Source organism: Dipodomys merriami, unplaced genomic scaffold (assembly GCF_024711535.1).
Source record: "Dipodomys merriami isolate MVZ:Mamm:240054 unplaced genomic scaffold, mDipMer1.0.p SCAF_31, whole genome shotgun sequence".
Lineage (NCBI taxonomy): Eukaryota > Metazoa > Chordata > Mammalia > Rodentia > Heteromyidae > Dipodomys > Dipodomys merriami.
Window position 1 is genome coordinate 12,562,380 of NW_027204604.1, and position 127,434 is coordinate 12,689,813.

Here is a 127,434-nt window from a genome sequence, read left to right on the forward strand (position 1 = left end):
CAGCCCAGCTACATTTTCTAAGTCTCTTCCTCCTCTTCCTCTTTCTCTTCCTCCTTCTCCTCCTCCTCTTTCCTTCCCTTCTTCCTTTGTCAATACTAAAGCTCCTCTTCCTCTTTATCTTCCTCTTTCTCCTCCTCTTTCTTTCCCTTTTTCTTGTGCCAATATTGGAGAACTCAGGACCTTATGCTTTTTTGTCAGTCTTGGGGCTTGAACTCAGGGCCTGGGCACTATCCCTGAGCTTTATCACTCAAGGCTAGCACTCTACCATTTTCAGCCATAGTGCCACTTCCAGTTTTCTGGTAGTTAATTGTAGATAAGAGTCTCACAGACCTTCCTGCCCAGTCTGGTTTCAAACTTCAATCCTCAGAGCTCAACCCCCTGAGTAGCTAGGATTATAGCTATGAGCTACCAGTGCTCCACTTGGCCTTGTGCTTTTTTGCTCAAGGTTGGTGGTCTACCACTTGAACCATGCCTCTAGGTCCTCTTTTTTTTTACTCTCATTGTAGGTTATTGGTTTGAGGTTTTTTTTTTTGTCTTGGGATGCGTGTGTGTGTGTGTGTGTGTGTGTGTGTGTGTGTGCACATGCGCGTGCACACGCACACAGTAACTAGAGTTTAAACTCAGAACTTCAGACTCTTGTTCTTTTTCACTCATGGTTGGTACTCTACCACTTAAGCCACGCCTCTACTATTCACTGTGATTTTGCTTTTTCAGCAGAAGAGCCATGTGATTAGAGCAGTATTTCAGGCAGTGGAAGATACTATTTGTAGGGCTGGGAATGTGTCTGCTTGCCTAGCATACATGAAGCCTGAGCTGCTTCTGCTCAAGGTTTATGCTCTACCACTTGAGCCAAAGTGCTGCTTCTAGCTTTTTCTTAGTAGTTTATTGGAGATGAGAGTCTCACAGACTTTTCTGTCCTGGCTTAGATTCAGACCACAATCCTCAGATCTCAGACTCCTGAGTAGCTGGGATTACAGGCATGAACCACCAGTGCTCGGCTCACTTCCAGTTTTGTTTTGTTTTGTTTTTTGAATTTTTTTTATTGTGAAAATACCGTACAGAGGGGTTACAATTAGGCAAGATAATGAGTACATTTCTTATCAAGCATTGTAGCCTCCTCCTTTGTTTCCCCTTCCCATCCCATCCTTCCCCGGCTCCCCCACCCAACCCTCCTCCCCACCTCCACCAACATTGTAAAGTTCTTTTTCGACATGACTCTCATGTACGTCTCATTGTTGCAATGGGTTCACCTGTATCCCTATATAAACGATTTGTTTTTTCCCTTCCCCTCCACAAATTATACCAACATCAAATACAGTGAAGCAGGGGTTATACCGTGGGGGAGGGACAAAGAAATAATCTTATAACAACAAAGCAACAAAAGAACAAAGAACAAAGCAACAAAGAAATAATCTTATAAATGTGTTAGAAACAATTGCATTAAAAAAACATTTGAATACATATCTTAGGGCTCATTTCCCTAACATCAACTTATCTGACCTTTTCTGCTTGACTCAGACATATACTAGTTATTGCAAATAAGGGAAACCATGGGACCTATGTTTCTTTGGGCCTGGCTTACTTCACTGAATATAATTTTTTCCAAGTCTTTCCATTTCCTAACAAATGGGGCAATGTCATTCTTTCTGATGGAGGCGTAGAATTCCATTATGTATATATATACCACATTTTCTTTTTTTTTTTTTTTTTTTTTTTTTTTTTGGTCCAGTTGTGGGGCCTGAACTCTGGGCCTGGGTGCTGTCCCTCAGCTCTTCAGCTCAAGGCTAGCACTCTACCACTTGAGCCACAGTGCCACTTCCAGCTTTTTTCTTTTTGCTTATATGGTGCTGAGGAATCGAACCCAGGGCCTCAGGCATGCAAGGCAAGCGCTCTACCACTGAGCCACCTTCCCAGCCCTATATACCACATTTTCTTGATACATTCATCTACTGAGGGGCATCTGGTTGGTTCCATATCTTAGCTATGGTAAATAAGGCTGCAATAAACATAGTTGTGCTGGTAGCTTTAGTGTGGTCTTGTTTGTGAACATTTGGGCACTTCCAGTTTTTTGCCAGTTAATTGGGCATAAGAGTCTTTTGGATTTGGACTGACTTCAAACCACCATCCTCAAATCTCAACCTACTGAGTAACTAGGATTATAGGCATAAGCCACTGGGGGCTGGGATGTAGCTCAGTGGCAAAGCGCTTGCCTAGCAAGTGCAACGTCCTGGGTTCAATCCCCAGTACCAGAAGAAAAAAAAAAAAAAGGCATAAGCCACTGGCCCCCAGCTGCATGTGGTAATGCTGTCTCACTTTTTTAAGAACTGCCATGATGTTTACCAGTGACTGAACCATTTTACATTCCCAGCAGCAGTGTAGGCGGCTCCACTTCCTCTGTATCCTCACCAAAGCTTGTTATTGCCCATCTTTCTTTTTGCAGCCAACCTAGTGGGTATGAAATAGTGCTCACTGTGGGTGGGTGGTTTGTTGTTGTTGTTGTTGTTTTTACTTACAATTCCCTGATGACTAGTGATATTGAGCTATAAATGGTGAAAGCCACCTTGTTAAATCCAAAAAGCCACTAGCAGCTGTTCCTCCTACACTGTTCTACAAAGAAAATATATTCTATTAAAATAGGCAAGGCAAGTTCAGCACAGTGGTGTATGTTTAGACTGTAAATCTCAGCACTTGAGAGCTGAGGCAGGATGGTTGAGAGTTCAAGCCAACCTGGGCTAGTAGCAAGTTTCAGAGCAGCCTGGGCCATACAGAGACAGACCCTGCCTAGCCCCCCCCCCCCGCTAAAAAAAATAGGCAGTTAAGCATAATTGTGTGCTTTTCCATGTCCTCAAATTCTTGGTAGTACTTGTCAATGAAATTTCTCTGTATTATCTGATTCTTTGTCCATGGCTCAAGTGGTAGAGTATCTACCTAGCAAGCACAAGGCCCTGAGTTAAAACCCCAGTACTCCCCTTTTAAAAATGGGGAAGGGCCGGGCACCAGTAGGTCACACCTGTAATCCTAACTACTCAGGAGGTTGATATCTGAGGATCCTGGTTCAAAGTCAGCCAGGCAGGAAAATCTGTAAGACTCTTATCTCCAATTAATGACAAAAAGCCAGAAAGGGGTGGGGGTCGAGGTGGAGGGAAGAGGACAGAGGAAGGAGAAGATGGAATTAAGAGAAGAGGGAAAGGATAGAGTTTTCTAGTGTTCTTATAAATGATACTTAAAAGCTAAATAAGGGCTGGGAATGTGGCTTACTGGTAGAGTGCTTGCCTAGCATGCATGAAGTCCTGGGTTCGATTCCTCAGTACCTCATAAACAGAAAAAGCTGGAAATGCACTGTGGCTCAAGTGGTAGAGTGCTAGTCTTGAGCAAAAGAAGCTCAGGGACAGTGCCCAGGCTGAGTTCAAGCCCCAGGACTGATAATAATAAGATAATAATTAATAATAATAATCCAGGCCCTTTTTTCTCCCCAATCCTAGAGCTGCTGACCATAGGGACTCCATCAGTGCAGTGCAGTGCCCCCTGAGGGATCTATCTCCTGGAAACTCTGCTGTCTCTCTTCTTCTTCCTCTTCCTTTTTTTTTTTTTCTTTTTTTTGGGGGTCCGGTCGTGGGGCCTGAACTCTGGACCTGGGCGCTGTTCCTCAGCTCTTCAGCTCAAGTCTAGCGCTCTACCACTTGAGCCACAGTGCCACTTCCGGCTTTTTTCTTTTTGCTTATGTGGTGCTGAGGAATTGAACCCAGGGCCTCAAGCATGCAAGGTAAGCACTCTACCACTGAGCCACCTTCCCAGCCCCTGCTTCTTCCTCTTTCAAGTAGAAACATATCATGGTTCTGGAGCACGTGGTAGACCCTGGGCCCAAATGGCTTGACCTACTGATCTCCAATATCTCAAAGCTCTCTAAAGTACATATCTAGGCCACAGTTAGTTATGATCAATACTCCTCTTCAAAGCTGCCTTCCTTTGAAGAACCTTAAGAAACTTGGCTTGACTAATACCCCTGCTTATGTGGCCTTTCATTCCAAGCAGAACATAGAGTATGCATTCCTCATGAACTTTTTGTGGTCAACCATGCAGACTATTTTCTGATGATTGAAGATGACATGAAATGTGTCCCTACATTTGTCACACAGATTGCTACCATACCGTCTGCCCAGGAAAACAAATTGTGGATGGTTAAGGAGTTCTCAGCCTTCATCGGAAAACTCTTAGAGACCTCCCTTACTTTGTTCATTTGCTTCTCTCCCCCCCCCCTTCTTTAACCAGGCCCTGAGCTTGAACTCAGGGTCTAGGCACTGTCCCTGAACTTCTTTTGCTCAGGGCTAGCATTCTACCACTTGAGACACAGTGCCACTCTGGCTTTTTCTTTTTATGTGGTAACTGAGGAATCGGACTCAGGGCTTCATGCATGCTACACAAGCACTCTACCACTAAGTCACATTCCCAGCCCCTCCTTCTCCTTTTATATCAAGAAATGCCCTGTGCTGACTTTCTCTCCCACTTTCATGACCTCACACAGCAAAAAACTGATCCAATTTTTCCCCTCCCTCTTCTAGCATACAGGAAATTTCTCCTCTTTGAAGGCAAAGTCAATTACCTCAAGATAAAGAATTAGAGGAAAGCCGGGCGCTGGTGGCTCACGCCTGTAATCCTAGCTACTCAGGAGGCTGAGATCTGAGGATCGCGGTTCAAAGCCAGCCCGGGCAGGAGAGACCGTGAGACTCCTATCTCCAATAAACCACCAGAAAACCAGAAGTGGCGCTGTAGCTCAAGTGGTAGAGCGCTCGCCTTGAGCTGAAGAGCTGAGGGACAGCGCCCAGGCCCAGAGTTCAAGCCCCACGACCGACAAAAAAAAAAAAAAAAAAAGAATTAGAGGAAGTCATGGGCCAGTGGCTCACACCTACTAATCCTAGATACTCAGGAGGTTGAGATCTGAGGATTGCCATACAAAGCTAGCCTGGGCTAGGAAGTGGCACTGTGGCCCAAGTGGTAGAGCGCTTGCTTTGAGATGAAGAACTGAGGGATGGCGCCCAGGCCCAGAATTCAAGCCCCATGACCAATAACAACAACAACAAAAAGACTGAGGAAAACAACATTGGCTATCAGAGCAACCCCATCTACACTAACCTGAACATCATCAAAGACTCTGTTCTCATGAATGCCTACAACTAGGAATTTCCTTTACATCAAAGAAGCAAAGGCTGACAGCCATCTAATTGTGGTTTTGAACACCTGCCATATTGCCCAAGTTCAAGTACTGACTCTGAACTAAAAGAGGAGAATCAGTCGAAAGAGGGGTCAGGTAGATTCCGCTAATCAGAGCTCTGCCTGTGGAGACTACATCATGTTGGGCATACTATAAACAGCATCCTGAATCAGCAGGTGTTGTCCTGGGAGGAAGGTGAAGTATGTAAGATCACTTGTGACAGCTGTTCTGCCCTCAGGACTGATAGAAACATTAACCTTTGGACTAAGTAAAATTTAATCATATATGGAAAAGTCACTGGGGGTTCTTGGAGGGATTAGGCTGGAGGTAGTCTGCAAAGTTAACAAAATATTAAAGTTTTGAAATTAACAAGGACGTTTCTTTTGCTTGATTCTCTCAAGGTTTTGTGTGTGTGTGTGTGTGTGTGTGTGTGTGTGTGTGTGTGTGTGTGTATGTGTGTACTGGGGTTTGAATTCAGGGCCTAGGCACTGTCCCTTAGATTTTTCACTCAAAGCTGGTGTCCTACCACTTAAACCACAGCTCCACTTCTGGCTTTTTGGTGGTTTATTGGAGATAAGAGTCTCATAGGCTTTCCTGCCTCTGCTGGTTTTGACTCATGATCCTTAGATCTCAACTTTCTGAGTAATTGGAATTAGAGATATGAGCCATGGGTGCACAGCTCATATCTTTGTTTTGTTTTGGTCCATTGGAGGGCTTGAACTCTGGGCACTGTCCCTGAGCTCTTCAGCTCAAGGCTAGCACTCTACCACTTTGAGCCACAGTGCCACTTCCAATTTTCTGGTGGTTCATTGGAGATAAGAGTCTCACAGATTTTCCTGCTCAGGCTGACGTTGAATGGCAATCCTCAGATCTCAGCCTCCTCAATAGCTAGGATTACAGGGGTGAGCCACCAGTGCCCAGCTCCATATAATTCTTTTTTTTTTTTTTTTTTTTTTTTGGGTCCAGTCGTGGGGCCTGAACTCTGGGCCTGGGCGCTGTCCCTCAGCTCTTCAGCTCAAGGCTAGCGCTCTACCACTTGAGCCACAGTGCCATTTCCGGCTTTTTTCTTTTTGCTTATGTGGTGCTGAGGAATCGAACCCAGGGCCTCGAGCATGCAAGGCAAGCGCTCTACCACTGAGCCACCTTCCCAGCCCCCCATATAATTCTTAACTTGTCAGAAAAATAGTTATAAGTAAAATTATTTAACAAGAGAAAATATTAGACATACAAGCTCAAAAATTAAATAGAACAGATGAAAAGGGAAAAAAGAAAAACCACAGAGGACACCACACATTTTTTAGGCCCAAGGGATAATTAGATGGGCACCCGTGGCTCATGTCTATAATCTATCTACTCAGGAGGCTGAGATCTGAGGATCATGGTCCAAAACCAGCCCAGGCAGAAAAGTCTATGAGATTCATATCACCTAGAAACTACTCAGAAAAAGCCAGAAGTGGTGCCGGGGCTCAAGTGGTAGAGCGCTAGCCTTGAGCACAAAGAGGCTCAGGGACAGCGCCCAGGTCCTGAGTTCAAGCCTAGGACTGGGAAAAACAAAAACAACACAACAACTAGACCTCTGAGGACTGCTCTGTGGTGACTTTGAGAAGACACACCAAGTCGCTCAGAGTGACAGCTGCCAGGGGACAGAGCAGCAATGATTCCCTTCAGGCCCTCAGAACCCCCATGGTTGCTCTGACAGGAAATGCCCGAATGAAGACCGGAAAGCTGGTTTTTAAACCTTGTTTTCCCCCCCATCCCCACCCCCCCTCAGAAGCAGGTGCTTGAGACCCAAGTAGGCAGCAGCCCCATTCAGGGGAAACAATGGTTGCCAGGTGGAGTGGAGTCTCCTGGGCGAGGTGACCACACTCAGCTGCTTCAGAGGAGCCAGTCCGGGCCCTGCCTCTCAATAATAAAGTTTTGCTCCTCCGTGTTGGATACCATTGCTGCTCGGAACAATCCTCCAGCTCTCAAAGACTTCAGTGGATAAGCCAATCGTGGTAAAGATGTGGACATGATCAGAAATGTCTTGTCTAGGATTTCCATCCTTACGAGGCCACAAGGGAGATGCACCAACGAATTTGTCCCTTGGTCCTTCTGATTCTATCCAAATCTCCTAGGTCTGCCTGCCATCATAATCCTAGAAAGGAACTATATAAAAGTGAGTATGGAACTCAAAGACAAGATCCAATTTATTATTCTTATTATTTACTTATGTCTAGTGCTCGTGGTTTTGTTTTCAATTTTTAGGCATTACTAGAGTTTGGATTCAGGACCTTTGTAAACCATGTCTCCAGCTGTTTTAGTTTTGGGGAGGTTTATGTTTTTGTTTTTTCAGCTAGGGGCTTGCTTTTCACCTAGGCCAGCCTGGTACTACAGTCATTCTACCTATGTCCCCGTATAGCTGAGATTACAACTCTGTTTAGCTTATTTTATTAGCTTACATTATAAAATAGTTATGCAGGGTGGTAGAGTTAATTGTACCTTTCCACACATGTTCACAATGCATTCCAATCAATCTCACGCCATCACTCACCCTGCCCCCTTCCCAGAACAATTTCAATGGGTTTCATTGGTCTATTTTCATAGTTACAAACACTCCTTCAACCATATTCATCCTCCTCGACAGCTTATTTGGTGAGGTCCTGATAGTTTTTTGTAGGCTGGCCTCAAACTTTAATCCTCCTGATCCTGGACTCCCAGATAGCATTATAGATGTGAAGCACCACACCTAGCCTAAGGCCTAATTTTTTAAAGAATTTTTTTGCCAGTCCTGGGGCTTTGAACTCAGGCCCTGGGCACTGTCCTTGAGCTTCTTTTGCTCAAGGCTAGCGCACTACTAGGCCACAGTGCCACTATCAGCTTTTTCTGTGTATGGGGGTACTGAGGAATCGAACCCAGGGCTTCATGCAGGCTAGGTAAGCACTCTACCACTAAGCCACCATAAGCCTAATTTATTAATCAATAGAATGTACTGAGAGACTAGCTGAACATGAAAGTTGAGGAGTATTATTAACATCAAACATTCAATTTCTTCTTCTTGGCAACACATCCAAAGCTGAACAAAATCAAAGTCCTTGACCTTTTTATTTCCTTAGATGGCTCTGTGTAGTGGGAAGAGAAGATCTGACAGCAAAAGGTAAGCTTACGACTCGTTGGAGGTGCGCAGCTGGTTTCAGGGTGGGAGAATAAACCCCAGACTCTGAATCTGCTCAGGATTCAGTGCTGCTTATATGTCTGCACAGCTGCTGCTGGCTGAGCACCCTGCACCAGTTCCGGTGGCGAAGCATCCTAGTTACTGCATCCTTAGTAGCCCTCGGAGTCTTCCTGCAAAAGGTCAACAAGACTGCAGAGCACAGTGTACTGGTGAGTAGTTTCAGTGGGTGTTGGACTACTTTGCCAGCACTTAGATAATAGGGCATTCTTAGCTAACCCGTGGCTCATGTTTATAATCCTAACTCCTCAGGAAATGAGATTTGTTTTGTTTTGTTTTTGTTGGTTGTGGGGCTTGAACTCTGGGCCTAGGCGCCATTCCTCAGCTCTTCAGCTCAAGGCAAGCACTCTACCACTTGAGCCACAAGCGCCACTTCTGGTTTTCTATGTGGTTAATTGGAGATAAAAGTCTCATGGACTTTCCTGCCCAGGCTAGCTTTGAACTGTGATCCTCACATCTCAGCCTCCTGAGTAGCTAGGATTACAGGTGGAAGCCACCAGCACCTGGCCAGAAAGTGAGATTTGAAGATCTCTGCTCAAAGCCAAGAATGGGCACCAAAAAACCTACAAGTGAAGGTGTGGTCAAATGCTAGAGGACTACCCTTGCTTGGAAAAAGTCAAACAAGAGCAAGAAGCCATGGGCTAGGAGTGTGGCTTAGTGATAGAATGCTCACCTAGCATGAATGAAGTCAAGTTCAATTCCTCAGTAACACATAACACAAAAAGCCAGAAATGGTGCTATCACTCAAGTGGTAGAGTGCTAGTCTTGAGCAAAAGAAGCTCAGGGACATTGCCCAGGCCATGAGCTCCCACCCCAGTACTTGCACCAAACACACAAAATAAAAAGAACAAGAAGCCCTGACTTAAAACCCAGTACCTGCCGGGCACCAGTGGCTCACCCCTGTAATCCTAGCTACTCAGGAGGCTGAGATCTGAGGATCAAGGTTCAAAGCCAACCCGGGCAGGAAAGTCCGTGAGACTCTTATCTCCAATAAAAACCACTAGAAGGGGCTGGGAAGGTGGCTCAGTGGTAGAGCACTTGCCTTGCATGCATGAGGCCCTGGGTTCGATTCCTCAGCACCACATAAGCAAAAAAGAAAAAAGCCAGAAGTGACGCTGTGGCTCAAGTGGTAGAGTGCTAGCCTTGAGCTGAAGAGCTGAGGGACAGCACCTAGGCCCAGAGTTCAGGCCCCACAACCGGACCCCCCCCAAAAAAAAAAAACACTAGAAAACCAGAAGTGGCGCTGTGGCTCAAGTGGTAGAGCGCTCGCCTTGAGCTTGAGTGCAGGGATAGCACCTAAGCCCAGAGTTCAAGCCCCACAACCAACCAAAACAAACAAACAAAAAAAAACCAGTACCTGCCTCAAAAGACAGCGACCATGGAAAGCATGCTGGGCTTATATCCAGAGGTCCAATTCAGATACCGAGTATTTGAGAAGAGAGAAATGTCCCAGATTTACAATGATAGGATCTAAGGAGTGAACATAGTAGCATGAAGAGGGCAAGACATTTCCACAGGACCATGCTAATTGCAGGACAGCAGATAACCCCCCCCCTCCCGTCTGCTGCCACCTCTTTCACCAGGGGTCCTACTCCTTCTTCACCTAAAGAACTAGAAGGAAACTCCCTGGGATGGAAACCCACACAGTCAGGCTGAGGCTTTGGGATGCACATTGTGCAAGAACAGGTTGGCACAGGGCAAGAGCACAGCCTTCACATTCACTCATCCTAAGGACAGGGTCACGCCCCGCCTCCAGCACCTCTCCCAGATCCCAGCACAGGCCCATCCTGAGTCACATGATGATGACCAAGAAATGACATGTGCAAGGGCTGGGAATGTGGCTCAGTGGTAGAGTGCTTGCCTTGCATGCATGAGACCCTGGGTTCCATTCCTCAGCACCACATACACATAAAAAGCCAGAAGTGGTGCTGTTGTTCAAGTAGTAGAATCTAGCTTTGAGCATAGAGAGGCTCAGGCACAGTGCCCGGGCCTGAGTTCAAGTCCTGGGACTGGCAAAAAAAAGAAAAATGACATGTGCAGTAAAGCAGATCAAGTGATTCCTCACTGTGTGAGCCTTGGGCCTTTCCAGTCACTCCACACAAGACAAGCACACTGCCCTGTTTCAGGCCCATGGTTTCCTGGCCTCTACCAGACAGCTTAGTGTGCTCTCAGGATGAGATGGAGAAAGCAGTTAGCTAAGGGCAGACACTTACACTGGGTCCTGGGGCTCACTATAAGGGGGATATGCTCCTCAACTGTCTCCAGAAGCCCTGGGCATCCCTTCCATGTGACATGTATCTATCTTATCCTCAAAAGGAAAAGGAGAAAATAATTGGGCAGATAATTCAGGAACAAATGAACTCTGAAATCAAGAACCATCTGGATGCCTTCAAGGAGATGCAGAAAACCTTCCCCCTTTTCAAACATGCTAACTACACCCTCCTGGCTGGAGCCCCTCCCTGGAAGAAGAGTGAGTAAGTGGGAGAGAAACTTCAGGTAGCAAAGGCTAAAGGAGGTTTTTCCATAAAAAAGGGGAAGGAAAGCCTGGAACTGGTGGCGAGCTACTCAGGAGACTAAGATCTGAGGATCATGGTTCAAAGCCAGGCAGGGCAGGAAAGTCCATGAGATTAATCTCCAACGAACCACTAGAAAACTAGAAGTGAAGCTGTGGTTCCACGTGATACAGTGCTAGCCTTGAGCAAAAGAGCTCAGGGACAGTGCCCAGGCTCTGAGTTCAAGCCCCCACAACTGACAAAAAAAAAAAAAAAAAAAAGGAGGAGATCAAAGAGAGCATTTGGGAGTGAATTGGCAACAAAGAAGGGAAAAGAGCTCTGATCAAGGATCAGAACTGGGTGCAGAATGTATTTTCCTCCCATCAGTGGCCAAGTGATAGAGCCATCATGACAGGTCCCCTGCAAGGTGAAGATAGGATAGGAGCCCAGGGGAGGGAGAGCAAAAAGTGTGAGTTAAAAGGGGAAAGGGGAGGTGCATTGGCCTGCTAGACCCTGGGACTTACAGGGGTCCATGAGACCCTTCTAATACAGGTTGGGGTGATGTATACTAGCTGAGATAACTCTGAAGGTCAAGATGAGGCTAATTTGCCAAGCCAGAAATTTTTGCCTTTACTACAAAGTGGTGTTTCCCAGGTAAGATAGAGCCTTGTTGGGTTTTAGTCGGTTGGTTGGTTGGTTTTCTGGTGCTGAGACTTGAACTCAAGACCCAGACATTGTCCCTTAGCTTTTTTGCTCCAGGCTGGTACTCTCCCACTTGAACCACAGCTCTATTTCCCAGTCTTGCCATTGGTAGCACCCCCTCATCAGCTTTTCAAAGTGCTGATCAAAATGAAATCACTTGCCAGCTTCAGATTACATATTAATTTCTCAGCCTCTTCCCGGGAGAAAGAGATGTGAATTGGGCTCCAGAACCAGCCTTTGGGGGAAGAGGCCCTTTTCATCATCCTATCTTGTTCTTCTTCCTCTTCCCACCCAGAGCTGCTGACTGTGGGGATTGCCTCAGTGCAGCGTTCCCATGGCAACTATCTCCTGGACACCCTAAAGTCCCTGTTCCAAGCTTCTTCAAAATATGAACTGGAGCATCCTCTTGTGCTGGTCCTCCTGTCAGACTCTGACGCCCAGTGGCTCAGCCAAACAGTTGCCAAGATTTCAAACCTCTTCACATGGTTCATTGAGACCCAGGAGCTGCTCGTGGTCCATGGTCTTCTCCGTGGTTCCCTTGTGAGGACAGTGGATGATGGCTCACCATGTGGAGAGCTTTACTCCAAGCAGAGAGCAGATTTTGCCCTCCTCATGAACTTCGCAAACAACCTGTCTGATTACTTCCTGTTGCTGGAAGATAATGTTTATTGTACCTCCGGCTTTGTGTCTACCATCTACAGGACATTAGCAGCCTGGGAAGACCTGCCTTGGGTGATCCTGGAGTTCTCCAGGCTGAGCATCTCTGGGAGAGTCTTCCACACCAGTGACTTGCCCCGCCTCATCTCTTTCTTCTTCCTCTTCCCCATGGACACGCCCACCCACCTGCTCCTTTCTGAATTCCGGCTACTCTTGAATCAAAATGTCCCAATTCACTTCAGTTCATCCATTTTCTATCGCCTGACTGGTTATCTAGAGTCCGAAAGAGCATGCTTTCCTGTGGAGCAGGCAGTGGTCTTCAGGAATCCAGACAATCCTGTTGGAGTTGTGGTCTCCAATATGATCCCAGCAGTTTCTTATATGCCTTATTATGCTTATATTCTGAACCAGGACCACTTCATTGGTGTGGAAGTTTGGGAAGGAAACTTCTTAACAGTGATTCTGGATAAACCCCACAAGATCCTGCGGGTAGCAGTGCTGACAGGCTCTGAGGAAAATGGGATGTACCACTTACAAAAGGCGCATGTTCTACTGGGCTCTGGCCTCACAGAGGAGCCCATGCACTGTACCCAGTATACCCTGCTTGGGCCACTGGTGAAAGGAAATTTGGACCAGAGGGTATTTTATGAAGAAGATTCTGTGGAGGAACTGAGCTGTATACAGCTTCTGGTATTAGCACCTCAGGAATCTTTGCTCCTGATCAGGCAGATCAAAGTATGGACAGAAAAAGAGAATTAGAGGGCTGAATGGTGTTTCTAGAAGGATTGGGTTTGGCAATGGAATCTACAGGATTGAAAAATAAACCCAGAAATTGGTTAAGAACTTCTCCTGATGAGTATAGTAAGCCTATAAGAAACTCTCCAATCTGGGACTCCTGAAGACTGAAAGGAAATGCTATTGAAAATTACTCTAGGAGGCTGGGAGTGTTTGCCTAGCATGCATGAAACCTGGGTTCCATTTCTCAGCACCACATACACAGAAAAGGCCGGAAGTGGGGCTGTGGCTCAAGTGGTAGAGCGCTAGCCTTGAGCAAAAGAAGCTTAGGAACAGTGCTGAGGCCCTGAGTTCAAGCCCCAAGACTGTTTTTTTTTTATTAAAAAAAATTTGGGGGGTCCGGTTGTGGGGCCTGAACTCTGGGCCTGGGCGCTGTCCCTCAGCTCTTCAGCTCAAGGCTAGCACACCTTCCCAGCCTCAGGACTGTTTTGTTTTTTTTTTTTAAAGAATGTAATGTAACCAGCCCCCATGTCAGCCAGCACATTTGCTACCAGACATGCTACACTGTTCTTGCTCTCTGGAATTTCACTTGTCCCTATTCTTTAACATGTAGTGTTCAGAAGGGCACAAAGAACTCAGCTTTGATTCAGACCATTGCCCTTTGCAATGACTGATCAAGGTACACTACTGCTTACTCCTGTAATTCTAACTACTCAAGAGACTGAGATCTGAGGGTCTTGGTTCAAAGCTAGATGAGGAAAGAAAGTTCTTTTTTGTTTTTTTGGTCCGGTCATGGGGCCTGAACTCTGGGCCTGGGTGCTGTCCCTCAGCTCTTCAGCTCAAGGCTAGCACTCTACCACTTGAGCCACAGCGCCACTTCTGGCTTTTTTCTTTTTGCTTATGTGGTGCTGAGGAATCGAACCCAGGGCCTCATGCATGCAAGGCAAGTGCTCTACCACTGAGCCACCTTCCCATCCAGAAAGAAAGTTTTTGAGACTGTTATTACCACAAAACCAGAAGCAGAGGCTGTGGCTCCAGCCTAAGTGGAAATAATGAAGGGACAGTACAGCAATCAAGCCCTGAGCTCAAGCCCCAGTACTGGCACATTAAAGAAATAATAATAAATAAAAATATAAATATAAAGAGGCCGGGTGCCAGTGGCTCACACCTCTAATCCTAGCTACTCAGGAGGCTGACATCTGAGGATTGCAGTTCAAAGCCAGCCCAGGCAGGAAAGGTTGGGAGACTCTGATCACCAATTAACCACCAGAAATCTGGAGTGGTAGAGCACTCAGCTTGAGTTGAAGAGTTAAGGAACAGCTCCCAGGCCCAGAGTTCAAGCCCCAAAACTGACACTAAAAAAATAATAAAGAGGAGCTGGGAATGTGGCTTAGTGGTAGAGTGCTTGTCTAGCATGCATGAAGCCATGAGTTCCATTCCTCAGTACCACATAAACAGAAAATGCCAGAAGTGGTGCTGTGTCTCAAGTGGTAGAGTGCTAGCCTTGAACAAAAGAAGCTCAGGGACAGTGCTCAGGCCCTGAATTCAAGCCCTGGGACTGGCAATAAATAAATAAATAAATAAGAGAAACAGAGCAATTGATCTCAGTGATTCCCAGAGTTCTTTGTGTGCCAGTGGAAGGCACTCATGTTCTCCAAATACCTCCCAGCTTATCACCCTGAGATGCACAAGAGGTACAACTGACACTAAAACACCGTGTTCCCAGACGACTTGGGCTGTTTTAAATAACCTAAACGAGAACAAAGACAAAATAAAAAGAGACAACAAAGAACGTTAATGTTTGCTCTCTCAGCCCCTTCCACCCTCACACATATATTCCTTCTTGCCAGCTTCCCTACAGTCCTGTTCTTTGATCCTCTGCAACAATGTTCTCAGCCCCTAGGAGGGATGCTGTGTCCCAGGGGACATTGAGCAATGCCTAGAGATATTTTTGATTGTAATAACTGGAGGATGCTATGCACATCTAGTGAAAAGAAGCTGGGGATACTGCTAAGGGACAATAATATACAGAACATCCCTTGACAATTATCAGGTCCAGAATGTCTAGTGTCTACTCTGTTCTTTAATGAGTAAGCAACAGCCTTCCTGACAAGATGGAGCCACTTTAAAATAATAAGACTCTGTTAGGCTTGGTGGTGCATGCCTACAACCCCAGCACTTGGGAAGTTGAGGACGGAAGATCAGGAGTTTGAGGCCAGCCTGAGTTACATAGTGAGATCCTATCCCCAAAAATGTTGTAAGCTGGGTGCTGATGCTTGAGGCTGAGATCTGAGGATAGAGATTCAAAGCCCAGGCAGACAAATCCAAGAGACTCTTTTATCTTCCATTAATCATAAATTTCTTTTTTTCTTTTTTCTTTTTTTCATTGAACTCAGGGCCTGGGCACTGTCCTTCCTCTCTTCAGCTCAAAGCTAACTCTCTACCACTTGAGTCACAATGCCACTTCTGGTTTTCTAGTGGTTAATTGGAGAGAAGAGTCTCACGGACTTTCCTGCCCAGGCTGGCTTTGAACCACGATCCTCAGATCTCAGCCTTCTGAATCCTCAGATCTCAGCCTTCTGAGTAGCTAGGATGATAGGCGTGAAAAAAAATACAAATTAAAATAAAAATTAAATGAGCTCCTGGTGATAAAAGTTGAGATTTCTCAGCATATAAAGCCATGAGAGCACCTGGGATGGAGCCTGGAACATTTAACATTAGGAGGTGAAGCCCAAGAGGAGCCAGCAGAAAATGACAAGATGAGGTCAGAGGAAAACCAGAGTGTGGTGTGAAGACCACAGGTATCTCAAAGAGAATGGAATAATCCACAAGATGGAAGCTGCTGATGAAAGGCTAAATAAGACCTCATCACCATACATTGGGTTTATCTGTGTGGAGACCAAGTAACCAGAAGCCAAAGGCATATAATAAAAACCCACCCTTTCCTTCACCCTGTTCTGTCTCCCAAACATAGCTACTGTCAAGTTTTCTGTTTGTTCTAAGGTCGCATCTATCTTTCTAACTAATGCACTTACACTACTATTTATTTTATTTTATTATTATTTTTTGTCAGTCATGGTGCTTGAACTCTGGGCCTGGGTGCTGTCCCTCAGCTCTTCAGCTCAAGGTGAGCACTCTACCACTTGAGCCACAGTGCCACTTCTAGTTTTCTTGTGGTTTATTGGAAATAAGAATCTCACAGACTTTCCTGCCTGGGCTGGTTTTGAACTGCGGGATACTCAGATCTCACCCTCCTGAGTAGGTAGGATTACAGGCATGAGCTGCTGGAGCCTGGCTTACATTACTATTTTTTATTTGTGCTGGTATCGGGACTTGAACTCAAGGCCTTGGCACTGACCCTTTTTTTGCTCAAGGCTAGCACTCTACCACTTGAATCATAGCACTTCTTCCAGATTTTGAGGGATTAATTGGAGATAAGAATTTCAGTTTCGGGCTGGGAAGATGGCTCAGTGGTAGAGTGCTTGCCTTGCATGCCTGAGGCCCTGGGTTCGATTCCTTAGCACCACATAGCAAAAAGAAAAAAAGCCGGAAGTGGCGCTGTGGCGCAAGTGGTAGAGCGCTAGCTTTGAGCCGAAGAGCTGAGGGACAGCGCCCAGGCCCAGAGTTCAGGCCCCACTACCGGACCCAAAAAAAAAAAAAAAAAAGAATTTCAGTTTCAGGGCTGGGAAGGTGGCTCAGTGGTAGAGCGCTTGCCTTGCATGCATGAGGCCCTGGGTTCGATTCCTCAGCACCACATAAGCAAAAAGAAAAAAGCCAGAATTGGCACTGTGGCTCAAGTGGTAGAGTGTTAGCCTTGAGCTGAAGAGCTGAGGGACAGCACCCAGGCCCAGAGTTCAGGCCCCATGACCGGACCAAAAAAAAAAAAAAAAGAATTTCAGTTTCAGCTGGGCTCTGGTGGCTCATGCCTATAATCCTAGCTTCTCAGGAGGCTGAGATCTGAGTATCTCGGCTCAAAGCCAGCCAGGGCAGGAAAGACCGTGAGACTCCTTTCTCCAATAAACCACTAGAAAACTGGAAGCGGCGCTGTATCTCAAGTGGTAGAGCACTTACCTTGAGCTGAAGAACTAAGAGACAGCACCCAGGCCCAGAGTTCAAGCCCCATGACCAACAACAACAAAAAAAAATTCACAGTTTCTTGCCCAGGCTGGCTTTGAACAACTTGATTCTCATATCTCAGCCTCTTGGGCAGCTAGGATTACAAAAACTAGTTAAGATACCTGGCAAATGTATTAGTTATATGTACCATTCCTTCCCATGTTAGATAAGGTTTTACTTCTTTTTATCCCACCAATATGCATTCTCTTTTCCAGGCTGTCTAGAAACAAACAGGTTTAGAAGCTAGACTAGTGTCTTTCTTCAGGGTAGAGGGTAGATTTGTTTATAAGGACAATGAGTATCTCTGGAGAGATTCTAGGCGGGCTCTTCAGTTATACTGAAGCTTAGTAAGATCTCTCTTCCCTCCCCAGAGAAGCCCTGTTTTGTTTCCTAACCACGATAATAAAGATAATGTCTCCCCTTGGGGCAAAGGTTGGAGAGTTTTGGTTTTTATTTTTATTTATTTTTTATTTTGTCCTGAGGCTTTAACTCTGGGCCTGGTCACTGTCTCTGAGCCTCTCTGTGCTCAAGGCTAGCACTCTACCACTTGAGCTACAGTGCCACTTCAGGCTTTTTCTGTGTATGTGGTACTGAGGAATCAAACCCAGGGCTTCATGCATGCTAGTCAAGCACTCTACCAATAAGCCACATCCTCAGCCCCCAGGTTTGGTTTTTAGATCTCAGGCCTGAAGTCCAGGAGCCCAAGTTAAGTCAGGCCACTCACCCCCATATGGCAAATAAAGAGACATGGTGAGAGGTATAGAAAGGAGATGCGTGACATGGCACCTGTTGGAAGACAGCAGTTGGGTACATCATCAGGGGTGCAGACATTGACTTCAGATTAAATAGGATTAAAGGAAGGCAGAGTGATAAAAGAGTCTCCAGTCACATAGCCTGGCTGACCATGACCTCAGACTTTGGGCTCAGAGGAGTTCTGGAGAAGTTCTTATTTTATTACTGGAGCAGCACAGGGACAAGGTGGTCTCCTGAGTTTTTGGCTATTTGCTTTAAGATAAGAAGACACTGCTTGTGTGAGAGGCAGTGTGCCCTCTATACAAGATGGCTGTCACTGAATCTTCTCTCTCCTCCTGGAAACCAGGTGACTGCAAAAGGCATTGCAGCAGAGAACAGCTGGGATCAAAGGGCATAGATACAAAGTTGGGGGACTTTTAGTTAACTCACATGGCCCAGCAAAAGCATTTTTTAGGTTGACAACCAGGGCAAAGATCAATAATGTGGCTACTTAGCTACTCTAGCAATGGGGAAAGGGGAGGGAGCGTCAGAAGCCCTGTAACATCATCTCCTCATTGTCACCAAGCCAAAGCCTTCCCTTCCCAGTTTCAGCCTTCTCTATCCAACTGAGGCTTCACAATACCCTGGAACAACCTGTCTTCTAAGGCAGTGTATAAGCTGCTTTGAAAATTCAGATGAAAGCTGGTATATTATGCCTGTTATCCAAGCTACTCTAGAGGCTGGGATGTGGAGGATCACAGTTCTTTTTTTTTTTGGTCGGCCGTGGGGCTTGAACTCTGGGCCTGGGCGCTGTCCCTCAGCTCTTCAGCTCTAGGCAAGTGCTCTACCACTTGAGCTACAGCACCACTTCCAGTTTTCTGGTGGTTTATTGGAGATAGGAGTCTCACGGTCTCTCCTGCCTGGGCTGGCTTTGAACCGCGATCCTCAGATCTCAGCCTCCTGAGTAGCTAGGATTACAGGCGTGAGCCACCAGCGCCCAGCGGAGGATCACAGTTCTAAGCCAGCCTGGTCAGAAAAGTCTGAAAGATTACATTTCCAAAGTAACCAAGAAAACCCAGGCTGGGAGTATGACTCAAGGGATAAAGCATCAGCCCTGAGCAAGCAAGCCAAATGAGTGTTATACCCATGAAATCAAGCCTGGGTACCAAAAGAGAGAAAGGAGAGAGAGAAGAGAGTGAGGGGGAAGATGAGAGAAAGGAAGAAGTGGAGAGGGAAGAGAGGAGAGAAGAGAGAGTAGCGAGAGGGAAGAGAGAAGGAAGAGAGAAGAGGAGAGAGGGGAGAGAGAGTCAGACAGAAGGAGATGTCTGGGCCCATGTTTTGTTTTCAGGAGTCTAGAAGGAAAGAAAAGCAAAATATCTCTTGGATCACTGAGTTCACCAATTATGACTGAAAACAGGGGCTCCCATGTGTCTGCTGCTCTGGTGGTATTAGCTTAGGGTGCTGACAATCATATCTGTGGATCTCCTCTCTGTCTCTGAACTTCAGAGGGCAAATGGCCTCCTTGTAGGGATGGGCCTGTGTGAGAAAGAAGGATCAGCTTGGCAAAGGTGCAGCTGCAGTGGCTCTATCTATTTCTGACTCCTTCCACTCATGCTGCCGCTGCCAGCAGAGCTCAGACCTAATTCCCGAAGCCTCCCCGTTGTCCCCTGAGTTCTAACAGTAAATGCCAGCTGTTGACTCTTTAGCTCTATGGCAGATACTGCTAAGCCCGTAATCATACCTCATTGAATTCTCATAACAACCAACACTATAGCTACCATCTAAATCATCTATAGTTATGTGTATATAAATATATGAATATCATCTATAGATGATAATGTATATCCACTGATAGATGAAAAAACTCGAAGAATTTAGCTAGGTGTTGGTGGCTCAAACCTGTAATTCTTACTTACACAAGGGGTTGAGGTCTGAAAATTGCAGTTCCAAGTTAGAGATAGTGCCCAGGCCCCCCTGAGTTCAAGCCTCTGTGTGTGTGTGTGTGTGTGTGTGTGTGTGTGTGTGTGTGTGTGTTCCCATCCTGGGGCTTGAACTCAGACCCTGGGCTTTTGTACTCAAGGCTAATGCTTTACCACTTGAACCACAGCTCCACTATTGACTTTTTGCTGGTTATTTGGAGATAAGAGACTCAAGGACTTTTCTGCCCGGAGAGGATTCAGACCTTAATCCTCAGATCTCAGCCTCCTGAGTAGCTAGGATTACAAGCTTGAGCCACTAGCATGCTGTGCTAGAGTCTGGGTTGGTTGGTTTTCAGGACAGTCTGCCTGAAAAACCAAGATCTTTTTCTCTAATGAATGAGAATCCAGACCAGGATTTACAGCTTGACTTGAACTCAAAGGAAGTTCCTGAATAGTTCTAATGGCCATTATCAACAAAACCAGCTTTTGTCCAGAGGGACCAGGAAATGAAGTTGCAGGCCACTCTTCCTGAAAGAGACTTGGCCAGGCTGTTCAATTGTCTTGCAAGTCCATTTGTTGGGAAAACTGTGTCTAACACAATGAGTAACTTCAGGCCTTCCTGCTAGACTGTTTCAACACTACAGTTTTTGTGTAGCATTTACAGTCAGAGTTTCCAGTCACCAGACTTAAGTGTGGCTCAGTGTTACAACAGAACTGACATCCCATTCACGGATAAGTGTATCAAAGTGGCTGGGCCCAGAATGCTGGAAAGCAGGGGCTGGAACTACCGTCTTAAAAAGTCTTGAAGAGGGGATACAAATCTGAGCCAGGTTCCTGCTGGCTGCTGTCACATTCCTGGATCCGGTGGCTCATACCTGTAATGCTAGCTACTCAGGAGGCTGAGAGCTAAGGATCATGGTTCAAAGCCAGCCCAGGCAGGAAAGTCAGTGAGACTCATCTCCAAATATCCAGCAAAATGCCAGAAGTGGAGCTATGGTTCACGTGGTAAAGTGCTATAATTGAGAGAAAGCTAAGGGATAGCACTTAGGCCCTAAGTTCAAACCCCTAGGACACACACACACACACACACACACACACACACACACACACACACACACTTTTTTTAAAGAAAGGTCTAGGCTCTGTATTCTTTACCTCATATGCGGTGTATACACATGCACGTCTGAGGGAAAGTGCGGAGAGAACACAGAATTAGTGGAAAATGGGTGAAAAAGTGCAGCAGCAGAGCCCACTGGCTGCACTGGACATTGATGAAAGGTAACTGCAACTTGTGGGTGGAGATGGGAGAGAGTGAGGGAACTGATGATACTATGCAAAAGGAAGAAAATGTACTTATTATCTGATGTGTGTAAAGGTAACCTCGCTGTAGATCACCTCTAAAACAACAATAAAGTAATTTAAAATTTAAAAAATGGAATTACAAAATAAAAAGTAATGAGAAAAGGAAAAGGAAAGAAAGGAAGGAAGGGAGGAAGGTAGGTCTAGGAAGTGGAGCGGTGGCTCAGTGGTAGAGCACCAAACTTGAACTAAAACACACTCAAGACAGAACCCAAGCCCTGACTTCAAGCCCCAGGACCGGCACAAAGAGAGAGAGAGAGAGAGAGAGAGAGAGAGAGAGAGAGAGAGAGAGAGAGAGAGAGAGAGAGAGAGAGAGAGAGAGAGAGAGAGAGAGAGAGAGAGAGAGAGGAGAGAGAGGAGAGAGAGAGGAGAGAGAGGAGAGAGGGAGGGAGAGGGAGGGAGGGAGAGGGAGAGGAGAGAGGGAGGGAGGGAGGGAGAGGAGAGAGGGAGGGAGGGAGAGGGAGAGGAGAGAGGGAGGGAGAGGGAAAGGAAAAGAGAGGGAGGGAGAACTGGAGGTCGAGGCCCCGGGCCCTGGTCTGGAGGGCAGGGGTGGGGCCCAGGGCGGCCTGCCCCGCCCCGGCCCCGCCCTCCAGGGCCCGCCCGTGCCCGCCCCGTGGCGCAGTGTGCGGAGGGTCAGCCCGCGGGCTGTGCGGGACGCGGCGCTGGTCATGGGGATCCCGTCGGTAAGACCCTCGTTTCCCAGCTGTAGCCGGGCGCCCTGCCCCGTCTGATTCTGGACGAGCGGCTCGGGAGCCGGGGTTCCCTCCGCCGACCTCGCCCCGCAGGGCTCTGGTCCCGCCCTGGGTGCGGTGGGGTCCCCGGACCGCGCTGAGCTGGGGACGTGGCTCAGTTTACCCCTCTGGCTTTGGCACGCTTTTGCGCTGGAGCTCGGGATCGCCACCCCCGGGGCGGCCGGCGGCGCGGCGCGGCCCCCACCCGCGGCCTGGCCGGCCCCGCGTGGCGCTCACGCAGCGGCTCTCCCCGCAGAGCCCGGCCCTGCTGGCCTCCCTGGGGGTGGGGCTGCTCTCTCTCCTCGGCCTGGCCCTGGGCGCCTACGTGGTGCGGAGGTCCCGCCGGCCGCTGGTCACGCTCCTGGATCCCGAGGAGAAGTACCTGCTGCGACTGCTAGACAAGACGGTAAGCTGTGGAAAGGGGGCCCCGGGCGGGCGGCGGACACAGTGGTTGGGGTGTCCCTGGGACCTGTCAGGGCCCGATCCGCTTGAAACACTCCTGTTATCCGTCCTCCAGACCGTGAGCCACAACACCAAGAAGTTCCGCTTTGCCCTGCCCACCGCCCACCACGTTCTGGGGCTGCCTGTGGGTAAGGAGGAGTGGAGGGGGCTCCTGTTCCTGCTCTGTTGGGGGGGCAGGAGGGCCCGGGGGGGGTGTGGGGACTTCCTGCTTCAGCCTCTGTCCTCCGCACCTACTGTCCTGCCCTCCCTTGGCTCCGGATTCTACAGGCTTGTGGGATGCCACTGGGACCGGATTTTAGGGTGTGGCTCCTGGGCCACTGTTAGCACCCGGCAGCCTTCCATCATTCATTCCTGTAGAACTTGTTCATAAGTGCCTCTTAGCAGATACTTCTCCCCACACACACTGCCCAGATTTTTTTTTTTTTTTTTGGCTCATTTGGTACTACCAAAGTTACTGGCAGTGCTTGGCAGAAATCTGGGCAGAGAGATCATGCCCAGTGCTCTAAGGGGCGTATACTCACTGCCTAGCTCCTGCTAGGCACCACTGCAGGAAATCATCCTGTTCTCTTTAACCTCTCTGAATATTTGGAAAGGATAAAGCCCTTATATAGTTCTCTACTGTGGTCCCCAGGCAAACATGTCTACCTCTCTGCACGAATCGATGGCAGCCTAGTCATCAGACCATACACTCCTGTTACAAGTGATGAAGACCAAGGCTATGTGGATCTTGTCATCAAGGTAAGGGTACAGGATGGGATGCCAGAGGCTCCCTATCCCATTCTTCAGGGGTTTTAGATTTATTTGATAGCAAGAGATAATTGTGTCCTTTAGAAAGCATGGGTGTGACCCCTGCTTCAACCTCTTGAGACATCCCAACTAGAGTATTCTCTTCCTTTCTGCCTTATTAGGTGTACCTGAAGGGTGTTCACCCCAAGTTTCCTGACGGAGGGAAAATGTCTCAGTATTTGGATAGTCTGAAGATTGGGGACATGGTGGAGTTCCGGGGCCCAAGTGGCTTGCTCACTTACACTGGAAAAGGTATTGTCCTGTCTTTCCCTTGATTTTCTTTCCTTTTCTTTTTCTTGTGCCCATTTTGGGGCTTGAATTCAGCACTTTGTGCTGGTACTTGCCTTCCTGCTTGGGGTTTTGTTGTTGTTGTTTTCTCAAGCTGGTGCCCTACCACGTGAGCCATACCTCCACTATCTTTTCCTTCTTCTAGTTCTCTAGTTCCCATAGTCTTGGCAGTTTTGCCCTGCATGTGCATAAGGGACAAAGCTACCTTTCCTTCTCAATAGCACTGATGCTACAGGAAGTCGTTCCTCAGCCCCATTTGTCCCTAGACACCGTTCCCCTTCCACCTGAATTCACCAACCGTGACAATCAGCTGTGACAATTACTGAAGCAAACTCCATCTCTCTGTTTCTCAAAGATTCACCCCATTGATTCAACTGTGGGGAGTCAGAAGAGACAGCTTTTAGCCCTTCCCATGGGAAGAGCTGGGCGCATTAGCAAGCCCCTGGAGCTCTTCTGTGCCACTAGGGAAACTAAATTCACACAGGTCTCATGCCTGCCATTCTAACCAGTGCCAGAAGCCACTGATATTCACTGTGTGGCCCTGGACTACTAGTAGATGGATAGATAGCCCTTGACCCCATTGTCCCTCCTGTGTATTATTGCCAGGTCTGGCAATTAAACCTCCACCAAGTTCCAGGATCAGATTTCATAAGCAACTGCTAAACTGGTCTCGGGTGTGTTTTCAATTCTGCATTTGTTTACTTAGTTTCCTTTTTTGACTTTGTTCTTCTACCCTTCCCTTTACATGACTCCTCAGGGAATTTTAACATTCAGCCCAACAAGAAATCTCCACCAGAATCACGAGTGGCAAAAAAACTGGGAATGATTGCTGGAGGGACAGGTATGAATCCCCTAAAGGGCTGTTCTCATCCACCCTTGTTGGTTGTTGCCTTACTGATCTTGGTGACTTGCAGAAGATTTGGTTATCTAGCTAAGCTGTTCATCAGGGCATTTCCAACAGTGCCTAGACCTACCCAGTGGCTGAAATTATAAACAAGTAGAAAAACAAATTGCTGCTAAAATGAGAGCAATAGGTCTAATACTTTTTAGATGAACATAGAGAGAAACAGCCAAGAATGACTAGTAAGAAGCAAGAAAATTAGCACTGGACATTACTATATTAGACACATTTCTATAGTTACGAAGTAGGTACAGCTTTCCTTGCTATAAATTATGATGCAAAAAGTTAAATAGTTTCCACAGGGTTATTTAACTGGTAATGGCTAGGACTTGAATCTGACTCTACCTGATTCCAAAATACATGCCCTCAACCTCTACAAGAAGCCTTCCAAAACCCTCATCATTGAATCAAAAGGTACATGTGGTCATCTATGACAGTTGAATTCCTAACCTCTAAGGACTTTAAGAGGAAGATTTTCAGACTGGACTCTTAGGATTTTCTCAATATGAACTTATGTGAATATTGAGACTATCCAGTCAGGTGATGGTGGCTCGTACCTGTCATTCAGCTATTTGAGAGGCTGAGATCTGAGGATCACATTTGAAGCTAGTCTAGGTAGGAAAGTCAGTGAGACTCTTATCTCCAATGAACTACCAAAAAGCCAGAAATGGGGCTATTTCTCAATTGATAGAGTGCTAGCCTTGAGCACAAAAGCTCAGGGACAGTGCCTAGGCCCTGAGTTCAAGCCTTTGAACTGGCAAAAAAGGAAAACATTGAAAATGTCCATAAATGTAGGAGTTGATCTGAGGATTAGATTACAGTGCCGAAGGAAAATGGGATGGTGTGGGAATGAGTAGAATTAAAATTGAAGTGTCCAGTGGTACATATCTGTAATCCTAACTTCTCTATTGCCAGAGACATGAGTTTAACAAAAGATCCTATCTGAAAAAAAAAAACAAAAAAAAAACAAAAAAGAAAAGCAAAAGGACTAGGGATGTTGCTAAGCCTAAGCAAGTGCCAGGCCCCAAGTTCAACACCCTAGGACCAGGAAAGACAGAAAAAACAAAAGGTAAGGAACTAGGATAGAGACAGTATGACTACTGCATCTCAATGTGGGATGTCCTCACACAGGAATCACCCCAATGCTACAGCTGATCCGGGCCATCCTGAAAGTCCCTGAAGATCCAACTCAGTGCTTTCTGCTTTTTGCTAACCAGGTTGGTTTGCGCTTTTCGGTGCTGGGACTTCAAAGTTGTTGTATAAACTTGGACAGCAACTTTGTAGGGCTGAAAGATATGGAACTGATGGACAACAAGACTCAGGGCCTGTACTAGTTTCTTGCCCTCAGCAAGGTATAAGACTCTTTATTACAGTAAGGAAGAAAGACTATTGAGCGTTGGGACATATTTCTTCTCAGGTCCTCAAGGAAAGATGAAAAGATTTAATGCATTTCAGGCTGAACATAGAAATGTAGCTCTTCTTGGTTAAACTATTCCATCCTTATTCCTTTATAATATGTAAATAATAGATGTTCCTTCCATCCCAGCTCCTGAAAGCATAGCATTTGCTCCAATTCTCTTGAACTTTAGCAGGTCATTAGCATTCTTTCTCTCTCTTGGTTGGAAAGTTGTTAGAGCAGAAAACTTATTCCATGTGGATACTTATAAACCTTTGCTTCCCTATTGTATTTTAGACTGAAAAGGACATAATCCTTCGGGAGGACTTAGAAGAGCTGCAGGCCCAATATCCTAGTCGCTTTAAGCTTTGGTTCACTCTGGACCATCCTCCAAAAGGTATCTTCCCCATTCCTGGGCCTCCCAATAGTCCTTCATTATCCAAATCAAGGCCTTGCCCTTCTGAGTTCTGGTTTCATGGAAACCAGCCTTCCCTGACTCTGCCACAGCCCCAAAGCTGACTGCATACACCCTGCTCTCCTGATCCCTTTCCTTTCTGTTCCTGCTTACCAGATGGATGGTAAAGATGAATGAATGTAATCGCTGCTACAACCTGAGCCCATCTCAGGAGCCCCTCAGGGCCCTTCCCAATGAGCAGTCTTCATGGTTCCACATTTCATTGCTAACATGGGTCTGGAGCAATGTTTTTCTCTTCTCTCCTGTACTTCAGATTGGGCCTACAGCAAGGGCTTCGTGACTGCTGACATGCTCCGGGAGCACCTACCTCCTCCAGGAGATGATGTGCTGCTGCTGCTCTGTGGGCCACCCCCAATGGTGCAGCTGGCCTGCCATCCAAACTTGGACAAACTTGGCTACTCTCAAAAGATGCGATTCACCTACTGAGCATCTCCAAGCTTCCCTTTTCCCCAAGTCTGCAATTGTTCCCAGTCACTACTCAAACACTATACACTGTTGATTCTTGTCTTGAGACCGTCAGCTTTGTGTATCTTAATGTGGAGATGCAATTTGGCTAGTACCAAGGAACAATGTTCCTCTAACCACAGAAGAGGGCCAAGGCCGTCAATTCCTGAGAAGCCCCCTGCCAATCGCTCTGTGACAGAAAGGCCCATGGGGTAGCTCTTCTCTGAGGTCAGAAATATAACATCACACTGGCTTTGTACCTGTCACGGAAAGAATACATTATACAAAATGTTTTATTTAATATTCAATGCCTACTCAGGGGCAGATTCTGCTTATGTGAGCACAAGTTAAATGGGCTTAACAGAGGTAGACTTTAAACCTAGTAGAAACTCCAGACTTCAGACTTCAGACTCAGAACTCCAGACTTCAGAGAAAGGATTCTGAAATATAGATTTGTCTGTCTCAGCCCACGCCTGTGCTAGAAGAAATGGCTGTGTACAATCTAAGACTGCTGCTTGTATAAGGAGACTCTGGCTGCTCAAATAAACGGGGCTGAGGCCTTGATGTGGTCCCCACGGGGCTTGTTGTGTCTGGGGTCCTTGTTTCCAAATGCTTGTGGACTTTGGGAGGGAAGGCCTCCCAACACAGAGTCTCCTAGAGCTTCCAAAGAGCCTTTGAGCATTGTGCCCTGAGCTGAAATGTGAGCTGCCACCAGACCCGGGTTCATCTCCACAGCTGTTTCAGCCAGTCAGAGCTCAACTCCCTGGAGGCTTTTGTGGTGGGGGAAGGAGGATGCAGGTTGAAGGGGATGACTTTAGAGCAGAAGTTTCTCTCTCAGTGGTCCCGCGATCTCTTGACTTCACCACTTCCCCTTCTTCTCTTGGCCTTTCCATTATCATATTTATCCTTAAAGTACTTGGCAAATAATTCCAGGAGTTGCCTTTTCAGGAAGAAGGGGAGCCTTCCCCTTTAAAAAGTAACCTGACATCACCAGCACAGAGACTTCGATATCTTGTCAGAGCTGACCTTCCCTGGGCCTATCTGACATGAGCACCAGACTCTTCTGTGGCAGAGTGACCAGCTCACTCCTTCGCCCAAGATAGGACAAAGGTAGCCTCTTCCTGTTCTTCTTTTCTTTTCTTTTCTTTTTGGGGGGATCCAGTCGTGGGGCCTGAACTCTGGGCCTGGGCGCTGTCCCTCAGCTCTTCAGCTCAAGGCTAGTGCTCTACCACTTGAGCCACCACTTCTGGCTTTTTTCTTTTTGTTTGTGTGGTGCTGAGGAATCGAACCCAGGGCCTCATGCATGCAAGGCAAGCGCTCTACCACTGAGCCACCTTCCAATTCAGAAGGAAGGTCATATTGTCTGTGTGAAGCTATTTCTGTCCCTGGGTCTCCAGAGAAAAGACTTGTGACACTCTCAAAATTCATTCCTCCAGAGAGCAGATTCTTCAGTAAATTCTGCAAGTGGTATTCCATCAATTTTGTGTGAGTTTCTGTGTGTGTGTGTGTGTGTGTGTGTGTGTGTGTGTGTGTGTGTGTGTGTGTGTGTGTGTGTGGCTGAAGATTAAGATAGTGCTCTATCACTTAAGCACTTAAGCCAGGCCTCATCCTTCCATCAACATTTCTTAGCAGCTAGTAGATGTGTAGCATGGTGATCTGGAAACCACCTCTCCTTGGCTCTGGAATGAATAAACCTCATCCACTTAACATACATTTATTAAGGACTTGTCACATGCCAAGCACTTATATAGCTAGGCTATAAGGATACAGTTGTGACCAAAGCTGGTGTTAGGACCCCAAAGAACTCAAAGTCCAAGTGATGAATCATCAAGCACAGTGTTTGTTTTTTGTTTTTTTGTCAGTCAGGGGCTTGAACTCTGGGCCTGGGTGCTGTCCCTAGCTCTTCAGCTCAAGGCTAATGCTCCACCACTTGAGCCACAGCATCACTTCTGGTTTTCTGGTGGTTAGAATCTCACCGACTTTCCTGCCTCAAATGGCTTTGAACCTGGATCCTCAGATCTCATCCTCCCAAGAAGCTAGGATTACAGGAATGAGCCACCAAGGCCTGGCTAAGCACAGTGTTCTTAACATGACTTTAGTAATATACAGAAGGTATAAATGGGAAGGGGTTGAGAAAGACTCAGAAGAGGAAGAGAAGAAGATGAACATCTGTAAGTTAGCCATGTACCATGTACTATGCAAAGAACTCTAAGTTGTATAATTGAAACTGTATGCTGCTTTTATGAATTGAAATTAAGGATTTGCCAATGGAAATGGAGCTAATTGGTAGCTGGCAGAGTCTGAATCTGAGTGCAGGACTGTTTGACCTAGATCTAAGCATTTTAAACTGCTTAGCTCTTTAGACAGTCAAAGAGTCAAAAGATAACAGAAGAATGTGCAAGCAAATGCCTGAAGGAACATAAAAGGAGGTCATATTTAGAAAACCTGAAGTTCACCAAGGCCCACAAGTCAGAGAGAGAAGATGAGTCCTGAGAGTAGGTTAGAGCCAGTTTGCAAAGGATAAGTTGAAGACAGTTGAACTGTGGAAGTTTTGGAGAGTTTTATAGACCAAATAACACATTAATAATGATGGTTGGGTTTTTAGTTCATTTCTTTGGTTTGAGTACTGGGGCTTGAACTCATCGCCTGGACACTGTCCCTTAGCTTTTCACAAAGCCAACACTCTGCTATTTGAACCACAACTCCACTTCTCGCTTTTGGTGGTTAATTGGAGATAAGAGTCTCTCAGGCTTGCCTGCCCAGACTGACTTCAAACTATGATCCTCAGATCTCAGCCTCCTGAGTAGCTAAGTAAGCTACCTGTACTAGGCTCATAGGTAAAGTTTTTGAAACACTGACCATTTGCATCATACTAAGGCATCATACTAAGCCTGGATGAATTATCTCAATCCTGACAAAAGATGGATGCTACTCAATGGAGTACCACTATTTTTTCTCCTTTTTTTTTTTTTTTTTCCAGAAGGGATTCAGCTTCAGGAAATGTGTTTAAGATCATAGACTGGCTATGGAAAGGAAACTGACCCACGGTTTTAATCAGCACCTGCAGAATTAACCTCACTGCCCTAACGCGTCAGGAGTTCCTTTCCTGAATCCAGAATAGCATTAGCTGCACACTATCCTCGGGAGAACCAGAAAAGAGTCCCTCAAGTCATCTGGGTCGTGTGATTCAGCCTGTTGGCTCCCAGGCACTCTGGTCATGTGGGAGCGGGAGCTGAAGCAGGGAGTGTTCAAGCAAGACTGGTTAGGAGCAGTTTCACCACTCCTGAGGATAAACAACAGGAGCTGAAACTAAAGCCTTGCTCAGTGCCTGACACACAGTATTCATACTATAAATAATGTTGAGAAAGAAGGGAGGGAGGATGGAGAGGGGTTGGTAATACTGGAGGCCTTTGTAATACAGAAGATGTAAATTATCTCCTGGCCTAGACGAGCATTCCGTCCCAGGGTTCGGTCTAAATCTCCGCAATCCCTTCTCCAACACGCGCCGCTGCCTGCGTCTGGGGAGATGGAGTTTGCAATTGGATGGTCCAAGGACCAAGCTGCGCAGCGCGAGGGCTGGCGGGAGAGCGGAGGTGGGGCTACCCTGGAAGGGCGGAGTCGAGGGAGTGGGCGTGTCCAAGCGCGGGGTGGAGCCTGCCTTGTGGGCGTGTCGCTGGGCGGAGTCAGATGCGGGGCTCAGGCAACGCGCCTGTGATTGGGACACCCAGAAATGCCTGGGATTGGAGAGGCGAGGTAGAGCCTCGGGAAGGTGACGCGGCTGCGGAGGTGACGCCGTGTGGTCGCGCGCCCCTTCCGGCGGGGAGAGGGCGCTGAAGATCCGGGGCCGCTCGGCCGCAGGCCGCCTCCAGCGCCGCGGGATGTAGCGCGGGGGACCGCGGCCCCCAGCAGAGCCCGCCCGCCCGCCCCGCGGTGAGTTCCGGGGTGAGGTGGGGTGGGTTGAGGCGGGGGCCGGGGGCAGGGACTGGGACTCGGTCTCTGCGCGCGGAGGCTCGGGCCTGGGCTTGAGGAGGGGCACAGCCACGGGGCAGCCGGCCCCGAGCTCCTCAGGGTGCGGGCTCCCGCGCTGGGCTCGCGGGCTGGGCCTTGCGGCGGCCGGGCGGCCGAGTTGTAAACATTTCCGGCCCCTCCCACTGCGCGCCGCCTCCGGGGCGGCCTCCAGCGTGCAACCCGGGTTGCGGTGGGCTGCTCGGCGGGGCGGTTCCTCCGGCTCCCCGCCGCCAGGGTGAGTGCGCGTCCTCAGCCCCGCCGGCTCTGGCCCCGGTCACTCAAGCCGAGCCTGCGCGTGGGGGGTGCGGGTCTGGGTCGTGCAGCGGCCTGGGCGGGGAGCACCGGCCCGGGGGTGGGGGCCGCGGGAGGGGGTCGAGGCTCCGGTGGTCGGCGGGTGAAGCCGGGACACAGTGCCCCAACCTTCGTGGGTCGGAGGGGAGGTTGATGGATCTATGGGCTTCAGCTTAAAAAAACAAAACAAAATGAGCAAAACGTTGATTACTTGGAGGGAAAACGAAATCTCATCCCCTCAGAACTCGGGGGTTGGTGTTGGACGTGCTGTAGGTCTTCAAGCCTTCCGGGTTTTAAGAAAATAGGTGAGTGTTTTCCCTCTTGATTCTGCCAGGGCGGATTTTAGTTTACCCAGGCTCCGATGTCAGCCACGCGACGGGAGGCCGTGGAACTCTTGCTAGATTAACCAGAACATTTCCCTGAAAGTGTCTAGAAGACCGGCTTAGAAAAGCCAGCAGCGAATAACTAGGCTGCCTGCTTATGTTTGGTAAATCCAATGAAGACGGTATTGGCACCGAAGTGATGATGGGTGTTCTGTTCAGTGTTTTTCGGCTTTGATCGTGGCCAGGCAGGCTGGGGTGGAGGTGGGGGGTGCGGCTGGGGTTTCTGGGGTTCTGTAGTGAATGTACACACTGCCAGGAGTTTAGACAGGGTGGTGCTGAGCAGATTGCAGTGTCAGGGTTCCCAGCTGGCAGCCACTAAGCTGCTTTATTCCTGGAGTAGTTTCTTTATAACTGTACTACTGTGCCTGGTGCTTGGAGAGTTAAGGCTCAAGAACGGATGTTATCTGTGAAAGTAGGTCTTAAAGTAGACCTTCACCAAACTATACATAATTGCAGAGTAGACTCTGAAAACTGTGTTCACAGTGGTCCAGAAAAGACATAACTCCCTGAGATAAGTTTTTTTTAAAAAATGACCACTTTGCCTGCAGAAGAGAATCTCAGAAGAGTATCAGGAATCACATTAATTCACTAGACTCCCCATTGCTAATGGATAAAATGCACCACCTTAAGTAGGCTTTTAAGCTGTCTTTGATTCCATCACTCTGTCCTCATTTTACCTTTCCAAGATTTCTTCTGGAAAAACGGATTATTCACTAGCCTGGAAGCTGTATTCTTTCATGTCCTGTTTACACCATGAACCTTCCTGAAATGCCTTCCTCTGCCTCTGCCTACTTAGAACCTTTTTTGAAGTCCTTTCACAAAATTTTCCTGATTACCTAAATGCACAGTTTTTCTTCTGAATTCCTCCAGCAATTTATAGCACTTTAAATCTGTAGTTAAGTTGTTAGAAAACAAATTATTCCCCCCCTTCTTAAAATGAGAACAGCAACTCTTTGAAGCCTGACTCCTCTGTCTTGATTCTGGCCACACCACTACGTTTATTGTATTAATAGATGTCCTCAGATTAATGAAGGATAGAACTTGTCCTTCCTAAGCTACTAAGCTTGTTCTCTTTTTCCTTTTCTTTGACTACTGTAGTATAAAGCCCAACTGAAACTTTTGCATACTTATGGCATCATCCTGTCCCATCTATTCTTGATCATTCTGGTGAACGAAAGAATAGTTATGTATTTGTTGGCCATGGAGCTTGAATTCAGGGACTGGGTGCTGCATCTGAGCTTTTTGCTCAAGGCTCTACTACTTTGAGCCACAAGCATCACTTTTGGTTTTCTGATGGTTAATTGGAGATAAGAGTCTCACAGACTTTCCTGCCCAGGCTGGCTTTGAACCTCAATCCTCAGATCTCAGCCTCCTGAGTAGCTAAGATTACAGGCGTGAGCCACTGGTACCTGTCTAACAATCATCTTTATATCTAGATGTCTTATTAATTATGACTAGAATTTGTTCTGATAGTGATGTTTATCAAAGCTGTTACATGCTATACTTAATGGTTGTTTGTCTCTCTGTCCCCCATGGGATTTTGTTCCACTCACTATACTCAAATTGATTGCATTTTCTGCTCAGAACTCTTGAGCTCATGATTAATATTTGTGAAGTTTGTAGTTTGATGGATTGAAAATATTCTTGAAAATTCTAACCAAACCAGTTCCAAGTGATTGGCTCTTAGGCATGCACCTAGTTGGCTTTTGTTTCATTGGAACATCTGTGTACATGGTGTATAATGAGTGCAATATTATGCAACTATATTCACCACATATCTGTAGTGCGCTTGGGAGGTGGTATTAAAAACAGCTGGCATTGGGGCTGGGAAGGTGGCTCAGTGGTAGAGTGCTTGCCTTGCATGCATGAGACCCTGGGTTCGATTCCTCAGCACCACATTAGCAGAAAAAGCTGGAAGTGGCGCTGTGGCTCAAGTGGTAGAGCGCTAGCCTTGAGCTGAAGAGCTGAGGGACAGCACCCAGGCCAGCTGGCATGAAAATCTCCTCTATGCCTCTGTGTGTGTGTGTGTGTGTGTGTGTGTGTGTGTGTGTGTGTGTGTGTGGTGTGTGTGTGTGTGTGTGTGTGTGTGTGTGTGTGTGTGTGTGTTTTGGAACTAGGAATGCTCACCAGTCTCTGGTATCCTTTAGCCTGGCACTGGTGGCCATACTATAATCCTAGCTACTTAGGAGGCTGAGATCTGAGGATTGAGGTTCAAAGCCAGCCCAGATAGAAAAGTCTGTACGAAGCCGGGCGCTGGTGGCTCACGCCTGTAATCCTAGCTACTCAGGAGGCTGAGATCTGAGGATCGCGGTTCAAAGCCAGCCCGGGCAGGAGAGACCGCGAGACTCCTATCTCCATTAAACCACCAGAAAACCGGAAGTGGCGCTGTAGCTCAAGTGGTAGAGCGCTCGCCTTGAGCTGAAGAGCTGAGGGACAGCGCTCAGGCCCAGAGTTCAAGCCCCACGACCGACAAAAAAAAAAAAAAAGAAGAAGAAGTCTGTACGACTCTTAATTTCAATTAACTGGCAAAATGCCAGGAACTGTGACTGAACTAGTAGAGCACTAGCCTTGAGCAAAAAGCTAAGGGACAGTGCCTAAATCCTGAGTTCAAGCCTTAGTACTGGCACTAAAAAAAAACAAAAAAACAAGGGCTGGGAAGGTGGCTCAGTGGTAGAGCGCTTGCCTTGCATCCTTGAGGCCCTGGGTTCGATTCCTCAGCACTACATAAGCAAAAAAGAAAAAAGCCGGAAGCAGCGCTGACTCAAGTGGTAGAGCGCTAGCCTTGAGCTGAATTGCTGAGGGACAGTGCCCAGGCCCAGAGTTCAGGCCCCACCACTGGACCCAAAAAAACCAAACAAACAAACAAAATGCCATTTCTGTTGCCATAGCTTAACTGGGGAAGCTCCATGAAGAAAGTTAGATTGTGATTTTGCCCTTTAGTTTCTGAGTCAGTGACTCTTGGCATTCAGGTTAAAAGAGCTAAGTCCCAGAGCTGCACTCTGCTGATTGCAAACATAGGCCTTTTTCTTTGACTCATTCTTTCCCAACAGAGCTAGGAAACTACCCTCCCTAACAATTGAAGTAGGTAGGGGGAAAGATGGGTCTTATACCACTAGATGGGTCTTGCTTTAGAACTTTAACACCCAAACCAAACAGACAGTGTCTCTATGGGTCCAGGAACCCCAGGTAAAACTAGTAGAATCATTGAGCCTTTAACTAAAGAAAAAGAGTGTATCATAGCCTTTTTACTGTGGAAAATAGTTCATAGAACAAATGTCTCCAAAAATCCTAAGAGAAATAACTATTCAGCTTAACTGGCTGATGATTAAGAATCAACCTTTTCTTCAAGTTTGGTTAAAGGATTATCTTATTTGTATCAGCACAAACACCTCCCTTCCTCCACAGCTTTATTCTCTAATATCCTAGGCTTATCCATTTGGAAGGCTCAGTGGCAAAGATTTATTAGCTTGAGTTGAAGAAATCACATCAAAAATGTATTCAAGTGGAACATGCTCAGTTGTAATTGGCTATGCTGGGTGTGGCAAATTTGAGAGGAAAGATGTTTCCTCCAACATGCAGAAGGACATAGAAAGCTGTCAGAAAAATGAAGTATATCTTGGCTCTCCTCTGTCTCCCAAAATAGTTGTGCTGATTTTAGGACTAAAACTGTTGCTTGTCATTCCTAGTAGCTTGTGAGTAGTTTACCTTCTTGAAGTGCCATTTTCAGGCCCATGTTACCTGCTCGTTTTTCTTGCCAGATCTCCAATCCGTGTCTCTTTCCTTCCCTGTTTCTGTGTTGCTACAGTTTAGAAGACCAAACTGGACAATGGATTTTGCTCACTTTGATGCCATGATCTCCATTGACCTCCATTGTATGTACTTGAATGCATGATAACATGTTTTGTATGATGAGCTGTAGTGGATGTTGGTTTGTGAATTACCTAGGCTGTTTGGTGACTCTGGGTCTAGAATATGGAGGAAGGTGCAGGATTTAGTGGCAAGAGCTAGAAAGGATCCAAAAAGTGTGTGTTTGGGGGGGAGGGGGGGCGGGGGAAGGCCGGAAGGGAATCTTCAATGATGGCCAAAGACTTGAGGGGAATAAAGACTTTTCAGAAGCTGAAGTCTGCTTTTCATTTTTGGGTCCTGATTTTCCAGCTTTTTTCTCCAAGTTTTTTGTTATTCTCATTGGTTCTAGTAAAATAGTTAACTATACACTTAAAATAACTTAAATGTGGGATCATTCTAGTTGCGTTGTCTTCCTTCCGCTTGTTGTGAGACAGAGAAATTATTATCACCTACTTCGGACCAAGCACATACCACCTTATACCATCTGAGGAAAATTCTTTGAAGACGGTAACTTGTTTCATTTTGTATTTGTAGTGGGCTTTAGAATTTAGAATGCCTTCAGGTGACAGTACTGGACACCTTTGTTAAATGTCCATTGAATGTGATGGCTTATTGAGAGGGTACAGAACAAAAAAAAGTGCACAAACCTTGGCTAATAATAAGTTCAGTTAAATAGGTTCACTGGATATCTTGAAAGGGGATCTCACCACAATTATGGATGTGCATCATTTTATGATCCATGTATCCCATACCCAGAGATCTTTAGTTTCTGCCATAGTACCCTGCTATAAATTACTGGGAGCAGTATTTGTTGTAAGCTTACTGTGTTCCACCTTAGACTTCTCAAGAAGCTCAAAATGATTTGTTTTGGGTTTTTTCCCCTCCAGTGTTTCAAATCCTTCCTTCCTTGTCTTATCCTGGGTGCTGTTCCTGAGCTGCTTCTGCTCAAGGCTTACACTCTACCACTTGAGCCACAGCACCACTTCCAGCCTTTTCTGTTTATGTAGTACTGAGGAATTGAACCCAGGGCTTCATGCATGCTAGGCAGGCACTCTACTGCTAAGCCACATTTCCAGCCCTTAAATTATTTCTTTGTACAGATGCTTATTTCATGATAGTACTAGTACTTCCTATTGAGGATGTATGTTTTGAGGTCAGCTATTCAGAAAGATTTCCCAATTATTTTATTTTATTTTATTTTTGTCAGTCATGGGGCTTGAACTCTGGGCCTGGACCCTGTCCCTAAGCTCTTCAGCTCAAGGCTAGCACTCTACCACTTGAGCCACAATGCCACTTCGGTGGTTAATTGGAGATAAGAGTCTCACAGGGCTACTGAACTGGCTTTGAACTGCGATCCTCAGATCCTAGCCTCCTGAGTAGCTAGGATTACAGGTGTGAGCCACCGGTGCCTGGCTCCCAATGTTTTTTCTTCTGTGAATTGTCTGTCTCCTGATCTTTTTTTACAGGACCTCCCGTTTCCTGTTCTCCTTGAGCTGTTGACTGTGACTGTGTGCTGGCATATGTCTTGTCACAGTCTTGCACACTTAAGGGAAGAGGAACTATCTGTGTGTTGACACCATAAAGGGGTCTGCTATAGTGAGTTAGTGTAATGAGTTAGTGTACATGTCTCTCCGATGAGATTTGCTTTTTGCTTTTAGGAGTTGCTTGTTGATTGAGCATAGCATGATGCCTGACCATTCTGAAATTTGAGGCTTGTCTAATGGCAGATTAACGTAGTCAGAGATCTTCAGAAAGAATTTGGGAGAGAATTGCTTATTAGGGATGTTAGCTCACATGATTGTGGAGGCGCTCTCATTTAAAATAAGCTGTATAAGCTAGAGACTCAGAAGGGAGTCCAATGTTGTTTGAGGCTAAAGTCCTGAGAATCTTGGGGGCCATTTGTACATGTCCTAGAATACATGTCCAAGAGTATTCCACCTCCAAGACAGAAAATTCATCTCGTTCCATCTGGGCCTCATCTGCTTAGAGGATGCCCATCCAAATTGAATGAGGATGGATCTTCCTTGCTCAGATCACTAACTTGGTGTTGATTTCTTCCTGAAATACCTTCACAGATGTACCCAGAAATAATGCTTTATCTTCTGTCTGAATATCCATAATACCAGTGAAGTTGACACCTGAAATTTTTTGTTATACCTATGTATATCCAATTATAATTCCAGACAAGGAATTCTGCTTACTCTTCAGTAAAAACTAGTAGGAGATTCTAGATGTTTATCTGTGGGTGATTAGTGTCTCCTTTGGGAACAAAGTCATGTTTACTTCCCAACACAAAAATGTTGGGCTAGGGGCTGGGAAGGTGGCTTAGTGGTAGAGCACTTGCCTTGCATGCATGAGGCCCTGAGTTCGATTCCTCAGCACCACATAAGCAAAAAGAAAAAAAAAGCGGGAAGTGGCGCTGTGGCATAAGTGATAGAGTACTAACCTTGAGCTGAAGAGCTGAGGGACAGCGCCCAGGCCCAGAGTTCAGGCCCCACGACCGGACCCCCTCCCCCCCCCAAAAAAAAAAAAGATGTTGGGCTCCTAAAAACTTAGTTAAGTTTCTCTCCCATAGTGCTTTTTTTTTTTTTGGTGGGTTGTGTGGCTTGAACTCTGGGCCTGGATGCTTTCCCTCAGCTCTTCAGCTCAATGTTAACACTCTACCACTTGAGCCACAGCACCACTTCTGGTTTTCTGGTAGTTAATTGGAGATAAGAGTCTCACGGACTTTCCTGTCTGGGCTGGCTTTGAGCTGCTATCCTCAGATCTCAGCCTCCTGAGTAGGCATGAGCCACTGGTGCCCAGCTCCAGACATGCTCTTGCATTGCCCAGTTGCTATTGGGGCTATAAAATGCTAATATTCTGGCCAGGCCCTATGAATTTGAAGGTCTTTGGTAGGGAGGAGAGATCTAGTAATTTACAACTGAGTAGAAATCTTTGGAAGCTTTTCTTGACTTTTCAATATTACTTGCTGCTCTCTGAGGCCATAAGTAATCCCTGTTTAAATGAAGATTATACCTAACCTCCAACCCAGGAAAACCTCAATTCTTCCTGAAACTTTTCAGAGAAAATTGAATTCTGTGCTTCTCTAGTTTTCCCAAAGGATCTGTGTGCCTGTGTTTAGTTTCTGAAAACTTCAGTTGGAGTGGGGCTAAGTTTATGACAGTGGTGGTTGGGACAAACTTTCAGGACTGGTGATTAGGTCCATGTGTGGCAAAGGGCACATGTGGGGCTTCCGGCTTCTAGTTAAGTTACGGCTTGCATGAAGGAATGTGGAGAGAACTGGTTACCCAGGTTTGAGTATCCATGCCACGTTGTACCGTGTTCCTTTATATGTGATGCACAGTTGCTAGCACATTTATAGGCAAAGCCCAGTGGAGCTTCAGTCCCAGGACTGGCGCTTTCTTGGGCAGAGTGAGTTTGGGAAATCAAGGCAGGACTTCTCACTAAATGGACTTCAGACCATTGGGGGGACTTTAGAGTGAGAACCCATTTTTCTGTGGTAATGATTTGGTGCGGAGATTGTAGATCCTAAGGCAAGTAACAGTGCTATATTTCAACCTTGACGGTAAGATTAGTGAAGGTCTGGGTAAATGGTGATTATCAAAAGAAGACAAGAAATAGACTTCATTCTTTGGAGCTGGAGACAGGGTATACACAAACTCAGTGTTGGATTATAGAAATGAAGCTACAGGAAGAAATTGTCAAAACCTTTCATTTGTTTTTAGTGTCTGCCATCAGTGGGAGATCTCTGCCCCTTGGGGCTGAGAGGACCCCCCCCCCCCAGTCTTCTCCCAAGCTGAAGCTGCAGAGTATTGTTAAAGGACCAGCCAGATGTCTTCCCACAAAGGATCTGTCGCAGCACAGGGCAATGGGGCTCCTGCCAGTAGCAGGGAGACTGATACAGTGGAGCTGGCTGAACTGGGACCTCTGCTGGAAGAGAAGGGCAAGCGGGTAACCGTCACCCCAACCAAAGTAAGTTGACCTCCATCAGCCATTCCCCAAACCAGTTTCTTATTTTTTGTGAGGCCTTTTCTTTTTCTTTTTTGGGTCCGGTTGTGGGGTCTGAACTCTGGGCCTGGGCGCTGTCCCTCAGCTCTTCAGCTCAAGGCTAGCACTACCACTTGAGCCACAGCGCCACTTCTGGCTTTTTTCTTTTTTTTTTTTTTTTGGCGGTTGTGGGGCTTGAACTCTGGGCCTGGGTGCTGTCCCTCAGCTCTTCAGCTCAAGGCGAGCGCTCTACCACTTGAGCTACAGCGCCACTTCCGGTTTTCTGGTGGTTTATTGGAGATAGGAGTCTCATGGTCTCTCCTGCCCGGGCTGGCTTTGAACCGCGATCCTCAGATCTCAGCCTCCTGAGTAGCTAGGATTACAGGCGTGAGCCACCGGCGCCCGGCTTGGCTTTTTTCTTATGTGGTGCTGAGGAATCGAACCCAGGGCCTTGAGCATGCAAGGCAAGTGCTCTACCACTGAGCCACCTTCCCAGCCCGAGGCCTTTTCTTTTTATGTTGCCAGTATTGAAATTTGAATTCAATCTTAGACTCTTCCTTAGCTATTTTGCTCAAGGCTGGAGCTCTGCCACTTGAGTCACAGCTCCACTTGTGGCTTTTCAGTGCTTGATTGGAAATAAGTCTTCAGATTTGTCTGCCTGGGCTGGTTTCAAACCACAATCCTCAGAGCTCAGTCTCTTCAGTTGCTTGGATTATAAGTGTGAGCCACCAAAGCCTGTTTTAAGTGTCTGCTTTTTAAGACCTCACTTTCTTTCCAGAAAGAAAAACTATAGTTCTCTGGGAATATTCCTATCCAAGTCTCTCTCTCTCTGTGTGTGTGTGTGTGTGTGTGTGTGTGTGTGTGTGTGTGTGTGTGTGTGTGTGTGTGTGTGTGTGTGTGTGTGTGTGTGCATGCACGTATGTAGCTAGTACTGGGGTTAGAACTTAGGGTGTGTGTGTGTGTGTGTGTGTGTGTGTGTGTGCATGCACGTATGTAGCTAGTACTGGGGTTAGAACTTAGGGCCTGTGTTCTCTAGCTGGCTTTTTCATTCAAGGCTGCTGTTGTATCACTTGAGCCATGCTTCTACTTCCTCCATTCAAGTCTTTTATCATTCTGTATTATTGGTATCATTTATTCTACTTTTTCCTGCTGAAACCTTTGGGGAGTTGAGTCCCCAAAGGTTTCTAGCACTTTCTTATCTCTACTGCTTGCACAGACCTGAACTCCCAACAAGTGATTAGTGAATGGCAATGACTGAATATATGAAGCAGTCAATTAAGATTAAATTTGACAAGCTGGAAGTCCCTTTCAAATAAAAGAATTGGAAATAACCAGCCCAGGGTTGACAGGGAGACTCCACCCATCGTGTCCTTCATGCTCCTTCATAGTTCCTAATGTGTTGCTGCTTCTTTTACTCACAGTCAAGGAGGAAAGAGGAAGGCAGACAAGGGCCCAGTTGTTTCAGGAAGTATCAGGAAGGACCTGCTAGCACTTAGGCCGGAACTTGTCATATAGTTACTGCTGCAGTGAAGATTAGGAAGTGTCTTTTCAGTAGATTGAGTAAAACTGAAATAGCATGGCCATCCTGAATAAAACCAAGCGCTTTGTCTCTTAGGAGCAAAGAGAGAAAATGCATGTTGGAGAAAGCCAGGATTTCATCATAAAATCTCAGAGGGACGATATTCCTATTACATAGCTTCAACATGAGAAAGCGAGCAAGCATAGCCAGAGGAGTTGAGCTGCAGGCTTCCCATCTCCATGGTCCAGAGCCCTGGAACCAGGAGAAAAGTCTGTCTCCCTACCTTGCAGACAAATGCTCTCAGGTGTACTCAGTTGCACCCAGGAGTCGGTCCTGCTGCTTCATTTGAGGCTCAGCACTCCTGGGATCCACTGTGGATATAGAGTTACAGTCATGCTAGCATCCCCAGAGTCAGTAAGCAGAAATGAACAGAATTCTTGTTAAGGAAATCTCTCAGAATCTTTTTCATCATTTTGAAATTTAGTGACCTAGAAAAGGAAAAACTATTTGGAGCAAGTTGAGAATCACTTAGACCTAGAGAAGAGAGTTAGTCTTGAGCCCCAACAAACACCTAGAGCTGGGTCACTAATCCTTTGTCTCTCCAGAGCTAGCCCCTACCAGTCTGCCTCCTGGGTGCCAGTAACAATCACTCCAGCCTTATAATGAGTTGAGAAACCTGACTGCAGGGCTGTAAACTCAGTAAGAAGCATGCTGTGGAGAAAGAGGCACAAGGCCTAAAAGAGGCTAGGAAAAGCATTTTGGATTGAGGGTGCTCTGGATCTCTCCGATTGGGATAGTATACTTTAAGAGGTGTCTCTGCAGGTTGTTTAGGTTTTTGTTTTGTTTTTGTTGGTCGTGGGGACTGAACTCTGGGCCTAAGCGCTGTCCCTAAGCTCTTCAGCTCAAGGTAAGAGCTCTACCACAGTACCACTTTTGCTGAGTGGTTTACTAGAAATAAGAGTCTCATGGACTTTGCTGCCCAGGCTGACTTTGAACTGCCATCCTTAGATCTCAGCCACCTGAGTAGCTAGGATTACAGGCGTGAGCCACTGGCACCTTGCTTGCAGGTTGTTTTTGTTTGTTTTTTTGTTTCTTCAGGCTGAAGAAGAACAAACATGCCCAGTGCCCCAGGAAGAAGAGGAAGAGGTGCGGGTGCTGACACTTCCCCTGCAGGCCCACCATGCCATGGAGAAGATGGAAGAGTTTGTGTATAAGGTAAGCTTAAGCCTCTGTCTTCAAAGGGGAAAGACAGTAGGCATATGTGGGATATTCCTAGCTGGCAAGCGGGCAAGCCAGCCTGGCGTCGAGCAGTCCCTGTGAGTGGTTTGATGGTTCATTGGTTAAGGTAAAGTAAATCAGAGGTGAGAACTGGCTAAATTTTTGCTGCATACCATGATGGACATTTTCAAGATATACTCTAAAACAGGGGTTCTTCACTTTTTTTGTGCATCTCTATAGCAATCATCAAAATATTTGAGGTATCTGTTGTTGGTGATTTTTTTTTGTCAGTCATGGGGCTTGAACTTTGGGCCTGGGCACTGTCCCTTAGCTCTTCAGCTCAAGGCAAGTACTCTACCACTTTAAGCCACAGTGCCACTTTTGAGTTTTCTGGTAATTAATTGGAGATGAGTCTCATGGACTTTACTGTCCAGGCTGGCTTTAAACCTCAATCCTCAGATCTCAACCTCCTGAATAGTTAGGATTATAGGCAGGAGCCACTGGCACGTGGCTTGTCGTTGGCGATTTTAAAAATTGTGTCAGGATTCAAATCAAATGACTTCTGCATTCCAGGCAAGCACTCTACAACTGAGTTATACCTCTAGCCCTGAAAATGTTCTGTGATTTCAAAGTCATAGTTCTACTAATACTACTGAGGTCTGTTGCCCTCATTTATAATTGAGGAACATGCTAAATTTAAGTAAGAAGCAAATGAAAATAAAGACATGTTTATCTATGTAAGTTTCTGTCTAGTCCTGGACTCTGTCCATCTTGCATGGATTAAGAATTCCTGCTCTACAAAGATGCAGGCCCACACTAGCAAGATTTGAGAATGTAACCAGGGAGGATTGAGCAGAAGACAAGAGCAGAGTAGGGATCCATGTGCTTATATGTTTTAAAAAACATGTTTATGCCAGGCGCCAGTGACTCACACCTATAATTCCAGCTACTCAGGAAGCTGAGATCTGAAAATCCTACCTGGTTCAAAGCCCACATGGGCAGAAAAGTCCCTGTGAGACTCTTATCTCCAATTAACCACTCAAAGAAAAACAAAACAAAAAAAAAACCCAAGTAGAGTTGTGGTGCAAAGTGGTAGAGTGCCTTGAGCAAAAGAGCTCAGGGGTAGCACCCAGGCCCCAAGTTCAAGCCTCACGAATGACCAAAAAAAAAAAGCCCTATTGCAGGACTTGAACTTGAGGCGCCTGAGTGTTGTCTTTGAGCCTCTTTGTGCTCAAGGCTAGTGCTCTACCACTTGTCACAGTGCCACTTCCAAGTTTTTGAGTGGTTAATTGAAGTTAAGAGTCTCACAGGGACTTAATGCCTGGGCTGGCTTGGAACCTGGCTTGGCACCATGATCCTCAGGTCTCAGCCTCCTGCGTAGTTAGGATTATAGGCGTGAGCCACCTTACCTGGCAATTTATTTGTCTTTATTCATTACATTTCCAAAGGAACTTATTCCATAAAGTATTATGAATCAGTGTTCTACTAGCCCGATGTATGGTGGTATCTCCTGATCCAGGCTGTCACTCACTGACCCAAGGCCATCAAACCCTGACCAATATCCTTCGGGACTGGTTCTCCCTCAGTGCTTGGCCTCGTGTTCTGGGGAAGTCCAGTGTGCTCTGTGGCCCTGCCTCAACACACGTGTGTATTCTAGGTCTGGGAGGGACGTTGGCGGGTCATCCCATATGATGTGCTTCCTGACTGGCTGAAGGATAATGACTACCTGCTCCATGGCCATAGACCACCTATGCCCTCCTTTCGGGCATGCTTCAAGAGCATCTTCCGCATCCACACAGAAACCGGCAACATCTGGACACATTTACTTGGTGAGTGATTCAGATAAAGAAAAAACCTCAATTTTTGTCTCTTTAAATACCTCGGGATTATATAGCCTTGGTCTAAGTTGTTCTGTGATTGATAGCTGTGGTAGATAGTTGACTCAGTCAACTAGTTTCTTCTCTCTGTATGCCTTCTACTCTCAACCTTGTAGTTCTTGCTTCATAATTGCCCATTGTAAATACACAATGGGAACATTTCAGGATGCCCTTTTTGTCTGACTAGTGCTATTTTCTTCAAGTTTAGACTGTAGTTCCCGTAGCTAAGCCCTGCAGTTCAGTGGCTTGAAAGCCATCGACTATCAACATGCATGTTCCCTTTTTCCTCACAGGATTTTTTTTTCTTTTTCCATCCTGCAGGTTTTGTGCTGTTTCTCTTTTTGGGAATCTTGACCATGCTCAGACCAAATATGTACTTCATGGCCCCTCTGCAGGAGAAGGTGGTGTTTGGGATGTTCTTTTTGGGTGCAGTGCTCTGCCTCAGCTTCTCCTGGCTCTTCCACACCGTCTATTGTCATTCAGAGAAAGTCTCTCGGACTTTTTCCAAGTGAGTTTGAAAGAACAGCTTTAGGAAAGAATATGTTCAGTTTTCATGTGTCGTAACCCCAGTGCTGACTGGATGCTGAGAACCCCTGTAACTGTGGAGAGTCTTGGCTATGTTCTTGGGGAGGCTTTTAGTTCTGTGCCAGAGAGACGTGATGAGGCTTTACTTGTAAATTCTTTGTGAGAAAAACTTAATGCAGCTTCTTCAATGCACGGAAACTAGTGGTAGATAGATCTAGCTGAACAGCCAAACTTGGGGTGTCAGTAAGTTGCTTTTTTGAGGTCTTGTCCCCAGTATTAGCTTATCTTGCTATTGGCCCAAGCCAGAGTCGGGCCTGGCATGCAGTCTGTGCTTCGTTCTCCCCGTGCTCTTATCCACCAGTCAAGCTTATCTTTGTGGCCCAAGCACTGCTAGAAGCCCCAGGTGCCCTGCTGATGGTTCCTTGTCCCCAGGGCCAAGTCAGGGCTCTGTTTACTTGTGTGCTTGTTGTTGTTATTACTGTTGACTTTGGTGGTAATAGTTGCTAGTAAGAATTATGATCAGAAGAGCCAGTGCTAGGCATGGTGGCAAATGTCAGTAGTTCCAGCTACTTAGGAGGCAAGAGGATCACTTAATCCCATATATTCTTTTTTTTTTTTTTTTTGCCAGTCCTGGGATTTGAACTCAGGGCCTGGGCACTGTCCCTGAGCTTCTTTTGCTCAAGGCTAGCGTCCTACCACTTCAGCCACAGTGCCACTCCGGCTTTTTCTGTTTATGTGGTACTGAGGAATTGAACCCAGGGTTTCATGCACACTAGGCAAGCACTCTACCAGTGAGCCATATTCCCAGCTAACATGAACAATCTATGTTTTGTTTAGAACTCTTTATATAACTTTAGGGGCTGGGCACTGGTAGCTCACTCTTTAATCCTGTCTACTCTGAGGCTGACTTCTGAGAATAAAGGTTCTAAGCCAGGTGAGCAAGAAAGTTGAGACTCTTATCTCTAATTAAGCCAGAAGTGGCTCAAGTGTTATAGTACTAGTCTAATCACAAGAATTCAGGGACAAGCCGGGCGCTGGTGGCTCACGCCTGTAATCCTAGCTACTCAGGAGGCTGAGATCTGAGGATCTCGGTTCAAAGCCAGCCCGGGCAGGAGAGACCGTGAGACTCCTATCTCCAATAAATCACCAGAAAACCGGAAGTGGCGCTGTAGCTCAAGTGGTAGAGCGCTCGCCTTGAGCTGAAGAGCTGAGGGACAGTGCCCAGGCCCAGAGTTCAAGCCCCATGGCTGACAAAAAAAAAAAAAAAAAAAATTCAGGGACAGCACCCAGGACCTTGAATTCAAGCACACACACACACACACAAAAGATGGGAGGACTAGTTGGGCACTGGTGGTTCATACCTGTAATTCTAGCTACTCAGAAGGATGAGATGTGAAGGATTGTGGTTTAAGCAGCCCAGGCAGGAAAAATCCTTGAGACTCTTTCTCTCCAGTTACTAAAGGTGAAATTTGAGCTGTGGCACAAGTGGTAGAGTGCCAGCCTTGAACAAAAAAGATAAGGGGGGCTGGGAAGGTGGCTCAGTGGTAGAGCGCTTGCCTTGCATGCATGAGGCCCTGGGTTCGATTCCTCAGCACCACATAACCAGAAAAAAAAAGCCGGAAGTGGTGCTATGGCTCAAGTTGGGGAGTGCTTGCCTTGAGCTGAAGAGCTGAGGGACAGCGCCCAGGCCCAGAGTTCAGGTCCATGACCGGACCCCCCCAAAAAAAAAGATAAGGGATATCCATGCCCAGGCCCTAAGTTCAAGCCCCAATATTTCCCTCCCCCCCAAAAAAAATTGGGGGACTATCCAGAGTACTTTCTGAGTGTGATGCTGGGAGCCAGCTGGATTGGGACATTGTAAATTCCAGTGACCACCAAGGGGGTACAGCTGACCACAGCCAAAAAAGGGGTGGAATTCTGTGGAAGTCCATGGATTCTAGAGATTCTTAGGAAATTCGTAAAGTGGAATTGCTTGACTTTTGGAGTTCTATTTTAATATAGGATGTAGGATAGCTTTATGGGAAGTGACAAGAAACCTGTGAGCAGGTAGAACTAATTGAATACGCCATAGTAATTGTCACATCTCCCTCTGATTTGTTTCATTTCTGTGGCTCTTTTTAGATTGGACTATTCAGGGATTGCTCTACTGATTATGGGGAGCTTTGTCCCCTGGCTCTATTACTCCTTCTACTGCTCCCCACAGCCTCGGCTCATCTACCTCTCCATTGTCTGTGTCCTCGGCATTTCTGCCATCATTGTGGCACAGTGGGACCGGTTTGCCACTCCTAAGCACCGGCAGACAAGAGCAGGTGAGTAGGAAGACATGGAGTAAACTTCCCCGGTACCAGACTCTGTCTTGGCCTCTAAGGATTGCAAAATCCATCCAAATCTCATTTATGTTTAAGTCTTAAAAATGACATTAATTTTCACAACTCAGTCCTCCCCCAGGCTTCGTGCTGTTTCAGTAGAGTGGTAATGGGACAGATCATTACCAAGCTAGCCTCAAGCATAGATAAGACTGCTCTTGTACTTGGTTTAAGACAGTTTGAAAATACAGCAAGCACAGTTCACTGACCTGGATCATAAACACTCAGACCAAAGGATTCAAGTTAGGATGCTCAGGAGCATTTTACTAGGGAAAAGGAATGCCTAGTTTGGTGAATAAAATATTCCTTGAGCACTTGAGCCTAAACACGGGTAACAACTGATGTAGTAACCGTAAGCAGGAAAACCTTGTGTTGACTCCTCTGGACTTTTTTTTCCCTTTGGTCGGTTGTGGGGCTTGAACTCTGTTTTTGTTTTTTGTTTTTTTTGGGGGGTCCGGTCATGGGGCCTGAACTCTGGGCCTGGGCGCTGTCCCTCAGCTCTTCAGCTCAAGGCTAGTGCTCTACCACTTGAGTCATAGCGCCACTTCCGGCTTTTTTCTTTTTGCTTATGTGGTGCTGAGGAATCGAACCCAGGGCCTCAGGCATACAAGGCAAGTGCTCTACCACTGAGCCAACTTACCAGCCTGTGGCTTGAACTCTGGACCTGGGCACTATCCCTGCTCTTCAGTTCAAGGCAAGCACTCTACCACTTGAGCCACTGTGCCACTTCTGGTTTTCTGGTGGTGAATTGGAGATAAGAGTCTCATAGACTTTCCTGCTTATGCTGGCTTTGAACTGTGATCCTCAGATCTCAGCCTCCCAAGTAGCCAGGATTACTGGGGTGAGCTACCAGCACCCTGCTCCTGTGGACTCTTTTTTTTTTTTTTTTTGTTTGGTCGTGGGGCTTGAACTCTGGGCCTGGGCTCTGTCCCTTCAGCTCTTCAGCTCTAGGCAAGCGCTCTACCACTTGAGCTACAGCGCCACTTCCGGTTTTCTGGTGGTTTATTGGAGATAAGAGTCTCACGGTCTCTCCTGCCCGGGCTGGCTTTGAACTGAGATCCTCAGATCTCAGCCTCCTGAGTAGCTAGGATTACAGGCGTGAGCCACCAGTGCCCGGCTTCCTGTGGACTCTTATTTTAAGCTTTTACTATGTGTAGCAACACCACCGATTACCACTGGTTTTCATCCTCTTTAGTCTTTCACCATCTGCTGTTTTAATCTTCAACTGAAAGAACTCAATATTTGTCAAGCACCAGCCTTCCATCGGGCACAGTGCAAAGATGAAGAGGGTTGTCTCTGAGCCACTCCCCCCCACCCCCTACCACCACCTACCACTGCCACGGTTCTGTACAGTGGAATGGTGTGGAGACAAGTACTCATTCTTCTCTCACTTTTGCCTTGTGTGTCCCAGTAGCGTCTGGCCACTGCCCATCTGGATGTATGTATACATACCTGGTTTCTTGTCTTTTTTTACAACCTTAATTAAAAATTGATCCTACCCTTCTCTGATTTGGAAGCCAACTGATACCTAAAATCTAGGGTCTGTACTCAAGGCTCCCTATCAGATAATGAAGATTATGAGATGATGAGTTTGGGTGTAGCTTAGTGGTAGAGCACTTGCCTAACATGTACAAGGCTTTGGTTTCAGTAAAAAGAGAGAAAGGTTTGTTCTGTGTGCTCCTTAACAAATAGCCTTCTTCCCATTCTGGGCCATAACTGCTAACTGTGACCCTTCTTGAGACTGATATATCATAAACACTTGGACTACAGTGTCAGGCTGCTGTGCCTTCCATGTAGCAGCTGTTTCCTTGACAGTCTCTTGTCTCCTCTGTTCAGGAGTGTTCCTGGGACTTGGCTTGAGTGGTGTCGTGCCCACCATGCACTTTACCATTGCAGAGGGCTTTGTCAAGGCCACCACAGTGGGTCAGATGGGCTGGTTCTTCCTCATGGCTGTGATGTACATCACGGGAGCTGGCCTTTATGCTGCTCGGATTCCTGAGCGATTCTTTCCTGGGAAATTTGACATATGGGTAAGAAATGACTCTTCTAGCAGGGCCTGTGGTGGTGAGTGACTGGCCCCAAATTAAAGGTCTGGGGGAAAAGGTACTAAGAAACTTGCTCATGTGGTGTTAAAGTGGACACACAAATGTCCATTGGGGAAAACAGCCAATGTTAACATTTTGGTGTGTCTCTGATAAAGACTTTTAAATGTTTCTACAACAGATACTACTTAACTGGCAAAAATCTGAGGGTAAAGGTGTGGCTCTAGTGGTAGATCTGCAGCCTTGAGCAAAAATATTAAGCAAGGTTGGGAGGCCCTGAGTTCAATCCCAGTACAGGTACTAAAAAAAAAAAAGGAAAAAGTAGAAGAGGCTTTGTCCTGCTTATATCTGAGTCCTCCTTGCCCATGAGCTAAAAGTGGTTCTCTTCTTACTCCTACAGTTCCAGTCTCATCAGATTTTCCACGTCCTGGTGGTGGCAGCAGCTTTTGTCCACTTCTACGGGGTCTCCAACCTTCAAGAATTCCGTTATGGCCTAGAAGGTGGCTGTACTGATGACTCCCTTCTCTGAGCCTTCCCACCTGAGCAGTGGAGGAGGAACTTCCCAAGTGCTTTTAAAATAACTTCTTTACTGAAGTGAGAGGAAGTCTGAATTGTCTGTTTTTAGAAGAAACCTCGTAGAGAATCGAGTACCAGTCAAGCTTCAGCTCACTTTCACAGCCACTGGGCAATAAACTTTGCATTTCATTCCCCACTGAGGAGGGTGGGATGGTCACCCTCCTCCAGGCAACTACTGGTCCCTCACAGAGACAGAACTTTGATGCTCATGTTGAGATTTTTACCCCTTCCTCTAACCATTTTGGGAAAAAAAAAATTATGGACTGGGACTCTTCAGAAATTCTGGGCATTTTTCTGGAAGAAAATGTCCCTCCCTTACCCCCATCCTTACTTTGTAACCTTGGCTTATACCAGGCCATCCATTTTTGTAGCACACTTTTCAAAACAATTCTAACTTGGTCCCACCTTTCTAGGGCCTAGAGCTGCTTACAGCAGGAAGAATGAAGCCACCAACTTTTATGTAGCCAGGCTAATCAAGAGAATGTGTCCAGGCTTCAGATAACTTGAGTCTTAGTTTTGTTTTGTTTTTCTTGGCAGAGTAATGTAAACTTAAAATGGGGAAAGATATTTAATATTTAATACTAAGCTTTAAAAGGAACCTGCTATCATTACTATGTATCTTGATGCAAAGACTATGGTGATAATAAAAGAAAGTACAGAGACACTTGCATTCAAAGATTTCAAATGTGTGGCTTGTACTCTTTGCATACAACCACAAAGGATTAAGGCCTATAATAATTCTAGATTTTGCTAAGGCAAAAGTTTGCATGCTTAGCCCAAGAGTTTGGTATGTGGGGTCAGGGAAGGACCCAAATTACATTGCTAGTATTTCTCTCCTCAATGTGACATTTTCTATACTAACTGCACAGACATCTGATTTGAGAAATTACTATACTAGCATAGTGTTCAGTAATTGGAAGATTCTCATAGCTATGGGGATATGTCCTAGAGTTTAGCTTTACTAAAACCACCAAGGATTGTCTCATCCAGGAGTTATCCCAGGCCTTTCCGCACCTTTGTGGTTATACTGAGTCTGGCAGGGAGTTCTGTTGACTGGGTAGGATAAGCTGGCCATCATTACTTAACAGCTCAAGTAGGGCAGTTAAAGAGGAGATTTGGGTTATAAAGTTGGGTTCATTTCAAGGGTCAACAGGGAGAATAATCACATAGACAGGATATGTTTCTTATCTTCAGTTGGTAATCAAAGAAATGGAAATTAAAACCAGCATGGTAAATCATTTCACTCCAGCCAGGTTGGCACAAGTTTAAGTCTAAGATTGAGTGTGACTGCTGGTAGGGGCAGACCAGATGCTGTTGGTGGAAGTGTACCATGGGAAACCACTGGGTGGACATGCAAATATATGGACTCAGTGTTAGGTTTTGTGAAGTGGGCTGTGGGTACAGCTCAGTTACAAAACGAATGCTTGGCATATGTGAAACCCTGGATTCTATTTTAGACCCTGGAAAAATATCATAAAATTTACCCTACAATCTGATAACTAACGTAGGTTACCTCATTTAAAAGGAAATGGTACTGGTTCTGGACTAACCTTAATTAAGGTTGCTGTCATAACTCATTAATTCATCATGACTCATACTGAAAAATGCTACTCTGGAGAATCTTAGCTTGGACCAAAAGGTTCACTGCAGCTATTTATAGTAGCAAAGCATTGAGAACAAAATGTCTGCTGAATGGAAAAATAAATTTTGGTTTACTCATACAGTGAAAATGAATCACAAAGACAGCAGCAACATGGCTGAGTCTCAGAATTAACTGGCAGACGTGGGAGAGGGCAACTTGCAGCATATATCTAGTTTGACTGCCCTTCTGTAATGTTCAGATATTTACCAAATTGATGACAGCTTAAGATTGCAGACATATGGTAAGAACTCTGAAAAGAGAATGTTTATTCTCAATTATGGTTGTCATTGAAGGGGTAAGAACATTATTTTAAAGCAAAACTGACATTCTTTTTTTTTTTTTTGTGAAAAGACTGTACAGAGGGGTTACAATTACATGGGCAAGATAATGAGTACATTTCTTATCAAGCATTGTAGCCTCCTTTGTTTCCCCTTCCCATCCCTTCCCATCCTCCCCCCGTCCCCCCCAAAACTGACATTCTTTTTAACTGCCTCCTGTTTATACAAAATTTCTTTATTCTTGTCTATGTGCAATAAGTATTTTCTGTGTGACCTGTAGTTCACAAATGTCCACAAACTTGTTTTGTTTGGCCTAGCACAGTGGAAACAATTGATTGCAACTCAGATGCAGCTGTATCCTTTTTGGAGGGATTGTGCCCTCTGGTTCATCAGAGTGATTCACTCATGGAGTCATCTGTTGATGGCTTAGAGGCACTGAATTTGCCACCACTGCTACAGAACTCATGGCAACGTGGGGATCATGACTAACCCAACTCCATTCTTTTAGCTAGTGTTCTGTTTTGTTTTTGGAGAGAGAGTCCCTATATAATTCAGGTTAGCCTCAGATTCAGGTTACTTCTGGATTAAACTCAAGGCTTCATACTTGCCAGACCAGGGTTTCCACTACTTGAGTTGTACCCAGTCATTTTGAGTTTTTTCAGACAAGATCTCATGCTTCCTCCTAGAGCTATCCCCAGACAGACATCCTCTTATCTATGACTCCCAAGTAGCTGGAATTACAGACATGTACCACCATGCCCTCTACTTTATACTTTTAGTTTTTTGGGGGTCCAGTCGTGGGGCCTGAACTCTGGGCCTGGGCGCTGTCCCTCAGCTCTTCAGCTCAAGGCTAGCACTCTACCACTTGAGCCACAGCGCCACTTCTGGCTTTTTTCTTTTTGCTTATGTGGTGCTGAGGAATTGAACCCAGGGCCTCAGGCATGCAAGGCAAGTGCTGTACCACTGAGCCACCTTCCTAGCCCCCATCTACTTTGTACTTTTATATCCTTGGTCCTATGATGTAGATAGTACAATCCTCACTCAAGAAAAAAAAAGACACATGAAAATCTCATTTTCCCTTATATTTACTGATTGGATATGCATAAAATCAGATTTTTAGCCTTTATTCTTTTTTTGGGGGGGAAGGGGGTTCTGGGGCCTGAATTCTGGGCCTGGGCACTGTTCCTCAGCTTTTCAGCTCAAGGCTAGTGCTCTACCACTTGAGGCACAGTGCCACTTCTGGCATTTTCTGCTTATGTGGTGCTGACTAATCAAACCCAGGGCTCATGCATGCAAGGCAGGCACTCTACCACTGAGCTACCTTCCCAGCCCTCTTTATTTCTTCAATCACAGAGTTTGTATCATTTACTTGTTCTATAGTGTCTGGCCTGCAAGTACTAAACAAATTTGAGGACCACACTAGCCTTCATCAGTGCTGTAGATCTTCCTGTCCTCATCTAGGAAGTAAATGAACTTGGATTTCTTTCTAGTTCTAGAAGACGTTTCAGTGCAAACTAAGATGCTTCCAAGAGCCCTGTAATTATTCCTAAGATGACAGCCAAGACGAGTCAATATCGAGTTCAGATCATTCCAACTTAATATTCTAAACAAAGTCACAGATTTTAAAATAACCTTTGCTGGGCGCCATTGGCTCATGCCTGTAATCCTGTTTACACAGGAGCCTGAGATCAGAGAACAATAGTTCAAAGCCAGCCTATCTCCAATAAACTACTCAGAAAAAGCCAGAAGTGGTACTGTGGCTCAAGTGGTAGAGCACTAGCATTGAGCACAGCTCAGGGACAGAACAGAGCCCAGGCACTGAGTTCAAGCCCCAGGACCAACAAATAAACTTTTAAGCTCAGTATCTTATTTTTCCTTTATTAGCAAGGGACTATCCCCTTCCTCTACATAATTTTGATTCATTCATTCACTTCCCAAATCCCTTTTAAGGATCTGGTATGTGCTAGACACTGTAGAATAAGTTGACAATGACAAAAACACTGTCATTAAAGGCCAAGAATAAATGCTTGTACCTCTCTCCTGCCAGACTAAATTAAATATATAGTTATCTATATATAGTTACATATAGTTATATATATGCATATAACTATATATAGAAAGACACAATATAGGCCATTTTCAACCACAAAAAAATAATAGAACTTTGAAAACAGTAAACTCAGGTTATTACAAATAGGTAGGATCCAAAGAAACTGACAGCCCTGGGTTGGTTTAGCCTTCAAGGAAGCATTTGCCCAGATGGTAATAAGTGTACAAGAATTATGTAAACAAGAGGAAATGCTTACATATAAAGGAAAATAGGAAGCCAGAGAAGGATGGGAGAGCCATTAGACCTCAATGGGAAGGAAAGAATAGGGATGTATCCCAACTTCCTTTCAATGAAGGGAGTCTATAGAGAATTTGTAATTCACTTCTAATTCCTGATAAGTCCCTTTGTCCACAAAGAAGTCTCTTTCTCCTGCTTAACTCAGCTGATCCTAGCCAAGGTAGGAACCAGGCAGAAAAGGGATTTCTGAACAGCAGCCAGAACCCTGCTTGGATTACTACTCAGCTAATACTCAAGAGGTGTATTTTCATGTCTGCTACACTGGTGGAGCAAAAATGCCAAGTATTTGGCCTAGCTGGTTGCAGATTTGACCCACACTTGTTCTAGACTTGTTCTAGATTTCCCAAGCACATTTCCTGTGCTTCCTCGCTGAAACCCTTCAGTAGATGAACATCTAGAATCACACCGCAGGTGTCTAAAACCTAAGGTCAGATGATGTGTGGAAATAGATCAATTGGCTTGCTTTATTCAGACCTAATTCTCCAGGACACACTGAAGAAACTCAGAAAAAAAAAATCTAGATGTGAGAATTGGGCTAGACAGGTAAATGGTTAGAAATTTTCTTCTGTGGGAAGGCCAGTGTTGCTATTATTTAAAAACCCAAGTCAGGTACTGCTGGCCTATAATCCTAGCTACCCAAGAGTAGGTTTAAAGCCAGCCTAGGCAGGAAAGTTCATGAGACTCTTGAATTTATCAGCAAAAAGCCAGAAGTAGAACTGTGGCTCAAGTGACAGTGTGCCAGAAAGTTAAGCAAAAGCACCAAGATTATGAATTCAAGCTTCTGCATTGGCACACAAAGATTAAAATTAGGGGCTGGGAAGGTGGCTCAGTGGCAGAGCGCTTGCCTTGCATGCCTCAGGCCCTGGGTTCGATTCCTCAGCACCACATAAGCAAAAAGAAAAAAGCCGGAAGTGGCGCTGTGGCTCAAGTGGTAGAGTGCTAGTCTTGAGCTGAAGAGCTGAGGGACAGCGCCCAGGCCCAGAGTTCAGGCCCCACGACCAGAACCAAAAAAAAAAAAAAAAAAAGATTAAAATTAAAGCCCAATCAGTATAAAGTGGTCATGGTAACATGCCTATAATCCCATGTAATGTAATCCCATAGAAGTGGAGGAAGACTGAGTTTGAGGGCAGTCTGGCCTACATTGCAAGATTCCTGTTTAAAAACAAAATAAAAGAAAAACAAGAAATAAAACCAAGCACCCACAAAAGACCCACTATGTTAGAATTGTGCCCTTGAAGAAAACAGGATGATCCTGATCTAACTCCCTGGAGTTGAGGAGAGAGGGACTGATAACTTCTTCAGCATATTCTAAACACTCTTATGTTTCCTTCTCATATTTGGAAAGATTCTTAATTCAACAACCAGAAATTAGGCAGTTTGTTCAAGTGCTAGGTTGGATCTAGAGAGCAAGGAATTTTTAAAAACTTCAATTGTGCATATACTTAATTCACATGATATGAAATTTCAAAGGCATGAAAAAATAGAGGGAAAAATTTCCTTCTTACCCAGTCTTGTAGCCAACTTAGTTTCTCTCCCCAAAGAAACAAACGTAGGGACTGGGAAGGTGGCTCAGTGGTAGAGTGCTTGCCTTGCGTGCATGAGGCCCTGGGTCCAATTCCTCAGCACCACATTAAACAGAAAAAGCCAGAAGTGGCACTGTGGCTTAAGTGGTAGAGTGCTAACCTTGAACTGAAGAGCTGAGGGACAAAAGAAAGAAAGGGAGGAACAAAAGGAAGGAAGAAAAGAATCAAAAGCTGTGCATGAAGTGGACAGACCCCTGGGACAAAGTCACGAATGCTGAACAGTATCTTGAAAAGCTGGAGTTTATTGGATTGACCTGTGGGGCTAACTCAACTAGGGAGTGAGCAGCCTCAAACTCAAATAGCTCAGGGTCTATAAAGGCAAAAAATGCATTCTTTTAGAGCATATGCAAGCAAGCTGGTGTACAGAAGCAGAACTCAGCAGTTATTTTGCAAGCACGTAAATCACATTCCTGAAACAATTAAAACCATAAATACCCCTCTAACAATTTCTTGACCTAAAGCAACGGGCAATTCCTGGTTTTGGGGATAGGTGTTTTGCTTTTTCAAAACTAGTAATTACAGTAGAGGCGGCTGCCAGGGGCAAATGGGCCAGTTAGAGTAGAAGGGGCAGCCAGGGGGTAAATAGGCCTTGTCCTTTCCTCAGTATTAGTTGTTCCAGTTCAATCCTGCCTTGCAAGTTTGGCCATATTCTTAAAAATCAATTATTTTGTTCTGCTTCTAATTTCACATTTTATATTCTTTGGGGGGGGGAGGGTCATCACGCGCAGAAGCTGGGCACTAGTGGCTTTTGCCTGTAATCCTAGCTACTCTGGAGACTGAGATCTGGGGATCATAGTTTGAAGACAACTCCCAGTTGGAAAGTCTTATCTCCAACACTGGTTAGTGATAGAGCGCTAGTCTTGAGCACAAAACTCAGCGCCTAGGCCCTAAGTTCAAGCCCGAGGACCGGCACACATACATGGGGGGAAAAAAGTCCACAGAGGGAAAGTGTATAATAATTACAGTCAGTTTGGACAGTCCTGAAGCTGAGCCAAGGAACATCTTTCCCTTCTCAGTCATCAAGTGTTAAAAATCCCTCAACATCCTTAGCACCAATGATATGGTGGAAAAGTCGAGGAGGACGGTGGAGGTAAGGACTGCTGGGACTTCTCTAAGAAGATCCTTTGCAATCTCCCACATCAGGGCCAACTTCTGTAGCTCCTAGTTCTTTCCACTTAAGTGTTTTGGAGTGAAGGAAGTTAAAATCACCTGCGGAGATTGATGATAGGCCCATTATGATGCACAGAACGTGAGGCCTCGGAGGGTTCTTGCCACAACTGAGGGCAGCCTTTGAGAACCCCAGGGTAAGTCTGAGGCCTCCATGGGTTTTCTCAGTGTGACAGGCACCTCGCAGCCTGCTAGACGCTCCTGAGGTCTGAGCCTCTGCATCCCGAACCTGGAAAGCCTCTCACTTGGCCCGCCCATGAGCCAAGCTCGCCAATCCCAGAGCTGGAGAACTGTACAGGCCCCGCCTTCAGGCTTGTGCCACGCCCACCTATTTCTTTCCGGCGTTCTCCGGCTCCTGGGTTACTCGCGGGTCACGTGACACTCACTCTTCACGTGACACGTAAAACTGGGAAGGGGCTGGTCCTAGAGCTGCATTACGTCATCACGTCGCGCGGCCGTGGAGACCAGAGCCCGGACGACCACCGTGAAGGCTCCGGAGCCTCGGGGTCGGGGCTGCCGCGGCGCTCCGGCTCCTCCTGAGCCGCCGGCTGGCCGCGCGCCCCGCCCCATCCCATTCCCACCGGCAGGGGACGGGCCTGTGCGGCCGGACCGGCCGGGACTGGAGGTGAGTTGCACGGAGGAGACGGCCGACAGTCCTTCCTACCACTCAGCTCTGAGGTGTGGCCTTTCCCATCCCCGCTCTGCCTCTCTGGAGAGGAGGCTGGGGTCGCCGGGCCTCGAGCGCCCTCCCCTCCCCAGCCTCCCGCTGAACTGCACCCTGCGCCACCTCCACCTGGCCATGCCAGGCGTAAGCCTGGTGGTGTCTGGGGAGGAGACTTCGTACCTTGCCCCCTCTCCTGCTCCGAATCTCCCGTGGTGGAACCCCTCCATTCAGATGGAGACGGGAGTTGTAGATAGATCTTTTCTGAAAGCTGAGGACGACGGACTCGCTGAGACCATGCTTGCTGAGGCAGAGATCCCTAAGAAGAGGAGCTACTGTATACGAAGGGCCGTCGGCTTTGACAAATCGTGAAGCCCAGGCACACAGGCTGGCTGGACATCTATTCGGACTTTGTTCTTTCTGCTTCTTTCCCCGCTCCCCCCGCTTTTTTTTTTTTTTTTTTTGCCGGTCCTGGGGCTTGAACTCAGGGCCTGGGTGCTGCTTCTGAGCTGTCTTGCCCAAGGCTATCGCTCTAATAGAGCGATACAGAGTCACAGCTCCATTTTTGGCTTTTGTTTTTGTAGTTAATTGGAGATCAGAGTCTCACAGACTTTTCTACCCAGGCTGGATTCAAACCAAGATCCTCAGATTTCAGCTTCTGGAGTAGCTAGGGTTACAGGTGCGAGCCGCTGATAACCCCCCCCCTCCTCCCCCTCTTCCTCCTCCTTCTTCCACGTCCTTGTTCTTCCTCCTCCTCCTCCTTCTTTCCTCTTCTTCTTCCTCCTCCTCCTCCTCCTCCTTCTTCCCCTCCCCCTTCTTCTTTCTTCTTGTTACTTGAAACAGCCAGGCCACTCTGTTTTCCTTTTAGCAAAGGCCAAAGAACAGCATAATTCAGAGTATCCATGTTCAGACATTTCTTGTTATTTCCAGAGTTGAAAGTAAGGAAGGTGGACTTAAGTTGACCTAAGAAAATATTTGGTATCAACACAGTGTATTTGAAGAGTTGCCTTCTTTTCTGTAAGATAGGTCTACAGAGTTGTTGGAGGGAGTGTCTAAAATGTAGAATGTGATAAGTATAAACAGAAGTAGATGAGAATTTAGGATCTTGTTTTTTTTCCTATTCAAATATTGTGATTGTACCGGCCATTGGTGGCTCATATCTGTAATCCTAGCTACTCAGGAAGCTGAGTGAGAGTTTGGAGGTAGCCAGGGCAAGGAATTCTATGAAACATTTTCTTCAATGAACCACCAAAAAGCTGGAGGTGAAGCTGTGACTACAGCACTAGCCTTGGGTCAAAAAGCTAAGAGATAGCACCCAGGCCCTGAGTTTAAACCTCAGTACTGGCACTCAAAAACAAAAACACAAAAACCCTGTAATTGTGAGTTGTGGACTTTTGAAGTCCATGGCTTCATTTCTATCTTTGTTTCCTTTTTTGGGGGTGGGGAAAGGGGCTCATTTCAGGAAGTTTGGATTTCAAGGAAAAGACTGTCTTCATAACCACCTTCATTTCTTTCTCCAGAATTCCAGAGGCAAAAAGAAAAAAAAAGATTAAAAAAAAAAACTGCGACTAAAGTCTGTGGACACTTCAGAAACTACTTACATTGATTTTCAAGTATGTAATTTATTAGTGAAATCATTTAATTGGCTTGTACAAGTGAACTTGCAATCACAGTTATGCCTTGGTATCCAAAGGAAATTGGTTTTAGGAACCTTGTGGATACCAAAATTTGAAGATACTGAAGTCCTTAATATATAATTGCACATATAGTATTTGCACAAAACCTATACACATTCTCTGGGATGTTTTATATTATTTATATTCCTGATATATCTCAATTGTTAAATAAATGGTTCTTATACTATAATGTTAAGGGAATATTAACAGGAAAAACTCATATGTGTTCAAAACTTATGAAACCTTATTTTTTGAGTATCTTGGATCTGTAGCAGTACTGAAGTAATTCAGAGAATGAAGAGATGACTTTTATTTGGACTTGGTAGGCTATATCGTGATGATGCCAGAGCTAGGAGTGTTCTCTACTTGTGGATGTATGGGTCTGAGGAAGCCTTTTCTTAGTTCTTTAATTTGTAAAACTAGCTCATATTCATTTTCCCTATTTATTCAAATATGTTCTTTATTTTTTTCTCTCTTGGTTGCTTTATCCAAGGATCCTTGTTCTTTCTCAGTATTACTTGATGGGAGGCATTATGGCCCCCAAAGACATAATGACAAATACTCATGCTAAATCCATCCTCAACTCAATGAACTCCCTCAGGAAGAGCAATACCCTCTGTGATGTGACCTTGAGAGTAGAGCAGAAAGACTTTCCTGCTCATCGGATTGTGCTGGCTGCCTGTAGTGATTACTTCTGTGCCATGTTCACTAGTGAGGTAAGTAATATATTATCTCCACATAAATGAAAACCAAGTATATATAAAGTTGTCTTTTTTTTCTTTTTTTCTATACTAGTTCTCGGCTTGAACCTAGATGCTGTCCCTTAGCTTTTTGCTCAAGGCTGGTACCACTTGAGCCACAGTTCCACTCCTGTCTTTTTGGTGGCTAATTGGAGATAGGAGTCTCATAGACTTTCCTGTTTGAGCTGGCTTTGAATCATAATCTTGAGATCCCAACCTCCTGAGTAGCTAGGATTACAGATAAAAGCTATTGCCCTCCAATGTAATTATCTCATTTTTGTAAAGAAAATAACAGATGTTTGAGATAGCTAATGTTTTAGTGGTACCAGAGTTTGAAATCAGGGCCCTAATCTTGCTAGACAAGTTTTCTACCACTTGAGGCATATCTCTCTTTCTCTTTCTCTCTATTTTTTCACTGTTATTGAGGTAGGATCTCAAGTTTTTGTTTAGAGCTGCTCTTAGACCTTGATTCTCCTATGTATGAGTCCCATGTTCTGTGATCACAGATGTAAGTCACTCTCAGGACTTTCCTCTGGCTTGAACTTTGATCTTCCTAATCTTTGCCTTCTGAATAACTTGGATAACAGAGTGATCCACTGAGTCCAGCTGAGTTAGTGAATTTTTTAAAAAAATTTGTCAGTCATGGGGCTTGAACTCTGGGCTTGGGCGCTGTCCCTGAGCTCTTCAGCTGAAGGCGAGTGCTGTACCACTTGAGCCACAACACCACTTCCAGTTTTCTGGTGGTTTATTGGAGATAAGAGTCTCACATAGCGGGCCATTGGTGGCTCACGCCTGTAAGTAATCCCCAGCAGAAAAGTTCCTGAGACTCTTATCTCCAATAAACCACCAAAAAACTGGAAGTGAGCTTAATCGCTGAGGGACAACTCCCAGGCCCAGAGTTCAAACTGCACAACTGACAAAAAGGAAAAAAAAAAAATCTCATGAACTTTCCTACCTGGGCTGTCTTTGAACCATGATCCTCAGATCTCAGCCTCCTGAATAGCTAGGATTACAGGTGTGAGCCACTGGTGCCCGGCTGAGTTAGTGAATTTTTATTTTTATTTTTGCCTATCCTGGGGCTTGAACTCAGGGCCTGGGTGCTGTCCCTGAGCCTTTTGTGCTCAAGCCTAGCATTATATCACTTGAACCACAGTGCCATTTCCAGTTTTTTCTGAGTAGTTTATTGGAGATAAGAGTCTCGAGTCTCATAGACTATCCTGTCTGGACTGACTTCAAACTTGCAGTCCTTAGATTTCAACTTCCTGAGTAGCTAGGATTATAGGCATGTGTCACCGGCACCCAGCCTGCTATTTGTTTTGATAAATAGTTTAGTTGTTCAGAAGAGTTACCCCTGAGTATACCCTCAGTTTGTTTGTGTATAAATGCATAGAGCCCTGTTTTGTTATCACCCATTAGTATATGTGTGTTAAATAGATTGTTTAAGATATGCATTGATTCTTCCTAGAACAGTTCTAGCTTTTAGTAAGCACACAAAAGTATTGGATTTTATTTATTATTACTATTATTTATTATTATTTTTGGGGGGGGGTCCATTGTGGGGCTTGGGCTCTGTCCCTGCGCTCTTCAGCTCAAGGCGAGTGTTCTACTGCTTGAGCCACAGCGCCACTTCTGGTTTTCTAGTGATTTATTGGACATAAGAGTCTCACAGACTTTCCTGCCTGGGCTGGCTTTGAACTGCGATCCTCAGATCTCAGCCTCCTGAGTAGCTAGGATTTCACAGGCATGAGCCACCGGTGCCTGGCTTTATTTTTATTTTTACCAGTCCTGGGTCTTGAACTCAGGGCCTAGGCACCTTCCCTGAGCTTCTTTGGCTCAAGGCTAACACTCTACCACCTGAGCCACAACGCCACTTCTGGCTTTTTCCATTTATGTGGTATTGAGGAATTGAACCCAGGGCTTCATGCATGCAAGGGAAGCATTCTACCACTAAGCCACATTCCTAATCCTATTTATTTATTTATTTATTTATTTATTTATTGTGAAAATACTGTACAGAGGGGTTACAATTACATGGGCAAGATAATGAGTACATTTCTTATCAAGCATTGTAGCCTCCTCCTTTGTTTCCCCTCCCATCCCTTCCCATCCTCCCCCCGCCCCCCTATTTATTATTTAAAAAATTTATCCTTTTCTCCTAATATTTAAAAGTTTAAAGTGAATGTTTAGGGAGATAGGAAGGAAGGAAAAATAAGAGTGAGCTGGGTGCTGGTTGCTCATGCCTTTAATTCTACCTACTCAGTATGCTGAGATCTAAGGATTGCAGTTTGAAGCCACTTCTGGAAGAGAAGTCTCCATGACACTCATCTCCAATTAACTACTCAAACACTGGAAGTGGCATTGTGGCTCAAGTGGTAGAGTGCTAACCTTGAGCAAAAGAGCTCAGGGACAGTGCCCAGGCCCTGAGTTCAAGTCCCACGACCAATTAAAAAAAATACACACACACACACACACACACACACACACACACACACACACACACACACACACACACACACACACACACACACACACACACACACACACACACACACACACACACACGGAGAGAAAGAGAGAGAGAGGAGAGGGGGGGGGAAGAGAGAGAGAGGGAGAGGGGGGGGAGCACACATGAGCGCCAGGTACCAGTGCCTCATGTCTATAATCCTATAATCCTAGCTACTCAGGAGGCTGAGATGTGAGGAGCGTGGGTTGAAGCCAGCCTTGGCCTGAAAGTCTGTAAGACTCTTATCTCCAATTAATTACTAAAGGAAAAATGCCAGAAATGGAATTGTAGACCAAGTGGTAAAAAACCACTAGTCTTGAGCAAAAAAACTCAGGGACTTCACCAATCCTTGCTACTCAAGAGGCTAAGATCTGAGGAACATGCTTCAAAGCCAGCATGAACAGAAAAGTCAGTGAAACTCATCTCTCATCAACCACCACAAAGCTGGGATGGAGCTGTGCCTCAAGTGGATGAGTGTCAGCTTTGAGCAAAAATACTAAGGGCCAGCACCCAGGCCAGTACTGGCACGAAATAAATAACCAGTGTAAAAGAGGAGTGGCACTATGGATCAGTTGAGTGCCTGCCTAGGAAACATGAAGGCCCTGAATTCAAACACCAGTACCACCAAGACCATGAAGACTTCTGGTCTGGGGCTCTGAACTACACTGTAGCATTAATTTTCGTTTAGATAGTGTCTTCTGTTTTCTCCTGCTAGCTTTGTACTGGGATCCTCCTACTCATGCCTCCCAGGCAGCTGAGATTACAAGTACACATCACTACACCCAACTTATTTGCTGGTGTCATACAAAATGTTTGCCTAGGCTGGCTTTGAGCTGCCATCCTCACGATTTTTCCCCTCCCAAGTAGCAGGGACTATAGGCATGAGCCATTATGCCCTGCCATGACTTTTTTTTGGTTGGTCATGTCATGGGGCCTGAACTCTGGGGCCTGGGCACTCTTCAGCTCAAGGCTAGCACTCTACCACTTGAGTGCTAAGGAATCGAACCCAGGGCCTCATGCATGCAATGCAAGCACTCTACCACTCTACCTTCCCAGCCCCCCTGCCATGACTTTTTAAAAAAGTCTTTCTGGTCACCAGTATTTTCTTTAGTTAGTCCTCATCACTTTAGAATAATGTTGCTAGAGATGAATAGGAGAGGTAGTATGATAATAATGATAAGAACCACTTTATGGGCAAAGGACTGTGCTTTGTGTTGGTCACACATATCTCATTAGACCATTTTATAAACAAAGGAAGGCTGGCCACTGGTGGCTCATGCCTGTAATCCTAACTGCTTATGAGGCTGAGATTTGAGGATCGTAGTTCAGAGCCAGACCAAGCAGGAAAGTCTATTGAGACTCTTTCACCAATTAACCACCAGAAAACCAGAAGTGGTGCTGTGGCTCAAAGTGGTAGAGCACTAGCCTTAAGTGAAAAAGCTGAGGCCTTGAGTTCAAGCCCCACTACCACCAAAAAAAAAAAAAAAAGAAAGGAAAAAGGAAAAAAAAAAGGAAGAAAAGGAGGACTTGCCCAGAGTCCCAGGACTTGTCAGTGGTACAAGTAGGCTATAATCCTACATTTTCTGTCCATAAAGCCCAGTTTGTTTGTTTTTTAACTCCCGTGCCTCCTCATTCTCATGGGTTTTACATTCTACAGTGTAATTTAGAAGCCAGTATAAATTTATAACACTGTGAGCAATGCTGTCACATGACTGGTAGAAATGTCTTAGAAATCTGCCAGGTCTGGGCTGGGAAGTTGGCTCAGTGGTAGAGCGTTTGCCTTGCATGCCTGAGGCCCTGGGTTCGATTCCTTAGCACCACATAAGCAAAAAGAAAAAAGCCGGACGTGGTGCTGTGGCTCAGGTGGTAGGGCACTAGCCTTGAGCTGAAGAGCTGAGGGACAGCGCCCAGGCCCAGAGTTCAGGCCCCACAACCGGACCAAAAAAAAAAAAAAAAAAAGAAATCTGCCAGGTCAAGCTAACTAATCCAAGCTAATTTAAAAACCATCTGTATAAAATAACATACAGATCTCTAATCTTCCTGAGAGTACAGGCAGCAATTTGCTTAACTAAGGAAAATGTCAGCCAGCAGCTGCCAACCATGAAATGGGCCCGGACTGCTGATTGCTAATTACTTATTGTGCATCCTGGCTTTTGTCATGTTAGCATGAACAAGAAAATTTGTCTGTCTGCACTGTTTGTTTTCCCCATTCAGAAATTAGTGTGTTTTGTACAAGTTCTTTTTCTCTTATCATCAGTTATTTCATTCTTTTTGTTTTTAACTTGCTGTATTGTTCCTGTAGAGGGGATATACAGAGGGGTTACATTTACATGCATCAAGTAATAAGTACATTTCCTTTTTTTGTTGTTGTTGGTCATGGGGCCTGAACTCTGGGCCGGGGCACTGTCCCTCAGCTCTTCAGCTCAAGGCTAGCGCTCTACCACTTAGAACACAGCGCCACTTCCGCCACTTCCGGCTTTTTCTGTTTATGTGGTGCTGAGGAATCAAACCCAGGGCCTCGTGCATGCAAGGCAAGCACTCTACCACTGAGCTACCTTCCGAGCCCATATATTTCCTTTTGTATAGTCATCTGTTCCCTCATTCCTGCCCTTCTGTCTCCACCCATCAGTTGTATAGTTCACTTTGATCAATGTTCAGTGTACTCTGCTGTTGCACTTTTTCACCCTTTTTTTTTTCATTGGACCAGCTGGGTGCCAGTGGCTCATGCCTGAAATCCTAGCTACTCAGGAGGCTGAGATCTGAGGATCATGGTTCAACGCAAACCTGGTCAGGATAGTCCATGAGACTCTTATCTCCAATAAACTACTCAGAAAAGGTCAGAAGTGTTGCTGTGGCTCAAGTGGTAGAGCACTAGCCTTGAACACAAACACTTGAGCACAAAGAGGCTCAGGGACAGCACCCAGGTCCTGAGATCAAGCCCAGAATCAGCCAAAAAACAAAAACAAAAAGTGATACTAAAAGAGTCAGACATGGTGGCACTTGGCTGTAAACCCAACTCTGGAGACTGAGGCAGAAGGACTGTGAATTCCAGATTGGTGAAATCAGAGGACTGAGGCCAGAAGATCTGGGATTTGTCTGTCTCTTACTATTTAAGTGAGCCTGATGAAATCACATAACTTCTTTGAACCTTCAGTTTTTTAAATAGCACTAGTATCAGAACACATTATCATACCAGCTTGCTGTGAGAACCAGATGAAATCTTAGAAGCATGTTGACAAATTATAAAGCAAAATGTAAATGTGAAATGTTTTGAGTTCATATGTGAGTGAAATAATTTTCATATTCAAATTATATGACAAGTTAGGCACTGTAACTCTAGCTACTCAGGAGACTGAGATCTGGCGACCATGGTTCAAAATCATCATGGGCTCCAGGAAAGTCCATAAGAAGCATTTCTCTAGTTAACTACCAAAAATCTTGGAAGTGGAGCTGTGGTTCAAAGTGGTAGGTACTATCTTTGAGCAAAAAAGCTCAGGGATAGATCCCAAGCCCTGAGTTCAAGCCCCATCACTGACTGAAAAGAAAAAAAATTAAACTATTTGACCAAGAGACTCATAGCTTATTTGTTGAATGAGAAACTTGTGGAGTAATGTACTTACATATGTGCTGTATCATTAGTATTTATGCTACATTTTAGGGTAGTAATTATTTGTAAAATGTGTATGTGTTAAATCTCAATAAATCTCATCTGTTTTTTCCAAAAGAATATGTTGCTGGATTTTGTTTGCTTTGTTGTGTTTAGTTTTGGCCTGAACTTAGGGCCTGGGTGCTGTCCCTGAGCTTTTTGGCTTGAGGTTAACATTCTATTAATTGAACCACAGCTCTACTTCTAGCTTTTTTTTTTTTTGTCGGTCGTGGGGCTTGAACTCTGGGCCTGGGCGCTGTTCCTCAGCTCTTCAGCTCAAGGCCAGCGCTCTACCACTTGAGCTACAGCGCCACTTCCAGTTTTCTGGTGGTTTATTGGAGATAGGAGTCTCACGGTCTTTCCTGCCCGGGCTGGCTTTGAACCGTTATCCTCAGATCTCAGCCTCCTGAGTAGCTAGGATTACAGGCGTGAGCCACCAGCGCCCGGCCTACTTCTAGCTTTTTGGTGGTTAACTGGAGATGAGTCTCACAGACTTTCCTTCTCAGGCTGGCTTTGAACTCTGGTCCTCAGATCTCAACTTTCTGAGCAGTTGAGATTACCGATGTATGCCACTGATGACTGGCCTGCTACTGTTTTTTGTTTGTTTGCTTGTTTTTATTTATTTATTTATTGTTTGCTTGTTTGTTTTTTTGTCATAGGGCTTGAACTTTGGGCCTGGGTGCTGTCCCTCAGCTCTTCAGCTTAAGGCTAACACTCTACCACTTGAGCCACAGAGCCACTTCCGGCTCTTTCTGTTTATGTGGTACTGAGGAATCGAACCCAGGGCCTCATGCATGTGAAGCAAGCACTCTACCACTAAGCCACCTTCCCAGTACAGCTACTGTTAATTTTTAATGTCAGGGATTAATTTTCATTTTAGTTTTGTTTTGCTTTTTTTTTGTTTTGTTTTTGTCTGTCATGGGGCTTGAATTCAGGGCTTAGGTGCTATCTCTGAGCTTTTGTGCTCAAAGCTACTGCTCTACCACTTTGAACCTTAGCCCATAGCAGCACTTCTGGTTTTCTGGTGGTTATTTGGAGATAAGAGTCTCATGGAGGAAGTGGTGCTGTGGCTCAAACTGGTAGAACACTAGCCTTAATTTAAAAATCTCAAGGCCTGGTCCAGGCCCTGAGTTCAAGCCCTATGATTGACCCAAAAACAAACAAAGAGTCTCATGGACTTTCCTGCCCAGCCAGGCTGTCTTCGAACCACAATCCTCAGATCACAGCTAGGATTATAGGCATGAGCTACTGGTACCCGGCCAGAGGATGCTTCTTGAGGTCTGGAAGTATAGCTCAGGGGAAGTTAAATTTTTTTTTTTCTTTATTACACTCTGGGTTAATGGAGAAATTGAAGATGATGAATATACTATAGTTGGTTTTTCTTTTTTTTAATTTTTTTATTGTAAAGATACTATACAGAGGGTTACAGTTACATGAGTAAGGTAATGAGTACACTTCCTCTTGAACATTGTTACCCCCTCCATTGTTTTCCCCCTACCATCCCCTCCCTCCCTCCCTTCCCCAAGGTTCTTTTTTTTTTTTTTTTTTTTTTGATTGTGATTAAGTGATTACTTAATTTCCGGAAATTCACAGTATTGTGGAATAATGATGCTCATTTAAAGTCACAAGTTCGTTCTAACTTTCCTGGAGCAAATTGTCTATCACAGTCTGTAATATATAATGGTGCTCACATGTTATATACCATATATGTGATCAGCAGCATGGGGATATTTGGTAGTGGTTCAACCAGATGAGTGGGAGTTCTTTGTTTCTTAAGTCCTGTTAGTTTTGTCATATCACCTAACATTTTGGATTCATCATCCACTTATCAGGGAGACCATGTACTGTTTGTCTCTTCGTTCTTGGCTTACCTCGCTCAACATGATTCCTTCTAGCTCCATCCATTTCCCTGCAAATGCCATTATTTTGTCATTTCTAATGGCTGCATAATATTCCATTGTGTATAGATACCACAATTTTTTGATCCATTCATCTGTGGTGGGGCATCTAGGTTGTTTCCATATCCTAGCTATTGCGAACAGTGCTGCAATAAACATGGAGGTGCACGTGTCCTTGTATATTGGTTCCTGTTGTTCAGGGTAGATGCCTAGAAGTGGTATGTATAGTTTTGTAATACAAAAATATTTTTTTTAAGTAATATGGTGTTTTTTTTGGGGGGGGGGTGGTCCAGTCGTGGGGCCTGAACTCTGGGCCTGGACACTATCCCTCAGCTCTTCAGCTCAAGGCCAGCACTCTACCAATTGAGCCACAGCACCACTTCTGAGGTTTTTCTTTTTGCTTATGTGGTGCTGAGGAATCGAACCCAGGGCCTCATACATGCAAGGCAAACGCTCTACCACTGAGTCACCTTCCCAGCCCCATAATACAAATTTTTAAACTAAGATTAAAATGTAAAATTTCAATGTTAACCAACTTTCAGGTAAGTTTTACTGGCCTGTAAAAATTTTAGCTCTTAGCAGTGTTGATGAATGTTTCACCTCATCATTATTCATTGCTTTGAGGAGCTATTCTAGATTAAATATACCACTGATTATTCAGTAATCTCACCATAGAGTCCCCCAGTATTTTGTAATTTAAGGTGTATGTGTTTGTGTTAGAGGATAGAAATCAGAGCCTTGTATATGCTAGGTAAGTATTCTACTACAGATCCGTGTCCCTAGTGACCTAATGTTTTGACAACCTGTCAAGCAGCTCAGGTGTATTCAGACTGTTTTAGAAGAGAGCCCCTTACAGTGGTGTTCATGTTCCTTTCGGTGATACCAAATGTAGTCTGGGAGTGGATTACAAGACCTTGATAGTCTTGGAGGGTGCGGAACTATGACCTGAGTGTTCTGTAAGCAAAGAATGTCGTTGAAAATTTGTATTTTGTCTTAAAAGCTCATGGATACTTCTTGGAACTTTTGTGTTCTGTAATACATTTATTTTTTTAAATAAGGAATTGAGTTTTAAATTATTCACCAGTAAAATTGATATTTTTACCTCTGTTTATTGCTGGGGATATGGACCACTGCCTTCTCCATTTGAAAAGCTACAAGCATAGCTGGATGCTAGTAGATCATGGCTATAATCCTAGCTATTCAGGAAGCTGAGATCTAAAGATTATAGTTCAAAGCCAGCCTGGGCAAAGTCCATGAAATTCTTATCTCCAGTTGAAAAAAGCTGCAAGTAGGGCAGTGGGTCAAGTGGTAGAGCACCAGCCTCGAATGAAAAAGCTTAAGTGTGTCACACAGGCCTTGAATTCAAATCCCAGTATCAAAAAATACACAAAAAGTACATATGTATACTATATTTGCTTTGTACAAATTAAATGAAATAGATGATAATTTTATGCCTGTGAACTTTCAGCTTTCAGAGAAAGGGAAGCCTTATGTTGATATCCAAGGCTTAACAGCCTCCACCATGGAAATCCTGTTGGACTTTGTGTACACAGAAACGGTTCATGTGACAGTGGAGAACGTACAGGAGCTGCTCCCTGCAGCCTGTCTGCTTCAGCTGAAAGGTACACATATGCACATGAGAAGTTGCTGTTACTCTACCACATGTTGCAAACTGGTGTAATGTTAATCATGAGATTTATGGAAACCAGACTACATGTCCTCATGTTTACTGACCATAGTTTTTGAATTTTTGAGCAGTGAAATATCAGATGTCAATAACAATACAGAGGAACTTCTCCAAATGTGAAAGATTGACCGTGTAAAGAGAGCATTCACCCTTCTATTTTTTAAAGAAATCATGAGTGAAAGATACATGCATTTTCTTTTTTTTTTTTTTTTTTTTTTTGGGTCCGGTCGTGGGGCCTGAACTCTGGGTCTGGGTGCTGTCCCTCAACTCTTCAGCTCAAGGCTAGTGCTCTACCACTTGAGCCACAGCGCCACTTCTGGCTTTTTTTTCTTTTTTTTTTTTGTCGGTCGTGGGGCTTGAACTCTGGGCCTGGGTGCTGTCCCTCAGCTCTTCAGCTCAAGGCCAGCGCTCTACCACTTGACCTACAGCGCCACTTCCGGTTTTCTGGTGGTTTATTGGAGATTGGAGTCTCACGGTCTCTCCTGCCCGGGCTGGCTTTGAACCACGATCCTCAGATCTCAGCCTCCTGAGTAGCTAGGATTACAGGCGTGAGCCACCAGCACCCGGCCTGGCTTTTTTTCTTTTTGCTTATGTGGTGTTAGGGAATCAAACCCAGGGCCTCATACGTGCGAGACAAGCGCTCTACCACTGAGCCACCTTCCCAGCCGATACGTGCATTTTTTTACATGTATGTATACAGTATCCTGAAAGGAAATCTGAGAAACTAATAGTATTTATTGCCTGTATGGATACTTTTTTTGTTGTTGTTGTTGGTCGTGGGGCTTGAACTCTGGGCCTGGGCGATGTCCCTCAGCTCTTCAGCTTAAGGCGAGCGCTCTACCACTTGAGCTATAGCGCCACTTCCAGTTTTCTGATGGTTTATTGGAGATAGGAGTCTCACGGTCTCTCCTGCCCTGCCTGGGCTGGCTTTGAACCGTGATCCTCAGATCTCAGCCTCCTGAGTAGCTAGGATTACAGGTGTGAGCCACCAATGCCTGGCTCTGTATAGATACTTTTTATCTCTTTATCTTATACTGTTAGCTGTTTATCTTCCTGATAAACCGAAAGCTAAGGGGACTTTTCATTTTTTCAAAGATGAAATAGTTCTAGTAAGTCAAGCACTAATAGCTCACACCTATAATACTAGCTACTCAGGTGGCTGAGATCTGAGGATTGAGGTTTGAAGTCATCCCATGCAGAAAAGTCCATAAGACTTATGTATCCAACTAATCGGCAAAAAGCTGCAAGTGGAGATATAGCTCAAATGGTAGAATGAAACAAGTCAAGTGAAAGCATGTGGCCCTGAGTTTAGCCCTAGTACCAGTACAAAAAAGAAAAAAATTCTAGTAAACATTTTTCTGTATTTAGAGTTATACTGCTTTTATTTATTTATTTAATTACTTAATTTATTTTTTGGTAGGTCGTGTGGGCTGAACTCTGAGCCTGGATGCTGTCCCTCAGCTATTCAGGTCAAGCTAGCGCTTTACCACTTGAGCCACAGTGCCACTTCCAGCTTTTTTCTGCTTATATGGTGCTGAGAAATTGAACCCAGGGCCTCATGCATATTAGGCAAGCACTCTACCACTGAGCCACCTTCCCAGCCCTTTTTTTTTTTTAAACCAGAGTTTGAACTCAGGACTTGCTAGGTAGGCATTCTATAACTTGAGCCATACCACCAATCCTTTTTTATTTTAATTGTTCTTCAGGGAAGGCTTGAAGTTTATTACCCTGGCCCTCCTGGACTATGGTTTTCCTACTTTATACTTCCCGTGTAGCTGACTTGACAGGCATGCACCATAACATCCACTTGTCTTGTTGAGATGAGGTCTTTGATAACATTTTGCCTAAAATGGCCTCAAAATGTGATCCTTCTGATCTTCTACTTTCCAAGTGGCTGGGATTATGGGAGTGAACTGTGTCCAGCCTGTTTCTTTTTTTTAATTTTATTTTATTTTATTTGAGAGCATACTGTACAGAGGGGTTACAATTACATTGGCAGGATAATGCATACATTTCTTACCAAGCATTGCAGCCTCCTCCTTTGTTTACCCTTCACCTCCCTTCCCAGCCTCCCCCCTCCCCCCCACCCAATTCCAGCCTGTTTCTTTAAATTTTTAAACATGTAAAATATCTGTTAAGAGCTGGGCACCAATGGCTCACGCCTGTAATCCTACCTACTCAGGAGGCTGAAATCTGAGGATAGTGGTTCAAAGCCAGCCCGTGCAAGAAAGGCTATGAGACTTTTATCTCCAATAAACTACCAGAAAACCAGAGACTTTTATCTCCAATAAACTACCAGAAAACCAGAAGTGGCACTGTGGCTCAAGTGACAGAGTGCTAGCCTTGAGCTGAAGAGATTAGGGACTGCCCCCAGGCCCAGAGTTCAACCAACCAACAACAATAACAAAAAAAATCTATTAAGAATTAATTTTTTTTTTGCCAGTCCTGTGAATTGAACTCAGGCCCTGGGCACTGTCTCTGAACCTCTTTTGCTCAAGGCTAGCACTCTGTCACTTGAGCCACAGTGCCACTTCTGGCCTTTTCTGTTTATGTGCTACTGAGGCATTGAACCCAGGGCTTCATGCATGCAAGGGAAGCACTCTACCACTAAGCCACCTTCCCAGCCCCTAAGAATTAAAATTTAACCAAATGGAGGCAAGAGGATTGTGAACTCAAGCCTAGTTTGAGATACAGAGGAAGATCTAAGCCCCAAGTCTGGGATACTTAGCCAGACCCTGTTTCAAAAATAACCTAAGTAAAATAATAATAATAACAACAACAACAACAACAATAATAATAAATAACCTAAGTAAAGCTTGATACTGGTAGCTTATGCCTGTAATCCTAGCTACTCAAGAGGCTGAGATCTGAGGATCACAGTTCAAAGCAAACCTATGCAGAAAATTCCCCATGAGACTCATATCCAGTTAATCACTCAAAAACCAGAAGTAACACTGTAGTGGTAGAGCAGTAGCCTTGCACACAAAGGGACAGCACCCAGGCCCTGAGTTCAAACCCCACAACCAACAAAATAAAATAACCTAAGTAAAATTAATAGATAAATATTTAAATTAATGTCCAAAAATTAAAATACAAAGTTTCATAAAATTATTTAATCTCTTAGTTTCTAATCTGTCCTTTTCCCCTTCTTTCTCTCTTTCTCTTTTTAGATAGGATGTTACTTTGCAGCTAGATTCAAACTTGTGATCCCCTTATGTCGGCCTCTGTATGCTAAGATTACAGGCACGCACCATCAAGCATACCATGCTGAGCCAAGCTGTCTTTTTTTTTTTTCAATGCCTAGTTATGTTTTCATTGTTTCCTCTTTTTATATGCACATAATTGAAATCTTTTCCAATTTTATTTTATATTTTATTTGTGCCCATACTGGGGCTTAATCTCAGTACTTGGGCACTGTCACTAATCTTTTTGTTCAAGTTGGTGTTATACCACTTGAGCCACAGCTCCACTTACAGCATTTTGCTGGTTAATTGGAGATGAGAGTTTTATGGATTTCCCTGCCTGGGGCTGGCTTTCAACCATGACCCTTAGATCTCAGCTGCCTCAATAGCTAGGCTTATAAGTTTAAGCCTCTGGTACTTGGTGTCCATTCCATTTTAAAAGATAGAAATAGTGTGAAACATTTACATTAGGGCTCAGTTATAAAATTTTGTACACTGGGTCATGTGTGCATGTGAGTATTGCTCGGATGGAACACTGTTTTCTGAATGCCAGGATATCAGACAATGTTTACCACTCAGCGGCATCCCCAGTTCCTATCCTGTTAGACAAGTACAGAAATTTTTTTTAATGTCTTGTTTTTCCTTCACTCTAGAGTCTTTTACTAAGCTTTGATGGGAATACAGAAGAAACCTTATGCTGAATTGCTTTTTTCTTTTACAGATTGGCTCTCAAAGTTTTATAATTTTTGTTAACTGTGCAAATGTTCCTGAAAGTAATCTCTACTCTCTAAATATTAGGCAGAGAAAACTGAGTGCCAGTAGCTCACACCTGTAATCCTAACTGCAGTTTGAAGCCAGCCTGGGCAGGAAAGTCCATGAGACTCTTTTTTTTTTTGAGTCCGGTCGTGGGGCCTGAACTCTGGGCCTGGGTGCTGTCCCTCAGCTCTTCAGCTCAAGGCTAGCGCTCTACCACTTGAGCCACAGCGCCACTTCCAGCTTTTTTCTTTTTGTTTATGTGGTGCTGAGGAATCGAACCCAGGGCCTCATGCATGCAAGGCAAGCACTCTACCACTGAGCCATCTTCCCAGCCCGAGACTCTTATCTCTAATAAACTACTCAGAAGAAGCCAGAAGTGGTGCTGTGGCTCAAGTGGTAGAGCACTAGCCTTGAGCATAAAGAGGCTCAGGAACAGTGCCCCAAGATCAGCAAAAAAAAAAAAAAAGGACTAAGCAGAGACAAGCATAAAGTCTGAAAGTAACACAACACATAACAAACATTTGAACCTCTTAAGCATAAACCTATAATCTGTGTAGGTATAACAACAGCATGTAGTAAGGTCCTGAAATCTAAGACTCTGAGGCCACATCCTAACCTGCCAGGTGTCATAAATACATTCATTGCCTATGTTTGTTGTAGGTGTGAAGCAAGCATGCTGTGAGTTCCTCGAAAGCCAGTTGGACCCCTCTAATTGCCTGGGGATAAGAGACTTTGCTGAAACTCACAACTGTGTCGACCTGATGCAGGCAGCTGAGGTTTTTAGCCAGAAGCATTTTCCGGAAGTGGTGCAGCATGAAGAGTTCATTCTTTTGAGTCAAGGGGAAGTGGAAAAGCTGATCAAGTGTGATGAAATTCAGGTATGCATTTGGCTGGCTCTTAAAGCTTTCTTTTTTTTTTGTGCCAGTCCTGGAGCTTGAATTCAGAGACTGGGCACTGTCCCTGAGCTTTTTTAAGCTCAAGGCTAGCACTGTATCACTTTGAGCTACAGCACCATATCCAGCTTTTTGGTAGTTAATTGGTGATAAGAATCTCATGGACTTTACTATCTGGGCTGGCTTTGAACCATAATCCTCAGACCTCAGCCTCCTGAGTAGCTAGGATTACAGGCCTGAGCTCCTAACACCTGGGTCTTAATGCTTTCTTCACAGCCGGCAAACTCTATAGGGTAGACATGCTGTTTTTTTTTTTCTCAGGGCTTCACGGTCAAGTGTCCACAGTGGCTCCCTTTATTTGTACAGTATGTTGCTTTCTTCCATTAAATACATGATACCAGTGCTTAGGAATTTCTATTAGAGAGTATAGAATGATCAGAAATTGGAAGGAAGTTCCATTTTCACCAAATGTTGTTTACTTATTCTCCCATTTTACAGACATGTAAAAATTTTGTACCATGGAGCAACAATTCTGTCAGGTGTTATAGATCCAAAACTGGATGAGGTATAGTTTGTTCATAGCATAGTAATAAAGATAGACAATAGGGCTGGGAAGGTGACTCAGTGGTAGAGCGCTTGCCTTGCATGCATGAGGCCCTGGGTTCGATTCCTCAGCACCACATAAGCAAAAAAAGAAAAAAGCCGGCAGTGGCGCTGTGGCTCAAGTGGTAGAGCGCTAGCCTTGAGCTGAAGAGCTGAGGGACAGCGCCCAAGCCCAGAGTTCAGGCTCCACGACCGGACCTCCCCAAAAAAAACAAACAAAAAAGATAGACAATAATAATAATAGAGTAAAATGAGCTATCTAAGGTAAGATTATATAGAAGGAAGGAGAGTAAACTTTTGTCCAAAGGAGCAGCAAAAGTTTGGTGATAAGGCCCTTTGTGAACAGGTGAAAGCTTATAACTGTCATGTGGAGCAGGAGAGGTGAGGAAGGCCATGTGAGCTGGGTAGCAAAGGGGTAGTGCCTCACCTAGCAGAGGAAAGAAGGCTAGAAAAACCTCTCCTGGAAGTGATGCCAGAGCTCAAAAGTGGTAGAGCAATAGCCTTGAGGAAAAGAGCTCAGGAACAGTGCCCAGGCTCTTGAGTTCAAGCCTCACACCTGACCAAGGGGGGGTAGGGGGGGACATCTCAGTCCTAATCCTACATCAGAGTACTGGAGTCGGAGCAGCAATTTAGTTGCATATTTTATAGTTATTAGACTAAGACTGGGAGTGAGAAATACAATATAGGATTAATAAATGTCTTTGGAGCCTGTAGCTTTAATCTCCAGTGACCTAATTCTTTAGCTAGTAGGTTTTAGGAAAAAGTGGCTAGCAAAGCCTGTGGTAAAAGAACAATGTATCTGTTGGGTTTTATTTCCCACAGAAGAAATTTGATTTTTCAGACATGCTTGAGAGTTTTCGTTGTCGTCGTTTTGTTTTTTTCCCCCTTCCTTCCTCTTGTAATAGGAAAATTAAGTTAAATTAGTTGATTTCCAGAAGTTAGTGGCACATTTCCAGGTGTACCTCATTTATTTACTTATCTTTTTTGTGGTGCTAATGATCAAACTTGGGGCTTTACACTTGTTAACAAGCACTATATTACTGCAGTTACTCTCAGCCTGGTGTGCCTCAGTTTAGACACAAGATTTAAAGGAGGGAATAAAAATTTGATTGATGGTCTCAGTATTAGAGAAGGAATTTGTTAATTCCTCTTTTTTTTTGGTTGGTTGGTCATGGGGCTTGAACTCTGGGCCTGGGCTCTGTCCCTCAGCTCTTCAGCTCAAGACTAGCACTCTACCACTTGAGCTACAGCGCCACTTCCGGTTCTCTGGTGGTTTATTGGAGATAAGAGTCTCATGGACTTTCCTGCCTGGGCTGGCTTTGAACTGCGATTATCAGATCTCAGCCTCCTGAGTAGCTAGGATTACAGGTGTGAGCCAGTGCCCAGCTCCTCTTTTTCTTTACCCTTTATTTGGTGGGAACAGTACTATGGGTCTCACACTTGTTAGGTAGCACTCTACCACTTCAGCCATGCCCCAAGTCCAAAATTTGCTATTTAAAGAAATTCTAAAGCAGTCGTTCCAGGTATGGCAGCTCCACTGGGAGGGATGTTCTCAGGACAGCTACCCGGGCCCCCGCCACCCTCACCTGGCCTCCTGGGCCAAGCCTCGCTTCTTCAAGCAGCTCCGGGAGCTCCGAGAAGTTCTAACACTACATTGGTGGGCGAGTTGCAGTCATCATTGGAGGCTTGCTATGCCTCTCTTGTGAGTCAGGACTATGTCAATGGAACTGATCAGGAAGAAATTCGAACTGGTGTTGATCAGTGTATCCAAAAGTTTCTGTACATTGCAAGACAAACAGAATGCTTTTTCTTACAAAAAAGATTGCAGTTTTCTGTCCAGAAACCAGAGCAAGTTATCAAAGAGGATGTCTCAGAACTAAGGAATGAGTTGCAGCGGAAGGATACACTGGTCCAGAAGCACCTGACGAAGGTGCGGCATTGGCAGCAGGTGCTAGAGGACATCAACCTGCAGCACAAAAAGCCAGCGGACATCCCTCAGGGTCCCTGGCCTACCTGGAGCAGGATCCACCAATATCCCTGCTCATCTAAAGCAGACTTAATGGCTCTGTATGGACAGTTTCACCAAACATCCCTCTTATGGTCCCGGATTTTGGAAGATTGCTTTACTGGAGAATAAGATTATGTCAGTTTTATGTTCCCATAGAATTTCCTCCATAATTTCATGAGCTATTAGTCTGTGTTTCTGCCTTTCTGTCTGTCTGTCTCTCTGGTGAGAGAGTGTGTAGCCCACTGGTCTCAAATTCTCAATCCCTTTGTCTCAGACAGTACTCAGTTTGAGTTCTTTATAAAATGCTTATGGTTTTGATAAACAAAGGAAAAAAAAAAAAGAAATTCTAAAGCCAGGCACTGGTGGCTGTAATCATAGCTACTCAAGAGGCTGAGACCTGAGGATTGCAGTTCAAAGCCAGCCCTGGCAGAGCAGTCTGTGAGACTTTTCCCCAGTTAACTACCAGAAAAACTAGAAATGGTGCCGTGGTTCCAAGTGGTAGAGCACTTGTCTTCAGCAAAAGAGCTCAGGGATAGCACCCTGGCCCAAAGTTCAGGCCCCAGGACCAGCCAAAAAAGAAGAAGGAGGAGGAGGAAGGAGGAGGAAGGGAGAAGGAGGAGGAGGAAGAGGACGAGGAAGGAGAAGAAGAAGATGAAGACAAAGAAGAAGACGACGACGAAGAAGGAGGAGGAGGAGGAGGAGGAGGAAATTCTAAGGTTTAGATGTAGTGGCTCATATCTGAAATCCAGCTACAGGAAAGTATAGGTGGTAGGTTCAAGTTTAGGCTGACCCCAGCAAAAAATGTAAGACTCTAATCTGAAAAATAGCTCAACAAAAAGGGCTATAAGTATTGCTCAGTGGTAAAAAGTTTGTCCCAGCATACATAAGGTTCCTGATTCAAACCCTAGTACTGGGGGGAAAAATATGTATATGATAAAAAACTAGATGATGTAAAAACTTTTTACAAACTAAGGGATTACGCTCTGATTTATTTTGTTAGAAGTAAAAATTTTTATATAAAATAATAAAAGGTCTTAAATGTTTTTCTTAATAAGTTTGAGACAATTTCAAACTCTTCTTTAGTAGCTGAGGGAAAGTTGATGAGAGTGCTTTTTTTTTTTTTTTGTCGGTCGTGGGGCTTGAACTCTGGGCCTGGGCGCTGTCCCTCAGCTCTTCAGCTCAAGGCCAGCGCTCTACCACTTGACCTACAGCGCCTCTTCCGGTTTTCTGGTGGTTTATTGGAGATAAGAGTCTCACGGTCTCTCCTGCCCGGGCTGGCTTTGAACCGCGATCCTCAGATCTCAGCCTCCTGAGTAGCTAGGATTACAGGCGTGAGCCACCAGCGCCCGGCTGAGAGTGCATTTTTATGTGCTGTTCCTGTCAGCCCAGAGGAGAGGCTCTTCAAAGCTGTTGCTGAGTGAAGAATTCGCTAAAATTTTAGTTCTCACCCTTACTGGTGTACCACACTGGATCCTGTGCTGACATGCCAGGCATACCAAAGGAAATGTTCTGCAGACCTACAGAAACCAGTCATTTATAGCATATCTTGGTTTTTCTTGACTGTAGAGAAGATAAAGTGAATGTAATGCGCCCTCAAACTTGGAGCTCACTTCAAATGGCAATGATGTAAGGAGTACTTACTCAGCAGTTATTGTTGGCTCATTTGCCCAGTATTTATTGTGCATGTTCCTATACCCTGAATAGTTCCAGTACTGGGAATCCAACTGTGAACAAGACAGAAGAAAAATTGCTGTGTTTGAGAGTGTACTTGCTTTCATTTATTTATTCATTTAAATATCTTTGTTTTCATTTCTGGGGATCAAATTCAGGGCCTTGCACATGCTAGCCAAGCACAGTATCCAGTACGACACTAAGCATGGTGCCATTGAGTTACAACCCAGCCCTGGAGCTCCCGTTCTCATGGCACCACTCATTTTTGGTGTTTTTACCGTTTTTTTTTTGTTGTTGTTTTTTGCTAGTCCTGGGGCTTGAACTTAGGGCCTGAGCACTTTCCCTGAGCTTCTTTGCTCAAGGCTAGTGCTCTACCACTTTGGGTGACAGCTTCACTTTTGGCTTTTTTTTTTTTTTTTTTTTGGTCGGCCGTGGGGCTTGAACTCTGGGCCTGGGCGCTGTCCTTCAGCTCTTCAGCTCAAGGCGAGCACTCTACCACTTGCCACCAGCGCCCGTCTACTTTTGGCTTTTTGAGGTTGATTGGAGATAGGGTTTTTTGGTAGTTGTTTTGGTGTTTTGTTTTGTTTTTTTCCCGTCAGTCCTGGGGCTTAAACTCAGGGCTTGGGCACTGTCCCTGAGCCTCTTTGTATGCAAGGCTAGTGCTCTACCACTTGAGCCACAGTGCCACTTGTGGCTTTTTTGGAGTAGTTTATGGGAGATTAGAGTCTCATGGAATTTTCTGTCTGGGATGGCATTGAACCCTCAGATCTCAGCCTCCTGAATAGTTAGGATTATAGGTGTGAGCTACCAGCACCTGGCATTTATTTATTTATTTATTTATTTATTTATTTATTTGTCATAGGGCTTGAACTCTAGGCCTGGGCCCTGTCCCTCAGGTCTTCAGCTCAAGGCTAGCACTCTATCATTTGAGCCACAACACCACTTCAGTTTTCTGGTGGTTTATTGGAGATAAGAGTCTCATGGACTTTCCTGCCTGGGATGGCTTTAAACTGTGATCCTCAGATCTCAGCCTCCTTAGTAGCTAGGATTACAGGCATGAGCCTCCAGCACCCAGCTTATTTAATTCTTTTTTGGGGGGGGGCGGGGTTCGGTTGTGGGGCCTGAACTCTGGGCCTGGGCACTATCCCTCAGCTCTTCAGCTTAAGGCTAGCGCTCTACCACTTGAGCTACAGTGCCACTTCTGGCTTTTTTCTTTTTGCTTATGTGGTGCTGAGGAATGGAACCCAGGGCCTCATGCATGCAAGTCAAGTGCTCTACCACTGAGCCACCTTCCCAGCCCCTATTTAATTCTTATATCTCCATTTCTCTGGAGGAGGAGACACTGAGACTCAAAGTTTAACCATGACACCATAGCTAGTAAATGAATGGACAGCCAGGATTCAAATTCTGGCAGTCTGCTTCAGAGCATGTTGGCTGAACCATTTTAAGCTGTGAACTCATCATGTGGTCATTTCTTGCTTGGCTATATTTCTTTTTGTCTATTCTAGGCCTTGAACTCAGGACCTTTCCCTTGCTAGATAGGTGCTCTATCACTTGAGCAACGCCTAATTGTTCAAATCAGAAAGCAGGCACAGGAGTCGTTTAGTTAGGGGCTATTACAGGCTTAGAAATAAAGTAAGATGGAAAAGAGCAGGTAAGTAATCAAGAGCTGAGATGAAAATTTTTCTCAAATTTGTATCATATTTGGACTTTGCTTTTTCTAGAAAGACAAAATATTTTTTTTGTTAGTCCATATGCTATCCTATCCGTAAAGAGGAAGCAGATGTCTGGCTTCCAGTTGCTAATGAACACTTCCTCTTATTAAATAAAACAAAAGCAGTTAAAACAGTGGAGAGTAATATGTCATATTAGTTAAATCAACACAATTTTTTACAGTCAGACTTGGCAGGAGCCACCAGTGCCTGGCTGTTCTGAGCGTTGAATGAGAATGCCACTGCCTGGTACAGAAGAGAAATCTTTGAAAATTATTGTGGTAACATTTATTTTCCTACATTAACATTGAGTTCCTACCCCTAGTTTAGCTGTTTCTCTGTAATTTTAATTACCTTTAGTAAAATTAAACTCTGCTCATCATTGGAAACTCCATCTTTCAATTGATTTGTCATATTTAAACCTAGAATGAGTCAGAATCTATCATGAACCATTATTTTGGTATTTGTGGGAGGGGTGTGAAAGAATTGGGACTACCACTTGAACCATGACTCTACTTCTAGCTTTTGGGTGTTAAATTGGAGATAAGAGTCTCAAACCACAGCCTCAGAGCTCAACATCCTGAGTAGCTAGGGTTACAGACATGAGGCACCAGTACCTGTCTTGTCTTTGAATAATTTTTTTTTAATCTTGAGCATCCTTGTGTACTTTCCTCCACTTCTAGTTATTCAGAGATGAGTCCTTTCTCCATTACCTCAATAGCTTACCACCATTGCCACAGCTCTAGTCCACATGTCTTCCATCTCTGACCTGTTGTTTTAGAGTAGCAGCTAAGTGACATCAGTGTAATCTTTACAAAATATCAATCAGATTATATTACTAGCCTGAAAAATTTTAAAGACCTCTAGTTCAGTCTCCCTTCCCCTCCCTTCTCCTCTTCTTTCTGTGTGATTATGGGGACTTGCACTCAGAGTCTTGCCCTTGCTTGGCTTTTCAGTCAAAGCTGGTGCTCTACTGTTTGAGTCACAGCCCTTCTTCCTGACTTTCAGTTATTCTTAAAGTACATTAGTCTTCTCACAGCCTCTCTGATTGACCTTCAGCTGTTTCCCTCACTCATTCTACACTAGCCACCAGTTTCCTCAATTCTAATTGCTTTTCTAATTGCAATTCTAATTCCTCAATTCTAATCCCTCAGTTCTAATTGCTTTAGGTTATTGCTGTATACTAGAAGATAGAAACAATCTGTGCTGTCAAGTTTGATAGTGAAGTCACTGGCCACATGTTGTTGGGCACCTGAACTGTATTTAGTACAATTGAGAAGCCGAATTTTAAACTTATTTTTAGTTTATTTAAATGTTAATAGTCAACTTGGATAGCGGCTACCAGGTTGTTCAGTGTACCTAGTCTGGTGCTTCTGGATGTGTTCTGCTGTTTGCCTAAAAGTACTCTTATCCTCCTCATCCAATTTCAACACAGTGCTTCCTCAGGGACGCTTCCCTGATTTCATCAGTTCTGAATTAGCAAATCTCATGTTGTTCTGTCCCATATCCCTAGCACAGCCGAATCAAACCACAGATTGTTCTCCACAGTTGTTTCTTCCCTTAAGATCCAGGATCATGGGGCTGGGAAGGTGGCTCAGTGGTAGAGCACATGCCTTGCATGCCAGAGGCCCTGGGTTTGATTCCTCAGCACCACATAAACAAAAAGAAAAAAGCCAGAAGTGGCGCTATGGCTCAAGTGGTAGAGCGCTAGCCTTGAGCTGAAGAGCTGAGGGACAGCGCCCATGCCCAGAGTTCAGGCCCCATGACTGGACCCAAAACAAACAAACAAACAAAGATCCAGGCTCATATCTGTTTGATTTGTTCACCACTGTCTTATCAGTTTCAGCACAGTGCCTGGCACTTTGTTAAGGTTCAATAAAGCCATGAAATCAGACTTTTCTGTAACATTTCCTGCACTTCTTTCTAGAGTACCATAATTCTTTTTTTTTTTTTTTTTTTTTTTTTTGGTCCGGTCGTGGGGCCTGAACTCTGGGCCTGGGCGCTGTCCCTCAGCTCTTCAGCTCAAGGCTAGCACTCTACCGCTTGAGCCACAGCACCACTTCCGGCTTTTTTCTTTATGCTTATGTGGTGCTGAGGAATTGAACCCAGGGCCTCAGGCATGCAAGGCAAGCACTCTACCACTGAGCCACCTTCCCAGCCTATAGAGTACCATAATTCTTTGGAAAAGTTCACAAGCTATTTTGTTTTGTTAATGAGATTAGCCTGAAACTTAAAAAGGTCTCTCTCAGAATATACATGCTCGAGGGGTAAATGGGAAGGACACAGAACCCACATTCATATGTCTCTGGGAAGCCCTAGGTATTATTGTACTTAGCATCTTTCTGATAATGTAGGCTTTCCTTTGTCCAGTTTGTCATATGTGAGCCTAGACTTAAGTTCCCATTCATTAAATATATCATCTCAAATAGCAGTGACTTAATAGTAATTGCTCAAGCTGGGCGCTGGTGGCTCACGCCTGTAATCCTAGCTACTCAGGAGACTGAGATCTGAGGATCACAGTTCAAAGCCAGCCCAGGCAGGAAAGTCTGTGAAACTCTTATCTCCAATAATAAACCACCAGAAAACCGAAGTGACACTGTGGCTCAAATGGTAGAGCTCCCTTCTTGAGCTGAAGAGCTGAGGGACAGCACCCAGGCCCAGAGTTTAATCCCCACAACCAACCAAAACAATAAAAATTAGTAATTGCTCAAATGTCAAGTGACCATGTCTTGAAAACTGCAATATGAGATGTAGTGCTATAGAAAGCCCACGCATGGGCTGGGAAAGTGGCTCAGTGGTAGAGCGCTTGCCTTGCATGCATGAGGCCCTGGGTTCGATTCCTCAGCACAATATAAGCAAAAAGAAAAGAAAAGCCGGAAGTGGCGCTGTGGCTCAAGTGGTAGAGTGCTAGCCTTGAGCTGAAGAGCTGAGGGACAGCGCCCAGGCCCAGAGTTCAGGCCCCACAACGGGACCCCAAAAAAAGAAAAGCCCCTGCTCCTGGGGTTGTGAGGAGCCTGGAGCTTATTAGACAGTTATTAATACAAGTAATTTCAAGAGCCAATTTTAACTAGTGCAAAAAATTCCCTACCCACTCTCCCTAAAAATTGAAGATATGACCTAATAAAAAATCAGAGATAAGAGAAATTGTGAAATGATGGTCAACATGTGACAATTTTATTAGGTACTAACTTTGGTATTTGGTTTTGTTTTTAATCCTATTCACTTAAGTTCTTTTTCCTACATCTGAAAAGATTGTTTTCCCAAGAGCCTATCCATTTCTGGAAGGTAGAAAATTATGGTGGGAGGTGACAGGAAGTAGAATAGAGTAGTAACCATGGTTTTTGGGGGGAGATTGTGAGCTGAGAAAGCAGCTGTCCTTGATGTGTAAGTACACATTTACAGGTGGATTCAGAAGAGCCAGTCTTTGAGGCTGTCATCAATTGGGTGAAGCATGCCAAGAAGGAGCGAGAAGAATCTTTACCTGACCTGCTACAGTATGTGCGGATGCCCCTGCTGACCCCCAGGTACATTACAGATGTAATAGATGCTGAGGTAAGTCATGCATGATGGTCAGGAACCAGAACCTTGACTAGCGGTTGCAGCTTAGCAATGTATTTGGAAAATCTGATAGTTGCAATGTAGACAGAGTCCTGGCTTGCTTCTCCCGGAATGTAAGACAGGTGGTTCAGGGTACTCTCCATGCATATTTCTTTTTTTTGCGGGGGGGGGGGGGGGTTCCGGTCGTGGGGCCTGAACTCTGGGCCTGGGTGCTGTCCCTCAGCTCTTCAGCTCAAGGCTAGCACTCTACCACTTGAGCCACAGCACCACTTCCGGCTTTTTTCTTTTTGCTTATGTGGTGCTGGGGAATTGAACCCAGGGCCTCATGCATGCAAGGCAAGCGCTCTACCACTGAACCACCTTCCCAGCCCCTCCATGCACATTTCTAAGAAAAGGTCATTACTTGGCAAGTGAAGTTCTTGACACAAATGAAAATTTGTGATAATTTAATTTTGTTTTATTGGCTTTCTGTTTTACATACTTCTAAGGGGATTTTGGTTTGAGGTGCTAGTTTTTTTCTTTCTTCTGGTTCTAGGTATTGAATTTGACCTTGAGCTTACTAGGAAAGTGCCACAACCCCATCACTAGGAGTTTTATTTAAGCAGCATCAGATGATAAACTTTGTCTCTTGCCCTGAAAAGAAAAACAGAGATGGTTTTCTCAGCAGGCCATTTTATTCTTTAGTGTAGCCAGCATGAAATGAGGCTGATGCATTTTAGTTTTAAATTTGGTCATGATGAATTTGTCTATAGAAGTGTTTTTCCAAGCTGGGTACTGTGCTCTAGAAAATCACTATGTGCGGGGCTGGGAAGGTGGCTCAGTGATAGAGCGTTTGCCTTGCATGCATGAGGCCCTGGGTTCAATTCCCCAGCACCACATAAGCAAAAAGAAAAAAGCCGGAAGTGGCGCTGTGGCTCAGGTGGTAAAGCGCTAGCCTTGAGCTGAAGAGCTGAGGGACAGCACCCAGGCCCAGAGTTCAGGCCCCACGATCGGACCCAAAAAGAAAAAGAAAATCACTATGTGCATTCACTTGAGACCTTTTTCAACCAATAGATATGTGGCCCATGCTTGTTATCTTAGCTGTGTGCAAGGTTGGGAGGAGTCCTGGTGCCAGGTAAACCCAGACAGAAAAGCTTGAGACTTTTTGAAAAAGAAGCTGGCGTAGTAGTGCACATTTGTCATCCCAGCTACAGTGGGAAACCTGAAACAGGTTGATCACAGTCTAGGCACACATCTGGCAGGAAACAAGATCTTATCTCAGAAAAGGGCTAAAGGTGCAGCTCAGCAATAGAGCATAAGCCCTGAGTTAAACCTAGAGCCAAAAAAAAAAAGTGTTTTTTCAACTTAAACTCTTTGTGTTTTCAGAATTTTTTATTTGTAGTACTAGAGGTTGAACCTAGGGCCTTACACATTGTAGGAAGCTTTCTATCACTGAACTATATTCCTACCCCCTTACATTTTTGCAACAGAGTCTCTCTGTATAGCCAGGGGTAACCTTGAGCTCCCTAGACTGACTTTGATCTCAAGACCTTCCTGCTTCTGCTTCCCAGTGCAGAGAAGATGACAGGCATCTACCACCGCACCTGGCATCAATGTTTTCATAATTTTTATCACATGTATCACCTGTGTTACCTGGACTGTATAATAGGTAAACACTGATTTATATCTGTATGTTAAAAATCATTGAATAAGTTCCTTCTCTGGCCCACTCTGGATCTTTCTAAAAGTTAACCACAAAGACAGTTTTATCATTTGCTTTAAAAGGTTTCCAGCTGGTTAGTGTCACATCTCAAACTCATTTTTCCTATTTGTAATTTTTCTTGCAACTTATACATATATCCATGTCCAGTTCTTTAATTGTGGTTGGTTAAGTACACAGATTCTGAAGCCAGAATAGGGGCTGAAACCCCACATCCAGCACTTCCTAAGTGAACCTTAAACAGATTAATTTTTTTTTTAATTTTTCATTTTTGGCCAGTCATGGGGCCTGGGTGCTGTTCCTCAGCTCTTCAGCTCAAGACTAGCACTCTACCACATGAGCCACAGTGCCACTTCTGGCTTTTTCTGCTTATGTGGTGTTGAGGAATCGAACCCAGGGCCTCATGCATGCAAGGCAAGCACTCTACCACTGAGCCACCTTCCCAGCCCCAGATTAATTTTTTATTTTTTATTTTTTTTGTCGGTCATGGGGCTTGAACTCTGGGCCTGGGCGCTGTCCCTGCGCTCTTCAGCTCAAGGCGAGTGCCCTACCACTTGAGTCACAGCACCACCTCTGGTTTTCTAGTGGTTTATTGGAGATAAGAGTCTCCTGCCGGGGCTGGCTTTGAATCAAAATCTTTAGATCTCAGCCTCCTGAGTAGTTAGGATTATAGGTCTGAGCCGCCGGTGCCCAGCTCAGATGAATATTTTTTGTGCTTCAACTTATCTATAGAACAGAATAGTATATATCTTATAGATTATTGTACCTGGTAAGTTAATATGCAGACTTAATTTTAGAACCATGTCTTGCATATCAATATTTGGTATTATTCCTTTCTAATGCGTACTGAAAACTTAGTGGGTCAGGTTAATGGATGTGCTGTGCAATTAGAACTTCCATTTAATCAGGTTCATTTAATGAGAAGTTCATTTAATCAGAAGAAAGAGATGGTGTGTTCAAAATGGTACAATTTTAAGAAAGGTTTATATAAAGGAACTTTTTGCAAAGGTGTAAGTATAGAGAAGCAACAAATTAGTGAAATATTTGGGTTGAGAGCCTTTAAATCTGTTAACAACCCTTAAACTTGAAAGGCCAGAATGGCTACCAGAACCTAAAAGAAAAGAGTATTATAGACTCAATGCCTAGGAAGAAACCTTGACCAGGGCTGGGAGCCTGGCTCAAGTGATAGAGTGCCTGCCAAAAAATAAATAAAAGGAAATAAAGCCTTGACACCCCCCCTCCCCCCCGCCCAAGTCCGTGACTTGAACTCAGGGCCTGGGCACTGTCCCTAAGCCTCTCTGTGCTCAAGGCTAGCACTCTACCACTGATCCACAGCCCTACTTCTGGCTTTTTCTGTTCATGTGGTATTGAGGAATGGAACCCAGGACTTTATGCATGGTAGACAAGCACTCTACCACTAAGCCACATTCCCAGCCCTTGACCTTTGGTCCTTTGGTGAGCCAACCTTAACAAGAAGCCACAGAGTTGCAGCCCAATTGAATCATTCAAATGGACCAGTCTTCTGAGCCAGAGAGCATAGTGGAGGAGGATACAGAGACTATGGGAGGCAAAGGACAATACAGAGCTTGGCTGGAAACAGGTGTGAGAATTATGACAATGATGTGACCTTTGAGGAAGTCATTTCAGAAAAGACTGAAAGCCAGGTGCTGGTGGCTCATGCCTGTAATCCTAGAGTCTCAGGAAGCTGAGAGCTGAGGTTCAAAGCCAGCCTGCCAGGAAAGTCTGTGAGATTCTTATCTCCAACTAACCAGAAAACCAGAAGTGGAGCTGTGGCTCAAAGTGGTAGACCACTAGCTTTGAGCACGAAACTCAGGGACAGCATCCAGACCCCGAGTTCAAGCTCTATGACTGACCAAAAGAAAAGGTTGAAATCCAGGCACCCATGGTTCATGCCTATAATCATAGCTACTAGGGAAGCTGAGATTGGGCAGAAAAGTTCATGGAAACCCTGTCTCAACCCACAGCTGGATATAGTGGTGCATGCCTGTCATCCAGCAACTACAGGAAGCATAAAGTAGTCAGGTCGCAGTCAGGGGTGCACCTGAGCAAGAAGCAAAACCCTATCCTAAAACCCAGGGAAAAACAAGGCTGAAGATTATGGCTTATGGTAGAGTGCCAGCCTAAGTGCATTGCCCTGAGTTTAAACCCCCCAGTATTGCTCCCCTTGCTCCAAATAAAATCTATAACTACTTGAAAAAGGAAATTAGCTAGGTGTTGGTGGCTCATGCCTATAATCCTTGCTACTCCGGAAGCTGAGATTTGAGGATCTCAGAAGTTTGAAGACAGCTTAGGCAGCAAAGATTTTGAGATTCTTATCTCCAATTAAACACACACACACACACACACGCACGCACGCACACACGCACGCACGCACGCGCGCGCGCGCACATGCACCCAGGGACAGTGCCCAGGGCCTGAATTCAAGCCCCAGGACTAGCACCAAAAATAAAGAAAGAAAAAGGAAATTTTTAAAATCATTTCTGTAAACCCACGGCCATCCTCCTGACATCACAGGCCTTTGAAAATTGGTTTTCTATATTGTTAATTTTTTTTGTGGGGGGGTCCGGTTGTGGGGCCTGAACTCTGGGCCTGGGTGCTGTCCCTCAGCTCTTCAGCTCAAGGCTAGCACTCTACCACTTGAGCCACAGCGCCACTTCCGGCTTTTTTCTTTTTGCTTATGTGGTGCTGAGGAATCGAACCCAGGGCCTCATGCATGCAAGGCAAGAGCTCTACCCTAAGCCACCTACCCAGCCCTATATTGTTAATTTTTTATGTGTCCTTTTTCTTTCAGTATTAGAAATTGCCCTTGTGGTTCACTGTACTAAGTGCTCACTGTATTGTTTCAGCCTTTCATCCGCTGTAGCTTACAGTGCAGAGATCTAGTTGATGAAGCAAAGAAGTTCCATCTGAGGCCTGAACTTCGGAGTCAGATGCAGGGACCCAGGACAAGGGCTCGTCTAGGTAAGTTGGCATCTTGGCAGAATGAGGGATGCTTTCAACTACCTTTTACAGGGAACACAACATAGTTGAAATGAACATTCTATATTATGTACAAAAACCTCTTTGCAGACCTGTTTTTAATCTTTATTGTCTTATCTTAGACAAGTCACTGCCATTCTAAGCTTTACTTCCTCTAACCTAAGAATATCTTCACTATCTCTGTCTCATATCTGTTCTGGGATTATAGGAGGTAAGTACAAAAGGACTTCATAAATTGTCAAGTATTATGTGTATGGTACAACTTTATTTCAGCTTTTTTAGATCTGGGCTTGATAGATTAACTTGAATGCCATGTTGTAAGTGGTATGTTCTCAATCACCTCTCCCCTTTCCTTGTGTATGTTAGTTTTGCCCATTCTAGAATGAAAAGAGGAAGGACTTTTGGGCACATAAAATTGCACTAGTTAACTAGGAGAGAGTGAGGGAAGGGGTAACGTTATCAAAAAAGAAATGTACTTGTTTCCTGACTTACATAACTGTAATCCCTATATGCATCATCTTTAAAATAACAATTAAAAAAAGAAAAAAGGAAAAAATTACATTAATATTAAAAGATCCTGCCTTTAGACAATTTGCTTCTCCAGATGGAATGTGAGCTGCCTGCTGGGACCTGTTAGGTCACTTTGGAGAAGGGGCTACTTTGTTTAGTAAGTATACAGGACAGGTACCCTCTTAGAAAATGAGCTTAACTACATGGCTTATATTTGTTGCCAAGAAAAATTTCAGTGATCTGCTATACCCATCACCCAATTTCAACAATGATCAACTCACTGCTAATTATCAGAATTCCAGACACAATATAATTCTATTTCAGTGTATCATACTTCAGTGTGTGTCTCTAAAACACACAGAATCCCTATGAACACATGTGAAAAACCACATGTGAAAATACGTAGCTATATGTGGTGGTACATATCTGCAGTTCCAGCACATGGGAGGTAGAGGCAGGGAGATCATGACTTCAAGGCTAGCACAGGCTAGCCTTCTGAGACCCTGTCTCAGAAAAACTAAATAAAACACATAGCATACAGAATTCCTACTGTCATCATTAGATATCAAATACATATTTGCTTAATTTCTTACTGCAATTATTTGTTGTCTATTTTTGGACATTTCATTTCTTCAAATCAGGATTAGCCCTAAATTCACATATTATTCTGAAAAGCTTCCTTTCAATAAATTTAAAAATTTCACTTCATTGCATAAGTTAAACACATTGCCACTTACCTTACTTTTGTAGCACCACTGATTCTCTTTTGGGAAGCAGATTTTCACAAAATTAAGACCAGGGAAACATACAGCAGATCGCACAATGATCTAAACACAACCAACAGTAACATAAGACTCAGAATAAATAAATAAGACTCCAAACTGATTGCTCCCAGTTATCTGACCTACTTTAGAGTGGACAGTGTGTTTGTGGGAACCCTATAACAAGAAACACCTTTGGTGTATTTTTTTTTCCTGTTGGATAATTTTGGGAAGGTGAGCGTATTACAGAGAATAATTTAGACAGCCTGAATCTTCTGTATGGTAACCACCAAGATACTTTTTTTCATTTGATGGCTAGAAGATCTATCTGTAAAAGATCTTTGTAAGTTTCAGCACTTGAGCATCCATTTTTCTCAGTGTACCAACAGGGCCCCACACCTGATTCTAACAAGTACTTTTGCGGGTATATATGTGTAAGAAGTGTTCCTTTAGCTGTGTAGTAATGTTTTTGAGGGTTCACTTATGTTCTGTAATAATGCACATTGTATATTAAGTATTTTTACAAGGAAGATGTTTGAATTTATTTCAAATAAATATGTGTTTGTTTTTGGTCGGTCATGGGGCTTGAACTCTGGGCTTGGGCGCTGTCCCTCAGCTCTACAGCTCAAGGAAAGCACTCTACCACTTGAACCACAGTTCCACTTCTGGTTTTTGAGTGGTTTATTGGAGATAAGAGGCTCACGGACTTTCCTGCCTGGGCTGGCTTTGAACCATGATCCTCAGATCTCAGCTTCCTGAGTAGCTAGGAGTATAGGCGTGAGCCACCAGCACCCAGCTTTAAATATGTATTTTTTAAATTTTGAATCTATATATTCTTCTGAAAAACAAGCAAAATTTTATCAGTTGGTTCCTAAGCCTTTGCCCTTAACTTATCTTGCAACAAGGTTGCCAGGTTGCAAGAAAAAGTAACCTTTTCCTCTCCTACCTCTATCCCAGGAGCCAATGAAGTGCTTTTGGTGGTTGGAGGTTTTGGAAGTCAGCAGTCTCCTATTGATGTGGTAGAAAAATATGATCCTAAAACTCAGGAGTGGAGCTTTTTGCCAGTAAGTAATGGTAGAACCATTTGTGGGTGAAAAGCGTAAGTGTTCTCATTCTCTGATTCTAGATCATAACTGCTTCATCTAGGAGAGTAAAGCCTGCTGATAGCCTAATGTTCCAACCAGTGGTGTATGAATACAGTAGATCCTGAACAGTGGTTGGCTGTTTACAGTACAATGTTCTGCCATAAAAACATCAGTGGTCTATTCAGATTTATTCATTTAGACACGCAACATCCTCCATTGGTCCTGCCAAGTTAAATTGTACTACATCAAGTGATCATTTGAAATAAGATGGTATCTTTCTCCCTCAATTTAGTAAAGCAGGTCCAATGGAACATTTTTTTTTTTTTTTTGGTCAGCCATGGGGCTTGAACTCTGGGCCTGAGTGCTGTCCCTCAGCTCTTCAGCTCAAGGCGAGCGCTCTACCACTTGAGCTACAGCACCACTTCCAGTTTTCTGGTGGTTTATTGGAGATAGGAGTCTCACGGTCTTTCCTGCCTGGGCTGGCTTTGAACCGAGATCCTCAGATCTCAGCCTCCTGAGTAGCTAGGATTACAGGCGTGAGCCACCAGCGCCTGGCACATATTTCTATTTCAATGCTGAATGAACAATAATAGTTGTGAAAATCCCTTCCCCCCACCCCACCCAGTCCTGGGGCTTAAACTCTGGTCCTGGTTACTGTCCCTCAGCCTTTTTGTGCTCAAGGCTCCACCACTTGAGCCACAGCACCACTTCTGGCTTTTTCTTAGTAGTTTGGTAAGCATCTCACAGACTTTTCTGCTGGGCTGGCTTCAAAACATGATCCTCAGATCTCAGCCTCCTGAGTAGGTAGGATTATAGGCTTGAGCCACTGGCTCCCTGTGTGGAAATCTTGTTGTGGGGCTTGAACTCTGGGCTTGGGCACTGTCCTAGTTCTCTTCAGCTAAGGCGAGTGCTCTACCACTTGAGCCACATTGTCACTTCTGGTTTTCTTTTCTTTTTATTTTTGGGTCCCGTCGTGGGGCCTGAACTCTGGGCCTGGGCGCTGTCCCTCAGCTCTTCAGCTCAAGGCGAGCACTCTACCACTTGAGCCACAGCGCCACTTCCGGCTTTTTTCTTTTTGCTTATGTGGTGCTGAGGAATCAAACCCAGGGCCTCAGGCATGCAAGGCAAGCGCTCTACCACTGAGCCACCTTCCCAGCCCCGTCACTTCTGGTTTTCTAGTGGTTTATTGGAGATAAGAGTCTCATAGACTTTCCTGCTGGGGCTGGCTTTGAACCGTGATGCTCAGATCTCAGAGCTAGGATTACAGGCGTGAGGCACCGGCACCCTGCCTGTGTGGAAATCTTTTGAGCAGTCCTCCTACCCTTTAGATTTTTGAATCATGGCCCTTAGTAATGTGCTAGTACTTTTCCAGTGTATGGAGGCCTATCAGTTTCTTAGTTCATAGCCTTCTATAAAGAAAAGAGACACTCGGATAGGTGGAAACCATGAGGTCTTTGGGAACATTGGAACAAGGCAAAAATGTGCCGAAGATTTGCATCTTTTCTTTTTATATGTGTATGTCTGTCTTGGGCTTGAACTCAGGCCCTTGACACTGTCCCTGAACTTCTTTTTGCTCAAGGCTAGTGTTTTACCACTTGAGCCATAGCTCTACTTCTGGCTTTTCTGGTAATTTATTGAAGATAAGAGTCTAGCAGACTTTACTGCCCTGGCTGGCTTCGAACCATGATCCTCCAATCTCAGCCTCCTGAGTAGCCAAGATTACAAGTGTGAGCCACTGGCATTCAGTGACTTGGATCTTTTGAAGCCCCACAATGAGTGTTTTTTTTGTTTTTTGTTTTTTGTTTTTTTTTGTCGGTCGTGGGGCTTGAACTCTGGGCCTGGGCGCTGTCCCTCAGCTCTTCAGCTCAAGGCGAGCGCTCTGCCACTTGAGCTACAGCGCCACTTCCGGTTTTCTGGTGGTTTATTGGAGATAGGAGTCTCGCGGTCTCTCCTGCCCGGGCTGGCTTTGAACCGCGATCCTCAGATCTCAGCCTCCTGAGTAGCTAGGATTACAGGCGTGAGCCACCAGCGCCCGGCTTTGTTTTGTTTTTGTTTTTGTTTTTGGTTGGTCATTGGGGCATGAACTCTGGGCCTGGGTGCCAGCCGTCCCTCAGCTCTTCAGCTCAAGGTGAGCGCTGTTACCACTTGAGCCACAATGCCACTTCTGGTTTTCTGATGGTTAATTAGAAATAAGAATCTCACAGATGTTTCTTGCCTGGGCTGGCTTTGAACCATGATCCTCAGATCTCAGCCTCCTGAGTAGCTAGGATTATGGGCGTGAGCACCCAGCTACATTTGTTGCCACTGCTGCCGCCTCCTCTCCCTACCCCACCCCCCTGCTGTCCTGGGACTTGAACTCTTGGGCTGGACACTGTCCCTAAGCTTTTTGTGCTCAAGGCTAACACTACCATGTGAGCCACAACTCTTACTTCCAGCTTCTAGTTAATTGGAGATATGAGTCACCGGGGCTGGGAATGTGGCTCAGTGGTACAGTGCTTGCCTAGCATGCATGAAGCCTGGGTTCGATTCCTCGGTACTACATAAACAGTAAAAGCTGGAAGTGGTGCTGTGGCTCAAGGCTTTTGCAAAAGAAGTTCAGGGACAGTACCTAGCCCCAAAGTTCAAGCCCCAGGACTGGGGAAAAAAAAAAGTCTCATGGACTTCCCTGCCTCGGCTTGCTTTTTGAACCATGATCCTCAGATCTCAACTTCCTGAGTAGCTAGGACTACAGGTGTGAGCAACCAGCGCCTGGCCAGTGAGCCTTTTGTTTGGTAGGTAGTCTGCTAGAGGCCACTTAAGAAAGAACTGCTGGCTCAAGGAGGGTTCATGGTAACAAAGAAGCAGAGAGACATATAGATAAAAACAAAAGGATAGCTAAAGGTAAGGCCTGAAACTTGCTTCACTGAAATGCTCTGTACTCTTCTCTCCCAATGTCAAGAGCATCACTCGCAAGAGACGCTACGTAGCCTCAGTATCCTTACATGACCGGATCTACGTAATTGGTGGCTATGATGGCCGCTCCCGCCTCAGTTCAGTGGAGTGTCTAGACTACACGGCAGATGAGGATGGGGTCTGGTATTCTGTGGCCCCTATGAATGTCCGACGAGGCCTTGCTGGAGCTACCACCCTGGGAGGTAGGCGTGGCTTCCAGGCAACGTTTCCATCTTGTAGCTGGTCAGTATTCTTGCCTCTCTTATTGTCTGGCAGGAGTATGAAATATGGAGGATAAGTTGGTAAGATCAGATACTCCATTTTGCTTTTGTAAATATCAAATTACAGAAACTGTTTCATAATTGTGAATATTTCAACACTGACTGCAGAATTGGTCATTCAGGTTCCATTGCATTATACGGGAACTAACACTTAATTGTAATTTCACACATTACTATGTTAGTCTTCAAATGCTTTTTTTTTTTTTTTGTACCAGTCTCAGGACTTGAACTGAGGGCCTGGGCATTGTTCCTGAGCTTTTGCGCTCAAGGCTAGCACTTTACTACTTTGTGCCACAGCTCCATTTCTGGTTTCTTGGTAGTTAATTGGAGATGAGAGTCTCACAGACTTTCTTACCCCAGGCTGTCTTAGAACCATGATTCTCAGATCTCAGCCTCTTGAGTAGTGAGGATTACAGGGATGAGCCAGGAGTACCTGGCTTCAAATGCTTTTAAGAATTCATCTTAAGCTGGATGTTAGTGGTTCTTTAATCCTAGCTACTCAGGAGTCTGAGATCTGGAGGGCCATGGTTCAAGGCCGTTCTGGGAAGAAAAGTTCTCTTATACCAACTCCAAATAACCAACAAAAAGCAAGAAGGAAGGCATGGCTCAAGTGGTAGAATCCCAGCCTAGGACGTACAAGGTCCTGCATTTTAACCTTAGCACTACCACCAAAGTAATAAATAAAATTTTTCTTTTTACAGCATCCTTCTCCCCTCCCATTCTCCTACCCACTTCCTTCCTTCTTTATTCTTTCTTCTTTTTCTGTCAATCAGGGGACTTGATCTCAGGGCCTAGGCACTGTCCCTGAGCTGTTTTATTCAAGACTAACACTCTTGGGAGGGAGGAAGGGGTGTAGCTGAGGAGGTGGGAGGGATGGGATGGTAGGGGAAAAACAAAAGAGACAATGCTGGATAAGAAATGTACTCAGGGCTGGGAAGGTGGCTCAGTGGTAGAGCGCTTGCCTTGCATGCCTGAGGCCCTGGGTTCGATTCCCCAGCACCACATAAGCAAAAAAAGAAAAAAGCCGGAAGTGGTGCTGTGGCTCAAGTGGTAGAGCGCTAGCCTTGAGCTGAAGAGCTGAGGGACAGCGCCCAGGCCCAGAGTTCAGACCCACGACCGGACCCCCCCCCCAAAAAAAAAAAAAAAAAGAAATGTACTCATTACCTTGTTCATGTAACTGTAACCCCTCTATACAGTATTTTCACAATAAAAAACTTAATTAAAAAAAAAAAAGACTAGCACTCTACCACTTTGAGCCACAGCTCCACTTACAGTTTTTAGGTGGTTAATTGGAGATATGTGTCTTGTGGACTTTCCTGCCCAAGCTGGCTTTGAACTGCTGTCCTCAGATCTCAGACCTCCTGAGTAGCTAGGATTACAGATATGAATCTCCACTGCCCAGTTTCTCCTTTGATTTACTGTGCAACCCAGGCTGAGCCTCTATCATGAGTGATTATAGCCATGCACCACCACATCGAGCCTATGCAATTCTTTTAATGTCTGAGCTGTGCTATTTTTCTTGTCTCTGAGACTCAAATGATTTATCCCATGAAGAAATACTATGCTGCGTCAGTGGCTCATGCCTGTAATCCTGGCTCCTCAGGAGGCTGAGATCTGAGCCCTTCAGGAAAGTCCTTGACTCTTATCTCCAATAAACCACTCAGAAAACCGGAAGTGGCGCTGTGGCTCAAGTGGTAGAACACTTGCCTTGAGCTGAAGAGCTGAGGGGGACAGCGCCCAGGCCCAGAGTTCAAGCCCCATCACTGACAAAAAAAAAAAGAAAAAAGAAAAAAAGAAATACTACGCTATGCCTCCAGATAGCTGAAGGACCTGTGGGGAATTTGTAGAGAAAAGAGTTCTCCTTATTTAATAGTGTGTGATTTGTTCATTCTGAACAGATATGATCTACGTCTCTGGAGGCTTTGATGGAAGCAGGCGTCATACCAGTATGGAGCGATATGACCCAAACATTGACCAGTGGAGCATGCTGGGAGATATGCAGACAGCTCGAGAGGGTGCAGGACTGGTTGTAGCCAGTGGAGTGATATACTGTCTAGGTACTCAGTGTGGGATGAAGGGATGAGAACCTGGGTTGGTGGCTCTGGGTGGATCCTCTTTTTTTTGCCAGAATTAAGTTTATAGGCGTCCCTCTACACAGCCTATACTCTTGCTCAGTATATTCTTCATTAACTGGCATTATCAGAAAAAAGTAGAACACTAGTTTTTCTCTGGGTTATTAGAACAAAATAACAAAATTAAATTAACAGAATCAGGTAAAGCACTCAGAGAAGGCCACCTTCGACTTACCCTTTTTTCTGGAATGATCTCTACTTTGTCTTCTAGGAGGATATGATGGCTTGAATATCTTAAATTCAGTTGAGAAATATGATCCCCATACAGGACACTGGACTAATGTTACACCAATGGCCACAAAGCGTTCCGGTAAGACCAAATCTGAGGAAGCCCATGATAAACCAGGTGGATAGTGTGGTCACAGAATAGGGTGTCAATGAACCAGAGTTGTAGTTCCTGTTCCCTGGGAACCTGTATAAAATTAGGAGTCAGATTCTAGTCTTCTCTGTGCATTTCTCTTCTCTAAATGTTAGTGATTAAAAAAAAAAAAAAAACTTTTAACTTGATTGTAAATTTGAGAAAAGCAGCTTTTTTCTGAATTTTTCTCTCTTCAAAACTTGGGTTTGAATTTAGTTTGTCACTTGTTAGGCAGGTGATCTACCACTTGTATAATTTCCCCTCCTTGACCCCCCTCCCAAATCCTTTTTAAGATATGTATATATTTTTTAATTCATTTTTGCCAGTCTTGGGTCTTGAACTCAAGGCCTGGGCACTGTCCCTGAGCTGCTTTTACTCAAGGCTAGCACTCTACCACTTGAGCCACAGGGCCACTTCTGTTTTTTTCTGTTTATGTGCTACTGAGGATTAGAATCTAGGGCTTAGTGAATGCTGGGCAAGCACTCTACCACTAAGCTACCTTCCCAGCCCCATTAGCTATTTTTTCAAATAGAGTCTTATGTTTATGGCTGGCCTGGATCCTCTTATTTACACATCTCATGTATCTGGGAAGACAGGCATGTACCATCATACCTGGCTTATTTGTTGTCATGGGATTTCAAACACCTTTTCCTGGGCTGGCCTTAAACCACCATCCTCTCCTCCTGAGTAGCTGGATTATAGACATGAGCCCCTGTGCTTTGCTTTTTTTTTTTTTCTCCTTCTTTCATTTACCTGGTGTAATTTTTGCGTATTGAGTACTTGATAAGTAAATGTTTATTAAACATAATCTTGGGTCTGGGAATATGGCTTAGTGGTAGAATGCTCACCTAGCATGCACATAGGCATAAGATTCTTCAGTACCACAGCCAGCAGTGGAGCAGTGACTCAAGTGGTAGAGGGCTAGCCTTGAGCAAAAAAGCTCAGGGATAGTGCCCAGGCCCTGAGTTCAAGCCCCAGGACTGGCCGCCCCCCCCCCCCAAAAAAAAATCATCTTTAGTGTTATATAATGAGAGTAGCTATTACTGTCACTGAGAGGTAAATAAAAAATTTTGGTACTGGGGACTGAACCCAGAGCCTTGTTTATGGAAATGAAGTGCTCTGCTTCTGAGCTAAATCCCTATCCCTTTTTTGATGTGGACTAGGCTAAGAAGTAAGAAAGAAAAAGCACTATACAACTCTAGTTTATATCTGTCCTCTAGATAAAAATGCCCCAGAACCATAGTCACAAGTCCTTTTCTTCCTTTTACCTGTGCTGATTCCCTTCTTTCCTTCCTCCCTCCCCTCCCCTTTCCTTCCCTTTTCTTTCCTTCCTTTTCTGGAGGACTCTCAGTGTCTAAGTGAAGAAGAGGATAGTTCCAGTTTGTTCACAGATGGAGTGACTTGTACTATACTATATTACTCTAAACCTGTCTGGACCATGCCCATATCTCTTAGCTACCACAGAATCTAGCTGTTAGTGACTATGTTGTTTTAAAATTCAGATGCTAGACTTAGTAACATTCATTTGCTAATACCCTCTTTTTCCCCAGGTGCTGGAGTGGCCCTACTGAATGACCATATTTATGTGGTGGGGGGATTTGATGGTACAGCCCACCTCTCTTCTGTTGAAGCTTACAATATTTGCACTGATTCCTGGACAACTGTCACTAGTATGACCACTCCACGATGCTATGTAGGGGCCACAGTGCTTCGGGGAAGACTCTATGCAATTGCAGGGTGAGGATTCAGAAACAACTAGGGTAGTCATCATGCCTCCAGAGCAAGAGTATCTGTGAGGCGGTCCTCATTTTGGAAGTCATGGTTTGGGTTGGGGGAGACATTGCCAGGGATGACTTTAATAAGGACTTGTATTAGAAGGACTAGGTAGCTCATTCCTTTCTGTTGCTTTTCCCCCTCAGATATGATGGGAATTCCCTGCTGAGTAGCATCGAGTGCTATGATCCTATCATTGACAGCTGGGAAGTGGTGACGTCCATGGGAACCCAGCGCTGTGACGCGGGGGTGTGTGTACTCCGAGAAAAGTGACCACTGTCGGAGCAGCATCCGGAGCTAGCAACCAGTCCCAGGGACATTTTGTGGGAGAACCAAGGATCCTTTCCAGAATGTCTGTTTCTCACTGTGTGCACAGGGTGATTACAGACACCAGTGCAGTGATGATTGTACGTATTTGACTGACCCACTCTCTCTCTCTCTCTCGTGCTGATGCTATCCCTCTGAAGGGTGAGTCACAGATGCTCCAGGGAAGAGAATGTACATTGAACGGGTGTGAGACCAGGCCTTGCCTCCCTCTGGTCTGGGGAGCACTTCCTTGTCCTTTCTCATGTATCTTGTGCTTGGGAGAATATATGTATATGTGTATGTTGTGCCTCATATATTGCAGAGAACTCTGAGTATGGCCTGCTACAGGGGACAGACAGTAACCAGCCTAGATCATTGGAAGGATACCAACTTGCATAACTTGGTAAAAGCCAAGTCTTTCCTTTTCAATCTTTTTTCCATGAACAAATACGTTTTCTAACCTACAGGTAACTAGAGGCACCACAATTCGATTCTGGAGGAAAATGAAGGGAGAGCCTATCAAGTTGGAGGTTAAGGGGAGAGATTCATATTATGCTCTCTTAGGGAACAGGGTTGGTACATCAAAAACTGAGGGTAGAGAAAGTAACCTGCAAATGAACTCGATGGGACGCAAGTGAGCCTGGAGCACCGCTGAAGGGAGCCTGGAGGACCGAGAAGGATGTACTGTTAGAAGGATCTTTTTATTTCCCCAAGGTCTTTCTAAAGTAGAGTGGTGAGCATCTTGGCACGGAAGACTGTCAGAGATTACAGATGAATCCATTGTTGAGAGAGGAGAGGACAGAAGTGTGGGAATTCAGTGTACCTGGGGATAAACTACAATGTCTTACTCCCTGCCAGGGCTCATGCAGCCATGGCACTATTTGTCTTGAATGGGTAAATGACCATCTTTTGTTGTTGTTGAATCACATACTGCTATATTACTACACTCCACACTTATTTATTTGGGGATGGGTTGGGGGTGTCAGCAACCCAGAAGTTCAGCTACCTGATTACTGCCTCATTCTTTCAAGGGTTTACTTCTGCTGAGGAGTGTTTTTCCTGCTGTGTGTGGTGCGTTTAGTCCTCTTCCTGCTACAAGTTACACTTTGTTGTCTTTGGAATGAATTGTATTCATCTCAAGACAGGATAACTAAGGACAACCAAAATATTTCTGTTCGTTCCGGTACCTGTGCTATCGCTATTTCTGAGCTGCTCTTCAAGGCTCCTCTATATCTCGCAGTGATTTCTTGCTTTATGAGTGCTGGCAGTTTGGGAATGTGATAACCTAAACAAGGTTGCCCTTTCCCTTTGCTCTGGAATTCCATTTTTTCCCGCTGTCCCTAAGTTGTATTGACCTATGGAGTTAATTTCCTTTGTATTTTTTTAAGAAAATAATAAAAATCGGCTGTTTCAAATACTTTTAAGAGAGTTTGTGGCTAACTAGCTCTGCCTTCAGAAATCAGCCTGTTCACCTCATGTTTGCTTACTAGCTTTGCTGTTTCTGTTAGACATTGGTAAGAGGAAACATTGTACCACTGTGCAGAGTCTCTTCAGTGGAAGAGTTCCCTGAATTTTTCAAATTTATTGGCTTTTCTCACATTTGGAGTTTACTTGAGAATCAAAGTGAATTAAAGAAGCATTTTGTACTCACTTAACTTTTAGGGCTTTATTCACCCCAATCTTTATGTTTATTTCCATTTATAGCATATGATATAAAAATAGAAAGCTTAAAAAATAAAAAAAGAAACTGAATTGGGTGCTGGTAACTTGCATCTGTAATCCTAGATTACAGATGCTGAGATCTGAAGATCACAGTTTGAAGCCAGCCTGGGCAGGAAACTCCAGGAAGGTGTTTTGTTTTGTTTTTTTGTTTTTGGTTAGTCATCTTGCGCCTGTGCAATGGTCCCTGAGATCTTTTGCTCAAGGCTAGCACTCTACCACTTTGAGCAACTTCTAGTTTTCTGGTGGTTAATTAGAGATAAGAGTCTCTTGGATCTTCCTGCCAGGGCTGGGGCTGGCTTCAAACTTGGATACTTAGATCTCAGCCTCCAGAGTAGCTAGAATTACAGTGCCTGGCCATGAGACTAAAAACTCAAGAGGAGACCAGATTTTATTTAAAGTGAAATCTGGAAGGGCATTAAGTGCCCTTCAGCCAGGCTGAAGAGAAAATGGAGCACCTCTCCTTTATAACTAGAGTTCCTTTTTTTTTTTTTTTTGGCTGTGGGACTTGAACTCTGGGCCTGGGCGCTGTCCTTGAGCTCTTCAGCTCAAGGCAAGCACTCTACCACCTGAGCCACAGCACCACTTCCAGCTTTTTCTATTTATGTGGTGCTGCAGAATCGAACCCAGGGCCTCATTCACACTAGGTAATCACTCTACCACTGAGCCACCTTCCCAGCCCTAGGGTTCCTTTTTATCAGGCAGTAAAGTTAAGTTAGGCAGGACAGAGGTCAGGGTAATTTGTTTCACAAGGGGAACAGGGCCAGATAGAGTTCATGGTTCCCGTGAGATTCTTATCTCCAGGCAACCACCAGTAATCTGGAAGTAGAACTGTGGCTCAAAGTGGCAGAGTGCTAGCCTTGAGCAGAAAAACTTGCGGACAGTTCCCAGACCCTCAGTTCAAGCCCCACAACTGACTTCCCCCCTCCAAAAAAAAGCAAGTGAACTGTACATAGAGTCTAGATAGCTGGCCTCCAGCGTGCCATCAGCTTCTGCCTCTGTCTTCAAGTGTTAGGATATCAGGTGTGAGCCACTGTGCCCAGATGAGGAAGTCATTTTCGCTTTCTAAAATTTTTTGTGGCAACTGTTATGCCCACTAATTGAATCATTGCTTATGAAATGTGACTTACCTGTCTTCAGGGGGAACTGAGGACTGGCTTTCTGTCTTCAGTGCTGATATCTGAATTTCAGATAAGATCTCACACCAGAAGCCACAAATGAACAAAAACTCACTGTTCCTTTTCCATTTTTCACACCTTCCCATGCCATCACCCACTAATTTGGGGGTTCCTCTTATCTTCCTACTTCCCACAACTACCAAGCAGCCATTTGAGTTTCCTAGCCTGGAGAAGCTTCTGGCTGTCATCCTCATCAGTTTATAAGTTCTACACAAATTGTGTTCATGTGTTCCAAATCCTTTCCCTTATTTTTGCTCCGTCTGCTACCAGAAAAATCAGGACTTTATTATAGAAATGGTCTGATATCGACTCTTCTTTTCCTCTCTTACCATCTAGTCTTTCCATTTTGTCATCACTTATCTTTCTGATTGTTATCATTATAGTACTTAATGTACAGCAGATTATTGATGCCCAAGTTTTTTGTTGTTGTTATTTTTTGGATCTGGTCGTGGGGCCTGAACTCTGGGCCTGGGCGCTGTCCCTCAGCTCAAGGCTAGTGCTCTACCACTTGACCCACAGCACCACTTCTGGCTTTTTTCCTTTTGCTTACATGGTGCTGAGGAATCAAACCCAGGACCTCATGCATGCAAGGTAAGAGCTCTACCACTGAGCCACCTTCCCAGCCCTGGCAGTCACTTCTTAATGCCTAATTAAAATATTACTTAGAGCTTTAAACACCACCTCCCCCCACACTCAGTCAGAATTACTCCTTAATCTGTGCTTCCATTTACAGCTGTTCCTGTGATGATTGTATCACAGGCCGGGGGGGTTTGGGACTCCCTGTTTAGGCTGTATTCTCATCTACAAGGTGCCTGTCACTATATCCTCAGAGTGTAGCATAGTAACTTATGAAATACTAGGATGTTGGGTGGAGACCTTCATATGGTCACTCTGTTCCCGCTGCCCACTATAGAACCCCTACAGCCTACTACACCAGAACTAAGCTGGTGATGCAGACCAATTAGAATTAGGAGCAGCAGCTTTCGTGCTGCACCTGGATATATATATGGCCAGTGGAAAGTAACCTCTCAATCTTTGCCTTCCGGTGGTGAGTGCAAACTAATGTAAGGGAAATGATTTCACAGGTTCCCCCAAAGAACTGGAATACTCCGCTACACAGTAAATGGTTACTATGATTGGAACAGATTAGCAAATCTACGCATCTTTTCCCCACTTTCAAAAGGTGCACAGCACCCTAAATTGTTTTCTATAGACGAAGCTGTTGTGGCTAAGTCTTGCTGAGGGGAAGTCCACGTAGAGCTCTCCAACTCCACCTTACCCCAGTATTGTCCCCATCCATTTACAAGACAACTGAATCAGAAAACGAAAGGGTAAGGACATCCTTAAGTGACTCATTTGTCTAGACTTGAGTGTTAGGGGAAGCCTGTCGACCAGAAAAAGGATCTGACTCTGGTCCCAGGAAGTGCCGCTGTCACAAAGCCGTCTACGGGCTGGGGGGGGTGGGGGGGTGAGGGGTGGGAGGTGGGGGTGTAAATGAATGAGCGCGCTTGCGCAGCAGAGTCCGGCGAGGCAGAGCTAGGAAAGCGGCGCGGCCTCAGCCCCGCCCCCCTCGCCGCGCGTGCGCAGTAAGGAGGGAACTGCAGAGACCGCGCGTGCGCAGCCCGACTGATCGGCTGCGGTGGTGGCGATGGAACCCGCGGAGCAGCCGAACGACCTCGTCTCAGCTGACGGCCGAAACCGGAAGGCGGTGCTGTGCCAGCGATGTGGCTCCCGGGTGCTGCAGCCAGGGACCGCGCTCTTCTCCCGCCGGCAGGTAGGAGGGACAGCCGCGAGGGCGCTAACCCCTCCCAGAGGAGCCGGGGCTCAGGTCGGCATTGCTCCGGCGAGCCCCGGCTCCTGGGTTTCCGGAGACCGCGCCCTCCCTCAGCCCCGCCCCCCGCGCGCGAGGCCGCGCCCCGTGGGCCGCGCTCGCAGAGGCCCCACCCCCGCAGCCCCGGGCTGGCCAGGTGGGATGGGTGGTGGCCCGGGCTGCTGACCCTGGACGCTGGAACCTTTCCCGCTGAGGCCCTGCTCCGCGGCTTTGCACCGGGCAGTCCTAGAGTGCGGACCACAGCCCTAGATTCCCGAGCGCGCTGCGCGTGCCTCTGCCCCGAGGGCTTCCGCGGGCGCGTGGAAGGAGTGTGCACCCCAGCCCGATGCTTCCTGGAGTTCTATGTAGCCAACCTTCAGGAGGCTGGGCGCTGTCCCTGAGCATTTTAGTTGAAGACAAGTGTTCCACCACTTGAGCTCCATTTCCACTTCCGGCTTCTTGCTGGTTAATTGGGGATGAGCCCTATGGACTTTACTGCCTGGAGGCTTTGAACAGCAATCCCCACATCTCAGTCTCCTCAGGTGTAAGCCCCCTACGCCCTGCTTAGAATAGCCGGATTCTAATGCAGTGACCCTAGGTCCCCAGAATTAAATAGCACAAGTTGCATGCCCTTTTCCTTTTTTTTTTTTTTCCTAATACAGGGGACTGAGCCCATGACATGGCACATGCTAGGCAAGGGTTCTACCAATGAGCTACACTCCCAGCTCTGTTATTTTGTTTTGTTTTAAGACATGGTTTTTCTGTATAGCCTCGGCTGGCTTCCAACTTGTGTTCTGGATTAGACTCCCGACGAGCATACATACATATATGCACCACCATATTGGGTTTGAATGCCCTTTTCATCCAAACTTGAGCTGTGGCTTAACTGGTAGAGTGCTAGCCTTGATTTAAAAGAACTAAGGGACAGTCTCTAGACCCTGAATTAAAGCTTCAGTACCATCACAAAAATAAATACAGAAAAATACACAGAGGGCTTTATGGATTCAGATTATTTGGGCATCCCACTGAGATGGACACTCTTTCTTTTTTCCTGTTGCAGAAATCTGCCAGGGAACAATGTGAAGTGTCCGTAGAAGGAGGTGATCAGGTGTGCAGGCTGGCTTAGCTTTGATGTTCCTGTGATCTCTTCCTCTACAGCTTTTCCTTCCCTCCATGAGGAAGAAGCCAGCTCTGACTGATGGCAGCGATCCTGACCCTGCCGGCGATCTCCTGCAGGAGCACTGGCTGGTTACCGACATGTTCACCTTTGAGAATGTGGGCTTCACCAAGGATGTGGGCAACATCAAGTTTTTGGTTTGCGCAGACTGTGAGATTGGACCCATTGGCTGGCATTGCTTAGATGACAAGAACAGTTTCTATGTGGCTTTGGAACGGGTTTCCCATGAGTAACTGCGGGATGGGGACTTGGCAGCACCCCACCTATAAAAGTTCTCCCTCAAGAACTGGCCTTGGCCCCGGTGCGACTGTCATGCTGCCGCCTTCTCTGTGCTAATACAGTGATGAGCACCGTCTGTGTCCTGGAACACGCAGGGGCTGGTGCTGTTTCCTCAAGGCTCAGCGTGCCTCTCGCTTCATCCACAGTGCATTCTTGCCCTAGCCTCCACTTCCCCATTTTGTGGCACCGTAGTTCCTCATTGGCATTCTGCTTTGATTCTCTCCTAGCCGTGGCTCCTTTTCTTCTTAGTCTACAAGAGCAGTATCCGTTGTTCAGCCATGATGACTCAGAACAATAGATATTCTGTGCCAGTCACTGAAATTACCTTGTTCTTTTTTCTTTTCTTTTTTTGCTGGTCCTTGAACTCAGCCTGGGCACTTGCTCAGGGCTAGTCCTCTACCACTTGAGGCACAGCGCCACTTCCAGCTGTGTATTTCACTGGAGATAAGAGTCTCATGGACTTTTCCTGCTTGGACTAGCTTCAAACTGTGATCCTCAGATCTAGCCTCCTAAGTAGCTAAGATTACAGGCAGCTCTGAATCCACCTTTCAAGAATTAAAGCAAGCCGGGCACTGGTGGCTCACGCCTGTAATCCTAGCTACTCAGGAGGCTGAGATCTGAGGATCGCGGTTCAAAGCCAGCCCGGGCAGGAGAGACCGTGAAACTCCTATCTCCAATAAACCACCAGAAAACCGGAAGTGGCGCTGAAGCTCAAGTGGTAGAGCACTTGCCTTGAGCTGAAGAGCTGAGGGACAGCCAGCGCCCAGGCCCAGAGTTCAGGCCCCACGACCGACAAAAAAAAAAAAAAAAGAATGAAAGCATGCGAGTTCCTGAGAGTGGCTCTGTTGTCAGACTCACCTTGTGACCAATCTACAGTAATTCAGGGTGGTGGTGGTTTTAATTGACTGTTTCACTTAACGTCACTTCTTAGATTAGGCCATAAAGGACAATGAGGCCTCTGTCCTGATCACACTGTCCTGTGCCAGTGACCGCATCACCAGCAGGCTCATGGAAGAGTCATGGCTGGCTTACTGAGGCTGCCTGTTGGCAGCTGTGAGCAGGCACCTGTGCTGGTCAGCTTTCTTTTATTAGCATGTATTAGTTGTACATTCATTATGACACCTCCACACATGTGTATGTTGTATCTGGATCCCTCCCTTTACCAAGTTCCCCATCTCTCAAAACAATTTCAACAGATTTCTTTTTTTTTCCATAAGCTACTTATTTTTATTTTTAGTTCAATTCAACAAATTAGTTTATACAAACAGTGCATCTTTGGTCAGTTTCACCCCTTCCATCATTCTCCATGGTTTCTTTGTTCTGTTTTCATCGATGCTAAGAAACAACATGGACTAACTATATTCCTCGTCATTCACTCTCAGCTCTCCCACCTTGCTGAGGCCCCTTCCTAAGGAGCCTGTCTTACTTCCCTGATTTTTTTTTTATTTTTGTCGCTCGTGGGGCCTGAACTCTGGGCCTGAGCACTGCCCCTCAGCTCTTCAGCTCAAGACAAATGCTTGACCACTTGAGCCACAGCACCACTTCTGGCTTTTTCTGTTTATGTGGTGCTAAGGCATCAAACCCAGGGCCTCATGCATGCGAGGCAAGCACTCTACCACTGAGCCACCTTCCCAGCCCCCCTGATTTTTAAGTGTGTATTAATCGTACCAAGAGATTTTACTGTGGTATTTCATGTACTGTGGTATTTTAGAGGTGCATATATTTTGTGCACAATAACCCTTTCTGTTGCTTTCTCTTCCCCACCTCCCCCAACCCCTTACTGATCCACAGCTTTCATTGAGGTCCTTTGTGCTGTCTTCATACATAGTTACACGAATTTATTCTTTATAAAAATAAAATACTAAGCCAGACACCATTGGCTCACCTTGGCCCTATAATCCTATCTACTCAGGAGGCTGAGCTCTAAGGATCATGGCCTGGATATCTAAGTCCATGAGACTTATCTCCAGTTAACCACGAAAAAGCTGGAAGTGGAGCCGTGGCTCAAGTGGTAGAATGCTACCCTTGAGCACAAAAGCTCAGAGTCAGTACTCAGGCCCTGAGATCAAACCTGAGTATTGGCAATACCACCCTTTATACAGCTACTTAAAAATAATAAAAACTTAAAAAAAAAAAACTGCCTCTCCTCAAACATGATTTCTCTCATAGTGAGAAATCAAGTCTCACTAAGACAATAGAAAAAGAAAGGGAGCTCACATAGGCATAAGATACTATGGTTCCCACAAGGCCTCTCCATCTTCTGCCCCTCCCTTGCCCAGATTGTATTTGGCATGTCAACTCAGCATCAGTACATTGCTGTATGGTGGAGAAGGATGGGGAGAGCCAGAAGAAACACTCCCTAGCCTCAAGTAGTCCCCCCACCATGGGACTGCCTGCTGAGCTTGAGAATAAATTCCTGGACAGATGTGTGGAAGTGGTAAGTCTGCAATGACATGGACACACACAGGTTTGGAAGCAGTTTAGACCACAGAGATAAATCCACTGCTTTTTAAGAGGATTGGTGGGGCTGGGTAGAGTGGTAGAGTGCTTGCCTTGCATGCATGAGGCACTGGGTTTGATTCCTCAGCACTACATAAGCAGAAAAAAGCCAGAAGTGGTGCTTTGGCTCAAGTGGTAGAGCGCTAGCCTTGAGCTGAAGAGCTGAGGGACAGCGCCCAGGCCCAGAGTTCAGACCCCACTACCGACCAAAAAATATATATATTGGTATGAGGTTTAAAAAAAGTACATTCCCACTGAAAGTATTTATGTAATTTCCTCAAATGGCACTGAGGACATCATTATTTCCAATGTGTGTATAATCCTAGGAGAGCTGACTCAGTGAGTAGGAATATGGCGGAGTCAATGGAATGAATGCTTACTGCGGGGAAGCAGAGACAATGAGGTTGAGTCTGTAATTTTTTTTAAATCAGTTCATGACTAGGAAGCTTTCTTTTTGTTTAAGAATCTCACCATGTCCAAACTGCCCTCAAACATATGATCATCTTGCCTCAACTTTTCACGTTGCTGTGATTACAGATGTGTACCACACCCAATTCAGAAGCTTCCTCTTAATCACTGGCATGCTCCCCTTAAGAAGGATGTAACATCTGAGCTATTTTGCAAAGGGGAATGACAGGCAATGAATAACAGCAGGGCAGTGGTGTATACAGATGGGTTCCCAAAGCACTTACTTGACTTTGCTTCCACATTTTTCACCTTATCCCCTAATTAAATGCACCAGTTTTAAAGATGGCAGCCTCATAAAACCCAGTTCAAAGAGTTCAGATGAAACAAACATATTTGGGAACACTTAGGAATGGCACGACTAGAGTCTTGAGGAAAAATGAGTGCAGGAATCCATATATGTGGCAGATGACTTCGACACTTCCTGAGCTGTCTTAGCAGTCATTACAACTGCAGATCATACTCTGGCCATTCATCTCCAAGCTAGATTTGCACCAACTGGGAACAGTCACCTTTTCATTAAGGAAGTGGTGGGAGGCTTTGGATTCCTCTGGAACAATCAAGGGTGGTCAGTGTGGGGGGGGGGGGATGTCCAATCATTTGATAAAACAAATACCTTTTCATTAAGGAAGTGGTCGGAGGCTTTGGATTCCTCTGGAACAATCAAGGATGGTGTGTGTGTGTGTGTGTGTGTAGGGGAATGTCTAATCATTTGATAAAACAAATATCTTCCCCCAACTGGGAAAGGGATTAATTTATCACGCTCAGTGAACAAACTTCTTCAGCATGGAATTTAAAAAACCCCTGGAAAAAAATAATATAGCATCTTCTTCCTTTTTTTTTTTTTTTTTTTTTTTTGCCAGTCCTGGGGCTTGAACTCATGGCTTGGGTAATTTCCCTGAGCTTCTTTTGTTCAAGGCTAGCACTCTACCTCTTGAGCCACAGTACCACTTCCAGCTTTTTCTACTGAGGAATCAAAACCAGGGATTCATGCATGCTAGGCAAGCACTCTACCACTAAACCACATTCCCAGTCCTACAAATAGCATCTTCTACTATCTGAAATATTTCTGTAATCGCATGGCTCTTCTGCTGAAGAATCCTGTGGTGCCCCATAGCGTGGAATTCCATGTTAAGTCTTCAGCCTAGCTCAAACACTTCTACCTTCCTCCTTCCTCCTCTCCAGCCTAATTCAGGAATCTTGAGTGTCCAGGACTGGAGCAATTGCCCTAATCAAAGGGTGTAAAATTCACGATCAGCACCTGTACTCTAATTTCCCACACCTGCTGTTCTTTGCCTGGCCTTAGAGTTTGCTAGCACCAGCTGCGCGCGCGCGCGCGCGTGTGTGAGTGTGTGTGTGTGTGTGTGTTATGCCGGTACTTGAACTCAGGGCCTGGGTCTATCCCTGAGTTTTTTTACTGAAGGCTGGCGCTCTACCACTTGAGCCATAGCTTCACTTCTGGCTTTTTGGTTGTTAAGACACGATCGTTTCCTGCTTTCGCTGGCGTCGAACTGTGATCCTCAGATCTCAGTCTCCTGAATAGCCCGGATCACAGCACAGCCCTGTCCTCCTCTAAGGGTGGCTGAACTTAAACCAGCACCATCCTCCAAAGGTGACTCACCTTCCAACCCCAGCCTCTCAGATCCAGCCGGCGGGACCACGCAGAAGACGGACGAGACGACCCGGCGGACGCTGACCCTCGACCCCGCCCTTTGGCTTTACAAACTGCATAAAGGCGGGGCTTACGCGGGGACAGTTTGTACTCGGCTGGCCAATAAAGGAGAAGGGGGCGGGCTGTATGTAATACCTCGTCCAATGACAAGTGCGTGAGGGCGGTCCCGTCTGACAACCGCCCAATGGGAGTCCAGACGGAGAAGAGGCGCTGTGAGTGGAGACTCGGGGCGTGTCCGCGGTCCCGTCGCCGCCGAGCAGTTTCCCAGGTCCTGCCCGGATGGTGAGGCGTGATGTTCGGGGAGGCCGCCCTGGTCAGGGCGGGGAGGAGGGGCGCCCAAACAGTCGAGGGCGTGGATGGGCGGTGCAGGAAGGTTAGGGACGTGTGTGGCTCCGCGGTGAGTTGGGCTGTGCGGGCGCAGCGGGGCTGGGCGCGGTGCGAGGCCCTGGGCGGCCGGGCGCGGAGGGGCGCGGGCCGCGCGCGGGGTCGGGGTGGGGGCGCCCCTCGGGCTGGTGCCGGGCCGCCCCGCGCTCCTCCCGCGGAGGTGGGAGTAGAACCCTGCTCCCCCGTGCCGGGGGGTGGACCGCGCGTACTGGGGAACGCCCGCAGGTCCCCCCAGCTCCCAGCCCGGCCCCCGAAGGACTGCCGTCGGCTGCTGCTAGAGATTCGCGCCCCTTAGCCCGCTCCTCCCCCGCCCCACCCCGGCCTTCTGGAAGCTCCTCTGTTCCACCGCTCTTTGGGCGAACTAGGACTTGGGGCTGCGAACCCTAGTCCCCAGCCCCACGTCTGCTCTGTGCCTCCTTAAACGTCCGGGAGCTGGCTTGGAGGATAGTTCTTGGACTGCTGAATGCTAAACGGGTGCTGTGGTCCTCCTGGAAAGTTCCTTTCTGGAGCTGGGAGATGCTTGGCTCTTTCCCACTGATCCTGTGGACTGTAAGTGCTGGGCGAAGGATGAGAAAGTGTCTCCATCGTAGCATCCATGTCAGAGGCCAGAGCTGAAATGCGAGGTGGGCTTGTGGCTCCCACCGTGGTTCCGATGCTCACCATGGTGAACCTGTCCATACCGTGGGGGACCCTGACGGGGTCTGGGGTGGATAACTGTCTCTGATTGTGAGTAAACTTTCAAATCCACAAGCCTGACTTTGGTCTTCTGTCGGTTCCCAGTATTGGAAAAGCAGGGGGCCTCTGCGGTGGAAGACCCTTTCCCTTAGCCCTACTTGGAGCTACAAGCCTGTACTGGAATACAGAACGCTGAGCTTTATACACACACACCATCACCACCACCACCAAAGGGGCACTGCCTGGTGGGATTTGACAGCTTGGTTTTCCCTAGTTGCTGCCTAGGAAGACCTAGGGTGCTTTCTTCCTAACCTCTGGGTAGGTAAAAGATAAGGACCAAAGGCTTGGCTTCTCATATTGGGAGGCTTGGGAAGAGAAGGCAGACCAGGAGCCCCATCCCCAGCCCTCAGCCACTGGGGAAGAACAAGAAGGCTGCTCCCAGAGAAGGCCTTTCAGGCCCCTCCCTCCCTCTACACAGGGTTCTGCTGCCCCCATCAGCCTCAGTGGTGTTCACCCATGTGAACGGGTCAGGGATACAGATGGGCAGTGCCTACTGGGTTCTCTACTCTCTGAAACACAAAATCCAGCCTGATGGTACCAAAGTCCTGGGGTGCAAGACCTCTGAAAGTGAGACCAGCTGGCAAGCACATGCCCTGTCTTCCTGACCAGGAGCCTACTGTCAGAGGTGAGTGGACAGCTCCTGTTTCTTGCCAGTACCAAAGTCAATGGGGAGTTCTGCTTAGGAGAAAATCCTTAGACTACACATAGTCCCTTTCCAGGACCGACACTGCGTCTGAAGTGTATCTGGATGCTGTCTTCTATAGGGCCTTCCTGTGCTGAGTGGGAGATCAGCCACAGCTCTGCTGGAAATTGTCAAGAGTTTGAATCATAAGTCTGACCCTAGAATGAAGACTGTAGAAAGGGCCAGGTGACGGTGGCTCACACTTGTAATCCTAGCTAATCAGGAGGCTGAAACCTGAGGGTATGGTTCCAAGTTCAGGAAGAAAGGGAACCATGGCTTGTGACTGGTACCTGTTGGCATCCATCCCTCTGTCCTTCTTGTCCACCCAGCTTCCGCTAGGGGGAGCTGTGTGGCCTGCTCTGGGTGTGGACCTAGGATGGGAAGCCTGAATCACCTGCTTTGTCAGGGAGTTTGTGAATTGGAGAGTTCTCTCCTGCTGGTTCCTTGCCTGTCACAGCTGTCCGGTGCAAGCTTTCTTTGAGCTTTGATCATCTCTTAATGTAGCTCAGCTTGGTGTTCTTTGACTCCATTGCAGATCCTTCAATCTGGAAATGGCTTGTGTCTCTTAACCACTTCTCCAGTTTACTCATCCCCAGTCAGGGGCACTGAGAGCAAGGCAGGCTCTATTGTTGGCTCTATTGCTCAGCAGCAATTGTCTAGTCATATTCTGCTCAGTAGACAGAGAACTCAGAGACTAACCAAGGAATAGAGGTCTGTGCTCCTTCATTGAGAATGCAGGTAAAACAAATCATGTCCTGAGATTAGACCTTTCTAATCTCATACCATATGACTGGTATGGATGGATGCTTTTCTGGCCCAAGGAACACAGCTACCTCAGAATTACCTAGAGTACTTGGTAAACTTGAACTTTCTTGGGTTTTAGTTTGAGGTGGGGCCTAGAATTGTATGTATTCAACAGAACATCTCCACCATTTCTGGACTACACCTCAGTGGGCAGGCCCAGCTCTCTGACAGCAAATCTGGACATCAAGCTCCCCAACCTACACCACCTCTCCATCACTACCTCTGGATGTTTGAATGGTTCCTTCAACATGGCCTTCATAGAATTCCAGGCCATCTGGTGCTCTACCCCAAATCTACTTTGCTGAGCTTCTTATCTTCTCTGCTGAGAAGGCAAACCTCAGAGCTCACCTAAGCTTGCTTTGAACCTTGAAATCAGGTGATCACATATGACCCTCCCCATGGCTGGTACATGGCCTGCTCCTTGTTCTTTCATAAAAATGTGCCTAAGGATGTGGCTGCATGGCCTCTCTCAAGACCCAGTGCACCATCCAGTGGAATGGTGCTCCGCAGAGTTCAAGGCAAGCGGATAGGGAAAGGAGGGATTAGCATGTGAACTGTGTAGTCCACAGGAGCTGCAGACCTGAAGGACAAATACACTGGAGATGGAGAGAATGATGCAAATAGCCACTCCAGAGGCTGCCTTTAACTTGATACATCTGTACTTGGATAGTGGGCCTCTGGATCAGAAGTCAGGGTGGACTCCTCGTGAAAGATTCCTTTATGAGTGGGATGCCAGTGGCTCATGCTTATAATCCTGGCTACTCAGGAGGCTGAGATATGGGGATTGCAATTTGAAGCCAGCCAGGGCAGGAAAGTCCATGAGACTCTTAGTTCTAATTAAACATACATACACACACATTAAAAAAAGAAAAGTGGAGGGCTGGGAAGGTGGCTCAGTGGTAGAGCGCTTGCCTTGCATGCTCAAGGCCCTGGGTTCGATTCCTCAGCACCACATAAGCAAAAAGAAAAAAGCCGGAAGTGGAGCTGTGGCTCAAGTGGTAGAGCGCTAGCCTTGAGCTGAAGAGCTGAGGGACAGCGCTCAGGCCCAGAGTTCAGGCCCCACAACCGGACCCAAAAAAAAAAAAAAAAAAAAAAAAAAAAAGAAAAGAAAAGTGGAACTGTGGCACAAATGGGTGAGTGCAAGCGCTTGAGCATAAAAGCTCAGGGACAGCACCCAGGCCCTGAAACCAGTACACACACACACACACAAAAGCTGAGCCAGGGCCGGGAATGGGGCTTAAGTGTTGGAGTGTGTAGAGGCCCAGCTTGACCAAAGTCACGCCATCTTGACCTAGAGCTCACGTCACTCCTCCCCTCCTCCCTTAGGTTGCTGGTTGCTGCCTAAGGGAAAAATATTCTGCTAAACCACAGTCTGATTGGGGTAAGGGCCATGTCCTGTTTGGCCCAGAAATACCCAGATGCTGTCTCTGTCTGGATCCTGTTTTTGTGCAAGTATGCCTGTATCCTGTTTTTTGTATTGTAAATCTTAAAAAAAAAAAAATTAGTAACTGCTGCATTTATTCTTGGAAACTTGCTTGCCTTGCAAGACAACACTTGATTGTGGGTTTTTGCTTTAACAACCCCTATCTTCTGGGCTGGGAAGGTGGCTCAGAAGTAGAGTGCTTGCCTCGCATGCATGAGTCCCTGGGTTCGATTCCTCAGCACCACGTGAGCAAAGAATGCCAGAAGTGGCACTGTGGCTCAAGTGGTAGAGTGCTAGCCTTGATCTGAAGAGCTGAGGGACAGGCCCAGAGTTCAGGCCCCATGACTGACCAAAAAAAAACCAAAAACCAAAAACGGTTGCAGCTCCCCAGTCTGTGCTATGTCCCTAGCTGGTCAGTTGAGCTCCTCTATAATAAAGCTTAATTTTGATCTTTGAGCTTTAGGTGGTGGACTTGTTACTCCCAACTCTATAACAAGCGCTTGCCTAGCATGCATGAAACCCTGGGTTCGACTCCTCAGCACCACATCAGTAGAAAAAGCCGGAAGTAGTGCTATGGTTCAAGCGGTAGAGCGCTCACCTTGAGCAGAAGAGCTGAGGGACAGTGACCAGGCCCAGAGTTCAGGCCCCACGACCGACAAAAACAAAAACAAAAAACTTTTTTTTTAAGGGCTGGGAAGGTGGCTCAGTGGTAGAGCACTTGCCTTGTATGCATGAGGCTCTGGGTTTGATTCCTCAGCATCACATAAGCAGAAAAGGCCAGAAGTGGCGCTGTGGCTCAAGTGGTAGAGCACTAGCCTCAGCTGAAGAGCTGAGGGACAGCGCCCAGGCCCAGAGTTCAGGCCCCACAACCGATCCCCTCCCCCCCCCCAAAAAAAAATAAAACATTTCTTTTAAATACTAGTGTGACCTGTAGCCCGTGTGGGTTCAACTTGTGATCCTTCTGCATCAGCCTCCTAAGTGCTCATCCTACAGGCTTGAGCCACCATGTCCAGTTTAGGGAATGCCTTGGCAGCATAGAATGACCTGCCTGTCAGTCAGGAACACTTGGATCCGAAGGCCAGACTCCTTGTCGTGTGCACCTTCTACAGTAATGAAGGGTTCCTGCCTGCCCACCCAGTTCCCATTCCTAGGGTGCTGGGCATGTGACCTAGTTTTCATTTTAAGGGCTTTACTCATAGAGAGATGAGAGGTGGCAGCTGTGGTATTAAAAAATATGGGCAGCTTCCCTGCCCTGTGACACCGCTGTGGGTGCGACCAGACTGGGAGGGGGCTGGGGTGGAAGGGATTCCTGCCATAAAGATCACAGCTGCTTGTCCTGCTGAAGAGCTGCTCCGTAGCTCAGGGCGAGAAATGAGGGGCAGGATGTCTGGGCGGCAGAATCAGACCGTTTCTGCCTCCATATTAGGAAGAACTTCAGCTTCTCAAAGGAAGAATAGCTGCTTCTAGGAAGCCGTGGTCAGCCTGCTGTCCCTAGAGGCATTAATGGGAAGTTGGCCTTTTTTTTTTTTTTTTAAGGGGAAGGAGGAGATATTGAATATGAAATATATTTATATATTCAGAATACACCAGTAGGTTGTTTACATCTAGCTGTAGATTTTCAGAATTCTTGTATTGTTATTAAAGTTTTAAAATATAAAGTTATTAAAGACCCAGGTGTCAGTGGCTCACTTTTTTTTTTGCCAGTCCTGGGGCTTGAACTCAGAGTTGGGGCACTGTCCCTGAACCTCTGATCTCTGTCTGTCTGTCTGTCTGTCTGTCTCTGTCTCCCTTTTGTCGGTTGTGGGGCTTGAACTCTAGGTCTGAGCACTGTCCCTGAGCTCCTCAGCTCAAGGCTAGCTCTCTACCACTTGAGCCACAATGCCACTTCCGGTTTTCTGGTGGAGATAACAGTCTCACAGACTTTCCTGCCCTGACTGGGTTTGAACCGTGATCCTTGGATCTCAGCTTCCTAAGTAGCTAGGATTACAGGCGTGAGCCATCAGTGCCTGGCAGAAGCCCTATTTTTTTTTTTTTTTCATTTGCTTTAGAAAAATTTCTTTATTGAGATTAAGTGATTACATAAATTTCACAGTATTGTGGGATAGTGATACTTCTTAGCTAAAGTCACACACAGATTTTAACCTTTATACAAGGCAAATTGTCATTATCATGGTCTATAAAGCTTATAAACTCTATAAACTGACCATACAACTATTTGGAAGCCCTAAATTTTAACCTAGCCTCTTTCCTTGTGGCCAACAGAGGGCAGTAGAGATTAAAGTTGGGCCAATCTGTAGCAGCCATCTTAAAATTTAGGGCTCTACCCAGATACCTTATAAAGGCAAGAAACAGGACTCTAGAAAACAGGGGTCTTTTTACTCTGATGCAGTGAACATATGAAGTAAAATTTTAAGTGCCTATGAACCTTTTAGGCAACTATGTCTTAATCTTTTATGGTCAGTGAAGTCCCAAATGAGGACAATAGGGACTTTTGCAAGGTGAGCAGCGTTTTTTCTCCTAAGGATCATTTGGATATTTATAACATCATTCAAGGACCATTCAAAATCATCACTACAGGCAGATGGCCACGAGGCAGCTGATGAGAGCCAAGGAGAAATGTGTGTGTCCTGTGACATACAAATGACACAAATCATTTTGAGGGCCTTGTACAGCCCAGGGGACATAGGTTCCCCACCCCTGCAAGCTGGCCGTTTCTGGGCACATGGTCTTAGAGATCAGTGTGTCAGTGACAGGTTCTGGCAATTGCTAAGGGCTAACCAGATGGCCATTTCTAGCCTAGCCAGGCTCAAGGAGGAAGTATCTTTAAGAGTACACAAGCTCCCTGTGCCAGGCTGAGGAGGCAGATTGTGTTCTCACAAATGGTTGGGAACCCTCAGAACCCCACCCAGCCTTCACTGGAAGGGTGAGACCCACTCTTGGCCTGGGTGTACCTGTCCTGAGTTTTGGACATTTTAGCATGTGACGAAGAACGTGTCTCAGCCATTTGTTTATTGACAAGATTAACCTCCAAAATCCTCTTGCCTCACCTCCAGAGTACTGGCATGCCAGGTGAGCACCACCAGACCAGGCTCTGCTACTTACTTTATTTGATTTGATTTATTATGGTCATACTGAGGTTTGAGCTCAGAGCTTTGAAGTTTGAATTCAGAGCTTGACTCTCTTGGTTTACTTGCTTGGCTGGCCGGAACTCTGGGCCTGGGCGCTGTCCCTCAGCTCTTCAGCTCAAGGCTAGCGCTCTACCACTTGAGCCACAGCGCCACTTCCAGCTTTTTTTTTTTCTTTTTGCTTATGTGGTGCTGGGGAATCGAACCCAGGGCCTCATGCATGCAAGGCAAGCCACCTGAGCCACTGAGCCACCTTCCCAGCCCTCCAACCTAGCTTTTTGCTGGATTTTTTTGTCAGTTGTGGACCTGGGTGCTGTCCCTGAACTCTTTAGCTCAAGGCTAGCGCTCTACCACTTGAGCCACAGTGCCATTTTTAGTTTTCTGATGGTTTATTGGAGATAAGAGCCTCATGGACTTTCCTGCCTGAACCTTGATCCTCAGATCTCTGCCTGAGTAGCTAGGATTACAAGCATGAGCCACCAGCACTGAGCTTTTGCTGAATATTTTGAAGATGGAGAATTACAGACTTTCTGTCCTATCTGGCTTCAAATGGATCCTCCAGGTCTCAGTGCGTAGCTAGGCTTACAGGCATGAGCCACCAGTGCTCAGGGGCCCTATGCTATTTTTTTTTTTATCAGTCCTGGGGTTGAACTCAGCCTGGGTGCTGTCTCCCTCAGGCCTCCCAAGAAGATAAGACCCTTGTTAAGCATCAATGGCACTGGCGATTCACTCCTGTAAACCTAACTACTTAGGAGGCTGAGATCTGATTGTGGTTCAAAGCCAGCCCAGGCAGGAAAGTCCATGAGATTCTCATCTCCAAATAACCACCACAAAGCTGCTCAGGGACAGTGCCCAGTCCCTAAGTTCAAGCCCCAATACTGGCGCGCACACACGCACGCACGCACGCACATGCACACACGCACGCGCGCACGCACACACACACACACACACACACACACACATGCCCTTCAGTCTATCCATTTGTTTTGACACACACACACACACACGCCCTTCAGTCTATCCATTTGTTTTGATCCTGTTCCCAGCTCTGATTTGTGCCCCTTCATTTCCATTTTCAGCAACTTAGGTCTCCCCTGTTACAACTGTTAATTTTCTGCTTTAGGATCTTTTTTTCTTTGAATCTGGTCCTAGGAGACTACCTTCCGGTTCTTCTGGTGCTCTAAGGAGTAGGCTAAAGGAAAGATTGGTTATAAAAGGGGGGAAAAGAGGACTGGGAAGGTGGCTCAGTGGTAGAGCGCTTGCCTTGCATGCTTGAGGCCCTGGGTTCGATTCCTCAACACCACATAAGCAAAAAGAAAAAAGCCAGAAGTGGTGCTGTGGCTCAAGTGGTAGAGCACTTGCCTTGAGCTGAAGAGCTGAGGGACAGCGCCCAGGCCCCCCCCCCAAAAAAAGGTGTGTCTTTGTTCACCCACTCTTGCCAGAACTAACAAGCTGATGCTTCCTTTCTTCCTGTTCCTGCTTCTCTCTCCAGACACATGAATTCATACATGTTAGTGATCCTTCCACAGTTAGCTCACACATGAGGGAGACCATCTCTTCCCCACCATCGTTCTGGGTATCAGGAAGGACAATGTCCAGCGAGGGCGGGACAGCTAGCGCAGCACTCTCTTGTGCATCATAGAGTAAGTCCTTTTCCAGTGCAGGGAGTGGCTGGGTGACTTGTTTATGTAGAAAAGCCCACAGCGGCCATGCTTCCTCTTGTGGACCCAGGTGGAATAGCTCAGAAGTCACACGTGCTTCGGCCTCCTGCCCATCTACACGTTTTGAAATAAGCAGGGGCAGTTGTTGTTAAATCTGCACACGGCTTCAACCCATCCACCTTCTCGCCAGCCTTGGGTTCTTTTCAAGGTCTGGAGGCCTGATGGGTGAGGATGGAAAGAGGAATTTATTATTTTTTCAGAGCCTGGGCTTGAACTCAAGGCCTGGGGCATTGTCTCATAGCTTTTTAGCTCAAAGTTGGCACTCTGCCACTTGAGCCACACCTCCACTTCTAGCTTTTTGCTGGTTAATTGGAGGTAAGGGGTGCCAGCTTTGTCTGCTGGGGCTGGCTTCAAACTTTGATCCTCAGATCTCAGCCTCCTCAGTAGCTAGGATTATAGGAATGAGTCACAGATGCCCAGCTCTTTGCTGGTTTTGTTTGTTTTTGGTGGTGTTGTGGGGCTTGAACCTAAGGCTTGGGTGCTATCTTGAACTTTTTTCTTTCTTTTTTTTTTTTTTTGCCAGTACTAGGGCTTGAACTTAGGGCCTGGGCTCTGAGCTTCTCTGTGCTCAGGGCCAGCACTCTACCACTTGAGCCACAGCACCACTTCCAGCTTTTCTCTGTTTTTGTGGTACTGAGGAATGGAACCCAGGGTTTCATGCATGCTAGGCAAGCACTCTACCACTAAGCCATCTTCCCAGCCCTCCCTGAGTTCTTTTGCTTAAGGCTAGTGCTCTCCCACCTCTGTTTTTTGAGTGGTTAATTGAAGATAAGAGTCGTATGGGAACTTTTCTGCCTGGGCTGACTTTGAACTGTGATCCTCAGATCTCAGCCTTCTGAGTAGCTAGGATTATAGGTGTGAACCACCAGAGCCTGGCTCCTGGCTTTTTGCTCGTTATTTTTAAAATGGAGCCAGGTGTTGATGGCTCATGCCTATAATCCTAGCTACTCAGGAGGCTGAGACCTGAGGAGCACAGTTCAAAGCCATGAAACTCTTATCTCTAATAACCCACCAGAAAACTGGAAGTGACGCTGTGGCTCAAGTGGTGGAGCGTTCACCTTGAGCTAAAGAGCTGAGGGACAGCATTCAGGCCCAGAGTTCAAGCCCTATAACTGACACACATAAAAACCAAAATGGAGTCTCTCACACTTTTCTGCCTGGGCTGACTTCAAACTATAGTCCTCTAGATTTCAGCCTTGTGTAGCTAGGATAACAGGCATAAACCATTGGCACCTGGCATACAGTTTACTTGAGATAGAAGAATTCATCTTTTATTCCTTTACATGAGAGACAAGAAAGTGGTTAGACTCTTTCACCCCTCCTCTAGGGGGGGTTGAAAGAAGCATCTAAGGAGAAAGAACCTTCCAGGCCTAAGCAGAAGCTTCATTAAATAGCATCCATTTTCCCACGACTTCTGAGCCCTGATGGGGTCCTAGGATCCCTAACATGTCAACTTCCACAGGGTCCCCAGATCATGGAGCATAAAATCTTGCCATGTGAGCCTAAATGTAAAAGGGAAGAAATTATGACAAGGAGGCTGTGTAAACAACTCCCAATATGATATGAGCAGCAGAGTGGAAATGTGAATTGAGTTGGGTATGTTGACTAGTTGGCCAGGCAAACCAGAAAGAAAGGAGGCAGGAGGGGCTGGGAATGTGGCTCAGTGGTAGACTTCTTCCCTTGCACGCATGAAGCCCTGGGTTCATTCCTCAGCACCACATACACAGAAAAAGCCGGAAGTGGTGCTGTGGCTCAAGTGGTAGAGTGATAGCCTTGAGCAAAAGAAGCTCAGGGACAGCGCCCAGGCCTTGAGTTCAAGCCCCAGGACTGGCAAAGAAAAAAAGAAAAAAAAATGAGACAGAGGGACCAGCATACTAGACGAGAGAATGACACCTAGCTGGCCTGTGGCACAGAGCAGAGTGGTAGAGAACAGGTAAAAGCTCAGTATGGAAAGGCCGGCTGTCCATGGAACTGGTATTTGCTGGGCCAAGAGGGAGGTTCAGGCTTCAAAGGGAGAAGAGAGGGCTTCTCTATCCCTTTGAGGGCAAGGAATGGAACGTGTTAATCACATTTCCCAGACTGGTCTCCCTTCCCCCATGCATATGAGGCACGCTGAGATGTCTGCACCTCTCCTTCTTCCTCCCCCCCTCCCCCTGCTCCGTCTGAGCAAGACCGTTGATGCTGGCTCAACCATGGACTTGCACCCCTGCTCAGAAGGACATGACAGGACTGAGCTGAGGTGGCAGTGTGGGGTTCCCTCACTCACGGGAAGAATGAGGGGCCAGTAGGGAGCATGTGGATCTACTTCTCTTCCTCACTCCAGTCCTCCATCTTGGGGGAGAAAGCCAGGGCATTGCAGAGTCAGTGGGAGAGGAGGTGACCCACACGCCGGACAGGGGACAGGTGGAGACCTGGTGACAAACACCCTCCTCTGCATGCCTTCTTGTCAGTAAATGGAAGGACTTGGGCTAGATCTTCAGTTCAGAACATCCCTCTCTCTCTTTGGACTAGGGTACAGAAGCCCGGCATCTGGAAAGAGATGGAAGAATGAGGGTGTCTGAGCTGCAGGTGTTCCCCACCCCCCACCCCCTCCACATGCTAATCTCAAGTCTGTCTCCTCTCCATCAAGTCTGGGCAGGCTGCCTCTTTGAGGGCTGTGGCTGCCTCTCTGAGAGAGGCTGCTTTCCAGCTAGCAAAAAAGGCGGGGGGGGGGGGGGGCTGGGAAGGTGGCTCAGTGGTAGAGCGCTTGCCTTGCATGCATGAGGCCCTGGGTTCGATTCCTCAGCACCACATAAGCAAAAAGAAAAAAGCTGGAAGTGGTGCTGTGGCTCAAGTGGTAGAGTTCTCGCCTTGAGCTGAAGAGCTGAGGGACAGCGCCCAGGCCCAGAGTTTAGGCCCCATGACCGGACCCCCACCCCACCCTCCCAAAAAAAGGCAGAGGGCAAGTCATATAGAGGATTTCATGCAGCTGACGACTAAGCAGGAGGCCCATGCGGCCATCTTGCTCTAGACAGAGTGTGCCAGCAATGAATGTCCTCATGCCTGCTCCCTGGGCCTGCTGCACTGGACTTTACTTGTCCTAAGCACAAGCATATGCAGTTGTTATGTTTATTTTATTTTTTTATTATTAGTCCAGTTGTGGGGCCTGAACTCTGAGCCTGGGCACTGTCCCTCAGCTCTTCAGCTCAAGGCTAGCGCTCTACCACTTGAGCCACAGCGCCACTTCCGGCTTTTTTCTTTTTGCTTATGTGGTGCTGAGGAATTGAACCCAGGGCCTCAAGCATGCAAGGCAAGCGCTCTACCACTGAGCCACCTTCCCAGCCCACGCAGTTGTTATGTTTAATGGTCAGGTAGACACGGGAGAGACAGTGGGATGTCCATCTGGGTCCCTTTAGTAGCATGCCCAGTGACATAAAACCTGTGGGTGTGGGTGTGTGCATGTGTGCACATGGGCTTGAACTTGGAGTTTGGACACTGTCCATTCGCTTTTTCACTCAATGCTCTCACTCTAGCCACAGCTCTACTTCTGGCTTCTTGGTGTGGTTGGTTGGAGAGAAGAGCCTCATTGACTTTCCTGCCCAGGCTGCCTTCAAACTACCATCCCTAGATCTCCTGAGAAGCTGGGTGCTGGGCAGCAGTCACGGGCACCCAGCTAAAACACCAGTTTTGAAGCCAGAATATCTGGAGTGGAAGCCCATCTTTGCCACTTCTTAGCTGTGGCCTTTGGCCATATCATTGGGTCTTGGTTCCCAGATGGAAACCGTGTCTAGAACAACAGTACCCTCCTCAGCACAGTGGTTCAAAGAGCCCTGGGACTCAGTGGTACTCATTAGTATCTGCAATCACCAGTAGTGCTGCTGGTAGCCACCACAAAGGAAAAGAGGGGGTTTGCAGCCAGGTTTACTGGGCTGCACACTGTCTCCACCCTCTCCTCTCATAATAACCCTCTGTTCCTGTTCTGCGTAATCACTTTTTTGTGCTTCTCTGCAGCTCTTCATTTCCCCAAAATTAAGCTCTTTTGAAGACACTCATTCTCAATGGTTAATTATTCCAATTTTCCCCTTTGCCAAGACCTCTCACTCTTCTTACATCCCACCCCTACCCCACCCCCAAGGTTTCAGTGTTCTGGAGCCCACACCGCTCTGTGTGTCCAAGCTCTGGCCCCAAGCCCACCTGCACAAAGCCCCCCTCAGTACCCTCTACTCACCCCTCCCCTGCTCGCCCAAGCCCTAGCTTCTCCCCCGCACACTCAGAAGCCTCTAGGAGGGTCACATGGGGACCACTCAGACAGACAGGCACAACTTTGTCCTCCTCCCAGCTACTGCCAGCAGCAGGGAGACCCAAGTATTTTATGTGAGTGCTAGGCAGGCACGGTGCTGACAGGGCTTCTAGCAGAAGGAATCAAGCAGCCATTAGGAAGGCCGGGGCTTGTTAGATCACACACTCCCCCATAGCCAAGAGGCTTTAAACAGCCACTGTCTTCACTGATGAGTCTGTGACTTGGTGAGGAAATCCGACAGCCCAACATGGCTTCCCCCACATGTGGGGGTAGGGGAGGCTCTTTCCATACTTTTTGTCCTTTCCAGTCTCTTATCCTGGGCTTTTCTCCAGCGGTGACGATGTTGGACTTTGTATGACAGACAGCTTCCAGAGGGTGAAGACAAGTGGACAGGCCTCCTGAGCTCTAAGCTTGGAGGCTCAGATCCATGGAGGGGTATTAGGGGTTGAGTTGGTGTTTCCATTCCCCCGTTGCCTAGTAAAGTCCTAACACCAGTGGTTCAGAATGAGCCCTGCATCAGAAACAAGGTCACTAGTGGGCAGGGTGAGCCCGCAGTGCGGGGTGCCCGGTGTCTTACAAGGGGGCACTTGCCGGTGCTGGTGGATCACATCTGGAATTCTAGCTACTGAAAAGGCTCAAATGCAAAGACCTCAGTTCGAAGCCAACCCAGGCAGACAAATCTGAGACTCTTATTTTCAAATAACCAGCAAAGAGCCAGCATTGGTAGAGTCTCAGCCTTGAGTGGAGAAAGCTAAGTGATAGTACCCAGGCTCTGAGTTCAAGCCCAGTACTAGCCCAGTAAATATAAAGTAATGAAACAGAGAAACTAGATCACTCACACACACACATGCACACACACATACACATGCACACACACATGCGCACGCACACACACACACGCACAGTGCCACATGAAGACAGTCCTGCCAGCACCTTGATCTCAAGCTTCAAGGCTTCAAGACAAATTCCTGTTTTAATTCACTTGGTATATGTAACCTTGTTACATGACCACATGGAAAATCAAATCCACTGGCATTTTTTGTTGTTTTTGTTATTATTTGTCTCTTTTTTTTTTAACATTTTGATACAACATTTTGCTTTGTAGCCTATTCTGGTCTCAAACTCTCAAATCTAGGAAAGCTAGGATTATAGGCGTGTGCTACCATGCCTGGCTAAAGTCTCCTTCTTGATGTGAAGGGTGACAGAAACAGAAAGAATCATGGACATCTTTGAGAACCATCTACCTCAGACTGCCCAAGAGTGGACAGAACCACTGAGGATAGGCACTCAAGTTCTAGGTTGGATTCTGCCAAGAACTTTATGGGAAGCTGCTTAACTCTGCCTCTTTTCAGAGAAGAATAAGATGTCTATTGGTTCTCAAATTCAGTACTTAGAATTCTCCCGCTGGGACCAGGTCCCCTGGATTACTGGTCCCATTCAAGTTTCTGATTTGGCCCAGAGTGAGGCTTGAGGAAGTATAGTTTTCGCACAGTCCATGGTGATGCTGACACTGGCTAAGACTACAGTGAGATCCTTTCTCAAGAGCAGTGGTTCTCAACTCTGCCTGCACGTGAGAGTCAGGGAGCTCTTAGCAAATTCTAATGCCTGGGCTTCACCTAGGGCCACTGGACAACTGGCCTAACTTAAAGAAAAGAAAAATCTTCTGAGTAAAGCAAATGTGCAGCTAGAGGCTACAGACATTTGAAGAGAGCACAGTCAGCTGCTAGTGCATACTCAAAATAGTTTTTCAGTCTGATATTCAAGGCCAAATAAAATAATGTTTTTTTTTACTATTTATGTTTTATTCTACATTTTATTTTATTTGTGTGTGTGCCAGTACTGGGGCTTAGAACTTGGGACCTTGCCCTCTGGCTTTGGCTCTTTCTGTTCAAAGCTGGTGCTCTACCACTTGAGCCATACCTCTGCTTCTTGCATTTTGCTAGTTAATTGGAGATAAGAGTCCTCAGATTTGTCTGCCTAAGCTGGTGTCAAATCACAATCTTCAGATCTTAGCCTCCAGAGTAGCTAGGATTACAATTGTAAGCCACCAGTGCAAAAAAACAAAAAACAAAAAACTGTGTGTGTGTGTGTGTGTGTGTGTGTGTGTGTGTGTGTGTGTTGGTCCTAGGGCTTGAACTCAGCTGTGTGTGTGTGTGTGCGCGCGCGCGTGTGCGCGTGTGTGTGTATGTGTGTGTGTGTGTGTGTGTGTGTGTGTGTGTGTTGGTCCTAGGGCTTGAACTCAGCCTGGGCACTGCACCCAAGTTTTATTTGCTCAATGCTAGCACTCTACCACTTGAGCCACACCTCCACTTTCAGCTTTTTGGTGATTAATTGGAGATAAAGAGTCTCATGGAGGGGCTGGGAATGGGGCTCAGTGGTAGAGTACTCGCCTAGCATTCATGAAGCCCTGGGTTTGATTCCTCGGTACCACATAAACTGAAAAAGCTGGAAGTGGTGCTGTGGCTCCAGTGGTACAGTGCTAGCCTTGAGCAAAAGCAGCTCAGGGACAGTGCCCAGGCCCTGAGTTCAAGCCCCATGACCAATAACAACAGCAACAACAAATTTTGTTCTCTAAATTCCTGAGGTTAAGAAATTTGAATTCACTGAGTCAGTATTGTCCATTTTTTTCTTTTCTTTTTCTCTTTCTTTTTTCACTAGACCTGGGGCTTGCACTCAGGGCCTGGGTACTGTCCTTGAGCTTCTTTTGCTCAAGGCTAGCACTCTACCACTTGAGCCACAGCGCTACTTCCAACTTTTTCTGTGTATGTGGTACTGAGGAATCGAACCCAAGGTTTCGTGCATGCCAGGCAAGCACTCTACCACTAAGCCACCTTCCCAGCCCCCTTCATTTTTTTTTTTTTTTTTTTGGTCTGGTCGTGGGGCCTGAACTCTGGGCCTGGGCGCTGTCCCTCAGCTCTTCAGCCCAGGGCTAGCGCTCTACCGCTTGAGCCACAGCGCCACTTCCGGCTTTTTTTCTTTTTGCTTATGTGGTGCTGAGGAATCGAACCCAGGGCCTCAGGCATGCCAGGCAAGCACTCTACCACTGAGCCACCTTCCCAGCCCCCCTTCATTGTTTTGTATGTTGTTTTGTTTTGTAATTTTAGTACTGGGGATTAGGACCCTGTCTGTGCCAGGCCAGCACTCTGCTCCTGAACTACATCCCCAGCCCTGTAATTGCTTCTTGTCCTGTCACCTCAAAACCATCCCGTACCTGCACAAACTCTAAGCCAGCTTTGGGGAGCCCTCCCCAAAAGCCTGCCTGCTGCACTGGAATCTCAGTAGGCGATCTCAGCCTTCTGAGCAGTTACCCCGCCCCGGCATGAAGGAAGGGAACAAGCCAGGCCACTGGGAAAGGGCTGGGGCTCTGATAGGAGCTTATTCAAGTTCACACAGCTTAATAGCGGAGTGAACATGCCATGCCTTCCCCCCGCCCTGTGCTCCAATTATACCTCAGAGGTAAAATGAGGTAAACCTATGCACAGGGCTGTTTAGAGGAAGGTCCAGAAGTGCTTAACACAGCGTCTGACACAGCTGGCAATTTGTGTACCTCATGATTTCAACCATTTTGCAAAGTAGTACCCTATGTTACAGGTGAGGAAAGTGGTACAGAAACAAGTCCACAGTCTGTCGGCTGGACTGGGAGTGGGAGGGGCTGCCCCCGGCTTAACAGGCAGGCAGGGGAACATTCGGCCTGAGATTTGCTGACAGGTGAACTTTCAATCCACAGAACAGCCCAAACCTGAAACTGAGGCAACATGGTAAAGAGGCCACGCCCCGGGGCCACAGAGGGAGCCACGGGGAAGATGGCAGAGAGAAACGAGCTTAGGAAAGGCTAAGGGAGGAGTCACAACAGCTCTCCAGATGCTTCTGGGAGATGGAGCAGGTGCTGGAGCTGAGAATCTGGGCTGAGATGCTAGAGGCTGCAGGCCACCTCAGACTGCAGGCTAAGGGGGGTGCCTCTGACTCAGGCCCCCTCCCCCTCCCTCCCTCCCTTTCTTTCTTTCTTGCCAGTCCTGGGTTTTAAACTCAGAGCCTGGGCACTGTCCCTGAGCTTCTTTTGCTCAAGGCTAGTACTCTGCTATTTGAGTCTCAGCACTACTTCTGGCTTTTTCTGTTTTTTTTTGTTGTTGTTGTTGGTCGTGGGGCTTGAACTCTGGGCCTGGGCGCTGTCCCTCAGCTCTTCAGCTCAAGGCGAGCGCTGGTGGCTCACGCCTGTAATCCTAGCTACTCAGGAGACTGAGATCTGAGGATCGTGGTTCAAAGCCAGCCCGGGCAGGAGAGACCATGAGACTCCTATCTCCAATAAATCACCAGAAAACCGGAAGTGGCGCTGTAGCTCAAGTGGTTGCTGTTGTTGTTGGTCATGGGGCTTGAACTCAGGGCCTGGGCACTGTCCCTGAGCTGCTTTTGCTCAAGGTTAGCACTGTACCACTGGAGCCACAGCACCACTTCCAGCTTTTTCAGTTTATGTGGTACTCAGGAATCAAACCCAGGGCTTCATGAATGCTAGGCGAGTACTCTACCACTGAGCCACATTCCCAGGCTTTTTTTCTTCTTCTTTCCAACAGATAAAATACTGTGTGCTGTGCCCACTGCGAGGCCTCGGGGAACAGTGGCAAAGGACGCGACATGCACCCTTGCTGTCCTTAAGAAGTCCAGCTCGGGCCGAGAGAGGGCCGATGGGACTTAACAGCACATAACCCCAGGAGAGGTGTGTAAAGCAGAAGACATGTGACAGAGCCAGGCTGGCATGGGGAGTTAGGAAGGCTTATGCTGAAGAACCACTTGTTAGCCAGATGCAGAAGGACCAAGCCAGGAAACAGCACGTGCAAAAGAGCCTGGGCAGGCATGGCCCTGTAGACTGGCACAAACCATGTGGCTCATACAAGTAGGTGATGAGGCTAGCAAGATGGCCATACACTGTTTAAGAATATTTTAACCCTAGCTGGGTGTTGGTGGCTCACGCCTGTAATCCTAGCTATTCAGGAAGTTGAGATGTGAGGATTGTGGTTCAAAGCCAGCCCAGGGCAGGAAAGTCCATGAGACTTTTTTTTTTTTTTTTGGGTCAGTCGTGGAGCCTGAACTCTGGGCCTGGGCACTGTCCCTCAGCTCTTCAGCTCAAGGCAAGCACTCTACCATTTGAGCCACAGCCCTACTTCCGGCTATTTTCTTTTTGCTT

At 45.9% G+C, this 127,434-nt stretch overlaps 5 protein-coding genes and 1 pseudogene across 9 annotated transcripts; all 6 read left to right on the forward strand.

Annotated features, from left to right (window-relative positions):
* The first annotated feature begins 7,109 nt into the window (after positions 1-7,109).
* LOC138841028 (alpha-1,3-mannosyl-glycoprotein 4-beta-N-acetylglucosaminyltransferase-like protein MGAT4E) lies at positions 7,110-13,074 on the forward strand. Its single transcript, XM_070041467.1, has 5 exons — positions 7,110-7,367; positions 8,305-8,345; positions 8,452-8,572; positions 10,737-10,890; positions 11,910-13,074. The coding sequence occupies exons 2-5, from the start codon at positions 8,305-8,307 to the stop codon at positions 13,028-13,030; spliced, it is 1,437 nt and encodes a 478-aa protein (XP_069897568.1). The 5' UTR covers positions 7,110-7,367; the 3' UTR covers positions 13,031-13,074.
* Positions 13,075-21,718: 8,644 nt separating this feature from the next.
* On the forward strand, positions 21,719-27,195 carry Cyb5r1 (cytochrome b5 reductase 1). The gene is made up of 9 exons (XM_070041806.1): positions 21,719-21,815; positions 22,120-22,269; positions 22,381-22,453; positions 22,957-23,063; positions 23,234-23,363; positions 24,157-24,240; positions 25,432-25,517; positions 25,994-26,093; positions 26,425-27,195. Exons 1-9 carry the CDS (start codon positions 21,801-21,803, stop codon positions 26,595-26,597), a joined length of 918 nt encoding a protein of 305 aa, XP_069897907.1. The 5' UTR covers positions 21,719-21,800; the 3' UTR covers positions 26,598-27,195.
* Positions 27,196-30,327: 3,132 nt separating this feature from the next.
* Positions 30,328-49,932, forward strand: Adipor1 (adiponectin receptor 1). Its single transcript, XM_070041807.1, has 8 exons — positions 30,328-30,545; positions 38,872-39,118; positions 41,751-41,867; positions 43,528-43,699; positions 44,069-44,255; positions 46,394-46,581; positions 48,475-48,668; positions 49,081-49,932. The coding sequence occupies exons 2-8, from the start codon at positions 38,978-38,980 to the stop codon at positions 49,207-49,209; spliced, it is 1,128 nt and encodes a 375-aa protein (XP_069897908.1). The 5' UTR covers positions 30,328-30,545; positions 38,872-38,977; the 3' UTR covers positions 49,210-49,932.
* Positions 49,933-56,697: 6,765 nt separating this feature from the next.
* On the forward strand, positions 56,698-99,718 carry Klhl12 (kelch like family member 12). 4 transcript variants are annotated; one of them, XR_011376338.1, is made up of 14 exons: positions 56,698-56,898; positions 58,455-58,547; positions 59,104-59,326; positions 68,866-69,019; positions 73,683-73,900; positions 83,312-83,461; positions 88,034-88,148; positions 90,395-90,501; positions 93,461-93,656; positions 95,633-95,791; positions 96,078-96,176; positions 97,775-97,961; positions 98,144-99,197; positions 99,335-99,718. XR_011376338.1 is itself a non-coding variant. In XM_070041808.1 (13 exons), exons 3-13 carry the CDS (start codon positions 59,132-59,134, stop codon positions 98,268-98,270), a joined length of 1,707 nt encoding a protein of 568 aa, XP_069897909.1. In that variant the 5' UTR covers positions 56,698-56,898; positions 58,455-58,547; positions 59,104-59,131; the 3' UTR covers positions 98,271-99,718. The 4 variants fall into 4 exon arrangements, 3 of the variants coding, with proteins under 3 accessions (XP_069897909.1, XP_069897911.1, XP_069897910.1); XM_070041808.1 differs by having other exon boundaries at positions 98,144-99,718; XM_070041809.1 differs by lacking the exon at positions 56,698-56,898 and adding an exon at positions 57,513-57,613 and having other exon boundaries at positions 98,144-99,718.
* LOC138841173 (mediator of RNA polymerase II transcription subunit 28 pseudogene) lies at positions 73,917-77,541 on the forward strand (annotated as a pseudogene). Its single transcript, XR_011376339.1, has one exon. The product of XR_011376339.1 is annotated as a mediator of RNA polymerase II transcription subunit 28 pseudogene (transcript).
* Positions 99,719-102,749: 3,031 nt separating the features above from the next.
* Positions 102,750-104,787, forward strand: Rabif (RAB interacting factor). The gene is made up of 2 exons (XM_070041811.1): positions 102,750-102,974; positions 104,169-104,787. Exons 1-2 carry the CDS (start codon positions 102,849-102,851, stop codon positions 104,418-104,420), a joined length of 378 nt encoding a protein of 125 aa, XP_069897912.1. The 5' UTR covers positions 102,750-102,848; the 3' UTR covers positions 104,421-104,787.
* The last annotated feature ends 22,647 nt before the right edge of the window (positions 104,788-127,434 follow it).

What these genes read in the sequence shown, in the direction of transcription:
- Klhl12 (XM_070041808.1), top strand. Translation starts at nt 59,132, where the DNA reads ATGGGAGGCATTATGGCCCCCAAAGACATAATGACAAATACTCATGCT. An exon ending in GTGCCATGTTCACTAGTGAG is followed by an intron (nt 59,327 to 68,865) that starts GTAAGTAATATA and finishes GTGAACTTTCAG; the next exon opens with CTTTCAGAGAAAGGGAAGCC. An exon ending in AGACTCTATGCAATTGCAGG is followed by an intron (nt 97,962 to 98,143) that starts GTGAGGATTCAG and finishes TTTCCCCCTCAG; the next exon opens with ATATGATGGGAATTCCCTGC.
- LOC138841028 (XM_070041467.1), top strand. Translation starts at nt 8,305, where the DNA reads ATGGCTCTGTGTAGTGGGAAGAGAAGATCTGACAGCAAAAG. An exon ending in AGAAGATCTGACAGCAAAAG is followed by an intron (nt 8,346 to 8,451) that starts GTAAGCTTACGA and finishes ATGTCTGCACAG; the next exon opens with CTGCTGCTGGCTGAGCACCC. An exon ending in AGCCCCTCCCTGGAAGAAGA is followed by an intron (nt 10,891 to 11,909) that starts GTGAGTAAGTGG and finishes CTTCCCACCCAG; the next exon opens with AGCTGCTGACTGTGGGGATT.
- Cyb5r1 (XM_070041806.1), top strand. An exon ending in CGTTCTGGGGCTGCCTGTGG is followed by an intron (nt 22,454 to 22,956) that starts GTAAGGAGGAGT and finishes TGTGGTCCCCAG; the next exon opens with GCAAACATGTCTACCTCTCT. An exon ending in AATGATTGCTGGAGGGACAG is followed by an intron (nt 24,241 to 25,431) that starts GTATGAATCCCC and finishes GTCCTCACACAG; the next exon opens with GAATCACCCCAATGCTACAG.
- Adipor1 (XM_070041807.1), top strand. Translation starts at nt 38,978, where the DNA reads ATGTCTTCCCACAAAGGATCTGTCGCAGCACAGGGCAATGGGGCTCCT. An exon ending in TGGAAGAGTTTGTGTATAAG is followed by an intron (nt 41,868 to 43,527) that starts GTAAGCTTAAGC and finishes TGTGTATTCTAG; the next exon opens with GTCTGGGAGGGACGTTGGCG. An exon ending in GTCTCTCGGACTTTTTCCAA is followed by an intron (nt 44,256 to 46,393) that starts GTGAGTTTGAAA and finishes GGCTCTTTTTAG; the next exon opens with ATTGGACTATTCAGGGATTG.
- Rabif (XM_070041811.1), top strand. Translation starts at nt 102,849, where the DNA reads ATGGAACCCGCGGAGCAGCCGAACGACCTCGTCTCAGCTGACGGCCGA. An exon ending in CGCTCTTCTCCCGCCGGCAG is followed by an intron (nt 102,975 to 104,168) that starts GTAGGAGGGACA and finishes CTTCCTCTACAG; the next exon opens with CTTTTCCTTCCCTCCATGAG.